This window comes from Phasianus colchicus, chromosome 2, assembly GCF_987193195.1.
Source record: "Phasianus colchicus chromosome 2, bPhaCol1.hap1.1, whole genome shotgun sequence".
NCBI classification, from domain to species: domain Eukaryota; kingdom Metazoa; phylum Chordata; class Aves; order Galliformes; family Phasianidae; genus Phasianus; species Phasianus colchicus.
The window spans coordinates 101631639-101765924 of NC_143437.1; the positions used below are offsets into that span (position 1 = coordinate 101631639).

A 134286-nucleotide genomic window follows, 5' to 3' on the forward strand; every position below is an offset into this window, starting at 1 on the left:
ATTTCCCAACCAGCAGAGATGTGGGAGCTCGGGAACACAGCCGGTGCCAGGAGAAACACATCACCTCCTCCTCCCAAGAGTCTGGAGCACCATGGATGAGTGAGCAGCTCCAGGAGGAGCCCACACAACAAAGAACTTCAGAGATTTCCAAAACAGCATGTTCTTAGAGTCATAGAATCATTAAGGATGGAAAAGACCTCTAAGATAATCCAGTCCAACCATCCACCCACCACCAATATTGCCCACTAAGCCATGTCTCTAAGCACCACATGTACACACTTCTTGAACATCTCCAGTGACAGTGACTACATCAGCTCCTTGGGCAGCCTGTGCCAATGCCTGACCACTCTTTTGGAGAAGTTCTTCTTAACATCCAATCTGCACCTTCCCTGACACAACTTGAGGCCGTTCCCTCTCATTCTATCTCTAGTTACGTGGGAGAAGAAGCCAGCCCCCATGGTATTCATGTTATGACATGTTCTGGGACCAAGTGCTTGGAATAAGATTCCTCCCCAGTGCACAATTTCATGTGCACGTTGCTTGATGGCTGGAGAAAGCAGAAGCTTGAAGTGAAAAAAATCTTAAGAGAAAACTTGTCTTGTCTCTTTTAATTCCTGAGCCGGTGAAATTGGGAATAAGTGCAGGCCCCTACTTTGCAGTTGTGTTATGGGGTCAGTTGGTGTCTGAGAGAGGCTGCTGGGAAAAGCACTTTGTGGATACTGGTAAATGAGAAATAGTAATAGAAAAAGAAGGCAACACAACGATTTGTTGTTTAGATATACTCAGTTTGTCCTTTTGCCCTTTGGAGGGCAGATGGGAAAACAGTACTCCAGCTCTCCTGATGGCTTATTGGGAACACTATGTGTTCAGGATATTGCCAAACTCCGGCAGAATTTCTGTGAAGGAGATGGGGAAATCATTGTGACAACCAAGATCCCTACTTATTTGTCTTGTGACCCCTTCACATGTGTTTTGGATTCTGGCGATACATTTGGGATGACTGTAAGGTGGTTGTTACAGACTGTTCCCTAAGACTTTCCACCTTGACGCTCAGGACAGGATATACAATGCCATTAAAATAACTTGTTACCAAACTGCTTCTGCTGATCCTTCTCCAGCTTCTTTAGCAATACTTGCCCACACGCTCGCCGTTTGCATTCCTGCAGTAGAGTTCATCTGGAATCTCAAGTATATTTTTGCAAGCCGTAAAGAAAAGCTGTGTGTCTCTTTAGCGGATTGTAATATTTTGATGTTACCCAGATCACTTGTGCTCTCGTGATTTAACACTGCCCAGAGTCTTTTGGAAGAATGTTCATCTCACAAGTGCCCTAAATAATATAAGCTCTGTGCATGTGATATTTATAACCTTTGCAAAACTTGCCCATTTTTGCCTGCCCTGTTTCCGAAAAGTCCTTGAGCGATGGCATTCTTCATCTTTTGTGTATTTTTCCTTTCGTTCTGAACACTAAGCTTATTTGTAATTGCTGCCATTACTGCTGCCGGTTGCCTTATTAAGCCTTCAAAGCGCGCTCAGATTTAAGGGTAGAATTATAATTACAGCACAGGGTAGAGGAAAGAAGGCAGCATGTGGAGACAAAAAGCACATGCCCAAACACCGGTGCACTCCCCAGAGAAGAGGCAGCACACAGCGCAGGGTCACTTCCATTCCATGGCAACGAAGCTGTTTTAAGTTCCTGAGCATCCTTCTCAGAAGAACAGAGAAGGAGGCATGGCATTGTGTGCTATTGTTTGTGCCTCCTTATAATGGCTATTCATAGCAGGGAATTGTTTCAGGGGTCATCCAGCTCCCCTCTAATGGCTACAGTGCATCAGATAATTCTGCAGAAGAATCCAAAACAGGCCTACCTCCCAAATACAGGGAGAAAATAGGAGCGTGGCTGTCATTGTAAGTGGTTTACTGGAGTGGCAGAAGTGTGCAAACTCTTTGTGATGTTGTGTAACATTGCTCTGCACATGTTGTTCTCCTCCTCCTGCTTCAGCAAATCAACCATTTAATGTAATTATAGCTGCTATTGGCAAAAGGCACTGACAGCACTAGCTAGCTTTGGAAGAAATCTGCTGCTGAGACAGGAGTGCTTTCAGCTCAGACATTTGGAAAACGACCAGGAGGATACCTCTCCTTCAGCCTTGTGCCATCAGTGATGAATGATGAATGATCTTACTGTCTCTTTGATGACATTTGCCTCTACATTATAAATAGTCATCTGCAGTAGCCAAAAATCAGGCACGTCACGTATCCTGTTGCAAGGAGCTTTGTTATTGGTGTCTCTGGCCCCATTTGCCCACATGAGGATTCTCGCAGACTGAATCCTTAGCATCACTTATAAGGTCATGAAAGCTACACTCATGTGGATTCCTGATTATGCAGAAGACTCCTTAGGCAGGCATTTGACTGGTGTGAGACCTCAGATCCATACAAAATGTGTTAATATGCTTAAATATGCGCTTACTTACATATGGAATCAGAGTCATAGAATGTTCTAGGTTGGAAGGGACCTGAAAGATTTTCTGGTCTAATGCCCCTGCCATGGGCAGGGATAGAACAATATGTGTATATATATATATATCACTGCTCTCTGGAAAGAATTCCTAGAACTTTTGGCCAGACCGTTGGTTTCATTGGCTTTCACCCACAGTTGTGTGCAAGAGGGACGCAGCTCTACTGATTGGGTTTAGATGGCTTTCCAGGGAATGTAGTTTGGATATTGTAGCTACTTCTTCAGCTTACTGCAAAAATGGCAATCCTAGGCAGCATATGGGCTTATTTCTCTTGGATTTATTGATTGGTGCCTCTGGCCCTTCCTGCAGTAGTATCAATCATGCCATGGAACAGGGTTAGTGACAGATTAAGTTAAAGAAAGTGGTATTTTCATGGTGCCATGCCCACTCACTGGAGAGCAGAGTTTGGTGAAACAGGCCAGTGAGACCTGGGGACTTGGTGCTGGGTGCTGTGCGAACTGAGCAAACCCACAGCTCTGCTCGAGAACTGGGGAGACAGGAGAAATGGAGGGAAGAAGGGTTATGCTCATCCTTGTGCATGCAGGCACTGAAAGCACAGCACAAGGCTGAGCAATTTATTGAAAATCTGGCTTAGCTCCTACCAGAGAAATGCTTTTGTGTTAATGGGGCATTTAGGCTGACTGCTTAGATGTTTTGGTTTTATTTTCATCACCATCCAGAAAGCCAGAGGCAATGCCAGCAACTGAACTGAGATATTCTGCCACAGCACAGGGTGTTACCTAGTAGACATGGCAAGTGTGTATTATCCTTATGGCATGTTTTTCATTCCAACAGTGTCTTCAAGAAAATTCAGGAAGTTTCTAAGGACATTTGGAATGTGTTCATGGAGTCATGGGACAGAATCATGCAATCATAGACTGGCTTAGGTTGGAGGGGACCTTGAAGATCATATATTTCCAAAGCCCCTGCCATGGGCTGGTTGCCCCCCAACAGTTCAGGCTGCCCAGGGCCCCATCCATCCTGGTCTTGAACACTTCTGCACATGGGGCATCCACAACCTCTCTGGGCAGCCTGTGCCAGCACTTCACCATCCTAGACAGTTCAGAAGGGGCCTCTGAAGAGGTCAGCCCTTAGGGCTGCACATACTCAGCATCAAGGTCCAATGCCAGGAATATTTCCTCAAAACCTCCATTGCCCTCATCCACCAGTTTAAACCAGTGGGCCTTTTCCCTTGTCCTCTACTAACATCTGTCCCATTTATTAGCACCACTTCTTTGTCATCTGATCATGAAGCACTTAAAAAAGAGTGACCCACCCTGCTCAAGCCTTTGTGTCTTTCTAGACTTATGGTTTCATCTCTCTCCCCTAGAAGCCGTCAGCTTTTGCTGTTGTTGTCCCCATGTCAGACCCCCTAATTCCATGCAGGAATGCCCTCTGCTTGGTGGGATTTACACAAGGACAATCCCAGTCAATGAGGAGTGACCCAACCCTGGGGACATCTCTTGTCAGCCCATTAGGCCCAGCCAAAAATTACCTCTGATTAAAGCAGGGCTGAGTTTTCCTCTTTGCTGCTCTGCTGTTTCATGGCTCTGTCTGTGGGTTTCTGATGAGCAGTGAGATGATAGGCCCTCTCACACACCACTTTGCCACTGCTAACCCCGTGGTACATCCCTTTCTGTCCTTCTCCAGCCCCAGGCTGGGGGTTGTCACCAGGGCTGTAAATTCAGCTCTCTGCTTTCTTGATTTTCCTGCTGGGTCTGCTTTAGATGAGCCAGTTCTGGTAGTTGTTTTATTGTTGTGGTTACCTGGAGAAAGGCTATTTTAACTATAACTGCTCATTCTCTGATTATTTGGAATGCTTTCTGTGAATGCCTCACACTGAGCTCGACTTTGAAGGAATGCTTAACTGGAGAAATGTTACATTCTTCCAAGCTTTCACCCTTTTCTTTTTTTTTTTTTTTTTTTTTGTCTTTTTCACCCTCTCCTACTGTGGATGCAACCACTCTGCCCAGAGAAATCACAGCTGCATGGTGAGAAGTCACTTCAGGATTCCCACACGTGCTACCAGAGCCAGTCTGTCTGATGAATATTAAAAGCTAAAACAGAACAGAACTTACAATTTTTTATTTTTTTTTTTCTGAAATATTTAAGCTTCAGCTGAACAGCTGTGTCAGGATTACTCAGATGTGCTTTTGCTGCAGCACTACATGCATTAAAAAATCAGATTAGCTCTGTATAAGCATCTGTATTGAGTGACGGATTGAAACAACTGCACGTTGTGGCAAGTACATGTATGAGGTCTGGTGGAAATCCTGTACAGGATGTGTTCAGCAATTAAATATGTGGCTGGAAAAGAACAGTAACAAGAGCAAATTTACAGTCACCACTTATGTTCAGTGGCTTCTTCTTTTTTTTATTTTTTTTTTAATTTCTTGCTGCCAAGGAAGAAATAACAAATCAAAGATTCTAATTAAGGAATTTGTTGTTGTTGTTGTTGCTCAGTGAAAAAGAAGAATCTGGTTCATTTTGTCATGCTTTGTGACACACAGTAAAATGCACTGGCCTGCATGTTCCCCTGATCTTTGCATAGCCTGTGTTAAAGGTATTTATCACTTGAAGAAGACATAGAATCACAGAATTGCTTGAGTTGGAAGGGACCCTTATAGATCATCTAGTCCAACTCTGCAATGAGCAGGGACACGCACAGCTCCATCAGTGCTCAGAGTCCCATCCAGCCTGACCTTGAGTGTCTGCAAGGATGGAGCATCCACCAGCTCTCTGGACAACCTGTGCCAAATGCCTCACCACCCTTATTGTAAATAACCTCATCCTTACATACACTCTAAATCTCTCCTCTTTTACTTTGAAACCATTTCTCCTTGTCCTATTACAACAAACCCTAATAAAGAATCTGTCCCCTTCTTTCCTTCTTATAGTTCCCCTTTAGACACTGACAGGCTGTTCTCAGGTCCCCCTGGAACATTCCCTTCTCCATGCTGCACAGCCCCAGCTCTCTCAGCCTGTCCTCATAGGAGAGGTGTTCCATCCCTTGGAATCTTTTTTGTAGCCGTCCTCTGGACACACTCCAGCAGATCCATGTCTCTCGTGTACTGAGGACTCCACATCTGGACACAGTACTCCAGATAGTACTGAGGTCATAAATCGTTTTTCCTGTTAGGACAAGGTAAGAAGGATTGATATAAAAGATGTAAAAACTGATATGTGAATTTTCTAGTGAAGACACTAACATACAGACAGTCATGTTCAAACAGGAACCTGGAGGGTTTAACTTCACAAGCTAACATAACTTCAGAGAGAAAGCAAAGACGTGGAGATGGTGAACCAGGCAGAAGCAGTTTTGTCTCCCTCCATGCTCACTGAGGAGCCACATAGCCCAGCGGTGCATCTGCTTCTCTTCACTTGCTGAGCTCTTAGCATCCTGTTTTCCACCATGGTGGTGGGACACAAGATACTCACAAACTGGTTTATATGGTGTACAAGCTCCGTTTGGTGACGACAACCCAAATGTGAACCCAAGGGGTTCTCATGCATGAATTGACTTAAGTAATTCATTACAAAACTAGCTAGGGGGTTTGAATGAGCCAGATAAAATAGTTCACCCAAATCAAAGGCCTAGCTGCTAAGGGAGGCAGAGGTTTAACACAAGCCATTTGTGGCCTTGACTTGTTTTTTTGGACAAAGTTGTTGTTGCAGTTAGACTTTGCATTCCTGGCTCGCTGGAGCAGAAAGCATGGCAGGCTCAGCACATAAACACAGCGCTTCCTGCAGAAGGCTTTGTTTAGAGATGTGCTAATAATACAGAAGGAGGTTACTTGGTCATGAGCGTATTTTCAAGGGTTGGGACTGGACAGCCCTGCAGACCTTTTGTCTCCAGTGAAAGCCAGATTTGGGTGGCTGCAGCGGAGGGAAATGGAGTTCAAAGTGTGAGGTCCTGTTTGAGTTTCAGGGTTTGTTCTTATCTCTGTAAGACAAATCACTGCAGTAAGCATCCAGGAGCTGCTGGCGGGGCTGGTGTCAGGTCTGAGTGGGGGGATGCCCAGGACCTTGCACAACTCCAGCTGTTAACTCCAGCCTGTTTGCTGTGTCCCTGGAGCAGCACGGCCCTAAAACTCCTGCAATCCATGGTGGGGAGGCATTGAGACACTGACAGCAATTTGTGTACAGTGATGCTGTATGTGGTACAGACTTGTTTCAGGGGAGGAAAGTGGGGAGACAAAGGGAGAGGGATGCTCAGGATTATTTCTGCCTCATACCCAAGGGTTCCATTTGTTCATGCAAGTATTCTAAGCAGAATGAGATGCTTTTCATTGAAGCATTTTTCCCACTTACTGGCAGCCACTCCGCTCCGATTGCCTTTTCTACCGTCTCCCTTGAAGCCAGGCTCCAAGGTAAACAAGTAAAAACTTGACAGCTGGAATGCAAAGCTCCAGCTCAGACTGAAAGCTTTTATAAGATCACATTCTGCAGATTTCTGTTGTCTGTGGTAGCAGGAAAGAAAATAAAGTAAGAGATTTCCTAATCTCACCAAAGACAGCACCTCACTGCCCCACCTCTGAGCAGCATCCAGCCCATGGCAAAGGCCCCATCCATCCCCATTAGCCATGAGCCTGAGCAGGGACACTCACAGTTTGCTTCTGGTCTGGATTTCCTACATTTGGGGGTGTAACTCATTGAGAAATTATTTTCCATTAGTAAAAAGTGTTCCACACAATGAAAATGCTTTGCAAAGCCACCTTCATTGAGCCTGATATTTTACTTCAAAAGAGAAGACAGTTCTCACAATGTTGATGTGCCCAGTTTCAGCATAACTGCAGGACAAAACATCTTTTTCTTTTAGTTTTGAAGTGGGTTTTTTAAATTCATTTTTTTTCCTTTTTCTTTTTTTTCCACAGCAATGTACCATTTTACAGCTTAGAATTTAAAATCGAAATCTTACCAAAACAACAGTTTTGAGAGGGTGTAACTGTGTTGAAAGCACATTTGGGAATCACCTGTAACTAATGGGAAAAGAAATATTAAATAATCATATCCCTTAAAATATAAGATTTTCATCCTGGGTGCATGTCAGTGTGAAGGTCTGTTGGCACGTGTGAGTTAAGATGTTGGTTGATTTCTTCCCCAATGAGGGCAACATCTGAACAACAGCTCATTCCATTGATGGTTGGATCATAGTATCACAGAATCATTAAGGCTGAGGTGACTTGTCTGCTTCCCTGGGCAGACTGCACCAGTGCCAGTCACTCTTTTGGAGAAGTGATTTTTCCAAACATCCATCTTAAGATGCGGCCCTCTCCTTAAAATCAAAGAGATAGAAAAAATCTTGGTGTGTCTGGAATCTTTTTTTTTTTTTTTTTTTTTTTGCAAGAAGTCTAGACTGTTTTCTCCTACCATTCAGAGAAATTCAGATTTTATGTTTCTACAGAAAGAACAATCATTTCCATATTAAGATTTGCCTGGGAGATAATTATTTGCGTGGTGGTCTCCTCCAGCCTGTTAGTGAACTTCTACCATCATCATCACCACATTGACACACTGTGTGGAAAAAAGTTGTATCAGAGTTGTGTTCATACCAAGATGGACTCATCAGCTCTTTGGCCTTCTTTCCACAAACAAAGCTGGTGTCTTTTCATGTGTTTTAGACTGCTTCCTCGGGTCAACTCGGTGCCCTTGTGCTTGCTTAGTATCTCAGATCAGCTTGAAAATAATAATAATTAAAAAAAAAAACCAAACAGCCAAATTCTTAATTTCCAGCCAGAGCATCAAAATTTCACAATTTCACAAAATTTCACAAAACTCAGTTTTGCTCAGGCCCTGTAGTAAAAATGGTGAGGAGGGAGGAGGAGGCTATAAGATGTAAAGGTGAAAGAGCTCCACCCAAGTGGTGGTCTCCTAGAACATTTCCACTTTAAGAGGTAAAAAAATTGCTCCTAGCAATGCATCATCTGTGCTCAGCACACAATTATAATTGCCATGAGCACATCTCAGTACTGCGAGCACCTCCCAGCCATGCTGAAATAGGCATGACATACTCATACAAGTGGAGGCCTCAGTATGCAGAACTGCATCCCATGCAGTCAGCCTTCCCTCAGCCAGGCTCCCCTTCCATGTATGTCATAAAGAACCCCTGTTTCTCACCAGCAACCTTCAGTGCAGCCTGCATTCAGGCCACGTATCTCATCAGCTGGTGTCTCCCAGTGGAGGGCCGCCATTTTGCAGCCCTGCCAGGCCGACATAAAGCAAGCAGCTGTTGGAGGTCTGTACAGACAAAAATCCCCAGCTGCAGCTGTCTGTTCCAATGAACATTTAGGGACAGAGGGAATGCAATATGAGAAACACATGCTCAGAGAGGATGGATTCAAAAAGGGTGGTGTGGAAAGGGATTAAGGGAGGCTATCCCCCTGTCTGCCAGCACGGTGCCATACTGAGCTATGCCTGTGCCACAGATGACCTAAGCTGGGTACTTTATAAGCAGAATATTAGATAAATTCTGTGGAAAATGGTTTTATTACAAATATGCTAATGTTTCTGGGTAAAAAATCTGGGTCTTAGCATTCACTTGGATCTCATGAACATGGGGACCTGGGAGATGTGAGGAGGGTGGCTGGCAGCTCTCTTTTGCACCTTCTCCTCAATCCTAAGGCTACTGAGCCTTAAGGTATAATTTAGAAAGGCTTTTCTAAGCCGTGTGCTGACTCCATCTCTAACAGGTGCCCCATTGTCAAGCTGTCCAGGAATGGATAACCCAAGGAAGTGGTGAAGTACTCAAGAAGAGGACAGATATGTCACTGAGGGATCACAGGACTGTGGTTTAGTGGGCATGGTGGTGATACTTCATGTTGGACTAGATGATAGAGGGCTTTCCAACCTTAATGATTCTATGATTCTATGAACCAGAGAACTGTTGTTTTTGCTTGCCCCACCATTGCCTGGGCAGCAGAAGATGGTGGGAAAAAATGGCTGTGGAGGGCTTAGCACAGAGCTGGAGCCTAATCCAGGATGCCTCATTTCTGGAGAAAAGCTTCAGCAACTCCCTTCAGTTAGCGTGAGGCGTGCTGAGGGACAGAAGGAACAGAGTTTTGTTTATCACCAGCAATTGGCCCAGAATGGGGGATCCAAGTGTCTGAGTGTGGACATCTGCAGGGTCTGTGCCTGAATCTGAGCCAGCTGTCTGGGGCTCTCCATGAAGTCAGCAGAGATAAACAGACTGTAAGGATGTGATTCATCCTGAGGTGCAGTGGGAGCCTGACTCAGGGCAGGGGAGCTGCTTCTGTTGCAGAGTAGAGGAATGACTCCCACACTGAGACACTCGGTGAGAACATAAATTTGAGCAGTCTTTGAGTTTTTTGTTAATTTTCTTCTACAGGATCAGCACGCTGGGTTTGTGACAAACCTGGGCACCTTTTCTGAGGTCATTCATACACAGGCTTGGGTATGCTCAGAGGGATGGCTGGGCAAAGTCTGTGGCAAGAGACTGCCGTCCACATTCAGCTCTTCCTCTTATGTGCTGGGAAGCCTACATACCATTATTTTCAGTGCTAGGATGTTTTCTATGAAGTTGCTTTTGTTTCCATATGTAGCTGGCTGGGGGATGCTACATCATTCCAAAGTCACTCGGTACATGGGATGTCACAGCAGACAGATTCCAGCCTTCACAGCTATGGCTATGGGGTTTGGCCATACTTGAGACATGGTTTGGAAACCCTGTGGTGCTTCGGCTTAATGGAATTAATGGACTAAATGTAGTCCCAGCAGATGGGACTACAGAGAACTGGATAAACTAAGGCATGGGAAGCTGAAGGAGAGATGCTGTGGCTGTCTGGGTCTTGAATCCAGTGGAGAAATTCTGGGGAAGCTAAGGATGCTGGTGTGAAATCCATGCAGTGTGCAGGCTGTGGTTGCAGGAGCTAGGCAAGCTGAGATGTGACAGAGATGGAGTAGGAAGGCAAGAATTACAGGAGACTGTGATACCAGCTGTGCTGAAGGCATTAGGGGGATTCTCAGAAAATAAAAAAATCTAGACACAAGTTCTGATGGGAAGAATTTTGGCTATATCCCGAAGAAGAGATGATGGTCAAAATAAGTACAAGATCATGACTTTGTCCTGAGGGTCATCAGCTCAGTTTGGACGCTTATATCTGGAAGTGTTCAAGATCTGCTCCTGGAGGTGTTCAAGGCCAGGCTGGGTAGGCTGATCTGGTGCTTGATCTAGCAGTCACAATGGTGGAAAGAAAATACTGATATTCTTGTCAGATCTATACAAAGTTCTGATCTTGGTTCTTGTTTAGGAACACCAAGTGCTTTGACAACTTCTTCTTCCAAGCCAACTTCCCTGCCATGGGGACCTCACCCAAAGAAGGGCTTTTGGTGCAGTGCACAAATGGAGGTCAGTACAACCTTGACAGCACTTCCCATCCTGCTCCAGGGGAAGCCAGGTTGAAAGGCAATACTTGGAGACGGGCAGGGCAGAGATGATGCTGTGCATCCAAGCAGTGAGATCCTTGGGAGAAAAGCTGTTATGAACCATCAAAGCATGTTAGAGAAAGTATAAGGGGATAAGGCAGGTGTCTGTGGGCTGAAGTGGAAAAGGCTGGTGTGATAGATTTATGACAAGACTGGAGAAAGGCAGAGGAGATCTACCTATTATAGTTTAAAAAATGGTCCCATCAGAAGACTGTCATGAGGGCTCCACTGTGCGAATTTATGACATGAAGTAGGAGTGATCATGTCTTCTGTGATAGCTGGTTAAGAAAAGAAAAACTTCATTTAATGAGTAGTGATCATAAAAGTGCAATAGAATTTTTCTTTCCTCAAGAAAATTTGCTGTTCACTGGGGAATACAAAGCTCCTACATTAGTAGCAATTGAAAGTTGATTATTATTATTATTTTGGCTGCAAATTTCTTCCAATGTTTGTTTAAAATTTTTGTTCACTTCCAGATTTTAATTTTGGAACAAGCAAAGCAATTTCTTTTTTTTTTTTTTCCTCTCAGAAAGACATTTAAACTCTTGAAAACCTATTTTCTTCTGCTCAGAAAATTTCACAGTGAGGTATGCCAACTTTTCCTCTTACTGCCACCTACCCACAAAAACAGCTCCCAGGCCACAGTCTCAATACTATATGATTTAGTCATAACACATGAATATTTTAGTACCTTGCCTATGAAAAAATATCTTCATTTTCAGGAAAAATGTGATTGAGGCTTTTTGACAAGGCCTTGAAGAGCTTGGCCATGGAATATTCAGCTCCATCAGTAGGGAAGCACGTTTGGAGCACTGACCCTTTAAGGAGAAATTGAGGAACCTTTTTTTAATCTGTCTATCTATTTATTTATTTATGTTATTGAAGCTTGGCAAGAGACGTTTTTGGGTGACAACCTGCCACTGCCTGCCAGAGGAGATGGAGACAGGCTCTTTTCGGAGGTGCATGTCAGTAAGAAGAAAAGCAAGTGATTGAAAAATGAGCATGGGATGTTCAAACTTGAGAAGAGGAAAAGATTTTCACCGTAGGGACAGTGGAGCACTGCAGCACACTGATGAGAGAGATAGTGCAATCTGTTGGACCAAGCCACCAACAAATGAGAAAGGGCCTTTTCCGATGGAAGTGTTACTTAACAGGGAGAAGATGAATTGCAATTCTGTTTTAAGGAGTTTTCAGTTATACAAAAGGAAAGAGAATCAAACAATAGTAATAAGAAGCCCACACAACTGTCAATAGTTCTGCAGTTGGGCACTGCCCTTCAGCATAGTTTCACCAGGAAGAATATTAAATTAGGAGATCAACCCTAGGAAGCTTTATTGATAGTGGTGGTTCACAAATTAGAAGATAACTTTTATCTCCTGTGTGGGGTTGCAGCTCTAAGTGCAGCACATTTTTAGCAAGTCAAAGTCAGGGTTATACATGGGAAAATGAGATCACATTATTATCTTTTGCACAGCAGCCCTTCCAGAACTAGTGGCAATTACAGGATATCTTCTTCAAGCTCAGATTTTATACATGAGAAGCAAACTGAGAAGCAAACATATTGATAACACTTTTGAAGACTGGCTTCTCTTCTCCAACCAGAGCACTGCTCATCTTTAAATGTTTTCTTTATTTTTCTTAGTCTTCTCATGTGCCTTTGGTTATCATTTATGGTGATTAGGGACATGGTTTATTGGCAATATTTCTGTTAGGTTAACAGTTGGACTAGATGATCTTAGAGGTGTTTTCTAACCTTAATGACTCTACAGTATTATGATTCTATGATCATTCTGGGGAATGTCCTTGAAGTTCCTTCAATTACCCAAGCACAAGTTTGGGAAAACAACCAGCAGAAACTAGCTATTTTCACATTTTTAATTATGATTATTAGTCTTTTTGTCTGCTATAAGGAATAATCTACCCTGCTCATTTAGCTGCAGAACTGAAAACCCCCCTGTAAGATTTCAAAGGACCTCTTGTCAAGAAATGGGCAGTAATAAACTGTCTTGTGCTTTTGTTCTATACTCATGAGGGCAGGAGAGGCTCAAAGGCCCCTTTACATAACACCAATTGAAATCAGAAGTATTTCTCCATTTCAGAGGCACCTGGCATTTGAGGCTGATGGGGAGTAACAGGGTCAAGTAGCGAATGGTAAAATATTAGACTCACTGAAATGTATAATCCTGCAGGTTAAACGATGGAGAATTGGCTTTCATGCTCCAGAGCACCTGCTGGTTCTCAGGGGGCAAGGTAAGGATTCATAACCCACCTTTCTTTTTATTACAATTACAGGAGATAAAGCAGGACTTAGAGATCTGTCTTTTTACTTCGTGACTGCTCCAGATTTAATTGATTAATGACAAGATTGGAGATACTGACTCTTCTGATTTCCATAATCTACCATTAGTCATGCTCTTGCTGTGAGAGAGAACAGACTGTAGGAAATGGCCTCAGTTTGTGTGACTGTGACTGGATTCAATTTACTGCATGATGGATAAACAGAAGTAGATTATTTGCCAGGGCTGCAAAGAATGAATTTTGATAATTAAAGAAACGAATAAAGTAATCTGGACTGAGGAACCCAGTGTCTGGAGGGTGGAAGAGATGAAGTCCTTCTAGTCACTGCTCGGAAATGCCGTTCCAAAGGAGAAAATATGCAGGAAAGGGCAATGTGAGGATTAAGTAGGCAATTAGTGAGATTAAGGAAAAAAAAGACTGACAAATAGAGACAGCTGTATCAGATCCGGGGAATGGGAGATAAAAAATGAGAACTGGTGAGCGACGAGATGAGTTTGATCCAGCAGATAAAGTGGCAAAAAACTTTTTGCCCCAGGAATAGAACAAGAAAAATGACAAAGTGAGGACCAAGTCAGTGTCCCTACACTAGAGCATCTAATATGGGACTTCAGCAAAAAAAGCCCTGTACCTGCTGCCACTTCTTCTGTATGAGCTGGTTAGTGCTCAGGAGTGCTCTTTTGTTTGCGTGCTCCCACACTGTCTTCATTGCATGCTCCTACTTGCTGTGCAAATTACCATTTAGGAAGGACTGTTGAAATACAGATTATTTGTGGTAGACAGGTTTGCTTAAGATGGCATCTGATAGCATAATAACAACAGAATGTAATATACCTCTGTAGCTATAGTGGAAACAAAGGGTGAGTGAGCCAGGGAGGCATTGGAACTAGAGAGAAATTGATCAGATAATACCAATTTAAGTGCTCAGAGGTCAGGACCACAGAAATGAGGGTGCAGAGAGGAGGGTGGCTGCTGCTAACAGGAGCTGAGCTGTTAATAAATATGGTGCCATTGGGACTTTAAGGTCTTCTGAGAGATTAAGCTATGAAAACCATATTACTGTGGTTTCTGTCTGATTTACTTCTAGACAGAACCATATAAAACTCATTCTGCTATTTTTTTTAGGAGGTTTACTAATAGCTTTTCCATGGTGACATGTAGAAATGTGGTCCTGCTCCCTCTGCCTTTGCCAATTCTGTCTCCTTTCATTCCAGCAATCAACAGTTTGTAGATGAAGACGCATCTGAGAAACTGATTCTCAGTCTTTCACTTTGCTTTATGACATGTACTGGGGAGCAAATTGAGCCAGAGCCACTCATATTGTCTCTGCATCTTCTCTGTTGTTTCTAAGGGCTTGGCCATAATTAGAGCTCATACTGACATGGGGTAGATGTGGTGAAGAAAATGAATCAAGACTGAGTTTGGATTGAGATTATCTGAAATCTGTTCTCAGCTCAGCTGAGATTCTATACTTGTCTCTGCTTGAATGAAGCAGATTATTTGTTTGGAGGAGAGTTAATGTATGGAACACCTTGTGAACCATCAAGAGCTGCTGGAAAACCAAAGTGTGTTCTCTGTTCATCAAACTGGAAAGTCTTCATGTTTCTTGTCATGTTTCCTCTGGGCTTTATAAGTAACTACTGGATGCAAAAAATGTTCTAGTGCTTTAGTTCTGTTCTCAGGATTACATGGTGAGTTAGCTTCTAGAACATAAACCACCCAAATGATGGTTCTTTTGGTCCATTGCCACATTTGTTGTGGTTGCAATGATTCTGAAGAAAATCCTGCATATTAAAATTATAGAATCATAGAATCATAGAATGATTTGGGTTTAAGACCATGTACTTCCAACCCCATTGCTATAGGCAGGGACACCTTCCTCTAGACCAGGTTGCTCACGGTCCCATCCAGCCTGGCCTGGAATGCTTCCAGAGAGAGGGCATCCACAATCTCACTGGGCAACCTCTTCCAGGGTCTCACCACCCTCACAGTAAAGAATTTCTTCCTGATATCTAGTCTAAATCTACCCTCTTCCATCTTAAAACTATTTTCCCTCATCCTGTCGCTACCTGCTGTTATTAAAAGTTCCTCCCCAGCTTTCCTGTGGGCCCCTTCATGTACTGGAAGGCATCTATGAGGTCTCCTTGGAGCCTTCTCTTTTCCACGCTGAAGAGCCCCAACTGACAGCCTGTCTCCATAGGAGAGGTGCTCCAGCCCTCTGATCATCTTCGTGCCTTTCTCTGGACTTGCTCCAACAGCTCCATGTCCTTCGTGTGTTGAGGGCTCCAGAACTGGATGCAGCAATTCAGGGGGGGTCTCACAAGAACACAGTAGAGGGGAAGAATCACCTCCCTTCACCTGCTGGTCACACTTCTCTTGATGCAACCCAGCATACAGTTGGCCTTCTGGGCTGCAAGCGCGCATTGCCAGCTCCTGTTGAATCTCTCATCAATCAACACCCCCAGATCCTTCTCAGGGCTGCTCTCAAGCCATTCTCTGCCCAACTTGTATCTATTCTTCAGATTGCCCTGATCCAGGTGCAGGACCTTGCATTTGGCTGTGTTGAACTCATAGTGTTTGCATGGGCCCACCTGTTTGGGTCCCTCACAATGGCATCCTTTTCATCTAGCATGTCAACTACACCACTCAGCTTGGTGCTGTCTGCAGACTTGCTGAGAATTACTCAATCCCATTGTCCATGTTGCCTACCAAGATGTTAAAATAATAAAAAAAAAAAAGCAAAAATGCAGCTGTGCAGATTATTTTCACCTAAAAAAATGTAGTAATCTCTTTACTGGAGGGAGGAATTGCATAAATGGTGAAAACAATTTTCTGTGTTCCTCGTTGACTTAAGAAACTGAGCTAAGTTATCATTTGTCCCTGACTAGGGAAGCAAATTTGGAAAAGCATGGAACTGTGCAGAATATCTTCTCTCTTACTTCAAGTGCCAGGGGAGGGACACCAGAGGATGACTCCGGAGTGCAACCAGGACCTAGTGCTAGTGACTGGGAAGAAAAGATGCTAATACCTGGTGCCCAGATCAGCAGGACTCCCAGGAGCTTCCGTTTCTCCCAGTATTTGCCCCAGGGCATTGCCCCTTTGCTCATTAACTGTGGGCAGAGCTGAAACGCCCAGGAGAATGCTGAATCCATTGCAAACCATGCAGAACACATTTGCTGCAACAATCCTACTACTGCTATTTCATCAGGTCAATATGTAATTGCTTCTGTTGCTGGAGGGCTCCATCAACCCCTTCATTAAAATGCAAATTTCACATTAATTAAAAATGCTGGGAGCATTTGCACAATTTATGACCAAATCTTTGAGTTCAGCAGCTCCCACACTGGGGAGTAGCAGTAAGAAATATTTGAAACTGCTGAAATAAATTCTTATCTCACAACACTGGGGATGTTTTAACTGATAAAGGAGGATCTTCTTGGACTTCTAAAATTAATTTGTTCTCCCTAGACTGGAAAACACACAAGACAAAAGGGGCTCTATGAGAATTCTATTCTTACAGATATTCTTACAGCTTTCTATGGGATAGAAAATGTCACACAGGAAGAAGGAAGAAGAAAAATTCTAGTTTATGCTCTAATACAGTGAGGAAGTGACCTCGTTTCTGGTCAACCTTCCCTTCCCAGTCAGATGACAGTGTTCCCATATAGCTACCTTAAACTACTAACTGCTGCAGTCCCTTCATATCTGTTTCAACTGGAGTAGATTCTACCAGGTCCTGTTTCACCTCATTTGATAGGACAAGGGAGAATAGCTTTAAACTAAATGAGAGGAAATTTAGATTAGATGTTAAGAAGAGGGTGGTGAGATGCTGGAAATGGGCTGCCCAGAGAAGCTGTGAGTGTCCCATCTCTGGAGGCATTCAAGGCCAGGTTGGGTGGGCCTGGGCAGCATGAGTTGGTGGTGGCAACCAACCTATGGCAGGGGGTTAGGAACTACATGATCTTCAAGATCCCCTCCAACCTAAGCCAGTCTATGATTCTATGATCAAGAATGGTGAAGTTTCTCTTTGATGTGATGGGAAACTGCTCCTCAGTGGCATAGACCAGGCCAGCGGATTAGTCCAAGACTAGGGGAATGTAGCTGCCTGATTCCTTTGCATCAAGCTGGGACATTCTCACCTGACTGCTTCTTTGAGAGAGAAACTGGAGGGGTGCTGAGAGGACCTGGGGGTCTACATCTCATGCTCTGGATGATACAGCTACAGCAGGACCCATGTTGTGCAGCTGGGAAGATTGGGATCCACCAGTGGGTGAAACTCTCCATGGGACCTCATGGCATGTGAAAACACCATTGGTGTTTTGGTTACACATCCTTGTATGGCTTGAGCCCATTCATTTACCAGTGGTGAGGAACGTATTTGATTTCCCTCAGGCTATGAGAGGCCTTTGTCATCTCACCATCCAACTCTCCATGGTTATGACTCTTCTGTCTACTGTAATTTGGCTATCCCAGTTTGAATTTCTAGTGCCTTCCCCTTACCACGATGTCTTTCCCACAAGCCTTCAGCACTTTCCAGCTGTCTGCATCCCTCCACCTCCAGGACACAGACCTGTACCTCGTCTGTAGAGGTACAGCAAGCAAATCATAGAATACACCCCCACAGCTGCAAAAATAAACCGGATGTGCCAAATACCTTCCCCCTTGAAGGGAAATCTGTGGTGGTTGAGGGCAGGGGCTCTGTGCATGTCCAAATCTGGTGGCGTCTCTCCAGCGACTGTTTCTGGTACACGCATAAACCAGCAGCAATTTTACTGAGGCAACAATATTTATGACTCATTATAACATTTACTGAAGTTATCTCAGAACTCAGGGTGTTGTTAACAGCCCTGGAGAGGCTGTGTATTTGTGTGCATGTGCACATTTGCATGAGCAAGAGGAAGGGAGGCAGGAACTCAGCGTAAAGATACTGTTTATCCCACAGTGCTACCAAAACATGCTCTGCCTGAGATGGGCTGGGTTCCAGCAATAAAGCAGACGTCCCTTGTATAAAGAGCCTCCTCTCTTCTTTAGTGACAAATGTAACAGGTGAACAAACTGAAAACGTGGGAGTGTGGAGGGGTGGGATAATTATAGCTGCATGCTTTTGCCTGACCTCACTATGGGCACATCAGTGACCTCTTGGCTGTGCCTTTCTGCTCAGTTTTGGGCACTGCCAGGTCTGCTGTGTTATTTATGCAGAGTGGCCAAGTGCAGGCATTCGTTTCTGCCAGGCATGGCCCCTTCTGCCTTCCCAGAGGTTATGCAGTGGGCACTGCATTGCTGTCCTACTAGCCACAGATAAATCCAGAATTCTGGGTCATCTGAGATGGCATTATTAGGATTGTTTCCACATTCTCAGCCTCGGTAGTTAAATGCACAAAATAAAAGAAAGGAGGGATGATTTGTTTATCATTTGGTCAAACTGTTCCAAGATTTCTGAGGAAAAAAATCTCATCCTGACAGGTTCATAGTTATAAATAGCCATGCTGCGTGCACACGGGTAAATGCTGCATTCCAGTGGGTAAGAAAAAAGGATCAAGAAATGGTTAGACTCATACAATTTATGGTAGCCCTTGGACGGATGTGTTGTGTGAGTACAGGCACACACCATACATGAGATCATCCACCAAGGATTTATAACTCCCAGCACCTCTGTCCCAATGGCACCATGTGTTTATATGGCCCATAGGTTCATAATTGGGAACTGAAGGTCTGCCTCATCACTTCTGGAATTCTGTAGATGTTGTTCTGAAGGACACCAGCTGTAACCCACACTCCCTTTTATATCCTGGCTCTATTTTGGTTTAAAGTGAAATCTAAAATATATCTTTTTTTTTTTTTTTCTTAGCAAGGAATTCTGAAACTAGAGAAGGGGAGCAGGCAACAACTGGCCACCTTATTTCCATTCCTATTGTTGTAAAACCTTGTCTCCATATGCGGGGCTTTTACAACAGCGTGCATTTCCCTGGTGTTGTATGCACATCCCTCCACGCCTGAAAAGCTGCCAAGAAACACGGAGCATTCCCAGTCTGCAGCAGGAATAGCCGTGCTGAAAAGCTGTGAAAACATCAGCATTCAGAGCCTCCCTGCAACCCGGTGCAGGGATGCGGTGGCATGGGACCAAACCTGTCATGACAGAACCTGGCCACAGGAGAAGGACACACATGGAAATTCGTTATCAAAAGCATGCTGCCAATAAAGGAAAACGAGATGATGATTTTCCCAAGCACTTTTTCCCAGGGGCAGGTGGCAGGTGAGGATGCTGCCGGCACGATGACCATCCCTTGCTCCCTCTGCTGAGCCCTCAGAGCTGTTGGTAGCAGGAAATCTTATCTGCTATGGACACACCCTTGGGTAGCTGTGGTAACAAACACAATATTGCGTGCTCCATGGAGATAGGATTGTTGTGGTTAACCGATGTGTTACACACACCGTTAAGCAGCTCCTGCTCCCAGTGAGGCTACATGCTATTCAGCATCGTTTTTGTTGCCTATGGTCTAAGGCAGTGCTTTCTTCTGATACAACCCAGGACTACGTAAGCTTGTCACTTCAGCACCCAGCTCAGTTATCCCATGGGATGGTCTGAGGGGCCACTTTGAAGCAGTTTTCTTGCCAGCTCCCCCCAGACATTCTGCAGAAGGTGGGTTGTGCTGCTGGGGGAATAGGGATGCATACAGCATTCCCAGTGCTTGTGTGTTCATCCTTCATCTGTCAGAGGGAACAGAGAGGCTTTTCTGTCACCTCTTAACTACTGGAATGGAGGCTCAAATAGCAATTATCTTTCTATTTTGGAAAACAACCCTGGGTGCATCCTGCCTTCTGGTGGACTCAGAGGCGCTTGTGCTGCTTTCCATAGGGGAGACATCTGCAACTTGCACTATTAAAGGTGAAGAAAAGCAGATAACAGACAGGAGCATTGACCTGGCAGCTTATCCTCTGCAAATCTGTTCTTAGATACATATGGACTCAATGTTTGTTCTTTTGGGTCACTTCCAGCTCAGAGTATTCCTTACAGCAGAAATGCTCTCAATGCTCTCAATGCCTCTGAACTTGCTAGGTGCATGTTCCTTTGTCTCTCTCTCTCTCATATATTTTATAAATCCTTTCAAACTTCACAGTTTAAATTGCAAAATCTAAATGAATATCTTAAAAGATTCAGGTTAAGTATTTAACATTAACATGGTTGGGGGTGATTTGTACTGCAATGGCTTGGGAATGGCCTCAAGTTGTACCAGTTGTGTGGATAATGGGAAGAACTTCTCTGAAAGACAGTGATGCAGTGGCACAGGCTACACTGGCAGGAATACCTGGGGGTATTTCAGAAATGTGGGTACTGAGGGGCATGGTTTTGTGGGCAATATTGGTGATAGGTGGATATTTGGGCTAAGTGATCTTAGAGGTCTTTTGCAACCTTAATGATTCTGTGGTGCTAAGCTGGTAGGCCTGAGGGGTTCTTGCCCCTCTGTGGGTAGGAGATAAGTGAGTGATAAGAGAGGGACAGCTCTGTGCACACACAGAAGGACGCAAAGGACACACACAAAGGATTCAATTTTTTTCTTTTCCATCTGACATTTAGCAATCGTAACTTTTCGTTTGAGTAATAAATGGGTTTGTCTTTTTCGGCAAAACTGCGTGTTGCTGAATTCCAGATGTTGCTGTTTATTCAAGACAAAGTTCATCCACAGAGAGGGGTCAAGAAAAAAGATTTGCTGAAAGAGAAAAAAAGGAAAGGTTTTGGGTGTAGGTATTATTGTTATGTGGAGCTTTGCACGAGCTGAATTATGCCAGTGCAGTGACTCAGCCTGGGAAAGTGAAAATGACTGCCAGTGCCTGCTTCCTCCATTAACCTTTTTAATGTGAACTTGTAAAATAATATGTGATCTGGGAGATGGGGAACGAGTGAGCATGTACTGAAATAGCTTCCACAGGAGAAGTTAGAATCTTTGTTTATGTGACGGTGAAAGAAATAACACTTTGCTCATTTCAGCCCAGTCCTGGCTTAAGTGCAGCTCCCTACAGGCAGAGATGGAGCAGGCAGGGGAAGTATGTGATTAAAGATGCTGCTTATTTGGGTTGTGCCCTAATTGCTTCTGCCTTGGACTAAGTCCCCAGTGTGTTTGGTGCTGTGTGAAGCCAAACTCAATCCACCTTAGTGCATTTATAAGCCAAAACAAGACACCACAAGCATTGCTCAGAGAGGTGGAGAAAATGAAACATTCTTCACTTGCTGTCCTTGAGAATTACAAAGGCACATCTTGCATTTTTCCTCGTTTTTCGTCTTGGGAATACAGAAAGAAGCCAGTGGGACCGTCAGGGCTGTGCAGCCTTCCCTTGGGAGCAGGAGACACAGGGAGAGGAGCAGAGCTGCCTTTAGTCCCTCAGTGTAACTAAACCCAGCCTGCAAATCCACCCCCAGTTTTGGCAGTTATCCTCTGAAGCGGAAGGGAAAATAAGCAGAATATAAGAAAGAGAATTGTTTAATTTTGCAGATAAGATGTGCTTGCTACCTGCTTGACTGGCTGAGGGCTGCTGAGATACCTTGCAGCCTACCTAATACCACGGCATGGAAGTGCCTATTCAGGTGCTAACTCAGCCCTTCATCCCTCTCAGGTGGCATGAAACCTGATGGGATGGGTTCAAAGTGTGGTATGTACTGTGTGTGTCCTGCTGGCCCATCCAACACCAGCTGCTGTGATAAGGGATGGAGATGGGGGGGACCAAGGGACACTATGTAGTGTTCTGCCAACCTCTGTCATCCCTCCTGTCATGGCACTCATTCACCTCCTTGGAGGAACCTCTGGGAAGGAAGATGGGCCACTGTTGGCAGTGATTGCCTTGAAGTGATTGCCCTTGCAGAGGATGAATAAAGGATGAAATGCTGGTGCTCAGCTGCACTTTGTTAAGCACCTTTGCCTCTTCTCGGGAAGAAATCTGATCTCTTTTTTCATCCCCCGGGAGCATTTTCTCCTTGCTCAGAAAGAGCACTACTGGGTGGTGTCCTTATGAGCTGCTCTCCTTGCTGTGAAACTATCCCTCTTGGCAAAGAGAATGATTGATAGCTCCCCAGGGCTTCTGTTCCCACTGGGTTTGGTACCTCCTTAATTAAAAACTAAATGTATAATTGATTTTATTTTATTTTTTTTTAATTTTTAATTTGGTTTGGCTGCCTTTGAGAAGGGGGAAGGGCAATCAACCTCTCCTCTACTTACAAGGAGGAATATTTACCTGGACGCAGCCTAATCTGACTTTTAAGCAAACACATTAATATTTGTTTTTCACCACATTGAAACCTGCTGTTAACATTCCTGGTGCAGAAATGTATAAATATTGACTTTAGGAGTCAGCAACGTGGTTGGTATACAGAGGTATATTCTGCTTCACAGAATCACAGAATCACAGAATCACCAAGGTTGGAAAAGACCTCCAAGATCATCCAGGCTAACCATTCACCTATCACCAATAGTTCTTACTAAACCATGTCTCTCAACACAAAATCCAAATGGTCCTTGAACACTTTCAGGGTTGGTGATTCCACCACCACCCTGGGCAGCCCAGCAGAGTGCATTTATCCATTCAGTTCAGCAGAGTGCATTTATTCCAGCAGAGATGTCATCTTCATTTTTTTTTTTTTCATAGCTGTACCAAATCTTGTTTCCAATTTGAAGTTACAATCAGGATAGAAAAGTCCTAATGAAGGGGAAATTAATGGCACAGATCAAGCAATCAGCACTGACTGAAGGAGTGGAGATCATCCCAGGGAGGAGACAGAGGTTGTAGGCTGATTTGCTGTTCCCCCCTGCCTGAGCTACTTATCTCAAGTTTCTCACATCACAAGATTATTCATATTTTCTTACATGACAGTATTTGTTAGGAGAGCTAATGCAACATTCCTCTTGTGTTTGCCATGAGGAGATACACAGCATTACACAGCCTACAGTGTGCATAGACAAGGTGAGTAGAACATCGGAGACGATAATGTTATTGTTTTAGCAATTTCTGGGCTGGGAAATCACCCAGCAGGACATTAAGGGACATTCTTGTGGCAGACTGCCCATAGCACCCTCACTGTACATCACTTCTCTGAGAATGCTCCAATCTCATCAGAACTAATGACACTTGATGTGTGCAAAAACAGAAATGTATTTTGCAAAAAGATACAATTTTTATTTGAAATTTAGTAAAAAGGGACCCAATAAATCTACCACAAGTAGATTCCAGCTAAGAGTACGTATTTAGTTATTTGCTATGGAGCAGAGCTGCTGAGAAGGTTGTAGCATTGCCACAACTTGCTGCTGTCCCAGAGCCGTGTTGCTGTGTGCATGATGCTGTGATGGAAGAAGAGCACAGTTCAATGCTTTCCACATAACAGCATAAGTGTATGAACACATCTGTTCTGATGACTTAGCAGTCACAGACATGGGGTGATGGTTGGACTAGATGTAATCTTAGTGCTCTTTCCAACCTTAATGATTCTTTGATTTTATGACTCTTCCCCTCTATTTTGTACAGTACTGAACTCTAGTCAATTACTGATGCCTACCTCTAACCATATTGGTAGCAGTACCACTGATGATGCTTGAAAGGCTGCTGCTGGTGAACATTGCCACCAACAAGACTGTGTGCTGGAGTGTCTTCTCTGGGTCTGCAGACATCTCAGTGTCCAATATGATGGACAAGTTGGCATCTGTACTTCTTCAGACAGTATCTATGACACGTGAACAGCATGTTGTCCCCTTCCTTCTTGTGTCCCTAATGAAACCCAGTGCATTACCATCACACCATGTTATGCTGCTGTACTGGATGGCGTCAGTGGTGGTGCAGGAATGGGACTTTGACACGTAGGGAGCAGAAAATAAACATTCATGTTGGAGTGTAGTGCTGTGTACATGTCTGGTGCCAGCCAGGTCAGGGTTCACACAGCCAGATCACCTTTGAAATTCATCTTGCTGCTGTCCCTCCATGCCTACCTTTCATGTGACTTGTTTAGCAGGCAGTAATTCAGTTTTATTTTAACATCATGGTGTCATCAGCTTAATTAGTCATAGAAGGACTCCCTTCCTCTATCTCCCAAAATTGCACTTGACTTCCTCAGATTTTCCCCACATCACCCCATCTCACTGGGGACTGCATGCTATCTAATGGTTAATGAAAGGAGACAAGCTCAGATTACAAGGCTGTCTGAGATCTGTGTATGTGTACTGTTTTGACAGCAGAAACTACAAACAGATCATTTTTGTTGACCTGTGCCCTTCAATCTGTTTGAAAGCAATTCCTTCCTCAGCACTGAAACTGATGGTGGAAACATAATTTGTGTGGAAAATATTGTCTCAGTACACTCTTGCCCAATGGTTTGTTTCCTAATTCTGATGATCCAAGCTAATACTCATGCTTCCTTGGTACTACCTGAGTGCTGCCAGTGACTGTGTAGATGGGTCCATGCTGGTGAATTAGAGCTGAGACTGGAAATAAGGAAGAATTTTTTTATAATAGGGGTGGTGAGGCAGTGGCACAGGTTGCCCAGAAAGGTAATGGATGCCTTATCCCTGAAGACACTCGAGGTCAGGCTGGATGGTGCTCTGAGCCCCATTGTTCTAGTTGTAGGTGTCCCTGTTCATTGCTGGGGAGTTGCACTAGGGTGGCTAGTTAAGGGTACCTTCCAACTCAAAAAATTCCATGATTCTATGTCTGTGAGGGACTCAAAAAATGAGGATGACACTCAGGCAGCACTAAACATGTAAGAGCAGCCTGCCCAACAATTCTTTCATCAGAGGTGGGGGAGAAAAATGAAAAAGGGAGATACAGGAAGGAAAGAGGCAGCAGGAGGAAAAGCAGGTCATGGTTTGGAGCAAACAGACAGAAAAATGGGCCACCTGTTTGCCACCTGTGTGGTAGCAACAGCACTGCCACATCTGTGATGGGTGAAGGATTCACTTAGTAAATTAGACTTCTCTTTACAAACCTGCCTGGAAGGGAGGAAAGGAGGTTGTCATCCTTCAAGTAGCTATTCCCATGCACAATTATCTTGAAATATGGTTCTCCAGGTCCAGCACACTTTAAGAAATTTCTCCTCAGGGCCAGAGCCTTTGCTAGACCTACACCTATTCCTCCTCAGCCACCACTCTGCCTAGTTAGCACTTAGCATCGGAAAAAACCTGCCTTGTGGAAATAGAATTGCAGACCATTTACTGGCATTGATCAATACCTGCTTCTTGCAGACGTATTTGTCCTTTGGTCTTCCCCATCAAGTTGCTGCCAGAGCCATAACTGGGCTTTCGTCATTGCTGTTATAACAACAATTAAGGCTGCAGAGGCTGCAGAGTCAGAGCTAAACTAAGCTGTTTCCCTCACCTTCATGCTGAGACTGTTCTTCATCTGCACGCTATGTGCTAGAAATTTGCATTCATTGAAGATATTCATAATACAGAAGCATCTCAGGCCTCCTGCCTAGTTGTGTCCTGCCTACCTGCTGCTCCTGGGGCATGGGAGACAGCTGGGTGGCAAGATGAATCCAATTCTCTCATTTCTAAAGCATTATTCTTAACCCTTGACATGTTGGACAGCCTGAAGTGGGCTCTTTCAGTGCAGGATCCAGGCAGGAAACATCTGCTGGAAGCACTGTGCAGCCTGAGCAGCCAAGCAAGCTGTGGCAAAACAAAGAATAAATATGGATGGTGCATAACAAAGTGGTGTCCGGAAGCAAATTCCTTCTCTAGGAAAGAAAACTGAATCTTACTTTTGTTTCCCCAAATCCCCTCTGTTTCCCAGCTAAGTCCCAGCAATTTCAAGCATGCCAAACATGCAAGGAAGTACTGCTGACATCAGGTGTCTGGAGACCACAAAGAGGGGATGGAGTTCCGGAAATCTGTGCTCTGAGAATGAAACAGATACTGTGTGAGGAGTGTGTGCTGGGTCAGAAAAGGGTTTCCTCGCTGTGCAATCCATCTGAGGCAATTCTCTATTTCGAGTCCCCAGCTGGAGCTGGAGGAAGGGGCAGTGGGTCTTGGGGTGAATCATCCATCCTGCTGGGAGAATCCTGAGGTGGGAGATTTCCTGCATTTGGAAAGAAAACAAGGCACTCAGAAGTTGTTTATGCTAGCAGGGAACCAAACACCATCTAACGGGGACCTCAGTGAGTTCATCCAGGAACCCAGAGGTAGTGCTCATCTGCCATTAATTCCTTACACTCAGAAAAATAAACGGTGCTCCCAACTGCGCAGCCTTAAGGGCCACAGGCTCTCCCATGAAAATTTATGTTAAGTGGGAATAAATCCACAGAGCAGGTGTGGATGGCTGGTCATAAATTTCAGCTAACACCTGGGTGTGTTGGAGGAGCATGGAGCTCACAGCCAGTGGCACCATGCCCTCCCCCAGCTGCGGAAGCGAAGGGAGTCTTCACTCCCAGCTCCAGTGCTCATGAATGCAAATCACTGCAATCAAATCCATCCCTGCAAAGGTCCACGAGCTGCAGAAGTATTTTACTGTCATCTCCTCACTCCATAAAAGAAATTCTCCTGCAAATTATTCATAATGGGGAAGAAGCTTCAAGTTATAGAATGGTTGTGAGCCATGTCCATACTCAGCATACAAGGGAGATTTCAGCCACAGGAATGCTCAGTGCTGTCTGCAGTGAATAATCCAACATAGAGCAGCATTAACTTAGCTACACCTGCTTAAATGCAGATATCGACAACACTCAAGGTCTTTATTTGTGCTCGAGGCTAAGCTCCATACCATTTTGTACATTTAAAATGGGATTGAGGATGGAATTTTCAAATATGTTTTTGGTCTGTTTCCCCCCTTACTGAATCACTGAGCTTTCCAGCACAGTGGGAGCAGCCCAGAGAGCACTGCACAGCAGCAAGTCCCTGTCTTACCAGAAGCACTTCAGCCAGACAGGCAGAATGCTGATCTGCTAAAAATTCAATGTGCTGGCTCAGCCATGTTCTCATTGTTTTTATAAGTTAATTTTTTTTATGGGCAGGTGTAATATCAGACCAGTTTTTATTTGTGTCACTCCAGCTTCGTGTCGGATAGTGAAGATGCATTGGGTCAGCCAGGCTGTCAGCTAGCAATTACCCTAGCAAATGCTGGTTTTGAGAACTTGGTCTGCTTCTGAGGGAACAACTTTTGCAACCATTTCCCATAACAGATTATGTTGAAACATTTCCATTTATTTGACTAAATTTTGCATATTCTCTAAATTAAGCTGTGTATTTAAATAACCACTTTCTTAACAACTCCTGCTGTAGGCCTCTTTTTTTGTTGTTCACTAGATTAGAGAGGTAAATTTCTACTTGCAACATTTGGTAAACAAATAAAGGGAAATCTCTTTGTCTACAGACTCAGTCCTCACTAGTGGTGTCTTTACAAAAGAAATTCATAACAGTTTGATGGGAGAGGTGGGATTTGTCCGACCAACTCCAGATGTTCACATTGTAAATTTCTGCCTATGAGCTAAGTGTCTAGACTGTTTTTATAGTCAACAAAGAAATACAGCCACCTCAGGATTCATTTTTCCTTATCCTAAAGTCTATAATGGCTCTGACTGCACCTTGAAAGTGAAAATTATTTCCATTGGCTAAAAATGGAACCTGAGTGACTAGCACTGATTTAGATGTCCAGGCTATGTCTGCATTTGAATACTAACGTGCTAGGAAGGAGATTGTTATCTGGCACTGAAGATGAAAGCCAAGGAATGGCAGGAAATGCTCTTTCCTTCTAAAGTAGTGAGGATACCTCAGATTGCTACTACCCTTACTGAATCCATCAGGTCTTTAGGAGAGGAATTGGTAGCCCATGGCCAAAACAATGCTGGGGACCAATCTGACAACTGGCATGGTCAGACACTGCAGACAGCAAAAATACACAAGGAAACCAGGGTGATGGGCCCAAGAACAGACATTTATATTGTTGTCATGTGAAGTTAAGAGTAACGAATCCTACTGAATGTCTTGGAGGTGCTCAAATCTTCTTCTGCTACCTTCGCTGCCTGCAAATGGCTGCTGCTTGATTGCTGTTGGGATTTCTTCTGCATGGACAGTGGTTGCTGACATTTGTCTTGTACATTTCTTCATAGTCTTCTCGATGGTATTTTTTGGCAGTGCCTCCAGCACTCTTCACAGGCCATGCAGAAAGAAGCCGGCTCCTTTGCCTTTGCAGAGATTTCTCTAAATTGGCTTCCCTATTGTGGGCTTGTGTTATGGAAGGATTAAACTTTTCACTTGTTACTTGGTGATTATTAAAATCACTTGGGGTAGGATTGCAAGATCAAGCAATGCTCTTACCCAGAGTGCTTCTTGAGTGAACTTTTGCTATTCCTTTGATGCTCACACATGGCTCTTCCCATCCATATCAAAGCTATTTGCCAGCTGCTCCCACCAAAGCAGAACATACTTTCATAAACTCTCAGTCTGGTTAGCTGTCAATATAATGGGAAAATCCAGTCCTTTTTCTCATCTATGTTTAGCACAGTGGAAGCACTCCATTTTACATTCACTTTTCATGAAGTAAAATCTCCTTACATGTAAACTACTTGGATATTTTGAGGCAAAATGTCTGATTTTTCATTGTTTAGTGGCCCTCTCTTGTGCCTGCAAGATATAAGTGCTGTCAAGAGTTATTGCTGTAAGTATGGTGTATGCTAAACCTATCACAGGCACATTCTGATTACAGATTTACTGGTGCAAAAATAGCATGACTGTGACCAGAGTTGCCTGCTACTGTAGTAATATATCAGACAGCTTCACACAGATGGTGCATCTGATGCTTGCCCCCTTTTTTATTTCTTTTTGCATAATCTCAGTAGTTTCAGTGAGACTTCTCCATCAAACAGAATAAATGAGATGCAACCCTGATCGCAGAGACTGAGGATGCACAGAAATGGAGATAAGACTCAGAAACAAGGAATGGATGTTCCAGCTCAACTGCAACATAAAAAGTAACCAAAATAGGATACGAGAATCTGAGTGGAATCTACAAATCCTACCATTACATTACAGCTGCTTCTTTTTAGCTTTGAAGTCTAGCTCTTTGAAGATGCATTACCGAATATTTTCATCTATATACCTCATTTTCCACATAGAAATATCAGTTTTCAATTAAGGAAGGTTACTTTCCTAATGAGTGGTTAGATTTTATTCCTGAAGCTTTAAAATAGGGAAAAATGCTAGCAGGGAGAGTGTTAGTGCATATCATGGGAAAAATTCCTAAACAGAAGGAGTTCCTGGAAATTGGTTTCCAAGCCAATTTTTGCACAAATGAGAGGTGCTGTGAAAAATAATAATCCTTATTAATTAAACCTTTAGGTGTTAGAGAACAAATGAAGGCACGTCTGAAAGCTGAAGGGATTTGTGATAAGGCTCAGTCTTTTCACCTCCAGGGCACCACTTTGGAGTTTTTGTGGGTTAGAAGCAACTGAAAGTCATTACTCTCTGACAGCTGTTTGGAGACCTCTGGGAAATGAGTTTGTGTTATCCTGTGACCACTGGTAGAGTGACGCAATGTCAAGTCATCTATCCTCCCTACATGGAGTAATTTGTATTTTCCTCCATGATATCAAGCAGAGAGACTGTAATTAAAATAGGCAGAAAGCAAAATTGTCATCCTAGAGCCACCCTTCTCATTTCATGCAAAAATAAAGGTTGGAGCCATTCATGTTGACCTCCAGTGCAGCTTGTTTCTCCCCATTGACTGAAAGGTACTGTGGAGGATGCAATCAGATTTCTGCCTTTGAGATGATACCTAATAAAAGGAGACCTGCATCTTAGCATATACATTTCTTGAGAGTTGACAAAGTGAAACCAATATTCAGAAGAAGCAAATAAAGACATTAGAAACCTGGAAAAATATGGTTAGAGAGTTAAAGTGATAAATCTGATTTATATGGGAAAAGAAGATTGAGTATCAGGTTAGATACAGTCAATAAAAAGGTTAAAATGTTAAAGAGCTTTTTAAATGCAATGGAGAAGGACATGATAAGAAGCAGTGGCTGGAAACTGAAGCCAGACAAATTTAAGTACAACCTCATAAACTATAACTCCCATAAAGCAGTGTGTCACCAAGGTAAAATGAAGTTTAATGCTGAGTCTGACTCAAAACTGATCATTATTTGAAGATGACAGTAATGCCACTAACTGCAACAAACATTGCAGCGTTGGGATTGTCTGAGTGTTTTGGTCAGGCACAAAAGGGACATCAAACAGCCAACATATATTCTGAGCAACCACAGCCCAAAGCAGGGCTTTCATTGCATATTAATAGCTGCCTGGTTTCATCTGAGGAGCTGTGGCCAGTCTGAGACACCAACACAGAGCTGGTACAAGTCCCTTCAGGGGTAGCAAGTAGAAGCTAGGAGCAATACGCCAGTGAATTGATGAGGTTGCTAGATTACCAGGGGTATGTGGCTGAAGATAGTCCCAGCTGTCTCAGCTCTTCTTGCAGTCAGTGGGTTGTCCAAAAATATATCACACACCTGATGAATTGTAACTTAAATGCACTTATTTATCTCTTTGCATTGTACAAAGAGAGCAGGGAAATTGACTAAGATGTTGATATCTACATTGTAAGTATTTAATGCCAAGTGAGATCAATTCGTCACTCAACATCTGAATTAAATGATCCACAATCATAGGAATGCTTTCAGATTTTTCTTGGACACTAAATCACAAGATTTTCATTTCTCAGTCTGAATTCTGGATAACAGTATAAACGTCCAAAGACCAGAAATTCTGTGTTTTCCTGTAGGCCAAACTAAACACATAAGGTAGAATATAAAAGGGATGTTATTCCAGGGCTCTCTGTGAAAAAGAACATGCACGCAAAGAAATAAGAAATGTCCATTTCTCTCTCAGAAACACCACAGACCAGCTTATGATGTTTGAGGAACATGTGGTCACTGACATGCGAGCAGACTGCTTGCTGCTCCCTAAGAATCTCTTTGCTTGAATATAGGTTTCTAGCATGTAGATGATAGTCACACGCCAACAAACACGTAGTCATGTAAGCCCTGAGGATATGATTCCCAAGTTGCTAAGCAATGCATACTGAAGCAACTTTAGGAGAGGAACAAACCAACCCAAAGCAAGGGAAAGAGCTGAAGATCATTTACTCTAGTGCCCTCTGACGCTGTGTTGCTGCTGAAACTAATGCAACCTTTGGCTTGGCCTCTCTGGCTGTAACAGGCAGCCTTTCCATTTCAATCACTGCACATTCTGCCACTCCTTTGGAAGACTAATTCCATGATCTAGGGCTGAATCATGAAAGAAAGTGCAACGAAGTGGCAGCACAAATGCCATGACCAGAACCTCACCTGTTTTTATAGGAGTGGGAAATAGATGCCAACCAGATCACGGGTACTTTGTCCTGGAGCACACCAGGTGCTGGGAAGAGCCTCGTACCACACCCTGCAAGCACAAGAATTAGCACCATCAGTGAGCAGAGGCACAGAGAGGTCAAGGTTATTTTTGGAGACTTCACTGAATGGCCTTCTTTCCTGAGTCACTGAGAAAACATTGTTTGTTTGAAGGTGTTGTCTGCTGGGAAATACACATTACCTTTACAGGTGTGCCCACAATGCCCTCACTGTGGCTTCGGCTGACACGTGTTGGAGCCACAGGCCAAGATGTCTCTGAGATCAACAAAAGGATGTGGGTTGGTGTGTGGGCCATGCCGTGGTCCCTCCTCTCGAAATGGCCTTGAGGATGGTTTTGAATCCCAAACTCCATGTCTGAGGCACGGGGAGGATGTGCTGTACTCTGCCAATACACCGCCTTCCAAAGCAGCAGGGCCAAGGGAGCCATGTGCAACCTGAACATGGTCAGCCCTTCAGAGTTGGCAGCCACTGTTTAGAAGGATAATTATCCCTGCTGATAGATACCTGATGCATTCCAATGTGGACTTGTTTTGTTTTGGTTTTTTGTGGGCTGTGTAAGACAGTAACAATTTAACAGGAAAAAGCCCAGTGAAGAGCCTAACCCAGCTGGATGAGATGGCGACTATTATACAGTCAGACAGCATGGAGCCTGTGCTTTTAATGCAATTAATTCTGCCATGGCTTAATAAATTTGTTACACTGGCATAGTCAAGACTGAAGTTTAACAAGCATGGTGGTGAGGGTTTTTGTGTTTAAAAATACCAGCATCCTTGTTAAAGTGCAAGTTTGCCTACTCTGGGTTTCATGCCATTGGTCAGTGTTAGTGTGCCCGTAAATAATTCTCCCTTCTGTTTTGGAGCTGGAAGTACCAAGGCAAGGATACATGGTGGCAGTTCAAAGATCTAAGGAGCAGTCTGTGTTTCCCAGCCTGATGCTTGAAATGAGGGCATGGCTCTTCCTTCAGAGACACAGAAAGTTGTTAGGTCAGGACTTGGCTGGACCTTCCTTTGGAGATTGGTCACTGTACTTGAACACAGAGCAACTGGAGGGGCTTAAGGAGCAGCAAGTATTTTTCATGGTCTAGAGGGAGGTTTTGTGGTGTCAAAGGAGTCAGGGAACATTAGTATGGGGACAGACAACTTCAGAGGTGAGATAAAGATATGAAACAAGGTAAAAGCGTCTGCAGAAAGGAAGGGAATCAGCTGTTCTTGTGCCTGGAAAAAGAGTGAAAGATGGTGCACTCAGGCTACAGCAAGAGAATTTCAGTAAGGCAGAGAACTTTCTTGACTTACCAGTAATAGACACTCTGAGCTGAACACCAAAGGAAGTTGTGCAGTCTTCACACTGTTGTCTTTTCTAATGACAGATCGAAGAAGAACCTGTCAGGTGCCTTGATGCTTCCTGGTCCTTCCCTGAGGTGATGGATCTGTGCCACGATCTCTTGCATTCCCTTTCAGGCCAGTTTCCTGTGATGCTGTTATCCCACGGGAACATGGCACACAGAGTCCTTAGTCTCAACAAGGGAAAGACAGCAGTATGGTACTGGGGTGCTGTGTGATCCTAAAGAACAACAAATGAGGAAAAACTTTGTTTAAGTGACTGATCTGAAAAGGGGCTATAGATTTGCACTGACAAGCAGGTTGCACTGGAGTCATGCATTTCCCCAGGGCCCAAAGCCTTTGCAGAATACTGTCACTGAAAGACCATCCATCATGTGGCTTGCTGATCTATAAAGACCGGCTCCCCTGCAAGCCAGGGCAATCTTGTTGGTCTCAAACATAACCAAGCAGTCACTAGTAAATGTGATTTTGCTCAGCAAACCTTGATCCATGGTGTCTGCAATAGTTTGGAACATTAAAAACAAATGCATCATCTGCCAAATGGCTTTTCTTATATGAATGCCATGGAAATGTACACTCTTTATTGGTATCCTGCGTTTCATTTGCCATCTCTGAAGTGATAGATCCTTCCTAGGTAATTGGAAAAGAGCATGCCAAGAGTTATCTCATTCTAAACACATTAGGAGCTGAGATAAATCCCAGTCAAGCCGAGCTCACTGCAGATGAAACACTGCAGAAACAATACAAAGTTTTCTGTCCCCAGAGACGCAGTGGGTCTGACTTTTCTCTTCAAACATACATCAGGATATACATGCACAGAAAACTAGAGTCCCTCCTGGCAGTCCCTGTCACTGAGCATTCACTGCATGGCAGTGTGTGCTGTGATGGGCTGAAATCATACCTGCAGAAAGGCTGAAGCCCAAAGCAGACCCAGGAGAGGCTGCTCCTTAAGAAAGAGTGTAGACCTGGGTGCATGGTGGGAGAGGAGGGGGTTGGGTTGTGTTCACTCGTGCAGACCCTAGTGCAGCCTGGTCTTTGTGGGGGGGAGCTGCTCTCTTGGCTCGTTTGCTTCAGACCACATAGTGCTGCAGCCATGAGGGGTGGGCTTCTTTCCTCCTTAATCTTGGTACCTGCTCTGTCTGAACCAGGAACCCTAAATTCCCTCTGGAACTTACACAGAAAAAGACACTTCCAGGATTTTGTTGCTTTTCAAGTAGAAGTGTAAGATGAATGGGATCCATTCCCCTGTAAGGGTCTTTGCAGCTGATCACTAAAACAGAACAGGCCCAAAATGCCCTTCTGTATTCCTACTGAATGAAGAACTTTTTTTTTTTAATTTAAAAAAAGAAATTATGTTTTTAATAGTTATTTTTTTAAAGGAAATATTAAAGAAAGTGAAGAGAAAAACTGAAAAATACCAGACTCACTGTCCTCCAGCAAATATATCAATAATCAGTTTTTTATATTAGCAGCAAATCTTTCTCTTTTTTTTCTTTTTTTCTTTTCCCTAGATTACTCTGCTTGCACTCACAGAATCACAGAACCGCAGGGGTTGGAAGGGACCTCCAGAGATCATCGAGTGCAACCCCCCTGCTAAAGCAGGTACCCTACAGTAGTCACACAGGTGGGCATTCAGCAAAGTCTTGAATATCTCTATAGAAGGAGACTCCACAATCTCTATGGGCAGCCTGCTCCAGTGCTCTATCATCCTTACCAGTCTGTCACTTCCACACTGTGCAGTGATGGTAGTGGGAGATGATACCCATGGGCCGTGCATGAAAATTAGACTCCTGTGTAAATGCTCTTGAAGACTGGAATCCCAAATGAAGAGTGAATACATTACTTTGTTTTTCCAAAGAAGGGGTCTTTACCACAACTCTTCATCCTATCAGCCTCAGAGGATATCATTGTCTGAGGTGACAAGCAAGCCATACTCCAGATGTCCAAAGTATTCGATAGAGGATGTTTATTAATGACCTGGGGACTGAAGATAAACAGGCTGCACAAAAATATCCACAGCCATACAATAGTGAGGTTGACCTTTGCGTTCCAGAGGTGTGGGTAGTGCTCTGACGGGATCCACAGGCTGCAGTGTAGCTCAGGCTTAGAACTTCTTGTACACTCTTATATGTAGTCACATACGGCAGTGCTGCAGAGGGGGAATACAGATCTGCTGTAGAAGTGTCTTCTCCAACTGAATGCTATATGATCAATTGTAATGAGAGAAAATTCTGTCCTCATCCCCCGTGTCCAAAGGAGCAACCAGTCTATCTTCATTTAACAAATGCTGCCACAAGGGCAAAGGGAGGTGTTACTTTTTGGACACCCATCATTTATAAACCCATCACAATATTTCTGCTGTAGTGACGGCCATGTGAATATTGTAACCACAGTAAAAGAACTATTCCATTTCCTTAGCTTCAGTGGTGATATATGAGTGTAGAGAACTTCAGAGACCTTGATCTTAGCTGAGACCCTCTCTGAGAATTAATAATAATTGCACAAGCCAGGAGTCATTATGCCATAAAGATTATCAAAACATCTATCTTGCACATCCACGAGAAGCAACTCTGAGTTGCTCCTGGGTTCTGATAGTATAGGGTTAACATGACCTTTATTTTCCAGACATGCTGAACCCAACACCCAAACATCCAACAGTTTTGAATAGAGTTAAAAAAAGAAAGGTAAAAATAAACTGATGGAAATGCTTGGCAAACAGAAAAGTACAATGGAATGACCCTCTTGGGAAAACTGCTTATTTGACCTCGTCAAAATCCTAAGAAACATATTTCCCTGACTCACCAACCCTTCGTATCATTTACCTGCTGTCTGCAGCCTTCCCTGGGCTAACAGGAGGCAGCTGGAATTCAGCAGCATTTGCATTTGTTCCTAAGCACTAACCCAACAGCTCCCCATTTTTTCTGGTGCCTTTAACTCGTCTAGAATAAGCAGTTTCACATTTGGCTCGAGCAAAGGCCTGTTGTTTCAGAGACCAGTTTATCCAGACTGCTTGCACATCACCAGTTTAGGAGCCCCTCAGCAAACATGCCGTTTTGTCTGCAGTCTGTAGGGTGTTTACCCAACACATTTCTTGGGATCTCCCAGGAGGAAGTGCTGAACATTATCATCAGTTGACACAGGTTAACTCTGCTAATGCATCCCCAAAAGAGATATTATGAGCACACACATATCAGCTGGCATTAAGCAGGAAAATAACTCAGACCCCCCACTGTAAGCCTTGTCCAGCTGTATTCATGCTTTGCTACAACTGTTACCTCGAGGTCAAAAGTTGAAGAAAAAAGTTCTTAGCATTTGTGATGTTCTTATTGGCAGCAAGCTGAGCTGGCTGGATCATTGAAATAATCCTTGAATTCACGGAGTGGAAAATCCAAAAGGTTGACAAAGTTCTATTTAATCCCAAGGAATGCTTTTTGTTCTGAACCAGAGTTGTCTAAGGCATTACAAATGATACCAAGAGGCTTTCAGTTCTAACACAGCAGCCTGGTAGTTGGAAGAAAGATGATCTAAAATGGAGCTGTTCAGAACTTTTCAACAATTTTTTCTTTTAACTGCTACGTATCAGCCTTTCAAAATGGAAGGTTTTAATGGGAATACATCAGTTTGGGCCAAATAAAGATTTGCAGCTCTGCAGTAGTCCGTCAATCCTGTTCAAATGAAAGAATGATTTTAGGTCCCTGTTTTCTTTTATTCACAGCAAAGATTGCTCTGGAAATGCCACATTTCAGGCAATGGTTTGGGATTTCTTTTTGAAATCTTGACAATATTACCACACTGGAAACACAGTGGCAAACAGTGTCCATGTTTTGGGGGATCTTGAGCAAGAGCTGAGATGTCAGGAAAGAGCAGCTTTGGACAAATGTCCCTGTGCCATTATCCAGGAAAACATTCCTGTTAATGGCCAGAACCCACAGGTTTGGGTAAGGAAGTTCCAGGTACACATCTACTCAGCCCCTGGCTTGTCTGAAACCAACCACAGCAATCCAAGTTTGGGGATTTTAGGTTCCTTATGGGATTCTGTTTCTTTTCTCATGCTCAATGTTGTGTGACATTGAACATTGCTGTTTGCTGGAGCCTGTAAAACTGCCACTGGGGACCTGGTTGTCCTTGGAAACAAGCTGTAATCTCAATGTGTTTTCAAATGAACAAGAAATATTTGGAGATGGCATCGAAGAATCTGTGTGACAGAAAGCACAGCCACTAACCTTGTGCTTTAAGTTTCATGAGGAGGTCAGGAAAATCTTTTCTGATGAAACAAAAAATACCAGCAGAGAACATTTGCAACATCCCCAACAGAATATGAGCCTCTCTGTAATTAAGTCTTTCCTGGATGCTTAAAGATGTACAAAGTGAGAGGGTCCCTGGCATGGCACTAGTGATGAATTTTCTTTGGCAAAATGCCTTTTGAAGTGGATTTTAGCTCATAAATGGCTATTTTCCCCACAGACAGCTTTGAGCCTCAGTGGAGCAACCTCCAGCAAACAGGAAAAAGGGGCACCTTTCCTTGGAACAGATTAGTAGTGGTTAGTCAGGACAGAAACACAATGAATTGGTTAAACAAATTTCTTTCACTCTGCGGCTGGGTTCCAAGACTCAAACAGTGTTTTGAAAGGGAAGCGCAGCCTTGCTATCTGTGTTTGCGCTTCAGATTTAAATACAGCAGCACTCATCCAGGCTAGTAGCTATGCAGCAGGTGAAGGTCAGAGAAAGCTCAAATTTTGTGCTTAAATAAATGCAGGTACATTTTGTAATGAGCTTATCTCTGGCTTTCCAAAGACTGACATGCACCATAGCAAAGCTCCAGGGCACTGGTATAAAGTACATGGGCCAGAACACAGCTTCAGAGTAAAGCATTGGAAATCTCTTTCCCAAAGACAGAAAGACAATAAGGGAGAATGCTGGAATATTTGGCACTTGTAATGTTAGGGTTTTGTGTCTTAAGAGATGCTGCATCATTGCACTGGGTTTGTCACAGTAGAAGGCAGTGATTTGTGACATTATTGTTCAACTCGTTCCTTTTTAATTTCTCCTTATCTGTTTACCATAATTAGTTTATACTGCCACTAATGAGGAACGAGCTGGTGCTCTACAGTAATGTGGCAGGATGACTGTTCCTCATAGGAACCAAGATCTGCCTCTGCCTGCACTGCACACTAGACCTTGGCAGAAATACCTGGGAAGCTGGACTGGAAGAGAAAGTGCAACACCCAGTGCACTGAGTCTGAACTTCTGTCAGGATTCAAAATTATGAGAGGGAGATATGAGGGTGAAAGTTCAGCCTGCACCCTCCTGAGGCACTGTCTCTCTTTGGGCACCTGTCCTGCTTGGACCCAAATCCCAACACTGGCAATGCAACCATGTGGTTCCTTAAACTCTCCTTTTCCAGGTTGCAAGGAAGGCTGACTCTCTTTCTGACTCTTTTCATGCTTTTAGCGCAAGTTTTCTCCTCTGCCAGGAGCTCCCATTGGGCTAAGCTGTGCAAAAACTGGGCTTCATGTGTTCTCCTTGCAAAGGGGAAAAGAGCCATCTGTTACAACACCCGACTTAAGCACTTTAATTTGATGTCTGCATCCTGTCTTGGTTTCAACAGGGACAAATAAATTGCCTTAGAACAGTTCTAGCGATTGGATCTGTTTTCAGACATTGACATAACTAAGATGGGAACACCATTCTGGAGGTGAAATGTAAGACTGGCCAACTGAAAAACCCTATCATGAAGGTCTTGCCCGTTTTTTAACGACATAGCACTGTCCCTTTAAGTCAAATACATTTTGGTTCATAGAACTATTAGCAAATGGCTTTTATGTTTAAAAACGTAACGCTCCATGTAATTACTCCATCATCCCTTACAGCTGACTCCTCATCCCACCTTTTTATGAGCCATCCATAGATACAAAATGATTTATCCAAGTAACGCCATGTTATAAACTTGGTCACATGGAACTGTTGATGAGGGATATCCATAAAGTTTAATTACAGCATTGATTCTGCTGAAATATAAACTTGAAGCTAGCTGTAGAGTGCTCCACTCACTACAGATCAAATGAAAGTATAAAATGTCCTGTACTTTAAAGATGTGCAGCATGTACTTTTCAAGTGGTAATCTACAGGGAAAATCTTTCATTGCCTGCTGTAAAGATAACCTCTTGTATTAGGATTCATTGTGAAGAGTTATAAAAGTCAGAGACAGAAAGGAACTATTAATTCACCTCTTGTTTCTCTGCCAATCTGAGTTCCTTCCAGAAAATGTATTATTGAACGTTATTGGTATAGGTAAGCTAATGGGGATTCCGTAACTCTCTTTGGAGGATGTCATCCAAGCTAATAGACCTTGGCTTTGGAAAAAGCAGTTCTGACATTTAATCTGCAGCTTCTTTTTTTCAGTTTCACGTCATCGCTTCCAGCTATACCTGCTTGAATCAGCTTGCATGTTGGCTCCCCAGCCCTGATGTTACACAATTTCCAATAGAGAGCCTTTCTGTCATTTTCTGACTAGCCCAAACACTTGGATCAGTTCTTTAAGGCAAGCTCAGGGATTCACCCTCAGCTGTCAAGGAGGAAAGCAGTAACGGACCGCAAGATTCAGCCATACAACTCTCATTTATTTTTGTGGGTGTCACAATTAGTAGCTACCACTCCAAATTGGCTTTGAGAAACTCAGCTTTGTTTCTTCCTGTCATTCCACAGAGGACCTGCCTGCCTCCAATTTGATTGTGTTGATTTTTTCTGAATCCCCTCCAAAGTCTAAATATTTGCCTAACCTCACTGTTGATTCAATGACTAGGCCAGCTTCGCTCAAGGTGACTCTTAGTGTGCTGCGTTTTGTGGATGAGTACTTGTATGCACAGACACATCAGTGTACCTGCACAAATCTATACGTGTACAGCACAAGCACATAGTTTGTCTTATTTGTCTCTATAACCACATTAAACTTCTTTGGACAAACACTGGTGAGAAGGATCTCTTCACTTCCAAAAACACCTTTTTCTCTTCTCCAGGAAACAGCAGATGCTGGACTATCTATATGAAACCCCAGGATGTTTAAGCCAGTAACACCAGGACTGTGATGACCTTTCTGCCTGTTTTGCTTATGACACATTCCCACAGAGCCAAGCTAGCTATTGCTCCTGAGACCAGGTCAGTTTTGCTTCTTGTATCATTAATCTCCTTTAATGCTTGTCTCCAAGGCTTCCAATCACTCATCTGTCAATTGGTTTGAAAAAAAAACGAGGCTATCCTAATAGTGAAAGAAACAGGTTGGTTGGAGGGACAGGGACAGTGAGCAACATCCGAGTGTTGACTTGGGTTTCATCTGGTCAAGATAGATGAGCTTTGTCTTTCAGTTCAAATAGCACAGTTACTTCAGAAGGCAGCAGAACAGTCACAGAGTGCTAATAAATCTCTAACAAATGGATGTTCTTGAGTTTGCCTCCCTGCAGAAAACTGGTAATGCTCCAAGTTGGAGACCAGCACTCCTCTACCAGCTAAGACAGGAATTACTAGCTTCGGGGTAGTGAATCAATGGAGTGAATTAGCCTTCAGAGGTGGTTGTTCAAGCAGCCTTTTCTCAGAATTGAACTTGCTCATCTGAATACAGAATTAATCATTCGAATAGTCATATGCAAGATTATAAGCTGTCACTTCTGATTCCTCCTTCATAGCACCTTCCGAATTTGGTAGCATCTGTTCACTGAGGAACTTACTATGTCACATGCAGACAGATGGTCAACCAGCTGTGGCTTGGAGATGATAAACACCTCTTGTCTCTGATGCAGCCAACAGAGGGAAACACCACTGCAAGAAGCAGCAAGACATAATAGGAACTGGGTGCTCCTGATGATGTACCAAATGTGACATGTATATGAAATCCAGGTATATTAATCTTGCAGTAGACTGCAGCAGCATGTCCTTACTGCTGGCAGATTTCAGTAACACAGTGCAATGTCACAGATGTAATTCAGAGCTACTTAGACTCATATTCTTGAGTTTTACCTAATGGCCTCAATATTGGATCTAAAATGATTTCTAGCAGCCAGAGAAGATGTACTGCAAACATAAGCTATTTGAGCAAGTCTGCAGCAATTCCTGCTGTAACGACATACTCATGAAAATAAACTGGCAGATGACAGGCTTCCACCGCTGGAACAGAAAGGTTGCTGCTTTAATTAAACCTTTTAATTGTCATGGCCACCTCCTCCCACCCAAAGCAGACCCTGAATAAACATAGAATGTCATCTCGTCCTTCCTACAGACACAGAGCCATTTTGGAAAATCAATGGCAGTAATTAAGAGAGCTCTCATTCCTTGCTTCTACCTGCATTCTACTTTCCACACCAAATGTATTGTATTGACTAAATGTCTCTTCCCAGAAGGTTATTCTACAGGCTTTCTGCAGACTGCGCCAACAACATTTCTTGTTAGAGGCAGGTGCTGCTGTTCACATAGCAAGCATTTTCCTTTACTGTTTGCAGTACAAGCCCTGTGGGGTCTGAGAACTGGAAGAGGCTGTAAAGAGATACTGTGTCCTCAGAGGTCTTCTGGTCTCTGAGACATATAACACTTGGCCAAGGAAGAAGAGGTGATGTCAGTTTTTACAGTCATGGGCACAAATGGCAAACACAGGTCATCTCTGCTAGGCTGCCTGTCTCCCAGACTTAAGCACGGACAGCCCATAGTAGTGTCCCCCTTCACTGTCCTGGAAGCAGAAACCTTCCTCCTCTGTGGGGTCATGTTGGCCATTCTATCAAAATAAGTAAACAAAACCCTTCCTGAATTGGTAAATCTCTGAAGAACTGATGAAGCCTTGTTGGCCCAGCTGTATCCATCTATTCCAGTGTCCCAGTGATGCTCACATTACGTCACAAACGTGAAATAAAACAAATTGGGCTCAGTGGTGTGTCTGGCTCCCAGTACTCAACCACTGAAGAGTAATCTTCCTGAAGAGCTTCTGCTTACTTTTCAATCACCATTTGACCCAAATTAGGAGCTTTTGCTGTCAGCAATTCTTCTTGGTGCACTATAGTATTTTGATTGATACTTGATACTTGGTTGATACTTTCAAAATCATTCATACTTAAGAGATCGTTGCAGATACGCTCCCATCCCATAGGTTCTTTACTATGAGAGTGGTGAGGAGCTGGAACAGGCTGCCCAGAGAGGCTGTGGATGCCTCGTCCCTGGAGGTGCTCAAGGCCAGGTTGGATGGGCCCTGGACAACCTGGTCTAGTATTAAATGGGGAGGTTGGTGGCCCTGCTGTGGGTTGGAGATTCATGATCCTTGAGGTCCCTTCCAACCCTGGCCATTCTGTGATTCTGTGATCACTGCAGCCTGAACCTTCCATGATTTGAAGCACATTTTTCTGCATGGCAGCCCAGGATGCAGGAAAAAAAAAAGAATTTAAATGATTCGTCCTTGCCTGAGACACAGCAGACTTCAGTCTTCTTCAGCTGAGCGTCAGGCCTGTAATATCAGTTCACTTTCTTTCCTGGTATCATGTATAACTAATTAACAGCTTTAAAGAAGGAGAAATTGGCACATTCACCCAACTTCAACTTGCAAACATTAGGAATGGATCCAAGATGTTCAACCCAAATAACCCTGGATCTGTAGGCAAACTTAGCAGATGATGCCTAAAAAGCAAGAGGGATTTGTGAACTGCCTCAGGAGATAACTCGGAGCAACTGACATTTCTGCTGGAGAATTTGAACAGTGCTGCTGGTTTTGCCCCTTGGGTCATTAGGTCGTGACTAAGTAACAGATAAAAACTAAACTATGCAATGTTATGGCTATTGCATAGTGGGGCTGAGTGACTCGACTGAAAGGCAAATGTCAAAGGAAACGCAGAGACAGAGCAGCTGCTTTGCTGCATCATTCCTTCTCTTGTGCAAGAGCCAGGGCTCCTCAGCTCATGTTCCCATGTGTGCAGCCCTCAGATCTGAGAGCACTCCCACCTCTGCTCTGTGCTCCTCCTGGGAGGCTGCAGCTGAAGCCCTCTCTTCAAGTGAATAGAAAACTCCTTTTAATTTCCTGCCTACAGCTATTTGGGGCCACTTGATGCACATTTGTTCTGGTGCCAATGCTTGCCTTAAGCTTACATAAGTTTTCTCTTTGGTGTTTATCTATCTTCTTGATGCATTAACAGCGCGAGTCAATTACCTCTCATCCATTGCTTTACCAGACTAAAATGGCCAGATTCATTCAATTCCCTCTCATGGCACACGTTTGCTGCTCCTTCCAACATCTCCTGTACCATAAGGAAATGAACAAAACTGGCTCTGAGGAATTTCATCAGGTATATCCTTCACCCCCTACCATTTTGCTTCCAGAAGAACCTGCTGTGTTTGCTCGTGGCTATTTCCCAAAGGACCTCCCGTTTGAATACCATTCTCTGCTTCTTCCAACACAAACAGTAATTTCCCATGTGGCTCTTCTATCAAAAGTGTTGCTGAAACCCAGACAGATTAGATCTAAAGCATTTCCTAAGTCTAAAAAAGCCCGTGGAGTATTTTGTTTGCACTTTTATTTCTTTCCTTTCCTCATCACAAAAAACTACCAAGCTAGTCTGACCCAAGTGACCTCAGTGAAGCCTTGTTACATTTTTATCACATTTTTTCCTTTACTTCCATGTCTTCAGTCCTTTCTGAATTCCTGTGTATTGTCTCCAGACAGTCTCTGTTATTGTATAGCCCAGCTTCAGGAGGTCTGACATTCTCTTTGTTTTTTGAGCACCCTCAAGAAATAAGGTGGCTTTAGGATGTCTTTAGAAGCCAGAAGCAAAATCCAGAGCTGGGACCAGATCACAGAACAATTACAGTTAGAAAGATCACCAAGGTCATCTAGTCCAACCATCAACCCATGCCTGTGACCCCTCTAGACCATGTCACTCGGTGCAACATCTACCAGCTGTGTTAAACCCAGGGGTCATTACCCCACTGGAAACCTCCAAATTTAATGGGAGCAGTTTTCTGCATAACATTCCCTTTGCTCAGTGAACTCATGAAGAAAATGATGCCTGAACGTGGCATTAAAGTATATATGTACAGACATCAAAGACTCACATGCTTTTACCCTACCTGTGTCAGTTCAGTGTGCTCCTGTGCACTCAGCATCCCCAGAGCTAAAGGTCTGATTCCGGCAGGACCAAAACAAATCAGTTGTGGGATAATCTACTTTGTATTTTACATTTGGCAAATATCTCCTTGCTTCTCCACAGGGGCTCTAGGGGCTCCAGGGCCATGCCAAGGACTGGAACAGCTCTTGCATTATTTACATCAAGTCCTCTGCGCTTCAGGTTTCACTCCCATTTGCTGGCAAACCAGTGCCTCAACCACCACCATTCCACAGCCTTCTTTATATATGTATACAGAATATGTACATAGATGTACGTACAGACATATATACTTATATACAACTTTTTTCTTTCAAGCACTCCTATCTCCAAGAGCAACACAGAGCAGCTCGGTCTCCACCGTCTGATCCGGGCTGGGCTCCAAACTCTGCTGGCCTCCCTGTGAGAAAAAGGACCCTTTCCCCATTTAGCTGGAGGGTAGCTATGGCAACATCACACAAAGACATCTCAATCCCAGGCCAGCCCCGTCTGCAGACAGACACTGCTTGTGCTCAGACTGTGCTCCATTTGGACAAAGAGATGGTTATGACTTAGGATGAGCCCATGGCTGGAAGCACCCGGTAGCTGGAAGCAAAGTGATGTTGCTACCCCAACCAATGGGGCATTCTGGGGGATGTTCACAAACGTGTCTTGTAATGGGTAATAAAGAGGCAGCAGAGAGGGATGGAAGAAAATGAATGAGTGGAGGCTGCAGCAGCTGTAGGGTACCTTGCTGGGGAGTGTTGCGCTCTCTGAATTATGTCTCATCTGTCTGGGAAAGCTGTGCTGATCCAGCTTTCCTTTTTGTCTCAGTGAACTGCCTGATGGCCACACACAGATTGTCTTGCTTCTCAGTGGAAGTGCTACCCTTTTTTATTTTTATTTTTTCCATGCAGGAGCTGGGCTTCCCTGCTTTGCACCATAAAAACAAAGGTTCAGCCACTACAAAGCTCAGCCAGGAAGCCTGCATATGTGCCACAGGGCCCATGGAGCTTATTTGGGGAATGTTTGGAAAGCTGACAGGAGAAATCAGCCCAGAGTAGCTGTGGGTACCCCATCCCTGGAGGCATTCAAGGCCAGGATGGATGGGGCCCTGGGCAGCCTGATCTGGTGGGGGGAACCAGCCTGTGGCAGGGGGTTGGAAATGGATGAGCTTTAAGGTCCATTCCAACCCAAGCCATTCTATGATTCTATGGCACTGTGATGATTTTATGGAATCTGAGAGCTGACAGTGTCCTAAGGACAGTGCCCATGGCCCCATGCTAGGGAGGTGAGCTGGGGACCACCAGCACCACTACCAAGTTGCTGTCTGCTTTCACCTAGACCATGACAATCTGCTCCTGTGTTCATCTCCAGTTACATTTCTCTCCTCGTTCTTGGGGATGATTCTAACATGGTCTTCTGGGCACAGAGCTTGCCGTAGCTCTCTCTGCTCTTCCATAGCTCTGGCTGGAGCAATCCCTGAACACGCCTGTCAAGAAGACCAAAAGCAGTGGGTGAAGGAGATGTCTGCCTTCCTAGCTAAATGGCAATGGATATGAGGTCAAATCCAGCAAGCCTTCCTTTCTTTCTCCTCCATGCTGTTGCCACATTTCCTCCCAGCAAAATCCTGCTTTACCCTGAGCTATGAAGAATGGCTCAGCATCCCTAACCACACAGAGGCTGCAGAGCCAGCAGCCCAGTGCAGGGCCATCTGTCTGGCGTGGTCAGCCCCGTCACCTCCTGAGGATGGGCACCCCAGAGGGCCAGCCAGCTGGCAGGCGGCCTCGCTGCCTCCACCTGCCTTCCCTGCTCACACAGACTGCGTGTTTAACTCAGCCTTGTGTGATGATGATGTGTAGTTTGGTCTGGGGGACCACGCATGAATGTGAGGAACTAAAAAAAAAAAAAAAAGCCTGAATAGGATGCGAGCAAATAGCTCATGTTATCTGTTTGCTGCTGCAAAAGGCAGCAACAAGAAACGACTGTAATAAATGCTGAGGTTCTTAGGGCCTTTTCCTGTGCTGGTTAGATGAAAGGGGGGAAAAGGAGGTCTGGAACTTGTAGACCTGAATAACTTAATGGTCATGATCTGTACTTTGAAGCGAGATAATAAAATACATCTTTTAATGCTATTCATTTCAGGAGCCTTTGCTCTTCAGCCAGGATTTTTCTGCCTGCTGGGAACAGCCCAATGGAAAAATTTTTAAAGCGTTCAGAAATCCTGTCTGAGATTTTTACTTTGTTCTTTACCTCTGAGGTTTATGTAGCATTGGTGCAGCCTGATCCATCTGACAGAATAATAAATATCAAGAACCGTCAGGTCACACAGGGACCAAGTTGCCAACCCAGAGCACAGCTGATATCTCATAAACCCTAGGTGCTGCACCAGAACAGTTTGAACAATAAAGAGTTTTAGAAAGTCAGCAAGAACTTCTCTTTCAGGACGTTCCCATGTCTTGAAGATGCCAATAACCAGTAGAAATGTCCAGGGGCCATTGTCCAATGGCACATCTTGGTGATGGACTACTCATCACTTCTGATGCTGCAATGTTTGACTTTGGATTCTGGGGAACATCTAGGGAACCCATATGTAGGTATGAGAGCTGAGTTCTTACAGAGGGGTTTAAGGTAGCCTGAACAACCAAGAGATGCATAAATGAGGTTGGAATTGTCTTTTAGGTATCAAAGAAGTGCAGCAGGACCTTGGAGATAAGTGCCTGCTACAGCAGAGAGAGGGCAGGAGTACATCTGCCTTCCCAGACACGGCAGGTTTAGGTATATGGTGGATCTAGCTAAGTTCATCTTCATGGACAGCCAGTGGAGGAGTTTTGATTCTTCAGAAAATCAGGGGTAAAATCCTGAGTGGCCTCTGCACTTTGGGTACCTCCAGAGAGAGGCTGCAGCCGCAGAGAGTAAGAATGAATCCCACTTGAATTCCTGCACCTTTTGCTGGAGTTTTGCCTTGATTCTTTTCTCTGTTGGAGGCTAAATGCAGGCCATCTCATCTCCCTTCCAGATGTACTGCCATACTACTTCTTCAATTTTTAATGAAGCCAAGATGCAGTTTTTTCAAAGAGCCTCTGAAAATCAATAGCACTCTTTTGCAATGATATATTTTTACAGCGGTAGGTCAATAAGGAAGAAAAACCCAAAGCCTCCAGGGACAAAGCTGCCTTCTTACCTGAAGCCCTGAATTTTATATGACAAAGTTCAGGAAGATAAGTGAATGTATGAATAATTTGGAGGATGTATCACCGCCATATCACCCATTTCAAAGAGCTCTGATATATGTTCTTCAGGGTTATTAACTTGATTCTCTGTAACAATGATTTATTTCGATGTCTGAGGCATTTTAATAATTTTAGTGCAAGAGAATTATTGCCCTGAATTTCTTATAGCAGTCCTTATGCTGTTATTTTTTGTTATTCTGTTTGAAAGCCAAAGCCAACCAGTGAATAGGAACAGCAGGGTATCTTTTAGGTAACCTGTTATTAAACCCAAACATTAATATTCAGACTTGTCATGTGAGACTAAGTAATCATTTCAAAAAATATGTGAAACTCTCCTGTAAATTTTTATTAGTAATAAATCACATTTTTTCATTAGTTTGGGAATGCTTTGTTTGATTAAAAAGTCAGCTGCTAAATTAATCTGATTGCAGTTTGGGAATGCATGTAAAACTCTTACAGCATGTGTCTACTTTCATTAATTTCAGTGGGATTGAAAGACATGGATGGGTTTTTCCTAAATTTGATACTTTCCTGAGATGGAATTTGTGTTTGTGAGCCATCACTCATGCTGGCTTTGCAATGCTTGGTGCAGGAAGGAAAAGCAAAGAGGAAAAGCATTAGCCCATTTAGCTATCAAATTTAGGAACTTCCACTGAAAGGTGGAGCGTCTCTTGGCGTTCTCCATGAGGAGAAGGGAGAACCACACCATTAATTGAGGTGAAGGGCTGATGAAGAGGGATTCAGAACGGCTAGACTGGCCTTCTTGCACTGAACAACCTCCCTTCTCCTGCCCTTCCCAGTGGATTCCTGTAAGCTCTGAGATTTCCTCTGCTGCCGCCGCTGTGGAGCAGCCTTGGCAGCTGTTGACTTGGACTTTATTCACCCGTCCACTCAAGGGAGTCTCCGAGGATGTGTGACCTTGGAGAAAGTCCTGCCAGACCTCTCTCATCCCGCCCCCACTTCCCTCTGCCCCCTCGGACAGATGCTGTCTGCTCTGAGTGCCTTGTCAATGCCGAGAGGCTCGGAGCCTTCACGAGCTATTTTGGGATTTATCTGACAGACTTCCTCATTTTCCTGTTTCTCTCTAAGACTTTTATCACCAGTTTAGGTAAAAGCCTGTCTTTCTCTGCTTTAAAGCCAGATAAACAATGGTCTAATAACTCTGCTATTTCATTATTTTTAGTTTATACTTCTCCCCATATCATTCCTGCAAGTGAAAATCACTGCCCTGTTAATGACATCTACTGTTAAGCCTTTGGATCCTATTTATTAATCCTGCTGTCCTAGGACAATTGGTCTTATTTTTGTCATTTTTATCTTTCCATATTTTGCAACTTTTATTGTCCTTTTTTATTCTCCTTTCACTTTTCTCCAAAGCTTTCAGGCAAAAATAGGCTTTGCACACTCATGAATCACCCCAGCAACTGAAAAGAAATGGCATTAGAGACTGAATTGAAAGATAACGTTGGAATTTGGTGCTTTGTTTTCCACCTCTGGCACAGAGGCCTCAATAGGCAGAAACCAATTACACAACAAATCCATCTTGTTTTAGCTGTCTTTGAAACGGGGAGAATGTTTGCCAGTCTGTTATTGCTGCTCATTTCATTCATAACACCTTGAGCAGCCTTGGGCGAAGGGCATTGGAGAAGAATATAGCTGGGCCTAGGAAAAAACGTTGTGCAGAAAATAGATGGTGAGCTGGGTGACGGGAAGGATAATGGGATGTCTCAGAAAAGGCCTGGAGAAAATGCACATTGACACAACTCACAGGCACGGATACATCACACGGGCTCACAGGAGCTTGAGAAGAGCAAATGGTAAAGTGGAATTTCTGGAGGAGCTTGTTTTTCCCTAAAGTAATCAGGCCCTTACTCAGTCTTTAACACAAAAACTTATTGTAGTAAAATTGTTTGCTGTTCAACAAGTATCTAGAACCCCTCCTAGCCTCATGAAAGCAATGTTTTCTTTCTAAAGAGTCTAGTTTATTTTTATTTTCTTCACTGAGGACCAGGTCCCTGGAGATAAAATGTTCATGATGGATGTGAAGGCACATGTGAGACAGGGAGTAAATGCAGCAAGCATTCCCACAGCAATACAACAGGGCAGAAAGGGGAAAGATAAAGGATCCTGTATCCAGGAGAAATCACATTTATCTGGAAGCGACAAGCAAGTGTGAGAACAATGCTCTATGCTTTATCTAACAGCAATGCCTTCTCGTCTCCTTTACAGAATAGTTTCAGTGACCAACTGGGCTGTGTCCTGGAAAACCATATTAGCAGATTAATTAGTGACGGATTTTTAACAATAGCGTAGAAGACATGCACAGGAGAGAAAGATCAGGCAGTTGAATTGAATTATTATATTCGCATAGGTTTTTAGATTGACTACTTTATGCTTTTGATTAAATTATTATAATTTATGTTCTTTTCAAGTAGCAATTTTCTCTGAGAGATTATTTTCCCTTGACCTATCTCCATATAGAATTATTTCCATGGCAACAGCTTGAGTCATTTGAGAAAGAAACAAAAATATGAACTTCTGTTACCGCTGGGTTAGAAAACTAGTTTTATTTTAAAGCAAAATTCAGAAGATTTTGGTCTTATGAACGATAGCTATATAAAAAGGAAATTCAAACTCAATCTTTCATCATTTCTTTTAGCAAAAATGTTATTTTCAAAGGAGGGTTATGAACATACTATTAACATTAGACCTAATAAATCTAACATTTCTCCACTTGAAAGTATCTTTGAAAGTAATGGGACATAAAAGCTCAATTCCTTCTCCTGAGTCAGCAGACTGATAAATCAATACATAATAACAGCTACTTTGTATTTTCTTATTATTTCCTCAGCACTGGAGTATTTAGATAAGTGAAATGTTTTAAGTGTAAGGCATAAATTAGAAAAAATAGATAAATCAAGAGGAACAGATGATTTTTTGTAAGGGTTTGTAAGGGACCAGCTGAAACAACAGCAATGATCTTGGAGTGCACAGGGGTGGTGGAAGAGGAGATTTTAGCAGACTGGAAAAGAGAAAATAACAGAAAGAAAGGAGAAAAGATATGAACAGAGAATTACAGACCAGCCAGGCTTGCTATGGCACCCAGAAAGGTTCAGGCATGAATTATTCACGACTTAATAAACTCCAGTAGAAAAAAAAAACCACAAATACATCACAAGTACAGTTTTCCAAAACAAATAATGTGACTTCAGCGTGGTTCCTTTCTTTGGCAGGGTAAATAGTGCAATGAGCAGCCAAGGAGCAGCTGATGTGCTGCATCTTGACTTTATAGACTTTTTTGCCACTGCCAGATTATCATAGAATCATTAAGGTTGGAAAGACCTATAACCATCACCAAAATTGCCCACTAACCGTGTTCCTCAGTGCCACATCTCCACAGTTCTGGAACACCTCTGGGGATGGTGACTCCACCACCTTCTTGGGCAGTCTGTGCCAATGCCTCACCACTCTTTCTGAGAAGAAATTTTTCCTACTATCCAACCTAAACCTCGTGCAACGTGAGGCCATTGCTTCTTTATCCCATTGCTGTCATCTGAGAGAAGAGGCTGACCTCCACCATTCTACAACCTCCTTTCCAGGAGTTGTAGAAAGGGATATGTACTTATTCAACATCCAAGAAAGAGGAAAAGATTAAATTTTGATTAGGTGGGTGCTGAAGTGCTTGAAAATTTGCACCAAAGGCAAGCTGTCAATAGTTCACTCTCTAATTAATTTTTTTTTTCAAAATGGTTATGGAGATTTTAGTTAATATTTTTTTTCACTACCACTTCAAATAAAGGAGTTGAGGACAGACTTCCATTTGTGGAGTGATTAAGTCCTTGGAGGAAAGCTTTCAAGCCTTCTTGAGGGCAGCAGCAGTACTCAGAGTAATCTGTAAGTTAGAAGATTAGCAAATTAATTAAATTCAGTAACATACCGAATTTGTGAAGAGAGGAGCAAATGAGCAAATACAAAGCTGGCAGCAAAACAGCCAACCCAAGCCTTCACCAGAGGGTCTCTGGATATGCCTGTCCCTGCCCAGAAATGGGCTGAGAGGAGTAAAGCACTTGTTATCATCACTTTGTTGCATGGTGCATGCATGGAAAGACTGGGGGAAGATGCAGCTGGATGACGTTGTCCTCTCCTGTCTGAAAGTTTTCCTCTTACTCAAAGGAGACTCTCTATCACTCAGATGTCAACAGAAGAGATCTGGGAAGCAGAATAGGTGCCAGGAAATGTGTCAAACCTGCACATTTGTGCTGATTATGTCCTCTTGGTGTGAACTCCCTGGTTGGAAGGCATCTTGCCCAGGGAGGTGGTGGATGCCCCATCCCTGGAGACACTCAAGGTCAGGCTGGATGGGGCTCTGAGCACCTGATCAAGCTGTAGGTGTCCCTGTTCCTTGCAGGGGAGTTGGACTAGATGGCTTTTATGGGTCTCTTCCAACTCAAATGATCCTATGATTCTGTGTATTTATGTACTTCTGTCCTTTGCTGAATGCCCCAAAGGGAAAGGAGAAGCACTAGGAGCAGCCACATTTGCCTTAAGGCTTCTCAAGGCACTTGTGGGATTTACCTGGAGCTCCATTAGCACTCCCTCCTGTAGATGCAATAAGGTACAGATTCAGCCATTGAGAATGCCTCACAATGTTGTAATTGCCCAATATTATGCATTGTTCTAAGCATACAGTGTCCCTTGGGCACAGCTGGGGCATACAGACTCCTCAGTGGAAGGCAATCAAATCCTGTGCTATAGGGTCTGTTGGGAAGGTGAAGGCTGTGTAATCCTTGCCAGTAAGAAATGGGAAACAGGACTTCCTGAGGAGCCCATTTAATCTGGCCAGATGCAATTCATTGTGATGGCTTCATTTCTCAAATCGCCACGGATAAGGGAAGGAGCGTCTTATCAGGTTGTAGAGAGCATAACTCTCCTGTAGAATTTTTAGAAACAGATAATCCTGTGTTCACAATGGATCTTTTCTTCTTCTTCTTCTTAGAAGTTTCTTCCTTTTTTGTAAGTTTTTGGGCTTGTCTAGAAACTCTTTTTATATTCTAATCCTTTTATCTCAGCGTGACAAAGTTCCTCCTAAAAATTACTGTTAGAAGAGATCTTAAAAGTTGCTTGGAATGCACACAGCTTTTCATAGAAAATACAACTTGTGTTTATGGCTTCTCACTAGTTTAAATCATGTTGTCTTTTATACAGGGGCCAGAGCAGCATGGCTGTGAGTGAACTAAGGAAGCTTGCACTAAGGAAATTTCCTCATTTTGTAGTAATAGCATGCTGAGTACTATGTACTTTTGGGAAAAAATGTTGGCTGTGTGGGAGAAATGTGGACCAGACTGTTTTTAATAACAACTGCTTGTGTTCCTACACAATATTCTGTGTTTTTCAAGATCCAGAAAAAAAATATTTATAGGTTAATTGTCATTCTGGTTTAATTGTATTCCCAGCAAAGTATAGTGCAGGCTGGATTTGACCAGAGCTGTACGGTTATCAAAGTAATGTTCCGTGGAGTGGTTATGGGATACTTGCTGGTTGGCATTGGTGGGGTTTGTTGCCACGATGAGGCATAAACCAGTTGGTGTTGGGATTTGCTGACCCAGCCTACTGTTTGAGATTGTTCATCTCATGGAAAGCAGGGTTTGTCCAGTTCCTACTGCCCTTTTGCTTTTCTATCTCTTGCTACAGGCTGGAGTGTGAGGACCAAAAGATTTTCTGGACTTTCTCGGACTCATCACTTTTTTAGGCTGTAAACTTGAGTGGAGATCCTTCCCTCCTCCTTACAGTCAAGCTGCATCCTTCTGGGATAAGTGTTTCCTTTGCCTTTGGTCACCACTTTCTCGTGTTTGAGGCTAACAGTCTCATAACCATTAGATTCTTGTGCTTAGGTTTCATGGGAAATTGCTGCAGCAGCTGAAGATGGAAGATGGAGTGAGACCACAGTCAGGTCAGTGATATGGAAGTGCCTTTACCCACTTCTCCTTCATTTGCCACATTAATAGCTGAAATCAAACTGCTTTCATGCGAGCCAGGACTCTGGCTCAAAAATAACAGTATTTCATTAGAAAGAGCTCAGTAAGATGAAAACCCTTACTCCTAAACCAGCTTAGAAGCAAAGGGCAACACGCTGTTATCCTTGCCAAATGCAAATCAGAAATAATCGGAGCTTGCAAAGGCACCAACCTTATCACTCACAGAAAGGAGCACTGTTCTGCAGCCCTATGCTGCAGCAGGGCTATGGGACCTGCTCCTGTCCGCACAGCAGTCCCCCTCTTTGGGGAGGAGCATGGATTTCTGCATGTGGGGTTTCAAAATGGTGCTTGGAGTTTAGAGGCATTTTACACAAATAGTCCCTAGAAAATTCAGTCCTTCCAGATGGTTTTTGGCAAACCAGACACTGAATTTCATGTGCGCTTGCAGTAGCTATAGGGCCATGTGGGAAAATGGCAAGCAACCATGTGCCTTTGTGTTACATGTGCTGGCTTCAGCAGAGTCTGGATTTAAAGAGATTTTCAAAGCCAAGGTTTAAATGTAGCATTTCAGGCTGCTTTGTCCAAGAATAGTAAATATCAAGAACTGCAGGTTAGTTACAGCAGTCAGACTCAGCTGGCAAATTTCCTTTGTAACACTCAGATTTATGTGACTCCATGTCCTGAGTTCTCCATCGCCAACATTTCTGTGCCCCAAGGACTGTGAATGGCAATGCTGCACCATGATGATGTGAGCCAGTATGGCAGCTGGCTCTCAGTGGACTCTAGCAGTGGCACTCTGGTCCTTGTTTTAGTTGCTGTGTATATGAAACTATCCAAAGCACAGCTCAGCATAGCAACTAATTAGGCAGATAAGGCTGTATGTTCCTGAGACGTGTTTAATTACCGTTCAAAATAAGTGAAGATGTACTGCAAGCTGACTTGCTGAGAGATTTCCCTGCTCCCAACTCTTCATGAACCACATCCAAGTGCACCAAGGGGACAGCTCTGCCAAGCCACATGTTGTCTTATTGTTTGTTCCTGAACGTGGGGAGTTTTGAAGGCCTCGGTCATTTACAACCCTGAGCAATGAACCTTGTCTGGCTCTATAGCCCCTGTGGAGCAGTGGGGAGGTACTCCCTGAAGTATCTATTAAAAAAAAAGAATAATATTACAGAGGAAAATCCATCTGTAAAAAATAGCATACACTATCTAGGCTCTGGATCTTGAGGGAGAGGTAAGTGAGGATGTGGTGGAAGGTCCGCCCAAGAGCCCAAGAGCTTGTCTGGGTGAGGTGGTCAACCCCAGGCTTCAAGATTGACTCCACCTAGAAGGAAAGAAGGGGTGAGCACATCATCTCGCTAGAATGAGCCTGGGGGAACAATAACAGGCTTGGGGGTGAGGCAAGGAGCTCAGCTGAAGTGCATCTACATCAGTGCACACAGCATGGGCAACAAACACCAGGAGCTGAAGGTCAATATGTGGCAGGCAAACTATGACTTAGTTGCCACAACGGAAACTAATGGAGTACTGCAGTGGATGGCTATGAGCTCTCCAGAAAGGACAGGCAAGGAAGGAAGGGCGGTGGCATGACTCTCTATGTTAGAGAATGTTTTGAAGCTGTTAAGCTCAGGGCTGGGAATGACAAGGTTGAGTCTCTGCAGGTATGGATCAGGGGAGAGCCAATAAGGTGGACATCCTAGCGGGAGTCTGTTATAGACCACTAAACATGGATGATGAGACAGGTGAGGAGATCTATGAGCAGCTGACAGAAGCTGTGTGATTGCCAGCCCTTGTCCTCATGAGGGAATTCAACTTCCCTGATATATGCCAGAAATACAATACGGCGCAGAAGCTAGGAGGTTCCTATAGTGTGTGGAAGATAACTTCCTGGTGCAGCTGGTGAGACAGCCTACGAGGGGGGGTGCCCTGCTAGACCTGCTGTTCACAAACAGAGAAGGACTGTTAGGAGATGTGGAGGTCAGGAGCTCTGCCTTGGGCAGAGTGACCATGAAACGGTAGAGTTCTTGATTCTTGGTGGAGCCAGGAGGGATGACTGCAAATCTGCTGCCTTCAGAAGGGCAGACTTTGAATTGCTCAGGAGTCTGGTAGGGAGGGTCCCCTGGGGTCCAATCTTGGAGGGTAAAGGAGTTCAGGAAGGCTGACTGCTCCTCAGGAAGGAAGTCTTAAAGGCACAGGAGCAGGCAAGCAGGCTGTCCCCCTGTGCTATAAGACGGGCTGGTGGAGAAGACCAGAGTGGATAAACAGGGAGCTTTTCCTGAGTCTTCAGGAGAAAAAGGCAATCTACCTCTTGTGGAAGGAGGGATGAGGAACTTGGAGAGAGTACAAAGAAGTTGTTAGGATGTGAAGGGAGAAAATTAGAAAGGCAAAAGCCCAGCTTGAACTCAACCCGGCCACTGTAACGAAGGAGAACAAAAAACTTCTTTACAAATATATTAACAGTAAGAGGAACACTAAGGAGAATCTCTTTAGATTCACTGCAAGAGGGTGAGATAAACTGCAAGCAGTGTAGATATAATGTGGCACCTGGAAAAGAACTCTCATGCCCAAATTTGCTTATCCTATGAATTTAGGTCCAAAACTCAGTGTAAACTGCATTTGAGATTCATTGATGGCGCTTTGCTTATGCCAATTCTGAGTTGCCACTTTCTCAAACTGGGAATTATATTCCCAGGTATTAATACACTTGTTGATATGCTTCTCTTTAGTGTAAATTATCTGCAAAATGATGTTAATTAACTGCTGCAGAGTACCTCTGGCTGCTTGTTTGCATCTCAGCAGAAGACAAGCCTGCAACTGCAAGGCTAATAGCAGTTTGTTCATCACGTGTTGGCACTTCTAAAAATGGTTGGCAGTGTTTGATCAGAAATTGGGAAGGGATCTAATGATCTGGAACTAATCTAATTTGCATGGATATTTTACCTTAAAAGCCACCTTGAACTAAAATTAAACTCTGCAGAAATGCTTAGGAAGGCAGAGAAGATGAGATTGAGTCAGTGGAGACAAACAGAAAACAACATTTCTCTTAAGGAAGCTGAATTGCTCTGTGGAGATTCCTGTTTATCATTGTGGATTGCTTAGAGAGACCAGTATCACAGAATCACAGAATCACAGAATGGCCAGGGTTGGAAGGGACCTCAACAATCACGAAGCTCCAACCCCCCTGCCACATGCAGGGCCACCAACCTCTACATTTAATACTGCACCAAGCTGCTCAGGGCCCCATCCAACCTGGCCTTGAACACCTCCAGGGACGGGGCATCCACAGCCTCTCTGGGCAGCTGTTCCAGCACCTCACCACTCTCTCTGTAAAGAACTTCCCCGTGACATCCAACCTAAATCTTCCATCCCTCAACTTAAAACCATTTCCCCTTGTCCTGCAGTTATCCACCCTTTCAAAGAGTAGTTACTTACAGAACTTACAGTACTGCTCAGGTGACCAGCTAGGGTTGTATACTTATTCTTAGCACCCAGTCTGTGTTAAGACTACTTCTCTCCAAACATATGAGTGCAAGTTGCTTATTTCCCTCTTGATCCCAGAGGCTCTAATGGTGTTGTGCTGACATCACATGGATGGAGCAGTACTCCCAGGCGGCCTGGGTTCAGGTTTTCCCCTTGTAGACAGCATCCAGTGCTACCTCTAACTCATGGCTGACTCTAGGTTGTCTCTCTATCTGAAGAGGGCATAGTGTTAGAGAGTGCTTGAGGATGCATTTAAACTGCAGTGTGGACTCTGCTGCTGAGAAAAGCTAGATTTAAATCATTTGTCTCAGTATTTTGGAAAATGTCAATTTGTGTGGCTATTTCTTTTCTGAATTTAGCTGGAGAGAAGGTTCTGTAGAGCACTGCGTTGGTGTTGCTGTACTTCTTCAGCATCAGCCTGCCCAGCACCCTCATCTGTTGAGCTTTCAGCACTGGCATGGGTACAAGAAACATTCACCACTGTGGTACAGACAACAAAGGAGATCTCATCACCACAGGAGCCAAATGGCCTGGAAAAATAGTTGTTCACTGTTCAAACATGCAGGCTGCATCTCTGCAAGGAGTCAAGCCAGCCAAGTATAACGTCTTGAGAAAGGTAAAGGATCTGCATTAATCTTCATCTGTTAGTGAATGAGCCTGCTTTCCTGCAAGCCAGAATTCTGCATTAATCAAATTGCTCACCTTCCTCCAGAGAAAATAGCTACACTTATAAACTGCATAGGGTTTGAGTGCGTGTTGGCAGGCAGAACCTGGTAGCAGACATGAAGAGGCCTGCGGTAACAGGCAGCTTCTCCATCTGGAACAAGGGTGCAGGTAACACAAAAGGTGGGGGAGCTGCAACAGACAAAACAAAGTGGAAACTGCAGCTCCCGTTGTGTCCTCAGCCCCCTGTCACTGCACAGAAATGCTTTGTGGGGAGTCGGATGTTGTAACAGATGCACTGCCCCACTGACTGCCCATCCAACCCATACGTCAGCAGCTTATCTATAAAGATCTTAAGGAAGATAGTGCCAAAGGCATTACTGAAGTCCAGATAGACAATATCCACTGCTCTCCCCTCATCCATCAGGGTGGTCATTTCATTGTAGAACTTCATCAAGATGGTTAAGTATGAGTTCCCCTTGGTGAATCCATGTTCATTTCACCTGGTGATTTTCTTGCGCTTCATTTGCCTGGAAGTGGTTTCGAGGATTAGCTGCTCCATCACCTTCCCAGGGATCAAGGTGAGGCCGACAGACCTGCAGGTCCCCAGGTCCTCCTGCTTGCCTTCTTTGGAGTCAGGAGTGACATCTGATTTCTCCCACGGCACTTACTCCTCCTATTTTATGGGAAAATAAATCAGCTTTTGCAAAGGCTGGGTAAAACAGCATCATGGCTGAAGAGATGTCACATGAGAGAGGGTTTTTCTGGCCTGACCTTGCATAGATCATGCTTCGATATCTGAAAATACTTAAGAGATAAAGGGTGCCTCAGGAACCAGGGAGAGGATTATTTTGACTTCAAACTTCTGTGTTTTGACTCCATCCATGCATTCACAAATAACATTTGGCACGCCTCTGCTCAGGCAATGTTGGCTTTGTGAGTGCAGAGACAGAATAAGATGTTACAGTCCCAATGACTGCCACCTCCTAATGATTCTCATCACACTGAGCCTGCAGCAGTCTCCGTGGCTGGTCTGTGCACTAAGGCCTCAGCTCAGCAGAGGAAATGCCTCAGTACACATCTACACAGTAAATGAAGTAAGAACAACAAAGAAAAGAAGATCATTAGGGAAACCTATCCAATAACAATGCAAATTAGTCCCCCTGCACAAAGACATTCACAGACCCTGGGATTTTGTGTACTTATTCCTTCTATTAAATGTGACATACTGAAATCTTCCCTTTGCCAAAAATGCTCTTCCACTCTCTCTGACCTCACTTAGACAAAAGGGCAGACTAGAAGAGAGATAAATACAATTTATGAAACACTTGGGACTGCTGCAAAAAAAGGCCATGCATAAAACCTTAATGAAACATGTAATATTTTAAAATGTTTTATTTTGCTGGAACCTCTGAACAATTGATTGCCAGTAACATTCAAAAGTTCATTGTTTCTCTATCAATCGTTCCCTTTCTTACATGAAGCTGAATTTCTCCCTCTGTGCTGTCCTTGCTGCTTTTCTTGTTTCCTCTTTGCATCCAAACTTGGAGCACCAACTGTTTAATGTAGGTGAAAAGATACCCTAAATGCACCTTTGTTATTGGTTACAGTTTAAAAAAGAGGACTGTTTCTTGAAACAACACGGGGTGTTTGCACAATGTGGAAGGTCTCTGGCAGGTCATCACACAGCCAGTGCAGTTTCACCTATCACAGCTGATGAGGCACTGTATGAAAATCATCAGGGCCTGGGTCAATCAGCAGGACGCAGGTTTTATAGAGCCCTTGCTGTGGGTGTAAGCCCATGGGCAGCACAGCCCTTCAGCAGCTACTGATTTCTCACTGATGTCAAACAAGCAGGTGAAAGTGCCTTCCTCCATCTACCCACAAGAACCATCTGCGGCTTTGGTCTCATCTCCTAGAACTGCCATTTGCTTCTGCAAGGGCCCAAGGGTTTCAGTGGAGGACATCCTATTCCTTATTCACAAATGGGGTTGGATGCAGCTTTCGGTGGTGGATATCAGTAGTCAAGAGCAATGGAATGGATACGAAGAGCTCCTCAAATTGGGAGGCATATTCCACCAGAGAGAAGGTCAGGCATGTTTTTTCCCATGTGCAGTGTAAGGTGTGATGACTGCATCACCATTTCAGCCTTCAGGAGATATGAGGCAATTTGGCGTAGCTGTATCTTCGCTTGCCGCAAGCTAAATGACGTCAAAGCCAACCTCTGAGCCAGAGGCTTGGATCACACTTGGGCACTTGCTACTGCCGAGATGCTGTGTGATGACTTGCCAGTCTACAATCACATGTCAGAGCCTTTTAACATAGGTAAATCTGGGGCAATTCCATAAAAGTCAATTTCACCAGTGCAACACATCAGCACTGAGCTCTTCGCACACTTATCAGCCAGGCTAGGCCTGTTAGTCATCTGTTGTTCAAAAACAGACAGGAAAAAATACAAGCCTGGTTGGCATTAATTGAAATAAATGCTTCAAGCTGAGATTTATGGGAAATGGGCTGTGTAATGGGAAACAAATCTTTCCTTCAGAGCTCACGTGCCTCTAAATGGTTTTACTATGTTCCACGTGTCCTTGCCAGTCATCTTCTGTCATGGTCAGCACATTTATCTTTTATTAACATGCTTTGGGAAGTCATGTTTAGCTGAGGAATTTTTTTTATTTAGAAAGCATCTTCCTTGGAACTGAGTCAAAATAGAAGGCTCACGTAGCATATCAGGAAAAAAAGCATTTATGAGAACTGCTGTGTGCTCAGTGCACATTGTGACTTCCAGCAAATGCCCCAGCAAAGCTGCTGTCCCAGCACTTGGTAGCTGGGCACCGGAAGGACTTGGAGGTGTTCAAGGCCAGGCTGGGGCCCTGGGCAACCTGATCTAATACTTAGTCTAGTTGTTGCCAACACTGACCATGGCAGGGGATTGGAACTAGATTTTTGAGGTCCTTTCCAACCCAAGACGTTCTACGTTTCTATGATTTGATGACTTTGCCCCCTCTGTTGCATAGGTGTTTGCTGGTCCTAGCATGTGTCAGGCCCAGCCCAGGGAGCTCCCCCACAGCATCCCCAAGTCTGGGAGCCAGCCCATGGCACAGACTACTCCTACAGTGGCACAGTGCTCCTGTGCTGGTATTGGTGCTGGATGTCGGCAGTTATTTTTCTATGATTAGAGTTGTAAGATGCTTTTCAAAGAACTTCTGAGCACTCTCTACCTATCTCACAATCAAATAGGGTCCATAGCAGACTTGGAAACTGCTCATTATTAGGTATGGGATGTTCCTGTCAATATTAATGGACTAGGATCAGATCATTTGCCAACCTCTCTCTCCTTTCTTCCCCAGGAATATTGTGGATCCAAAAACCTACCTTCTCAATGTTCTGGCTTTCAACACATCTATCAAGTAAAGCTGGTTTGCATGCCAAAACCTGTCCATGAACACAAGTTTTGGACTTGTCTCAGGACAGAAGAATTTTGGAAGTAGCCCATGGCAAGAAGAGGTTAGACAGCACTGATGAAGACTGAAAGGAGCCTGGAGTGATTTGCACTGCCTTCATGCCACGAGGCACCTTCTCACCCTGCTCCTGAGCTGTACAGTATTGTCAGGCTTTCCTGACAAAAGAGAGGCTGAGATTTCACCAACCCAGGAGGGAAGTATAGAAGATATTTCATTGCTGAAACGACAGTCCCCAAGAGAGGGCAACCAGACCTGCTAAAGCATGCCAACAAGAGACAGTGTGTCTAAAAAAAGGACATAGAGCTTTCTTTAACATTGCCCACACAAATCTATCTTTATTTACATTTATTAGCCAGTGCCTCTCCCTTTCGTGAGACTGAACAGCATCATATGGTCACTATGGTCACTATGGCCTGTGAGCAGGAGGTTTGCTAGATCCAGGCAACTTTCCCACCAGATTGCAGCAGTTTTGAAGTTAGAGAGATGAAGAGCTTAAATCCCAGCATATCTCTGACAACGGCTGTTCCCCTAATAAACATAAATCTGTCACTCTGCAGTCTGCCTGAGGTTGTGGACCACAGATATGCACAAGACAGCAATGGAGGGGGAGGCAGCTCTATATGGATGAGCACATTAGTCACTGCTGTTCACAGAGTTATTTTTAATCTGTCTTCTGCAGGGGAACTCTTTCACACTGTATTTCTAAAAGAAAAAATTGACATTGCCCTCCTTTCCCACTGTGAGAGAACAGAGTGTCTGCCAGGAGGAGAGACGCCCACCCTGTTGCTCTTAAGGAAGCTTAAGGCCAAGCAAGTAGGAATTCAAGAAGCCAGCAGTGCAGTCCTCTGCCTCACCTCTGCCCTGCTGGCTGCTGCATAGCTGAGCACAACTACCTGGGCCTCAGCTGATCCACCACCAAGTATCCCATCCCAAAGCTTTTGTATTTGAACCTAGAGGCATTCCAACCAAAACCATTGCACTCCAGCAGCCACTGCCCTGTAGCAGATTCAATAAATTTGCTGAAAGAGCTCTGGATGTCTTCTGGCTTCATTTGCTCAGGTAGGGACGCATGTGTTCAAACATGCAAGGCTGATGATGCAACGCTCTGACCATGCAGAGGTCTTTTCATACAGGAGTGTCAGTGTCATCTCCTGGTTTTTTCAGTCCTGCTATTCTACTGTCGGTGTTGTTGAGGTTGTGCACGAATAAATCCAAGATCAGATCTGAGAAATGCTTTTGACAAAGGGTCAGACTGGCTGTGGCCAGGAAAAGGGAGCTCTTTGCTATAAAGAAGGAGTACCATGAGCCCAGGTGAAACCTGCAGCTGAAAGGAATAAAAGTCTACACAGGGAAAAAAACAATTTTGCTGTAGACATTAGGAGCATCACACAATTTCATAGGCAAAGACAACTGAAATGCAAACTCTTTCCAAGTACCAGAGCTACCAGCAGCAGCCCTGTGTTCTAAATCTGAGATGTGAACGATGAGAGAGTGGACAGGGCAGTTCCCCATTCACAGCATTATTTCCAATAAACTTATAGCCCCATGTTATGTCAAAGTAATGATGTCTTTACCCTCCTGATGTGCTAGGAGACCAAGTGTGCTGTCCCTGTATCTGTGAGGATTCTACCTTTACCCAAACGTGGTCATGCACCAGCAGGGAGTGAAGGCTGGCCAAAAATAGGACATAGAATCACAGAATCATTAAGGTTGGAAAAGACCATTAAGATCATCTGGTTCAACTGTTGACCCATCATCAGTATGTTCACTATACCATGTCCCTAAGTGACACATCTCCGTGTTTCTTGAAAACCTCCATGGACAGTGACTCCATCACTTCCCTGAGCAGCCTGTTCCATGTGGCTTCAGCATAAGCAATTCCTACCAGATGGAGAGGGCAGAGGTAAACAATCTCTAGGGCCTGGCCTGGCCTAAAGCACAGCCCTGCACAAAGCCATGGATTAGTCAGCAAGCAGCAAGCAGCGGGCTCTCTTAGCTTCTGGAGAGACCCCATCACTGTCAGCATGACATTTCTCTTTTAAACCCTAGTGGAGGTGTTGCTCAGATTAAGGAGAAAATTGGCAGAATGCAGGAAACGTTTCTGAAAGGTTTCAATATCAACAGAAGTTTCAGCTTATTGAGGCAATTTCCTGACTCTTTTAATCTAACCTCTCAACCCAGCAGTTTTATCCTGATGGACAGGGAAACACTTCAGAAATGATTAGATTCTTTATCGCTAGCTGTTTCTATGGGAAAGAGGAGGTTGGCTACAGGAGCAAATGAACAATAGTAATATCCAGCAAATCGTTCCTTGCCATTTAATTGCATAATGTCACAAATCACACCAGTGTTGGATCTATCCAAGTGGATTGCAGGGGCTGGACTCTGGCTTTTTCCAGCGTTTCTAAAGGAAAAACATTTCAACACTGGAGAAAATCTGGGAACAGAGATACAGACCTGTCCCTTTGTTCTTAAATTCACCACCAAATGCTTAAATTAAATTAAATGCCAATCTCTCCTTTATGACTTAGTGAAAGCAACGCCAAATAATTGTTTGAGATACAAAAACTCCACCATAATTCCTTTAAGATCAAAATATCCATGGATATTTTCTTTAAAAGCTATGATGAGTTTCAGGTTCTCACAAAACTTCTGTCCCATTTGCTTCATTTATTTTTCCAAGAAGTCAAGTTGGTGTTGGAAGGGGAGCAGCCAGGTCTTGGTGCACCAGTTCTTGTGCACGTGTGTTAAACAAGAGAAAGCAAGAAGGCAGCAGCCATGAGAAGACCTGGCCACTTGCAGCAACGCCTCACCTCCAATGCCATGTTGTCCATCGACCTTGCTTATTGTTGATCCCCAGCCACTGGCATTTTGTGACTTACTGCTGGAAATTCTGGTGTGCCTAAAGCAGAACATGGCTTCCTTTTGGCTCCTGTCATCGCTTCCTTTGGGTTGTCAATATATATGTGCTCTTCTCTTTCTTATCAGAGGAATTAGGCGACTGATTGTTACAGACATTATCAGAAGTGATATTAAAGGGAGAAGTGGCCCTGCCTTGTACTCACAAAATACAGGAGACACCCTGAGATGCTTAGACCATATGCAGAACATCCTTTAAAAGGATGGAGCAATTTACATACTGAAAAGAGCAAAAAAGCCCACTGACCAGATACAAAACAAACCGATATAAAGCCTGTGCTGTCCTTAAGCAGGAAAATCTGCTGCACAATCCCAAAGGCTCAGCCCTACACAGACGGATTTTCTTTCTTGGGAAGTGGAGCCTGTGCAGCTTTTTAGGGCATCTGGGAACATTAAGCTTTCTTCCTGTTTATCAGTCTGCTCTGCTTCACATACAATCTGCATGGTGCATTACAGCACCACTTTTATAAAAATATAGAAAAGAATGAGATGAGAAAGTGTTGGAAATGCATAAGGCTCCTTCCCTTCTCCCCAGCATTGCCTGTTCCCAGACCCCAGGGCACTGTCAGGCTTTCCTCATTAAATGATGGAAAACAATGGGGATCTGGGTCACACACAGACATTCAACTACAGATCAACAATTTGTCAAGTTGCCTTTGGAGCCCCTGCTCCACAGAATGAAAGAGGATAGACAGACAGATAGATAGACAGACAGACAGACAGTGAGACAGACAGACAGACAGATGGGTATAAAATTTAAAATCTTAGTTGACTATGGTGCCCCAAAATACTTGAGTGACTCTTAGACTTTTGAAATGCCATTTGAATGATGCAACTTCAGAGTTCAACCTTTGAAAGCCCATCAGCTGCCTAATCCTGGTACACCTGATGTCTGCAGGCTGCTCAGATGCTGACATTTAGATCAGTGATTTTCCATCCATGCTTCACAGCCCTGAGACCTTGGACATGGATACAGAAGTTTCTCCTGTGAATGCTGCTGTGTTCCCTGTTTGCTGGGATAGAGGAAAGGAAAGAGGGCATGAATGATGAGTACTGCTTGGGAGTGAGGAGACTTAAGGTGAATCCTGCTTCAGGGACAGCTAGTGTAAAATACACAAGCTCTCCTTCCTCTGAGAGGGGACTGAAATCAGATACATACAGTCATGTCTGGATCATGGAGACATATTCATTTGCACGCACTCCATAGCCCATTGAATATTTACTTTTCTGCGCATACAAAGACATGAAATCATTAGGAGATGTTTATGTTTACAGGGAATATTAAACTCCAGAACACTTCAGCATAGTGAATTAGATTAAAATGAGACAGAGGGGAGAAATAACTGTGGTCTCCTGTGGCTGGAGATGTCTTACTAGTCAAGCAGTAAATGACTCTGCTTCTTCCAGCCCTGTTGTGTGGACGGGAAGGGGAGGAGAGGGAAGGGAAGAATGAAGAGAAGGATGAGGAACTCGTGGTTACTGCAGCAGATGAAAAAAACCCCAAGGCAGCTCATCAGCCTTAAAAGCTGTGGGGAGGAGCAGGGGCACCCAGTGATAGAAGAAGTAATTGGGTTTTGCTTTTTTCTAGCTGCGTCACTTCCCTGGTGGCACTCTGTTGGTGTTGACGGGTGCTCTCAAGCATCAAAATATTATCTTTCTCATACAGCTTACAAAGCTGAAACCTGCAAGTCCAAGTTCCTATGAGCCTCCCGACTGGAGTCAGCAGAGGTTGAAACCTGGGTGCCAAAGTGTTTTGCCTTGGATCAAGTGTGAGCTTTCGAAGGGAATCTCTCTATTCTCCCCACTTACTACTTCAGTTCATATCCAGGAATGGTCCCAGTGCAGTTAATGAAGTCTCTGGATGAATTAAGTGCCCTGGAGCACACTGCTGAAAGGCCTTCACCCAAAGCAGTCCAAGGTAACCCCCAAACACACTTCTCACCAATACCACTTCAAACACATCACACAGCCTCCTTTGCTTTCAGCACTTACCTCCCAGATTTCCCCTTCCTTGTCACAGAGTGCAGATTTGCAGGAGCACCACGTTTCCAAGCAAATCTCTCACCCCTTGGGGCAGCAGGATATAGCTGCTGAGGGGCTGGGAGGTCAGCTCATGTGGAACCCCCACAGGCCCTAGAGGGATCTGGCGGGTGACACATGCTCTTCAACAACAAACTCAGCTAAATGATTTCCAAATCTCCATTCTCGTTTGGAAGGCAAGATCACGATGCTGATGCCAAGAGTGTGTTGCATTGATTTGACTTGGTCGCTTAAGGCAGTGTTTCAGGACATATTGGGCTGGGTTTCTTTGCAGGCATGTGAAAATGGAAGAAAAGGCCAAGGGCTCCCTCTGCATCCTCTGCTGGGCATAACTCCTGTCTTAGCAGGAACAGCCTGGCTGGGGGCATATGTCATAGTGTTTGGTGCCTCAGTCCTGCAGTGCTGATATGGAATTGCCTCCAGCTGCCTTGGAGGCAAGAGAAGAAGCATCCAGAGGAGATCAGAGCACTCTGCTGAAATCTCTGCTGTTCTGCACTTCTCTAGGAGGACTGAGAGGTTTTGTTTTCTGAGGAACTGTGTGTCTGCATCAGACTAGATCCATTTTGGTGTGGCAGGAGGCATGAAGGGCTCTTTGTGCTCTTTTGGACAAACTGAGCTTAAGCACTGCTTGCAGAGAGCCTGGAGATTCTGTACCATGGCACATGGTACAGAAATGGAAGATCTTAATTTTACGCATCCAAGATTTTCTGTGGGTGTAGGGCCCTTAGGATAACTTGTTAATTAAATGTTGCATCATTGCAGGAGATAAATAGCTCCTATCTTTGGCTGCACAGGGTGACACCAAATAATTTGCAAAATGAAGAATAACACTTTGGAGAAATGAAATAGATAGGGGCAGCTCTTTCCAACAACCTGTTTGCAGAGGGATGTCAGAGTGGTGTTTATTTCTTAAGTGTAAATGCGGCAGTGCAAATTCACAACAAGACAAAGGAGCCTTCTGTTCTTCTACTTAGGGCTACATCTCTTTGTGTAAGTCCTGAGGAGATGGCACCTGGTTCCCTATCCTGTGCTGAAATGAGGTTGGCAATAACATCCCTATGAGCACATCCCTGCCTTGGGCAGCTGAGGTCTGGAGTAGACCAGGAAATTGCTTCACTGCACAATTTTAACAGCCCAAAATTAAACTTGATGGAAACTGAATCATTTTTCCTGAGTGAACTTCTGCTTTTCAAAATAAATGGCCAATGTTTTATTTTATGGCTTTGGTTTTTAGTTTTGGTTTTGGTCTGCTTGAGATTTTTGCCCTTTTTGCATCATTTTGAAACTGAGGTATTTTCTGCAGCCTTCAGATTCCCCAAGGACAAGCCCAACACCTCAGCATTTCCACCTACAGCTTTCAAGGCACCCAATGCTTTTCTAAGAATTCTTGTGAAAACGCACTTTTGATGTGAGAGGAGCACACAGCAGATAGGACAGAGTTCTGGTGATACAAGTCCCACCGAGGGCAAATACCCAGCACTCCATTTTCCCTGCCTTGGCCACAAACCACGTACCCAGTGCCAGTACAATGTTGGCTGGCTTGCCTGCTAACAAATGACCTGAAACACTTTTGCAGGCTCAAAATAATGCTCATGGAGTGGCTCCAGCCCATCGGCTCAGCCTGGAATACCTCCCAGCAGCTGCAGGCCACGGCCTGCCCTTCTTACAGGAGGGGCCCAGCATGGCCGTAGGGAGAAGGCCTACAAGGGCAGGATCTATTTCACCTAAGTATAGATGAAGAATGTTCTGCTTCTTCATCTGAAGACTGATGGACTCTGTGCTGAGACAAATAACTGAGCATGTCCAGTGTCATCCCAATTAAAATCTGACAAAGGTTAAGGAACTAAAACTCATCTCCCATGGAGATGGCTGGACTTGTTTATCTGCAGCAGGAATAGCCTGCCACTTCACACTAATGGCAGTCGTATTCCTGCTGGTTTAACCAGGTGCCAAATGGGATGATCTTCTCACTTACAACATATAATTGATAAGGAAACAATAACAGGAGGTTTCCAACAGCTAGAAACAAAACAGATCCCAGGAAATAAAGTTTTTTATTCATACTCCTGTCTCATTTCTACAAATCCCCCACCACACCGCTAACACGGTGCCAGGGGCAGAAAGCCCCATTGTTCTCAACCCGCCATGCCTCAGTGATCCAAAAGCTTCTGCACTGAGTCACTGATGTTGCTTTCACTTGCCAGGAAGAGCATATAATTGTTCACTGCCAGCATTTCAACCATGTTTCTAAGAATTGGGAATGCTGTCAGGACATTTGGAATATTCAACTTCGTGTCTGCTGTTGCTGACGCTATTTCCATTTTAGGCCTGGTTACATCCATGCCCGCACTGAAGGAGTAGCAATGTTTTCCTGTTAAGATAGCAGCCCTGCTTTTGGGAGGCCACAAAAAGCCTCCAAAATGGGGCTTAGGTACCTACTACCCATTTTCATTTTCAGCAAATTGCAGTAGCTAGTACTCGTGTTTAATCCTTTCTAACAACTTAACAGCAATCTTGAAAGAAAGCTTCTTTTTTAAAAGCTCTGTCTTATGGCATTCTGATCCAAATCCAGCAAATGCTTTATTCCCACTGACTGTGGCTGTGCCAGAGATTTGAGACTGGACATGGAAGAGGAAGGTGACTTTTAAAGGAATTTGGAGTTTGGGCTTGTTTTGCTGACATAATAAAGAAAACAGTTAAGCTTTTCTTCATTTCTTTGTAAAGATTGTTCATTTCCTTCTTATATTTTATTGGAAAAAATGGGAGGAAACTCAGATTCTCACACCCTTAGTGTTGGGAAAACCCATTAGCAATCCCAGCAAATGTTTTTGTCACAAACATCGTTAGACATTTTAAAATGAAACAGCAATTCACAGAATCACAGAATCACAGAATGGCCAGGGTTGGAAGGGACCACAAGGATCATGAATCTCCAAACCCCCTGCCACATGCAGGGCCACCAACCTCCTCATTTAGTGCTAGACCAGGCTGCCCAGGGCCCCATCCAACCTGGCCTTGAACACCTCCAGGGATGGGGCATCCACAACCTCTCTGGGCAGCCTGTTCCAATACCTCACCACTCTCTCTGTAAAGAATTTCCCCCTGACAATTAAACTGGAAAAGAAATTAATAGTTGTAATGCTACAATATCCTGTCCTATTGATTGTTTTCTATGCTTAATCATAGAATCATAGGTTGGAAAAGACCTCTAAGATCATCCAGTCCAACCACCCACCTACCACCAATATTGCCCACTAAACCACATCCATCAGTGCCACATCTCCATGTTTCTTAAACACCTTCAGGGACGGTGACTCCACCACCTCCTGGGCAGCCTGTGAGAGTGCCTGACCACTCTTCCAGAGAAGTTTTTCCTAATATCCAACCTGAAACTCCCCTGGTGCAACTTGATATTACCAGCTCTCTGGCTATTCCACAGTTAGAACATCTTCCTAAATTTCTAACACTACAGGGGAAAGATAGGCTTTTTTATGTGTGTGTGTGTTAGTATTTCAAATTATCCTTATGCATACCACAAAAAAAGAAAAAAAAAAAAAAAGTAAAAACAAATATGAAAATCCCTTAATCCACGAGACTGTTTTGTTTGTATTTTTAGTTTAGCCTCAAGGTTCATGGCCAAGATGGGAAACCAGACAAATTTTTTGGCTGGCTCTGCTGCAGAGTCCCAGGTTACTGTGGGAAGATAAATAATATAGTTTTTCCATCTTGTCATATGTATTGCATACATATCTATTATCAGACAGAAACATAGAGCTTATAAATGACTCCAATCTCTTTTATTCCAGTGCTTTTTGAGGTGTCTAAAACAAATGAATATTGTTTCCTTGAAATGGAGGCTAATAAAATTGTTCTGAAGAGACCAGGGAGCAGCAGGTCTTTGCCAGTGGCACACGCTGAACACCCAGCCAGCTAAATGCAGCTCAGGTGGGCTAAAGAGAAAAGGAAACAGTTAAAAGGAAAAATAAAAAAAGAAAGAGCAACATAAAAGGAGTTAAAAAATCATGCTAAATGCAGACAGGTTTCATTCTCACCAATTACTGCATGAGGCACTGACCTGAAAGGTGATGGCAGTCAATCTGGTAATGACTGCCCAGAAAGGAAATGGGTCCACTCTGCAGAACTGAGTGTGCAAATGTGTACCTTGCAAACATGGGAAAATTGGAGCTGGTTAATCTGGCAAGTGCAGTACCATTCAGAAGAGCCTTGTTGCTCACCTGTCTCAGCCAAAACTGTTGCTCTGGGCACAGCCACACAAACAGCCCACTGCCCGATCCAACCCAGTCTGCATATTGCCAGCCTGGAAATAAGAGGAAGCAGCATTGATCCAGGCTTGAGACAGTCTTCTGTCTCATTGCTTAAGGAAATTTGTATGTTGTAAGATGGAGAGCAGAGACAGCACCACTAAGCTGTTATATTAAGGGCATATGAAGGGATTTTGTGAAATCTACACCAGCACAGCAAGGACCACCTGAAGCTCCCTGTGATTTTGCCCCTCCCTCTCACTTACAGTAGTACAGCCTCTTCCTGCAAAGGCAGAAGGTGAAGCCAGATGGATCTGGGGCTCAATTTACCACCAAATACACACTGACAACATCAGCATGCAACAGGAGAGGTTTGCAAAGCAAAATAGCAGTTGGTGACCACCCACTGCCCTCATGTACACATCTGGGGAAGTTATTTCTACTTCTAGTTTGGTCCTTGGGACCAAAGAGTCCAGATTGCTCTGCTGCATCTCTGGTGGAACCTACACCTGGGAAATGGAGATCAGAAGATTAGCAGTGGAAGCACTCCCCATGCTACCGATGAAGTCAGGCCCAAATTTCTTTTTCATTCCCCATGATAAAGATGAATTTACCACATCATTCCATGTAGAAATATGTTTTCTTTTTAGGTAAGGCATTATGACTATAATTAGCCAGCAGTTCTGGACACAAGAAATTCCTCCGGGGGACCACACACAAGATTAAATATGCGAGCTATTAAAGGTCAAGGCACAGGAAGGCATAGACAGGAAAGTAAATCATTGTAGCCTGCAGATTTGATTGCATAAGGGGGGAAAGCACAGGGTAGCTGGGATTCTCAGCATTCAAGGTAAAGAAATGATTATTTTTGTTCACAGGAAGAGCTTGTTAACATACCCAGACACTGTTAAACGGAACCATTTCTATATGCTTCTCCGAGGTGAAATCAGTGGCCTTAAATTATTATCACAAGCCAAACAGTCGGAGATGCTTGGGATCATTAGCACAAATCCCCTGGACAAACTTAAAAAGCACAGAGAAATTAGCAGAGAAACAAGTTTTCAGTAATTACCCCAGGAATTTAGTAATTCTATTTTGTTTGCTTTTATGTGCATTTGAAAAACCATGGGGCTCATCTCAGCAAAAGACCATTAAACAGATCATTACAGCCCTGGTCCTTCACGGCAAGGGAAAGGCTCTGAGCCCTGCGTATAGACCAGGCAGATGCCTTCTTCCACACCATCCTATTTCTCACATCCTCAGTGGTGCTCTCCATACCAACCAGGCTTGAACAGTGGTGTCATAAATCATCCTGATTTGGCTGGGTGACTGAAACTCCCACATTAATGTGGCACTATGACCACAGCGCTACCCCATGGATACAACAGTTCCAAACACCCAAAATGTGGTATGATTCCTAGGTACTGGAGAAACAGTATACTTGAACAAACAATGGTGGCTCTCAGTGCAGCAGGTGTCAGTCTTTGTTTATGGTGATGGTTTCAAACTCTGAGGTTCCTGAGCACCTCAGTGAAAAAGAGCATAGAATAACCTACTGTAGGGAAGCTCCTTTAGGAGGGGGCTGGACTGGATGACTCCAGAAGCCTCCCAACCTCTATGATTCTATGCTAATATCAGTGGCCTATTTAAGGCTTATTCCACTGAACTTTGCTGAGTGTTTTGATGATGTTTGTTACCTACTCATCCTTGAGATATCTTTTACTTTTGATTTCCTAGGCAAGTTAGGGTATCTACTAATCTTACCTTTTAAGGTGGCATTTGAAGAAGAACCAAGGAATGGTTGAAGTCTTCCTTTGATACCAGTGAGACTTCTGCTGCTCACTGCAGATATAACACATGTCAAGAGTGGTTTTTAAAAAAAATCAATGCTACAAATCAGAATTTCTACCGACTTCAGGAATCTCTCCTGAGTAACAGTGAATAAGAATGACCTTGTTGTTATACAGCCAGTGGGCAGATCTTATTCAGGGTGCAGGGAAGCACCACACACTGAAGATGTTCTGTTCTTTACGTCACCATATCCTCACTGAGTGACTCAGTACAAGGTTTGGATTAGATCAGTATGGTATTCTTCACTACAGCCAAAAGCAGATGACTGCATGGAAGTATAAAAATATTTGTTTGTTGAATATTCTCTTCCAGCAACTCGTAGCTCAAGCACTTCCCAGACTCTAAGAGGCGTCTTTAACAAACTCTGATAGATTCCTCTTTCATGAGTCTAGCTGTATCTCCTTGACTCCATATAAATTTTTAGCATCCACAACATCTTTATATGAATCAAATTCAGTCTCCAAATATCTATGACTAATCAATCCTTTAAGCAGCTTCGTGTATATCTGAACTCCCACTGCAATACTTACTATTAATTTGTAATCATTAACTTGCATTGCTATTATTTTTGCTCTCAGAAGTGTATTTTACAGATGGCTGTCTAGAAACATGGGTATGTGATTTTCCTTCACTTTTATTTCTCATTGGGTTCAAAGTTTCATAACAATAGAATGTAAAAGGGTCACAAGGAAGATCAGAAATATAGTAAGGGCTGAAAAATTGGATTGGGGGTTTAAGAATGAACCAAAGAACTGGTGCAATACTGACTACACTCACTCCAGATGTTGCTGTTGAGATATAAGAATATAGATAACAAGTCACAGTAAAATCCCTCCCTCTTCATGTCTTAGGGGTTTAAACTGTCACAATTAAGAGCAGAGTGATTGATGGGAAATGTGGTTGACACACGCATGTGTACACACATGCACACGCCCAAATAGTCAGGAATCCCTGATGAGATTACTGACACTCACATATCTCAGAGAAAAATGCTTTTTCTGTACTCTGTATTAAATCTAACAACCACAGGGATTGGTCATTTACAGTCTCTTTTCATTAGCTAATGCCTAAGTGCCCCATGAGTGTGCTGTGTTTTCCTGACCTTAAATTACAGGCTGCCTTGTGTACTCCAGTGTAGCAAGCTCAGCTAGAATGCAGAAGTATCAGTTTCAATTAATATATTTCTTCAGATCCAGCCAAAATCACCAGTGCCTGGGCTAGATCTTAAATACCATGTGTGAATTAGCTTTACTAAAAATGTAGCACAGAACTAATATGAACAGATGATCCACCATTCATCTGTGAAACACCCAAATTAGTGAAATCAGCATTTTAACTGTGACCCAAATAGTGATGTATATAGAGTTCCATGTTATTAGTGCTGTACCATACAACAAGCAGGTTATGCAAAACAAGCAGAATCTTGTAGAGCAACAGAGATATCCATTATAAGTTCTAATTACCAAAGAAAATATCTTTTGTAAGGGTTTAAATTTAACTCTACTGCTTTCCAGGTCTTCTGATGAGCTAGCTGTTATTAATGTCAAAAGGTGATGCCTGTCAGCCAAGAACTACACCAGAGTCCGTAATTGAATTTCTAGAGTTGTCAAGAAGAGTCTAATAAAATAGCTGCTACTGGGAGTGATGCATGTGAAAGAAAAGCTCTGGTCTGGCAGGATGCAAAGTATGTTGTGTGGTTTTCCAATGTCATTTCAAATAATATGTTCAATTTTTCTGAGCTGCATTTGCCTGGCATTCTTCTCCTGTATAATAATGATTCATTATATATAATTTATTCAAAGACTATAACTCACCCCTAAGTGCCTATAAATATTACTGGAGCTAGACATTTGCATTGTAAAACAAATGCGTAACACTGGGATTTATGAAGGATCCTTTCACATCAGTTCCTTGATAGAAAAGAGGGATTCTTCTGAAGTAAAACAGACCTTGAAATCATCTTTAAAATCTACCACAGGAAACAATTAACAGCTCTTTCTTCCCTGTGTTGGTTGGGTAATTTAACAATTTAGGGAAGGGTTGAGGACCAGATATTCCTTGCTCAGGGTAAATGGATATTGCTATACTGCTGTTTCATCAGTATTACTGGGAATGTTCCCATGGTTATAATAGTCATGCATAATATCTGACCTCCCACTGCTTTGCAAAAGCGTGAGCCATTTCTTAGTGGTGGTGGCATGCTGACAGATGTCACTGCCATAAGGAAAGGTGAAAGCAAAATATAATCCCGTCTGGAACAAAGGCTGCAGACTGTGGCACCACACAAGGAAAGGGTGTTAAGGAAAGGGTGTGGGATGCTGGCAAACTGGTATGTAAGTATGTAGCAATTCTAACTCCAATGCAAGATGACAATACTCAGCCAGGACACACTGAGACATGACATGTTGGTATTGTAGTGATGTCCTGACTTGGCTTGCTGCCTCCCTCACTGGGTGGGTGCTCAGTCTAGAAAACAGACCGAGAGGCATACTTTGTTCTCTTCTGTGCTGATGAGAATTAGAAATTACAAATTCAAGCTGCAGTAAGGAACAGTTATATCAGACAGCAGGAAAAGATTTCTAATAGGATGGCCAAGAACTATAATAGAAACCCCATGGAGGCTATGACATCTCCAGCACTCTGCCCAGCCACACTTTTACAGGCAGGTTAGAAAAATGCCTATGAGAGAGAACACATAGGCATAATTACAGCCACTGCAAGAAAAGTTCACTGGCCATGCTCAAAGATCTCTTCAGTCTGTCTATTGTTCAGTCACCTTTTTCAGCTCTGGCACTTGCCAAACTTTGCAGCAGCAACCTCACACCATAACACCCTGTCCACAACAATAAGAGTTGCGTGGGACACAGGCCAGACGTTCTGGCTTTAGGCAGGACAAACTGGTCTTCACAGACCCCTGCCAGGTTTGTATTCTATTATTTTGCTAACTTATTAGAAGAAATCTTAATAATTTTACTATGTTGAACCTTCACTAGGGGTGAAGATCTGCACTCAGTCTGCTGATTGTTAAATTCACGACCCTCCATATGGTAGCTTTAGCAGTGTTCAGGTCAAGTGCCAGGCTGTAGGCCAAAAATACAGAAATACAATCAGTTTCCTGCATAGTACTCCATCAAGTGGAGATGAAGATTCCTCAACACTCAGTTAAATATGCAGTGGTTGGCTCATGACACCAGGCTGTGCAACAGGAAGGCTGTCCTGACTTCAGTCCTCTGCTACTCTCTCCAATGTCTCTGGCAAGTCATTTGTTCTTTCCTTTGTGCCTTCGTTCTCCATCTGCAGAATGGGATAAACTATCTTCCTAATTTCATCAGGACACTGTGAGAACAGACAGGATCAGGTACTTTCTTTGCCCATATATAGTCTTACCATTAGCTGCTCTGAAAGGAAATAGGAGCATAGTTACATTCCTGGTTTCATACTTATTTGCACAGGTTTTTAGCTCAGCCTGCACTTTAATTCCATCCTTTAACTCCAATCTGCTGCTTTTGTACAACCTAGAGAACAACAATAACAGTAACTTCTGCAGATTAGCAGATTATTTTTTATTTTACTGAAACATATTCTACATAGGTAGAATGGTTACACTGTACTGGTTCCATTAAACTAAAATACTATTATAATATTTTTCATTGGCTTAAAAAAAGAAATAATAAAAGAGATAATTTCATTTATGTTATATATATAATGCTCTCTATTCATTTTGTTCTATATTAGAAAGGCAAATTTGGGGATAGTGACATGGCTTAAATATATTAACATTTTCCCTCTGGGCAGTTTGCCTTCACATTTGGATATGACACATGTGGAATGAGTTCAGGAATCTCCACCTGACAACATATCAACCCACAATGGGTGTAAATTCAGCCATTCAACCAGAGTGCTTGAGCTGGGAAAGAGTAGTATGGAACTCCTAACACACTATTCTTACTTTCCTGCACATTAAACTTTCTCCAGTACATTTTCTTCCTATGCTTTTATTATGGATAATCCCAAGTTTGTTCTCTCTTTACAAAGACTACCACAGTAAGGAACATATCGCTGTTGATGAAATATTTAATGATGTATGAAATATTTAATAATTCTAATGTAGGGGAATTAATCACTATGGATCCTGCTTGAACTCATGGGAGAAGGGAAGGAAAAGAGAGGGAGTGACTCCAGACACTAAGTCAGAGTTCATCTATTAGGACACCTGCATTGAATCAACTCCTGCAGAAATCTCCTTCTTTTGCTAAGTACAGCAAAAATCCAGGAAGACATGTCTGGAAACAAAAAAATAGCCCTTCTGTATCTTGTGTAGGTTTGGAAGAGTCCCATAGCATCCAAATCTCCCACATGCTGCAACTTATGTGTACGTTTGGAGCTGCACCCTTAGCCATCTTCAGCCATTTGCTATCTCTCCCAGGGGACAGAGATGCATAGTGTCTACTGTCTGCCATCCTACAAGTTCTGTAAGCTGGCATTTATGCAACAAAGGCAGCAGAACAATGAGGTTTAGCTGGGATTTCAGTATTTCTCTGAACTAGAGAGGAACTGCTAACCATACTTAACAGTTACTGGCTATAAATTACTGAAATGCCAGACGAGGAGGAAAAGGCTGCTATAAAAATGCACAGGAAAAAATCAACATTACCCTTCCAGTGAGCTGAAATGCCTATAATGATGAGAAAAGCATCCTGTCCTCCCTTACCATTTGTTGGATATTGTTCGTACTCGCCATTTGTGCAATACAATTGCATAGTCTGGACTAAACTGGACAAAATTTTATTATGCTGATACTAAAATAGCAGTGGTACAATCTGTAGTGCTGTGCCCTTGTCCATGCTCTCTAAAGCCCTGAAAGTCTAAGGCAACATTGGACTACAACTGCACTGTTTTGAAAACATCACGTCGAGCCTTTGATAGCCAAATTTGGTGCTCTCTGAATTGTGGTACACAAAAGAGCACAATGGCAATAAGGAAATCTGGCCGATTCCAGATACAGTAATTTGAGCTCACAAGGAATTTGGGCCAAGAAGGTATTGATTACATATTAAAAATAGATCTATTTAGAAAAGACTTGTATCTTGGTCATTGATGGATTCGTTTTCCTGGATATACTGCAGAATGTCCACTTCATTCATTGTCTGAATTTTGTCTTCCTTTGACTTTGCCAGTGGAGATGAATTTGTGTTTCTGGGGAAAACTGCTGTCTTCTGAGGCAACGGTGGTTTCGGTGGTACCTTAGGTTTTGGTTTGGAGGTTAATTTCAAGAGTTTTTCTAAATCATCTTCAACTCTGGAATGAAAAGAAAACACCAGAAACTCCTCAGTGACTCAGCTTTGGAATTTTGGAACTGCTTCTTCTTTGCAGGGTTTTTTAATGATTTTTCAACTCATCACGTAAACTAATTTATTTTACTGCATGATTTCAACCTAAAAACAAATTGAAATTATGAGAATAAGAAGAATGTGACATGAGTTTTGGGGAAAAAAAAAAAAGCTTTGGATTTGTTACAGGATAGCTTGCTTTTCCAAGAGCTGAGAGTTTTTGTGGGATAGTAAACATTTTCATGTGCTGCTTTGCTTTCCTCTTTCTCTTCCCCAAGACAGACACGCTCAGTCACGAGAAACTGGAAAACATAATGGCTTTAGAAGCACTGCATTCATATCTGATTCCAAGAAATGGAGGGAGTTTTGCAATCTGTGACTGTGTACAACAATTCTTTTTTGGTGACCATTTTTCACAATTTGTAGTGATAGAACCAGAACATTTGGAACAGTTAAGATTGATTTCTACCTCGATTGTTTGGCCTTATCAAAAGGGACAGCATGCTGTGTGCACCCAACTCTGCTCCCATTGCAGCTGTTAAAGAATTTGAGAACACCCTTACAACAGACAGTGGTGTGACTCCAAGAGATGGCTACCTTACCTTTGGGAAGTTGGTATGTGAAGGAAAGAGAAAGTAAGGTGTGATACAACATATCTCTGAAAGAGGAAGTACAGAGATGTACTTCAAAAAGATATGAATGAAAAGATGTGAATGTAAATATGAAATGATGAAAAGATGACAAGGGGGAATGGTTTTAAACTAAAACAGGGAAGATTTAAGTTAGATATTAGGAGGAAGTTTTTCACACAGAGGGTGGTGACACACTGGAACAGGTTGCCCAAGGAGGTTGTGGATGCCCCATCCCTGGAGGCATTCAAGGCCAGGCTGGATGTGGCTCTGGGCAGCCTGGTCTGCTGGTTGGCGACCCTGCACATAGCAGGGGGTTGAAACTAGATGATCATTGTGGTCCTTTTCAACCCAGGCCATTCTATGATTCTGTGATTCCAAGTAAAAATTAACATAGCTGGAGAAATCTTAACAGGCCATGACAACTTTTGCTCTGAATCCAAACAGCCTCTCGTCTTGGTACGCTGAGCACAGTGGTCAAACAAAATGCCATCTGGAGTAAACAGAGTTGTTAATTTCCCAAAGGCTTCACTGATCAATCACTATTAAGCAGTCAAAACCGAAATGGTAATCCATGCAGATAATCAGCTCTTTAATAACTGGCTACAGAAGTGAAACCCCTGATAAAATGCATACAACATATATGCTTACAAAATACAGGATTTGCAAAAGGCTCTGCCCTTATTGCACCATGTAAAAACTAAAGAAAGCTTACTGTAAGAAGTGCGAGCAAAAACATACATGAAGGACCAGGAAGAATGTGAGGGACCGGGTTTGTAATGTGACAGCATCTTCATGCCAGACTCCAGGTCCAGTGGGATATGCTTACTCGATGACTGCTGAAGCAGTAAAACAGTCTAGCTGCTTAATTGTTTACAAGCACTGATACAAGAACTGTTTTTACCAAACTTCAACATCAACTGAAACAGCTCATTAAAAAGCTGTAACAGTGCCTGCAGTAAAACTCCTTCTGCCACAGCCTAAGACAGGGCAGCTCAACAGAATATGAACTAAATGATGAAATTAAGGTACAGAAGTTATTCCAACAGGACTGGAATTTTCTTCTGAGCTAAAGTTCCCTTTGAGTAGTTTTACTTTGTTCATTCTTACAGGACTTGTGAGGATAAGAAAGTCTTGTCAAGTGAACCTTAAATGGGAAAGGAAACTGCTGTACCTGTGCAGCCCACCAGCTCCCCTACAGTACTACATCAGGAGATGGCACAGTGTTCCCAGCAGGTAGGATGAGCTGGATGTTTGCTGTTTGTAACAGCTTTCTCAAAGTCAGAGCTTTCTGTAACTGTCAAATAAAACCAAATATGGTCAGCTTGAACCACCTTGTAAAATCAACTGCTTGGACTCTAATAGATACATCTAGGAAATACCTAACCAAACAAACTCATGAACAGAGCACACACACTGTCCCAGAGCTCTGCACTATGAGCTCTACATGGTGCACTTTGTATTCCATGTGCTTCTGCTGTTATCTAGCTCAGATTTCAACCCTCAACTAATTCTAGAGACTATATTCTGTTTTACTTTCATAATAAGTTTATGATGTCTTTTGGGTCCCATGACTCCCTGTAGGTGTTATATCCCACCTAACATACAAAACACATTGTGAGTGTCTTACCTCCTTCTGAATCCCTCATCGACAGAGAAGAAATTAATTCATTTAAGCCCAGATATTTGCTGCAAACTGTGATATCCAAGAGATATCACACCTGTGATCACATTGTCAAGACATGTTCTTGTTCTCTATGCTGCATAACAAACAGGACATGTTACAGCTGGTATTTTTGAAGCCTACTTTTCCTTAGCTAATCTGATGCCTCTCAAGTTGGCATAAACAAATACTGAATGAATCAGTGTCCACGTCATAAAGTTTTGGTCAGAAACAACAGAAACCATAATAAGCAGATGGACAATGCAGACACACACATACAGATCGTATGAAGACGGCATGATTTTGAGCCAGCTGCAGTATTTGAGGAGGACAGCTGATCTGCCAAGCAGGGGCAGCAGTAGACACAGCTAATTAACCTGATCAGAAGTCACAGCTTGCTGAATTATCTACTCCTTCATGGCTCTATATTAATTTCTGTGCTAACCACAGCAACAAAACCACAGTCACGAAATACCACCAAAAGATGTAGCTCAGATACTTTTTTTCTTGCTATGTCACTGGAAATACACTTGCTGGTCATCAATTCTGTAGATCTGATTTTTCAGTCTGGAAACTGGTAGTGTAAAGCTCCATTTCTGTCCTGGATTTTTGAAAGAGCTCTGTAAGAGAGAAAAATCTTCTACAGAGGACACAGCAAATAATGTGATCTTTGTTTCAAAACCTGCTTTTCATGCTGCAGCATTAGGCAAACTGTTTCATCCACTGCTGATTGATCATGTGAGACACAATTGTCTTTGGAAAACTAAAGAGGTAAAATGCAAAATGCCTCAGGCAGAAATAGAAACAAGGACTCCTATTTCTTGAGAAGCAAATGAATTGTTACAGTGCGTAACTACCACCATATTTAACTCCAGGCGAGGAGAAGGTAGAAGAAAAAAATCAAGCAAATATTCTAAAAGTAACAAGCAGATTAAAGGAAGAACCTTCCTGCTTCCATCCCCCATTTTGTTACAGACAATCAGGTACAGAATCCACATAATTAATCATTCTCTAATTAGTCTCTTTTTTTTTTTTTCCAATGGAAAAGCAGCACCACGTTGTTTAAAATTCCTGCCATACTGTTGTGCTGATTTACAGACTTTTTTTTTGGTGGAAAATCTCATTGTTTCTGGACATTGTTTCTGGAAACCAATCAAAACCCTCTATTAAAGAAAGACTGTCACAAAGCCCTACGGTATAATTACTAGCATGTGGACTTCAAGGGAGTGAAAGACTTCTGAGCTGCAGACAAAGATATAGCTGCCATCAGAATATCAGCATTTTAGATGTCACTTCTCTTGTCTTCCATTCTGTCTGGATAAAACTTCTGGGACAAGAACAACAATCTGTGCATGCAGCATCTAGCATGATGAGAGTGACCTCCTCAACCTGCCAGGAATGCTCTAATGAGGAGAATTTAGTAATGAAAGCAAGAGACAAAGACTGCCATAATTTGCTAACGTATCCAAAAGGATCAGAATTGAAGCTGCGTTATGCAACTCACAACTCTTGCAGAATAGACTTCTAATCTTTCTGTATCTTACTACCATTATTTTGTCTGGTGTTAATTCTGTGCACAACATATTCTTCACTGAAGTGTTGGGGGAGAGATGTAAAATCACATATTTGATAGAGAAAAGGCTTTGAAGTATCATTACATCTAGAATGGGCAATAGAGACAGTGTGGCCTGTGGAAATCATAGGCTGGAGTTAATAACAGGAGGGGACAGCACAGAGGGCTGTGTAAGAGGTATTGTCCACCTGCTCCTGTTTTCCCTTGCAATCCATTCCAGATAAGTTCATATTGGTACTTTAAACAGTGCCAGAAGATATACCTGGAACATGAGAGTCAGCACTGCTAAATTGTTAGAAAAACCCCCAGCACAGTTTTGGTCTGGGTTAGATAAGCCCTCTTCCAAAAAGCTTCCAGGCATAACTCGTGGACTGGCAAAAGACAGGGACCACTGCAGCTGCAAGTAGTCTCTTTGTTCTAGAACTGATGAGTCCAAAGCATGGATGCAGCCTGATGGTGCTGCTTGCCCTAGGGCTGGGGAACAGGCTCATTAGTACATCTAAGTCCTACACTTGTATACTCACAAGAAGCTCCCTGGGGTTAACAGCCTACTGATTAGGTCACTCACCCAAGAAAAGAGACAGTTGTTTTTACAATCTGAACAGAATCACAGAATCACAGAATGGCCAGGGTTGGAAGGGACCACAAGGATCATGAATCTCCAAACCCCCTGCCACATGCAGGGCCACCAACCTCCTCATTTAATGCTAGACCAGGCTGCCCAGGGCCCCATCCAATCTGGCCTCGAACACCTCCAGGGACAGGGCATCCACAACCTCTCTGGGCAGCCTGTTCCAGCACCTCACCACTCTCTGTAAAGAATTTCCCCCTGACGTCCAAGAGAGCTGGTTACATTTTTCCCTATCATGAAGAAGTTTGAACTTTTTTCCCTGTCTTCTCTAAACAGTTCCCTTGTCACCAGCCTATGGCATAGTTGGGAGAATAGTTTCTATGTCTCTGGGTGAAGATGGCTGTCAAAAACACAAGTACCCTGGGGCAAAATGTTTGAAATCTGCTGACTCTTGAACCTAGCAAAAAGGTCTGTCACTATACTAAGACAGACCAGGAATCTAGGTCACTACTCTGCTTTATTTCACACAACCCATACACGTAACTAAGAGTGGGGCAAGAATTAATGTTTCCTATCTGGCAATAGCCTTTGTATTCTGTTGGCCAAGCTTACTTGGTAGCTCTTCCACTGTTGATAGGTAACATTATTATGCATCACAGGAAAAATGTTAGGAACAAAATAAATGCTTGAAAACCATTACAGAAAGCGTTCTTGGGCAGCAAAGAAAATCCATCAAAATGGAAGAAAAAAAATGAGTATAGTTATATATTTTTTTTACTGAAAGCTACTGCAGCCAGAACAAGATTATTTCCCCATAGTCAGATCCCAGCAAGCCACAGGGATCTGCCCTGGAGTGGTCAGGAAACTTCACAGTCACTTCTTGCAATCTCCTCTACCACTGGTCCACAACCCAAACAATCCTCTGCCCAAGGATCTAGATTTAAACCCTCTAGTTTTTCAAAGCTCTTCTACCTGTGGTTCTGCTCTCATACCCTTAGTACAATGAAAAAGTATTTCACGCAGCTGGAGGTGGTGTTCCATATGACTTCTGGTTAGTCTTAAGGTCTCAGTGTTGCCCTCTGAATTCAGTGCCTGCCAGTGGCCTGCTGAATGAAGAACATACAAACTCTGCTTTAAGGATGTTTCTTGCCAAACCTTAACCTAACAAACCTGTTTGGGAAGCTATATAGACTGAACAGTGGTCGCTGTTAGGATGCAGTTTCACAAACACCTTCAACCTCTAACAATTTCATGCTCCAGAAAGAGTGCTTGCATCACTTCACTTGCAGCTATACATACAGATTAGCCTGTAAATACAGTCAATGTGTATCTTTTAAGAGCATGGACTGAATAAGGCAGCTTCAGCACAAAAGTAAGAGCTGGATGGTCCCTAGATGACACTATTTCTCAGCACTAGAAAAAAACAAATCTTATGCTGACAGCTGCTTCCTTCCATCTCAACTCCCTATTCATTATCAAAGGTGAAGCAAATTAAATCTCTCCTAAAAGGCTGCTCAGACAACTCTGATAATTATTTCAGGTTAAGATGTATGGTAATTTATGTAATTCCGTGGGCCACCGAGCTTCTGCAACATTCAGGCAATCAATTTTAGCACTGGTTTTTCACAAAAACTTGATCCATCAAACCAGGCAGGCATGATTTAGATTAATGAGGCAGAAGAGGTCAGCTGCAGTCCTGTTGCATGAAAACTTATTTTGCACATCTGTGGCTGCTAGGTAGAGAGAGATGCGGAAACAAGGTGGCATGAGAAACCATCATGTATGAGTTTGCAGGATACTGGTTTCTGTAGCAGGAATTTTGAGAATGGTAATAAAAGGCTGAATGCATCCAGAAGGAATCATTATATGGTGTGATGCAACCCAGGAAATGAGAGGAGAAGGATAATCCTAAATCCCTTTCCAAGGGTAGCTTTTCTAACACTTGAGAAAGGATTGGTCAGTTAACCTTCCAACTTACTGCAGTGGGCCACACTGCACCTTGGATGAGTTGAAAGCAATGGAACCCTGGACTTGTTGGAGGTGTTTGGCTTCCTCCGTATTCCTATGGAGAAGAGATCAGCCAAAAAGATTTGATTACCTATTACTCTCTTTTGCAAAGTGTATCCTATGAAGGATGTGCCTTTCTTCTGTGAAGGCAATACATTGGTATTTGACCTTGCTGGTTCCTACCACAGCAATTTATCTCTTTTCCACGAGTTCTGCAGAGATATGTAAGTACAAGTACCTCACTGAAGTATTACAGCAGACCTAAGGGTAGGAAGGAGTGCCTTCCTCTATGATGAGTGAGGTAGCTCACCTTGTTTCTCCATCACCATCACACGATGTTTGTTGGTAGGCAGAGAAATTAAGAACCAGTCAATGCTGGTCAGTGGACTGGAAGAGGGAAGATATTTGTTTGAAAAAATGTGTGTGTTTTGCCATAAAAAAACACAAACCGTTCATTGCACTTGCAGAGAATTTGGTCTTTCTCAAACTTCAACACTCCTTAAAGTGCATAATTCTACTTAAAATAGTAATTCTTTTATTTGAGCATGCATTCAGAGATAGCACAGTCTTTGATCTGCAATAAGAGCATTTATCATATTCTCTTCTCCCTTATGTTGTGACATGCAGAGCCCACACACATTTTGCAGGCTCATTTGTCTCTATAACAGTCGCTTCCTCAGAAGTTTCAAGTCACTGCTGGGGGAGATTCACTCTTGTACAGGCAATACTGTGGTGCAACTGCTCCTACAACTGCTCAAGTATTACAAAGATCACAAAGGACTAGATTGCTTCTGTGTTCCCCTCCGAACATCAGCTTTTTCCCATCTCCGCTTTGCAAGGAGAAGGTTCTGCCCTTTTCTGCCTTATACAGTGCTCTCCTATTTCTGCCTGTCATTTACTGGAAAGTACATTTTCCAGTAAGGCAAACACTTCTCAGAGCTATCACATGTATACGAGTAGACTATGTGGTACATGCAGATGTGCCACACCTGCAAGTAAGTCAAGAGCTACCACATCTGCTTTATTTAGCTAATTCATCTGTGCACAGCGAACATGTCTAAGGTTTCTGAACCTACCACAGACTCTAGGATGTACAGATAACACTGTGAGCTAGGTTTATCAGGGCAATTTCAGAGACTATTAGGCACCTAAATAGGTCAAGTTTGCTTGCACCTCTGGCATAGTGAGGAGTTGCCTCTAAACTCCTGTAGTAACTTTCCCATTGAACAGCAGGCATGATTTTCTGCTTCATTACGTGTATTCACTTCCAGTTAGATCTTGATGACTTGCCAACTACCAAAAGCATTGGGACAAATCATGAACAAATGAAAACAACTAGAATTTATAAGAAATAGAATCTTTTCTCATGCTTTTCTGTTATCATCTGAATGTGCTGCTAACACTGATGACCCTGAACCAATTTAAAAGCATAGTCTATTAGTCTTGGAGTAGACTTCAGAGACCTTCCTTCACCACAAAGGAAGGGAAAACATACAGTGCAAAGGACATTAACACTCAGCTGGAGAAACTCTTTCCACTAGGAACTAATGAATACAATGATTGCATTAAAACAGACACTTCTAGTCATATAAGATATCTGAATGCATGCTGAGATGGCCAGCAGAAGAGAAAGCACACATGAAAACACTGCAAGCACAGAATGCTTGCTTCTAGTATATCACAGTACTGAATTAGGTCATGTCCTTTCCTATCAGCTTTCATAAACATCAGGTGGGCTGCCAGGATATAATGTGAGATGGCACCTAACCCAATTTAACCTCTGTTTAAATTAAGCCAGTTATTAGTGCTGAGATAGTTAGCACTTTTGCATGGGTAAAAAGCAATACTTGCAAAATTATCTGCTTCAGGAGAGGAAACCACACACTGCTTTTCTCCCTCGGGTTTAGTACCTACTATTGAAATCATACATCCTAACAGAAGTTTGCTGGGAAGAACTGCTGCTTGAAATAGGTTGGTCTCATCATTCAGATGCTGGTCTGAAATCCAGATAGTGTGAATTTGACTCTTTACTGCAGCACAGATTCCCTGGTGATGCCAGTCTTTCAGAGCACTAGTATCCCACTTGTTATCTTGAGAATTATCAGTGCACGCAAACTAGCCTTGTGAGAGTCGCATCAAAACATGCGACATTGATGCTATGTTCCTGTGCTACATTTACAAGGGAGCAGGCAAGTGTAAGAGCCCCCCTAAAGCAGAATTCCTCTTTTTTTTCTGGGTGTTAATCTCGACTCAGTTTTTTGCTTTTTGTACTGGAAATTATTTTTAACCCCTGTGTACTGCTCAGAGAAAGCAGAAGTGTAATGTTAGAAATCATACCTTAGCAGTTCCTCAGTGTCCTCCTCAGGACCTGTGTTTGGAATGTGCTCCCTTTTCTCACAGGCAGCTGGCAACAGCAGTGAGTCGCCCAATCTCACCACTCCACCAAGGTCTGGATCTTCAAATAATTTCACATCTGGAAAGGGGAACCAGTAAAAGGTGTAGTTAAATTGTAATACACAGAACAATAATCACAGTAATGCTAACTAGGGAATCTGAATAAAGGGATGAAAAAAAAGATCATGCAGACGTATTGTATTCCTTTGATACAATGATTTCCAATCCACAAAGTACCAGGAAACACATCAGTAATATGTTATGTTCTCAGGAACATAAATCTGCTTTTCTTCTTGCAAATAAGTCACTGTCATAACATCCAGCTTCCAAAAATCTGTATTACCCAAACCCAAAATGTAAACAGTGAACAGCTAGGGGAACTATAATAATAGTTCCAAAATATAGTCCAAACTATGTTTATCCTGTTTAAATGATTCTAGATGATTCTGTCCTAGCTTTGACTTAACATTTTAACATAAAATTTGCCTTAACATTTCCAAGATATAATCTAACCTGTATACTCTGCATCACTATATTTTAAAAGTCCAATCATACATATGCTTTAGACAAAACAAACTCTCTATATACAAATATAGCAAAAGATTACTTTCTTTCATCTTCTTCCTGTGACCAAGTGATGAGAAATCTTTCTCTGGGCCAAACAATCCCTCATTTGGGTCTACTTCCTCTTCAAAAATGATTAATTTGTGCTTCTCTTCCTTGGCTGGAGGAGCAGATGCCTTCTTTGCTTTTTTAGTTCTAAAAACATAAGAGACAAGAAGATCAACTGCAATTTTTCATTTAACAAGAAAGATTTATGGCTAAGAAAGTCCCATATGCTGAAAATAGATGGGAGGCTGGGAAAGTATTAGAGGAAGGTACATATACACGTCTGTTAGTCACTGGCAGAAACAAGATGTGGAGCTGGGTAGTCAGTTAGCATGACATACTCTAACTTACTCACACTTTGTATTCTTAGGTACTACCAAGGAACTCAATGGGAAGTAGAAGATTAGGGCTAAAAATGCCATACTGCAAAAACTATAACTTGATCACATTTGTTTTAAACAGTTTTACTTCTCTTATAGAGAAAGCTTAAAATAAGGAAGACCAGCAGCTTCAGCTGCTTGAGGGGATAGCTTGAAAACAAAGTAGGACACTGCACTGATCCCTTTCACCCTGCTTCCAGTCACTGACTCTGTGTTTGATGTCTACATAATACTTTTCATCACCGTGTCAGCCATTTTATGAGAACACCCTCCTCCTCAAAAAAGAGTCTACATCACCTTTAGGTTGAAGAAAATGGGGACTGGAAGACAGTTTTTTGGATGGACTGCAACTTGCAGAATTTACAAAGGTCGGTCAGTACTTTCTCAAACCAAGGGTAGGATTAACTACCTCTAAATTCAGCCTTCTAAAGTTGGACAGTGAGACAAAGTTGATTTTTAGGCTTCTTCTCTACTCAGTGGAAAGAGACAGAACATTCCCAGAGGACAACTAATCCCATCATCTTTCAACACTGATATTTGGATACAGAAGATTTCCCCTTCCCTTCCCATTGGACACTGAAGGAGGCTGAAAACTGCTTTGGATTAGAGGTATCATTTGAACATTGCTTAAACAAGGACAGGACCAAAAAACATGTGTCTAATGCTCTCATATATAGGAATTACATTCCACTAGCCACTGCAAGGCAGCTTTCAAGTAGGGCAGCTAGAAAAAAATTTCAGAACAAAAACCTTTGGATGAAAAGTCCAATCCAAACTAAGCTGAAATAGAATTCCTTAGGACAGCACGTCCTTCCCAAGAATTTGCCGTATTTTAGTGATCTTGATTCCTAGCATAAATGGCCTTAGCACTTCTAAGGTAGCCCCTTAGAGAGCCTCTTACAACAGAAGATCCGATCTTTGCTGAGAGTGGGTCAGGTTTCAGCCTAGAGCAAACCCAATTATCAGCACTTAACATGCCAGAGTCATCAAAACTGCAAACTAAGGTCAAAAGATTACACATACATTCCAACTACATAAAAGAACCTTGTAAAATTCTTGTCTGAATACAGCTACATGCAGAGTGGAGTCCAGTTACTTTCAGTTATTTCCACAAGTTTATTATCAACAAAACAGAACTTAATGGATGATGTTACCTTGCTACCATCACTTTGTCTCCTGGCAACAGGAAAGGCCACACTTCAGAGGCCTAACAACAAGCCTCCTGCAGAACTGAAATACAGACTTATTTGGAAATACAGCAACAATATACCAAAGGTATCTGCAGTTGACGGTGATAGTGTGCTGATCTATTTAAAGTACAACCCCCTTCCTTTTTTAAACACTTCCATGGCTTTGCTTTTTTCTATGTATATTCTTTATGGATATTCCTTGAGTCACTTCTGAGCTTTTGGAAAGTCGAATCCAAGCACTTGTCTCAAACCAAAGCATTTGTGAAAGAGCCTTCTTCCAAAAACTTACATGAACTAAAGTAGTATTAACTACAAGCCAAACAGCTTTCAGTACAGATTTCTACACAAAATTATTGCTTTATTAACTGTGACAAGAAATCTATCACTCAAATGAACTTAAACATCAAAGGAAAAGGTAAAAAATGAGAGTAGTTATATAGAAGACAAGAAGAACAATAAAAATGAGTTGTAGAGACCTGGCCAATTGATTAAAAGTAGAATTAGTAGACACAAAACAATTCAATCTACTGGGGACAGAACAATCTTTGCAAGTTTTGTGCTTTGCATTGCATTTTTTGAAGTGACTGATAACATAGATAAAGATTTGCCAACCTGTGGAGTACCAAAAAGCCTTTGGCAAGACACCTTGTTTGTGCAAGTGTGATTGCAGCTCTCCTGATGCCAAAGGTACTTACACATGAGCTAACACATGTCCAAGCAACAGCTCTGCACCCCACTGAAGTTAGCAAGGAGTATATCAACAGTTAGCTGACGTACTTGCAGCAGAAAGTATCAGCATGGTGGGAAACATCAAGGGAAGGGTGGAGAACCATCAAACAACACCATAAGGAATAAGACGTAAAACAAAATGAATAGGACTCAAAGGCCTTAGTAATAACCCTCTGTTGAATCTAGCCATCAGACCAGCCTACAGACACTGTCTTGCTTTCTGTTTTGCCAAGAGACACCACTGACAGCTACAGGGCATGAGGCCAAACCCACAGGGCCCAACTGCTACCAGCAGGAACATGAAGAAGTTGTTTTTCTGCCTCCAAGTCATTTCCCCTCAGTGCCCTTCTAAGGAAGCCACAGCTGGGCTGCCAAGTCATTCCAGCATATCCATACAGGGACTCCGTGGAGGTCAGTCTCAAACTGGGAAACAAGATTCCCACGGTTCTGTATTTAGCAGTGCCCATCCAGGCTGGATGCTGGGAGCAGAGGTTAACAGACAAGAAAGGGTGTGTGAGAAGCCTGGAAATCTGTCTGGGGCTCTGCCTTCACAATCAGCTTAGCTGGCCTGAGCGTGTGTTGCAAGTCCTGGCTCTGCCTGCCCATGCACTGGTGATGAGCCTACATGCTGGTGGGCATGCTGCAAGGATGGCCACCTCAATGCTCATGATACTCCCAACCTTAGACATTCTGAAGCTACCTGCATCCAGCTGGAATAAAACGATCCATATCATCGCTATTTCTGTGCTGCTGGAACAAGTGAACAATGGAAAGATCACTGTGGTTAACTTTAAGAATCTTAATGAAAACCAAACCAGTCATAAACCTCCACTGAATTGAAAAGATTTCTGGAACTATGCTTATTTCCCCAACTGGATGCACTATTTTCTATACATGAAGCACCACAAGAGTGCCTCTAGTAACACTGCAGTCTTCTGCCTTGAGCCAGAATTGTCTCACAAATAAATGTAAGTAAAGATTAGCCTCTGAACTGATGTGGACAAAAACTGGATGACCAAAAATAAGGGAATGTGAATGCTCCTAGCCAGGTTATTGGTACATTTGAAAATCCAGCTGAGATTCCCAGCCCCCACCTGATTGTCATCTGTGAAAATGTCAGCAGAGCTCTGGATGCAGGAGATACTTTCAAAAGTAGCCCATTTATTCAGAGCAGTTCTCCTGTTATTGTTTACAGACACAATGTAGGTCACTTGTTTGGCAGCCTCTCTGTCTCACTGGCACATCAATAATGCAGAAAAGCTTTCTGGTCAGCTGCAGAGAACAGCAGTGAGGATGACTAAGACACTCTATGTGCAATTGATGTGTTTTGAAATGCTGGATCTCCACGCCTAACTCTTGGTGACACATATCTTAAATCACAGAGCTGGGCTCTGCAACTCTGCTGTGGTTGGCACAGAAGTCCCTAACCTATTCTCACTACTGAGTTAAAATATATGCAATACTGATACTACTGTGTCACTTACCCTTCTGTGCATTCAGAGTAAGTGCAATCTCAGTACACAGACAGACAAAAATGCTCAGAACTTACTGTCCTGAAAATACGACTCTTTCTTTTTACAGGAATAAGATTATGCTCCAGGAAAGGAATGTTACGCATTAAAAAAAAAAAAAAGATTTACTCAAAATACACATACCCACATTTTAGGAATCCATGCGATTTTACAAGGAAAGAGCTCAGTGATATAAATGCACCCCAGCTCCCACACATCCACGTTCAGGCTTGAACAAAAGATCTCCTGCTAAAGCAGCAGCAATATTAGCACATCTTCTTGAAAATCATTTCTGGGAAAACAAAGATCCTCTACACTAGCACACCCAGAAAACAAAATGTCATCTGTTGGTTTCTTTGCATTCAGCAGTGCTCATTTTCCATAGCTGCCCATAATAACAGAGAGGACAAAAGGGGTCATTCTCATCTGCTTTGGGCAAGGGATGCAGCACAGAAACTTGAAGGCAGCTAGCTCAGCACAGCCTGGTATGAAGCATTAAGCAACCGTGGCAAGTGCTGGCCGCAGGGATATTTCACCTCACACAGTAATCTTTCTCTTGTAGGCATCGTAGTGACTTACAGTGCTTTAAATGGCCCTGGCACGTCCCAAAATAAGATAGCGTTTAATAGATGGAGTAAATCTCCTATTAGCAACCATGTGGAAGAAGAACATGAAATTGCAGGAGAAGTTTCTCCATTAGGTGAGCACTGGGCTATTGTTCCAACAGAGCATCAGACAGAAAGAAAGCATGAAGGACTGCTTCTTCAGCTCCATCCACGGACCTGCTTTTGGGAAGAGAATTTTGAGCTCTGCACCCAGGGGAACCTATTCTTCAAATAAAAGAAGCCACACAGTCTCTACAATCTGTCCTTACACTTTCTGGTGACACCCTTTTTCAATTTTCAGAAATGGGCAACAAGATCACAGATTGACAACTTTTGTTGTTGTCAATGTTTTATGGACAACAAAAAACAAGTTTCACATATAATTATGACCAAATTAAACTACAGCAAGGTCACTGGTTCAGAACAAGACAACCATAATAATGTGGCTGCCAACAGCACCAATAATGCTGTGAAAAATCCAGAAATACAAGAGTTCAAGATTTTATCTATAAAGCAGCAGAATGGTTCCTTTAGGGTTCCTGATGACAGTGAAAGAGTTCTTATTCTAACATCTATGTTAATGCTGCATGTTTTCAAATATGCAATACCAGGTAACATGCACAAACGTCTTTTGGGAAAAAATAAAAAGGCCAAAAAGAGTTTTTCTGCACCCTCGATATATCTTCTCAGCACATTTTAGACTTCAAGGAGGTTACAGAGGGCTCAAATTACAGCTAATGTTAGGACAGCACATGACTGATGAACACTGCCATGATGCTGGGTAAAACCAAAGGTATATGAGATAGAGTCAGTAATTAAAAGAGCATTCAGCTGCTGTATCATTGCCAGAATCATGTTGCTGCTTTGTTTTTTATGATATTAAGATTGGTTAATAATGGTACCTTATCCAAGGACAGAGACTTTTCACCTTCCTCCTCCAAAACAAGACCAGGACAATGGGAGCACTGCTACCAACCGTCTGCTGACACGGATCTCACAATCTCATTACTGAGATCTGCTCCTCTGCAGAGAGAGCAGAGAGCCTGAGATATCTCTACATCTTACTCAGGCTCTCAGATGCATCGAGCAAGGAAGGATGAAACCAGAAGGTTTTCTTTTTGTTATTCTTTTTGTTACGCTGCTGTGGTGGGAAGAGGAGGGAAGAAACATGTATCTTGCTTAGCAGCCTATGGATTACTAAAACAGCAGCAAGGTAAGAACCAGCATCAGGGCCTGGCACATAACACTTTTTTTTATGCCTTCAATTCTCTCTTTGTACACTTGGTAGGATGCAATTTCAAATCAACAGAAGAAAAGAAATACTGATTTCTTCTCTGCTTCCCTCGCCTGGAGCACCTTTTCTTTTTCCAATGCCAAGTCCTCAGAATTTCTGTCCAGTATTGTCTCTTTCCCCCTGTCATCCCTCCTCAATTCATGTCTCCAAGTTTCTGGCCAGCATCAGGCATTTTCTTGCTCCATCTCCAGGAACTGCAGTATTGCATTATCCTCCAGATGGACATTTGGGCCTCCTGGTCATCTTTAGTGCTCTGCTCCCCTCATCTGCATCATGTACTTTTTCCCTCCTGACCACTCTGGTCTCTTCTTTTTCTGCTTCAACTCTAAGGATTTCCACTGTTGGTCAAATCAGGCTTATGAAAAAGCCCACAGGCTGCAAGTAAAGGGGAAACAGGATGCTGCAGTGGGAAAGTGGGAAAAAACAGGAGGGAGGGGAAGGAAAGAAAAGGATGAAATTAAGCATAAATAACAATAGGCAAATCATCAAAGGAAGAGAAGAGGAAGAGTTTGAAGCTGATCAAAAATGATAACCAGATATAATTGCTCAGCACCAAAAATAAACAAGGATGTCGACATGTTCATTTTCATGTTTAATTTTAAATAAACATAAAAATGAGAAAGGAAGCTTTATAAGGAAAAACTTAGGAAGAACAGTTTGGGCTTAATGCACTCTACTAGATATTAGTGTTTGATTTCTCTCTTTTAAGGTGCCCCAGATCTTTGTTTTGACCCTATAATAATTACACTCTTAACTAAAAAATCCACTCTCTTGCACTGATTCCTGAGACAGGAAATCTGTGGGCAAGTACTCTGCTGCATGCCTACAAAGTGGTACCTATGTTCAGTATAGATCAGTAATACAATGTGCCACACGACAGGAATATGAATATGACAACTGTAATGAGATCAACCTGTCAACACTGTCCCTTTATGAGACATTTACAATCAAAATGAACCGTGTTGATGAAGAGGGTGTGAAAAAAATTGGCTGGTAAACATGTATCTGTCACATGCTCAACAGACTCAGAAGCAAACAAGAAAAAGGGCCTGACAAATGGGGAATTTATGGCAATGAAATATCCAAAATGTGGGTGATAACTAGTGGTTACGCTGGAAATTTCTGAATTTCTATACTCCAGATACTTTTAAGCTTTAAATTTTGGAAACAGATTATTGGAACATCCAGAAGTGTCTGAATTTAGAGACACTATTGAATGCTGTCATAAGAATTCTTAAAACCAGCAATCAAAAGTGACAAACGCAAACAGCAATTGTTTTGGAGAAGTAACTAATTTTTTCAACACTGAAATGATGGGGAAAAAAAAAAAAAAGCCATCACACAGGAATATATCACCATAGTATCTTGTTAGATATATTCAAATAATTTCTGAAAAGCACAAAACAGGTGAGGAGGTGATGCTGCATCTCCAGAAGTGTTGGGCACTCACAACCAGGACCTGGAAGACCTTGGTGCTCCCTCACAAGGATGAGCAGCCTGTAGCTATTCTACATCTACTCCGCAAAGGTTTTGTTTTGTGTTACCTTATCTTCCCTGCCAACAGAATGCCACCATCTCCACTGGCCCCTCCTGCCATCTACCTGTGTTTGGCAGCCTCATGGCCTCATTTTGTGCTCCTCAGCAGCAGATAATTCCCACTTCACTGCTGCCTCAGGAGAATTCCCCCCTCACAACATCCAAAGTGCTGGTTACCAAAGCATTCAGCAGACCCCACCAGTAGCCATGCAGGATTAGTTCTCAAAGGCAGACCACTATAGAGGTGTCTCCACTGAGCCTGAGAAAAGGAGACAGGTTTCAGCCTGGTTTTCAATTATTTTCCCTCCCCAAGGACTCCCCATCCTGCTGTCACAGAGGTCAATATTTTCCTGTGCTGCTCTGCCTGCCATGCTGTGGGTAACACAAACCTACCAGCAGAACGTGGAGCTGGCTCCATGGGGAGCAACACTGGGAAGAACACAGGGAGTCACTGTCAGAGCTAAATGACAGATGCTGTTGCAGATGCAGCCCCGTGCTCCTTTGCTGCCCCTCTTGCTGATAATGAGATCAAAGCCTTTTCTATAAAAATAAAACGTAGCTTTCCTGTCTAGAGATGGTTTAGTATTTTTTTTTCAACAGAGGTAAAATAAGACTGCTCTGGGTGAAATATTCCCCAGGCCATAGATACGCCTACTGCACAAAGCAAGTGCTCCTTCTGATGTTGCAGACATTGCTGGAGGTCAGACTGCAGGCACTGGGGAGCAGAGATGCAGACCTCCCCTCCTAAACGAGACACTGGGATTCTGCAGAGGCAGCTGCTGAGGGGTTTCTTTCTGCTTCAAGCAGAAAAATAGCTGAGATAGTTCTCCATTTTTTAAAAATTGGATTCCTACTTACATTTCTATAGTTAATAATTTCAGTTATGCTAACTGCCAGACTTCTCAGCGCCCAAGCTTTTGCAACACAAGTGATTTCAGCTCCATGCTCAGTGTACTCAGCAGCTGCCTGCCAGGTGCCATGGGGGGGCATTGCTTGGGAAGCACTGTGAGCACGTTGTAGAGGTCAGCACTGAATGGCAGAAAGCTGGTAAAGGTGAGCAATCCACGAACACCTCACTGAATGCAAAAGACACCAGGAGCCTTTACAAGCATTCTGGCTCATGCATGAGATCCAGCTCAGCGCTGGTGTTAACAGCCACAGCAGTATTCGAAAATCCTATTGACAAAAATCTCTCAGAACTGTGCTCACCTGCAGCACTGCTTGCTACTCCCACAGCGTTTTTCGGAGATTGCACATGGATGATCTCAGCAAGGCCTCCATCATCTTATATCCCCAGAGAATTGCCACCGTGCACCAGAGCCCACGGCTCCACCCAAGTGGTTCATTACAGGCCCTGCTCCTTGCTCCTACTTAGGTGCCTATGTGCTACTGCCAGCTGCCTCCCCTGGGGCTGCCCGCATTAGAAATGCGTTTGTTGCATTGCAGCAAAGAAAACAGAACAAGGAGTGCAACTTAGGGGCTCATTTGCCACAGTTCATTGGGACAACGCACTCAGACATAGGGTTTGGTTTTGGATGGTCTCGTGTAGAGCCACGAGTTGGACTCAGTGATCCTTGTGGGTTCCTTAGAACTCAGGATATTCTGTGATTCTACGTAGCTTCAACCCTGCGTAGGGACAAGAAGTGGAAAGCAGAGAGGTCTCTATTAGCCCCTAGAGACCTCTTTTCAGAATTAGCTGCTGTTAACTCAGGTGTGAACCTGGGCATGCAACCTGATCTTCTGGTCCAGCATGCTGACTCACAAATCTTGAAAGGAATCCAAGTATATCAGTTATGCCATTTTATGTCTGTGGAGAATCTAGTACAATTAAACCATACAGTTAGTCAAAGAGAAACCAACTGAAGTTTGGTAATGGGGATCTACTGTTGAAAAAGGGAGCAGGAATTCTATCACTGATCTGTGTCAGAAAGAGGGGCAAGTGGAAGAGTGACAAATGATGCTGCTGACAGCAGGGGAGTAGCAGTTACAAATAACTGCACAACGTTTCAAGCTTCTACTCCCTGATGTTACAATGCCTGTGGCAATGTTGAAGGAAAGAATGATGATTTTCAGACTGAAAACATATCCCCAGGATACTTCAGGACCTGGGTTCATAAGGAGGAATGATACAGCAGCCCCTTCACATGCCACATGGCTAGGAGAACCAACACATTGAGCTGTAAACATGCGGTCCAGCAAGTGCTGACACGCTGCTGGGCGCTGATTCCTGAGGCTGCCTTGTGCCTCTCAGCAAATCACTCTGCACTGCTCACCCATCTCCTGTCTGCTGCTTCTGGCTCTATTCATCTTCCTTCATGCCCCCAAGGGAGGACACTGCTACCTGCCTGAGATCTCCACAGTAAAAGGAAAAGGTTTGAGGCTGCCCACTGTCCGCAGCTGGCAGAATCCCACACGCAGGATGCAGCATGCACACTTAACCTGCTCAGCAAAACAAGATTGGCTTTGCATGCACTTGGCACTGAGTCTTCAAAGTACTTGAAATAAAATGAGGGTTGCGCTACAGCCCTGCAGAATGATAGCTTGAAACACAGGGTGCTTATGATGTGCCCCAGGCATAGGAAGAAGGTGTGTGCTGGTGTTTGAAGGTGCAAAGCTTGGTGAGATACTGCCAGAGGACTGTGTACAGAGACAAACCTAATGCAGTGTTCCCCATGTTGCCTTTTGGAAATGTCCTTGGTTTGAGGTCCTGGGTAGCAGCCCAGAGAACAGATAAGCAGTGAGCAGAAGGGAGACTGTCCTTCACCATATCCTCCAGTTGTCCACAGGGCTTAAGGATATCCTGACAATCTTCCTATCATCCATCAGTAACATCCATTTGAAGGGCACAGAACAGCACAATGCCTCCCTTCTCTTGAGCAATGGTGCTATAACAACAGCTGGCAGGAACCTGGCAAACTGAACATGATCCTCCATGAGGGTGGCACAGTAAGGGGTCCAGCAGGCCAGGTTATGTTTCCCACCACCTCCCAAAGGCAATGGAGAGGATGCTTACTGCCAACAGACAGCAGCATTTGGATAGCATCCAATCACCACACAGCCATTCAGAGCTGACTCTCACTGCACCCTTCTGCAGCAGGGAACGCCAACACTCTTTTACAGACTGGGAACAAAACAAGGTCCCAGAAAACAGAAGTGAGCTGGTTACAGCCTAAACAGGATGCCTTTGAAGGAGAATTGAAACTAATTCCTCTGAGAACTTGGCCAGCAGCTCTGGACCACATGCTTCTCCTTCCTGTCTGAGCATCTTGCATTGTGCGGTACTGCCCTTGTCTCTTGGCAGCACCATTGAACAAATAAAAACAACTCTGATTAGATAAGGGTTTGCTTTAACAGCTCCCGAGAGAGGAAGGGAGGGTTAGCCCTCAGAAGCCTCATAAGAACATATCTTTTTTTTTTTAATATATAATACAGGAACAGTGAGGCTAAGCCTCTGTCACTCACAGCCAAGACAAGAAAGACGGATGGCACCGGAAAAAGTTTGCAGGACGAGACTGTTATACACAGCAACAATAATGCTGGCAGATAACCCATCACACAGATGAAAAATGAGACATCTTTAGCAAACGGGTCTAGATAATGCTGTAAGGTGGTTTTGAGGGCAAGACATTGTGTTTTGTGCTTAATGATGCCTTCAGAAATGCCCCAGATGCTATTATAGACAAAAAGCAATAAAGCAAGGCAAACAGAAGAGGTTTGGAAATCTTCCATTCAAGTCACTCTGACCAGTTTGTGAACCATGCCAAATCAGTAGCAGTTATTACAGAAGAATCATGGTTCAGAGAGCAGACCTCAGAAAATAGCCTATACTACCAGAAACCCAAGTCAAGACCTTTTCCCAGCCCACTGACACACCATGGCTTGTACCATGGCTGAACTCTGCTCCCGCACAGGCTGCACCCATGCAGCCCTGAGCTGTGCCCAACATGACCCAAAGACCACTGCCAGATATGAAGCACCACGACCAGGCTGCATACTCACTGCAAAACACCCTTGGCACACCACAGTTATCTAGTGAGTTGTTCACATGCTCTCTGGCATGAATTTGTCCCAGGTTAGTTAACGCTCTCCCAGATTAAACTGCATCTCTGGACATAGTTTAAGGTTCAGTACAAGCTCAGTGTCCTTTCATTTTGGATGTAGCTGGCTTACTCTGGCTGTAGAACAGGTGGCCAGCTTGGTCTGGGGAGCAGAAAATTTTAGCTAAAATTTAGTCATCATTTAGTCAGCACAAGACTACATGCCCTGTCCAGTTTTATTTACTTGTCTGGTCACAGTCAGATTGCCTCCACAGCTGTGTACATCACTGTGCTGACAAATCCAGCCGCTGGACATGGACATGACTGTGCATCTCAAGCAATGGGAAAAGAAAGGTTTTGAGTCTTACTCAGAATTTATGGCAAGGAATAGAAAGCCCTTCTTTCACTTCACTGACAAATGCCACTAACAATCACTTGAACGTTACATTTCTTTGCAAAGATGAACTCTTCCCCAGGCAGACTGATGGAATCAGTTTTATTTCTTTTATCAAAGAGATAATGGAGAGATGAAACTTGCAAGCACTGTGCCTAAGATGTGACCTGAGAAATTCAAGGGCAGAATGAAGAGCTGCTGAGTCCCAGATATGTGTCTGTCTGTAATATGTGTCTGTCTCTATTTGCTGGCACTTCATATGACTCCAGAGCTGGCCAACTACTGCAAAAGGCAGAAAGAATAGGATGTGATCCCCTAGGTGTGTTAATTAGTACCAGCCTATAGTTACAATAGCTAATTCATGAATTTCTTGGAAGGTTTTACAGACTGCTTCCAAAAATGGTTTTCCAAAAGCCCGTTCTTTGATCCTTGGAAACCAAGACAGAAACATCTGCAGCAAATCCATGAGGAGAAGGGAACAGTGGTTTTATAAAGTCTGCTGATTTAGGAACTTGACAGCATCAAATGAAAATACAAGCAAATCTCCCATCTCACTAGGCACTTTGTCACCCCCCCACCCCAGACAGCTTCTTCCAGAGCAAGCAATTCTCTTACACTCAGTGAACAGAAAAACAACGGTGCACCTCTGAATCCATTCCTCATTAGCAGTCTGTCCCATCTACAAGCAGTTCTCCAGGCCTGCTGATTAAAGATTTCCTGTGCTTTGGTGAAAGGCACAGGCTAATCGATGAGGTAATGCTTTTTTATTCTAATTAAGGGCTTGAGTCATTCTATTATTGTAAAGTCCAGGCAACAAAACATGTTTAAATCTGTCCAATTACATCATGTTCAGTCCTCTTCCAAAGAAGAAATTTAAAAAAAAAAAAACTAACAGCCAACATTTTTGATTCTGTGTAGTTGCAAATTTATTCTGTGCCCCTTCTAAAGGATCTCCTGCCTCCTACGAAATCTGTCTAAGTTAACTAAGGGCTTGCTTAGTATGCCTGCAGAATAGCTTGTGGCAGCTTCTGCACGCCTTCATTGCTGCTAAACTCAGCACTGCTACAAATGACAGCACACTGCTGTTAGAGAGGATGGGAAAATCGAAAGCTGAGAGTTCACTGAAAGGACTACGGGAATTATGTGAAAGCTGGTGCCAGCTAGTGGCAGTGTTATTTCATACCAGTTCCCTGACATTACTTGGCTCCAAAATTCTTATATTTACAGAAGAGTGTGTGTCAAGTTTACGTGCGTTGCCCTTTAATGCATTGAAAACCATGAACCAGGTCCATTACAAATCCCACAACGTCTTTCTTAAAAGCAGATCTATCTATCTAATTTTCTGAGACTGTCAAATTCCAAGCTGGATATTTCCATCCACATCAGTACGATTCCTCCTGCTGAATTCAAGCTGAATGATGTATTCCCCACTTACTGCCTGATGTTGCACGAAGCCATTAAGCCCTTGCTGCATTTTACCCCAGGTGTAGTTACACTTGTGCTCTGCACCAGAATGCTGCTGGCTGGCACGCACAGCTGTAACATTACACAGACTATATTATATAGAGAGTTATTTGCAGTCCTCTGGGTTTAGGATGATGGTATAAACACAAAATTACTATTTATAAAACCTATTTACATATATTCAGTGCTCCAATCAGAAAGAAAATGAAGCACATTAAAATAATTACTTGAACTCCCTCCCAAAGGATGCTCATGTTCCAGCTGTGTGTGTATTGGAATCATGCAAGCCAGCCATGACAGAAACTCACTGCTGAAGTTTAACTGAGGCAATTGCTTCCACATGCAAAGGGAAACCTAGGGAAACAATGACTGCATAATTGCATAGGGCCAAAAATCTAACACTAGAACAGGATATATGACTGCAGATAAGGACAATGCTGGCATGGAGGAGGACTCCTCCAAGTTTCCCGAGTCGGATAAGTGACTATTTCCAGAATAAAAGAAAACACTGAGCAGCCAACTTCAGATCTGTGAGTTACGCCTCTGCAAACCTCTCTATCAGAATGCCCTAGCTCTGATCCCAACATACAGTTCCTTCTGATGACCAGAAGTGGATATGCAGGAGCTTTTTTTCACATTCATCTGTCAGATATGTTCTCTTGAAGCAGCGCTTATGGATGTAACCTGTAACAAGTACAAAAACACTAACAGAAAATCTCAGCTTTCCTGAGTGCATTTTTATTCAGTTAGCACCTGCCAGAGAACAGCAATGAGAAGAGGGCTGAGTCTTTCACACACACACCCCAGTTGGAAAATATAGCTAGAAGTTTCCCAGCTCTACCACATGGACACTGGCAGAGTTCTTCCAAGGAAAACATCTTCCTAGACCCCACAGCAAACACTCACAGCAGGCAACACTGAACTAATATGGATGTTTCTGTGAGATTCAATAGCTGTGTTTTTGTTTTCCACTGCTTTCTTTCAATCACCTTCAACCCTTCATCTGTGGGAGGACAGCAAGTTTGGCACAGAAGAAACGTGGGAAGCTGTGCCAAGAACATGAAGGCAAAGGAAAGCCCACGGCATCATCTGCATATGGGAAATGAATGCTCACCAGGCATCTATAGACAAAAACAATGTTCAGGACAGGCAAACTGGAAGGACTGGATTTCTGCAAGGAGAGCATCCTGCCATCCTGCTTTATTCCCTATCCAGTTAGTTACACCAGCTCCACAGCTAGGCTGTAAGTTTGCCCTTAAAAAAGGTCAAGAATAGATAATTTCATGATGAGCAAATAAGAGTCATCCTTTATTTGCATGGATAATCCACACTTTCTTCTGTCTTTTCTTCTTTTTCCTCTCTTTGATGAGGAAGATCACTGTATCAGACCATGACCTTAGTTTACAGAAAAAAATCAACAGCCAGAAATGTTTCAGTGGAAGACCAGAGGGGTTGTTTACTGAGATTCGATAAGTTGCCAATTGGAGAGCAGCTGGATTGGAATTGAAACAAATACTTGTGTCACTTGGCAAAGTGACAGTTGAGCATGGCTTGCAACCTAAAGTTGTGACTCAGTTCACAGAATATAAAGATCTGCCTGTTTAAATATCTAAAGGCTTCACAGCTGTGAGCACGGATGCACACACTGCTAGCATAACAAGGCTCTTTCTGTTTCTTGTTCATTGTTTTATCTATCTGAATTTCAATAAAGAAAACACAACCAGTAGCCTCCCTCTTCTTTGACACGTACACCCTCTCTCAGCTTGTTAGGACAGACAAGCAAGTGTTTCTACTTTTGTGCCCAAATCCTGCTGGATTCAGAGGGGAAGCCATGAACTCACATGGCCAGACCAAAATACAGTTGTGAATTTACAAGTGGCTGAGGAGTAGGAGAATGCCTGAGGAGTGGAGGCAACACCTCAGAGCACAACCTGCTGACCAAGGACCAGAAGGCACAACAGCTGAACACACACATTTTGACAAGATCGCTCCAGGCCACCTGCCCAATGGATAGCAGCTGTGCCCTCACACTGCTCCAGCCTGCAGATTCTTGTCTTCCTTTGAGGCAAAAATCAATCACCAGGCACAGTGCCTGCACCTACCTACCACAGCTCTGGGCAGGCCATCAATGAAACCACTTGGCATTGCACAAAATGCAGGACTCCTTTGGAACTGATTTCTGTCTCTCTGTGAACTATTCTCAGCTGCCCAAAGTTTCTGGTATAGGAAGAGAGAGCAAATTTTGCCACTCATTTCTCCCCTGAAGACAAAAAAGGCTGAGGACAGCCTAGGCCACAACAGGGAAGAAAAGGGAAAGCAAGGCATCATTGAGATGTCAAGGGACAAACTCTAGTGTGGTGGCCATTAGGACACAAGCCAGAAATAACTGCTTGCTCGTACTCCAACCCACCTCCTCTAGCAGCCAGCCTGGCTCTGCAGGGCTCTGGCAAAGTCAGGGCAAGCGGCCTGACTGCTTCCTCCCCACCAATCTGCTGCTCAGAGCAATTGCCTGCTTTGTCTGCAGCAAAAAGAGGCCCTGAGTCCTTTAAAACTCTCTTTACCAACCAAACCAAGTGATGGCAAACCTCTGGCACCAGGGCTGACTGAGCTTGACCACAGCAACAATGAACAGCTTTTAAAAACTTTTGGCAGAAAGCCTGCAAAACATCAGCCCTCAATGGCCTCATCCCTTCCAAACTGTTGTCAGGAGTTAGCTACATTTATGTTTATTCACAACAGATGTGAAGCTTCAATCTACCTATGTGCCTTTATTCCTCTGGGAAGGTACAAAAGGAGATGAAGAGAAGCCACGAGGGGAAATCTGCTGAAATAATAACAAAGGTAGAGAGGAGACAGAAGAGCTCTTCCTGGGGAATACCCACCTCATGGTTCTGTGCAGTCTGCCAGGAAAAACTTCAGGCTGAGGGAGGATGTGATGTCACTGAAAGATTTAGGGAGGCAAAGGAGAAAGGACGGAAGGGAGGGAACTGTGTGTGGAGGAGAGGCTCTGGTGAGGGGTGCAGAGAGCATATGGAGGCAGGAAAGCACAGGAAAAGGTGGGTTCCCCCAAGCTGGTAAATACACATTAGCTCAGAACTTAACTAACCCAAGAAATGTATGCACACGGCTGTCATACACTTTAACACATGATGTACTCATGTTCTTTTGACAAAATTTATCACTGCTTTGTTCTGGTTCTGAGCTGGTTCTGAGTCATTTTAATCAATTACTGTCTCAAGTTCATGGGAGTAAACCGAATACAAGTACTATCGTCAGCATTACACTGCATTTTAAAGCTCTTGTCTTCAGCCTACAAACAATTAAACTACACAGTTCATCCGCAGAGGAAAGAGATGAAACTCAGCTCGGTTACTGTGATGTGTACTGAGCTGTTCTAAGATTCAGAGCTAGAAATGTCTAATGTGGTCTTTCTTGGACCAAACAGAAGGAAAGAAGACATGACTGGCTGCCCGAATTCCCTACAGAAAGCAAAACCCTAGGAAACCCTTAGGGCAAATAAAGAGCAAACACAACAGCAGGCAAAGAGTTAACTCCTGGGGGAAAAAGGGCTGGGGGCTATACTTTATTTATTAATTGCTAATCACTTCACACCTTGGACCTGAGCACAGGAACTCAATTCAGCAATTCAGCTGTTAGACTAGTTCCTGGTGATCCCCTGGCATGGGACAGATTGCTTTCTCCTAGCCATCCTAATCACAGCCTGGGAGATGAGACGGCACAAGCCAATGGCTATTTCCAGTGGGCATTCTGGGTATAGCAAACCTCTTCTGGAGGACAAGGGAATATAACAGAAAATATTTCATGAGCCAGCACCGTTAAGAGATTCTGGACCTCTAAAAACCAAGGCATATTGTTAAAAGCACTGCTGTAGTTTATTGGTTACTTAATAATATGTATCTGCAAATGTTGAAATAGATGGATTAAAGACTGATAAATAGCAGTACTGCATTCACTTTAAGGAGAACAGAGAGTAGATAAGTTAATGTATCTAATATTTTTCCTATGATGTGAAATATAATACATATCTAATTTCACAATCTAGAAGATTTCAGTAAAGGGATGCTGTAAGCATTATGGCTTACTAGGAAAAAAAAAGGCTTTAATATAAATGCTATGGCTAAGAGAGGCTTATGGCTATAAGTAACTGTATGCTTACAATGCCAAATTAAATGAAATAGAACTAGAGAAGTGGCACTGCTACAAAAGCAAGTACAATACATTCTTTCCCCACTGCACAGCTGATCTCCTCTTGCTCGGTATTATGAATGCTGTTCTGCACAAAGCAGAAAAGGTCTCTACAAACGTCCAGGAAAACTTACAGAGTGATAACACAGAGTAACAATACACCTAACTCTCAAGGAGAGTGGAAGACGAGGTGACAATACACATCCTATAATCACATTTCAGGTGAATTTTACACTGCATCCCAAAAATATAACGTAATTTTGAGCACTTTTCATTCTAGGATAGTGAATTAGAAGGTGCAACTCCAGGGTGTAAGCTTAATCAGAAGTAAATAATTGAGATAGTCCTAATTCAGACAAGAAAAGAAATCTTTCTGTTGCTAAGCAGCCCAGAAATGGATGATGATCACTGTACAAATACAGAAAGTAAGCTTTTTGTGCATGAGAAAAGCTGAAGAGCACAGAACTGGCAAGCAAGTTGCCACCAGACATGAAAGATCAACTTGCCACAGCCCTGAATGCAGGGAAGAAAATCAGCACAACTGGGATGTCTCCTCCAGGCAAAAGGAACCAGGCCATTACCAGCTTCCACCTGGATGATCATCATTAATACAACTGCAGAAAAAACAAGACCCTAGTTTAGCATTTTACCCCTAAGGCCATTGCACTGAACTGGATATCTGGTAGTTCAGCAGCACAGCAGCAGTGCTGGACCAAGTCCAGGACACAGCCTTCTGGCCCAGGAGGAAAAGTTGTTATCAAATGAAGCGTGTTGACAACATATGGAGGCCCCTGCTACTGGAGCAGTTTCATCTTTATCCAGAAATAAAAAACATGTAAGATTTTGCCAAACACATGATTTGAGAGCTCTGCTACTCAAAGCACTCTGGCCACTGATATGGCTTGCAATAGACTGCTTTGTTTTATTGTTGACTTTACATCTTATCAAAGATTTAAAAAAAAAAAAAAAAAAAACAAGGAAAGGAATTGTGGATTTTTTAAAATCTGAATTACACATGCAACAGGGAACTGTGTAGTACTAAACATATTTATCCAGTCTGTACCACCTCTTTTTTATTCATTCCCATCCCAAACTAACTTAAAGCATGTCTGAGAAACTGAAGCTACAAGACTTTCAAGTTCCTTGTTTAAAGTGTGCATGCACCTACAACTTTAAGGGCATGAAAGAAACCCTAAAATGCTCACTCCAGAAATACCCATTCACTGAATACTATGCTTCTTTCTTTGTCCTCTTACATAGACATCTATTTGGGATGCAGTGCTTATGTCCAACCTGATCTCCACTGATGTGAATTAAAAATATCTTCCATGGAAGCTAGATGAGTTAGAAGGAATTAGAAACAATATAAAATGAGATTCAGAATTCTCATTTTCATGTTTGTTTCTATTGTGATAATTGAGATTTAAAAAAATAAATACATACCAGGAAGTCTTTATATAGGAAACCAACCACTGACTTAGAGAGAAAACCATCAGACTGCATGATGTGTCATGCTGCAACTCTCTACCAGAGAAGGCCATGTTTCTTCTTAAATAAACAAAATTATTCTGATTCACTAAGAATTCTGCTCTCGAAAGGAATGGAAGCAATAAACTAAATGAGGATTAAATACCAGATCTTTTCATCCTTCAAGGCATTAAAGGACCAGAATAATCAGACTTTCAAATGCTACGTCAAACTCCGCAGAGCAGAAAAGCAAACTTCTTGCTTGTTTTGGCACAGCAAATTCTTTACAGCTTACACTTGTTGTAACTCTGAAAATACAACATTGTGTTTGTGAACCCAATAGATCATTTTCCTATCCAAAAAAGGACAGCTTCTTTTATAAACATCACCAACTAAAGACCATTCTGCGGGAAGTACTGCGTTATCTGACTTCTCATTGTAAATAGTTGCTTAACTTTTTAAAACACCTCTTCAACAAAGGAGAAATTCTGAGTAATTAAGCACATGCTTTGTCAAAAGAATAATGTTTAAAGTTCCCCAGTGAAGTGTAAAGGATGAAATATCTCAGGTAAAAAGGATGCTATCTGGACATCAGCGATTAAATGTGGTTGTAATAGCAGAAGCAAAATCCTTGATCACTATAATCAACCTGAATTTTAGTTTGGGAGACCCATGCATAGAAGTTGATGTGAATGACCACTCTGCAAATGATTCACGGTAACTGAGAATCAATAAAAGAGCGTTCTGGCTAGTTCTTATTAGTTACTGCCTTCTTCTAGAAAGAAGCATTTCAAAAGCCCACACTGGTTCCAGAGGCTAGTGATTGTGGATGGCTCAACCAATTCAGCGGAATCCATCAGCATGCTTACTGAAGGTCAAGAACTTACCTACTGTGGGCTTCTCTACTTGGGCATCTAAAGTTTGAGACGCTCTAAAAAAACAGTCATAACTTATGATCCCAGACATGGAAAAACTATATTTACGTTCAGTCTTCAGTAGTTAGAAATACTTTTGGAAATTCAGTGAGAATTTCCATCTTGAAGTGGAAATAACCATCTGGAAATTATTGGACAGGTACACAAATCCAGATATTACCTTTAGCAAGCTCTGATTCGATTCCTCGGTTTCTCAAGCTATTATTGCTTATGTTTTAGATGCATTTAGGATGTGATATCTTCAGAGAAGGGCAAAAGGAAAGATGAATCTCATGATTGAAATGTTGGTTCTTTTGGTCTTTGTGCTGCTATAATTTCACGTCATTCTAGATACCAGTCAGCTCAGAAGTAGTTCCAGTCACAGTAAACCCTCGTGCTCTCCCAAGTGGCATGTCCTGTAGTGTCTGGTGGCTTTACAATTTGTGGAAGCAACTTCCAGTGTCTTAGTATAGCACCTACTGCAGTTGAGACTGTAGTCAAGCCATGCACAATGTCTCTCTCTCTTGGATTCCCTGAGGAATGCACTGAAGTGGCCCTACAAACTTTCTTTTCTCCATAAAGATATTTCTTTATGAATCTATACGAATCTATCTATAGGAATACAGCAGAGGCCTCTCCTCCTCTGTCAAGCCCAACTGAAAGTGTTTTCTGTTATAAAATGTTTAGGGGATAGAGACATGGAATAGCCTTATTCTTTTTCTTTTCTTTTCTTTTTTTTTTTTTTTTTTAGAAAATTAGGCAAAAAATTAAATAACAACGAAAGCCACGACATCCATACCTGATTATACCAAGAGGGTCTAAATTTTCTTCCTCCTCTTCCTCTTCTTTTTTCTCATCTTTTTTGGCATTCTCCAGCGTTTCAAGCTTTGAAATCAAGTCAGGTGTCTTCTCCTCTTTGAAAAAATCCAATGCATCATTTTCTTCATCTTCTTTCTCTTTGTCGTCAGGAATATTTTTACCCTTGAAGTCAATGACACCAGTAGATTTTGTTCCTGCAAAATACAATTACAGATGCAAAACTGAAAACACAGGACAACAACCATGTTTTATTTCATGGCTTGCACTTGTTCCTCATGATTTTGTTTGAGGAATGAAGTACACAATCAGGTTTTGTGAAATTCTTCCAATATTCCCAATTGTCCCTAGTTCTATTCAATCCCGTGTCATTATATGTCTGATCTGTTTACTGATTTAAAGCTGTCAACCAGAGAAAGACAGAGGAAATTAACTTTATCTAAAACATAGCAGCATATGCCTAATCTTCTCCTTTATGTTTCTTCTGTAGTCAGTGGAAACAATAGAATTTCCAGTCAGTGACTCATCACATCTAAATACAGTTGTTTGACAATAAGCTTCCTTCTGAAGTGCCTGTTTCTCCCCCTTGGCTACAGAGAGGGCCAAAATTCTCCACCCTGCTGTAGATAATTAACCTTCATATAACTAGAAGAGATAAAGTGCAGTTTTAGTTACTGATTTAATGAACTTGGGCTAAAATACAGCACTGGACAACTTGAAAAACAGTTTCCAAAGCGATTCTTCAATTCACACTCAGAAGTGAAGTCTGAAGTTCTAAGTCTCTTCACTATGCAATGTCCATCAAACTGAACAAACTCAGCAAACTGAAACACTGAGAAAGTTTTCTGACCAAACTTGTTATATGGAAAACCTAAGAGTGAGAGAAGAGCTCATAACTATTCTGTTATGTGGAGTCTCTGGATGTTGAGGAAACCAATTTAAAATAATGAGACTAGCTAAAAATAGGCTAGCTTAAAAACACTACTGATAAATGAAACTCCTACCTTCATCTTTTTGACTGTTTAACATGGCAAGTGAGACTCATCTCACCTTGCTTTCATGACTGTGTGTGCCTAATCAGCTAAGGCAGAACACAGTAACTAAATGTGCATGTCTACACTGAAGAAAGGGTCTTACACTCCCCTTATAGGAAAGGAGACTGTTGGTGAGGGCAGAAAGTAGAGGTCAGGATGATGCATGTTTTATCTCCATGTATGTAAACATCTGTGTTTTACCATGTTAATTCTACCCAAACACATCTTTATATATTGACTATGTCTCCAACAGCTTAAGGACCTGTAGCGTAGATACTGAAGTTCATCAAGTTTGGTAGAGTGAGACACAGTACCCTATGGCAGATTTTGATAAAAAGGTCACATTACTTGTACATAATCTGTCCAGAGAATATAAAGACTTGTTCTGCTAGAGACATCTGTATCATATAAATAAAAGTTTAACACAACAATGAATTTTAAATTCTCTGTGGTCTACTTTCAAGAGAACCCTGACAAGGTTAGGGGAGAACTCTAAAACCTTATTTGGCAAAATCCTTTTGCTAATATTATGCAGTTTTGCCCCCCTTGACTTTAGGAAGCTGCTTTCAATCATGGGTTACGTGACTGATAAGGCTTTGGTTACAGGGATACACACTTGCTAGTCTAACAGAGCTCCCAACCTGTCCACACTTCACACTTTTGCAAAACAGTTTGCACATGTTGACTTGCAAGTGCCTTGCACCTTTGGTTTGGTTCCTTAAAACTTGTTAGTTTTAAGGACTACTTGTTAGTTTTAAAACATTACAGTAAGAATCATGCGCAGCACCAGGCTGGTGTATTCTCTGTTCAGCAACACTCAGATGAATTAAGAGCAGAGAGCCCATCTGTTCCATTCATCCACTGACTCGCTGCTACATCCAAGGAATGTAAGAAAGGATCTGTGCAAATCATTGGAAGAGGCAACAAGAACTGGACATGAAACTAAGGAAAATTAAGGAGGAAAAAAAAAAAAAAGCTAGAGAATGGTTTTAGCTAAGAAAGCTTCAGACTTTTACTCAAAAAGTCATTGTCAACAATTTCTTTAGGGTCTCCTTCAGCAAGACCTAGCAGCTTTATTAGGAGTGAAAAACAGACAAAGCATGGAGCCCTGCACTGTCCTTTCAGGGACCATCCCTATGCTAACAATACATGATTATTTAGCCTTTGAAACTTGCATGTTCTGAATCACAGCTTTAGTATATGCCTAAAGGAAATTAGAGATTGTGCAACTGACACTTTCACAGTGACCATTTTGGCATCAGTACTTCCAAAGGAGACGTGTCCACTGAAAAGAGGGGAAAATAACAGCAAACATGATCAGAAAGAGTGGTGAGGCACTGACACAGGCTGCCCAGGGAGGTAGTGGAGTCACTGTACCCCTGGAGATGTTCAAGAAGCGTGGAGATGTGGCACTGAGGGATGTGGTTCAGTGGGCATGGTGGGGATGGGTTGGTGGTTGCACTAAAGGTCCTTTCCAACCTTAATGCTTGTATGGTTCTATGGCTGTGTAACACTGTGGGTGCACAAGAGAATATTTTTAGTGACAACCTTTACTGTGGCATTCTCTAGCTCTTGACTAGCTAAATCAAGTACCTAATAAGGCTTGTACTAAGCATGTCTGTGGGAGAGGGGGCACTCACATATTTTAGTTACCTAAAAACTCCAGTAACTCAGGACTCGTTGCTAGATCCTCATCTTTTGAGATGAATTTCATGATATCATTGAACATTGCTCTTCGTTCATAGATGTCAGATTCTCCCACAAAGAGAACTTTTCTAGGCAAGAGTGGAAGAGAAGCATGTGGATACCGTGCTGACAGTCTGTGGTAGAACTCCTCTATCTCGCTGTACTTCTTGGACACCTGAAATAGAACGTGTTGTCTGGGTAAGTTTCTTTAAATGCAAGAGGGAGACATGGGCAGCAAGCAGCAGTTTAAGCACTGTGAAGCATTAAACCTGGAATCTGAAGTGGAAAAACACGTATTACCGAAGAGCTTTACATATAGCCTAGTAAAAGCCTATTATCTACACAGTCAATCCCAAAGCACTGTTGCTGGTCTTCTAATTCTGTTATTAAAATCTTTCCCCTAATGAAATAGAAGTTCATTGCCAGATACCCAGTGTCCATTTGTCTGACTCATCAGCTAATTAAATACTGGAAAGATCACTGCTCCAGATACTTTCCTCTGACAGCTAAAATGCCTGTCTGCTAAAAGCAAGCTATGTGGTGACCAGCTTCAAAAGACAGGAGTCACAGCCAGGTATGTACCTGATGGAAAAAGCAGGATGAATCTTTCTACCACCACATCAGAAGACAGATTTCTCAGCCTTGCTGGGTTTCGGTGTGCTTCTGGCTATCAAGGCCTAAAACACTGGCACATCTGCTGCCCTGCACAGCACCCAACAGAGAAACTCAAGGGCAAAGACCTCAGGTGATTCCTGACTCTTTGGTTTATCCATGAAAAAATTCAAGGGCAAAGACCTCAGCTGATCTCTGACTCCTTATCTATGAGAAAATAAAAATAAACTACTTGGTCTGCAGGTTCTTGTATAGTGAGAAGATGCCAACAGTGGAGTCATTCCCTCTGCGTACAAAGACAGGAAGTCTGAGGAGAAATAAGGCCCAAGATACCACAGGAAAGTGATAACCATGGAAACGCTGGTTAGAAATAGGTTGGCTTCTGTGCCACAATCAGTTTTGAATTCAAGAGTGGAAACTAACACACACAAAAAATCCCCCACAAAAAGAAAACATACTGTCTGTAACTGATATTATGGTCATTATGGAGATTGACTGTCATGCTATGGGACTGTGGTGTTACACAGACATTATTCATCTTGATGTTCCATAATCTATTAAAGTATTTCAGTGAATACAGAGTTGGATTAAAAAAAAAACAAACAACCCAAAATCTAGCGCAAGCAGAGTCTGCATGGATCAGATCCTCTCCTAGGGTGGAACATTTATCCTCCTGTAACATACACTGGGAACTGTAGTGGAGTGAATCCCAATTAACAGTGAGATATAAGAGATGGAGTGACGCAACCACCACATCTTCTATCTTGGGATAGAAGAAAGCAGAGTACTTCCACCAGCACAGCAATAATAGAAGGTTAACCCACAAGAAGCATGGAAAGTATCTGGGAAATAAGCTAGACACTAACTCAGAACCCATAAACCACATCTACACAAGCAAACTTAACAGTATCAGAGTATATTCTGCAACAGTGAAACTTGATAGTATCTGATAGGAACCTTATAGTGTCTACTGGAACCTAATAGCATCTGGCATAGTTTTGCCTGGGCAGCTAGCATTCCCTCAGCTAAACTTTCAGTCCAAGATTTAGGCTGATGCAGAGCACTCAGTAGCCAGTTTGGGTAATTCCAGTCATTGTGAATGGTAAAAAAAGGTTTCACACTATAGATCCAGCCAGACTGCTAGCTGGCCTCCAGGCCAAAGAACAGGCCCTGGCATTAAACAGACACACCTAGGCCAGTCCACTGAGCTACACATAGCCATAAAGAATAATAGCCACTCTAGCTTTCATGCTTCCCTGCCTTTCAGAGTAATTATCAACCAACCCACATAATTTGCAAAATATTTGCATTCCAGATGTACGATGATCATTCCGTGTTCAGCGTCCACCAATAAAAGGCAAACAGCTCTGCAAGAAAGATCAGAACCACAAAAACAAAACTGAGTTGATCAGGGAATGAAAAACTAGGATTTTAGACTTGCCTCATGCGTAAGTGTAGGCAACACCGTACTCTGCATGCAGGATCTGACACTCAATTCAGCAGGCAGGAACTTAAGAGATGGCAATAAAGAGACATTCCCAGAAAAGCCAATTCTCCCTTTGAAGAATATCTCAAAACAAGAGAGGAAAGCAATTCTGGAATTTCTGAATCGCCACACATTTTGTTTAACTGTCCTCCAGTAGCACTTTGAGCAAGGTATGACACCAGAGCCCCTTCCACACATACTGTATAAGCACAGGTGTAAAGGCAATGAGGAAACCACTGGTATTTTTTCAACAGAATAAATAAATATTAACTTCCTCCCAGAAAAAAATCAAATCTGATTTGCGAAAAATGCCTAATATCTAATTAATTGCAATGACACATAACAAATTAATGTCTGAAACCAGTAGGAGACAGCAGCCAATCAACAAGACCAAGCCAAAACAGCTTTAAAACACTTAGAAAGGAACACTGAAATGAGACATACAAACATATTTATCTCCCCTCTTAATTATCATCCCTCCTCCATCAAACACTGTACATTATTCATAAATCTCAATTTATGTCTGATTATACCACTGAACTTAAAGTAAACGCACACCCTCACATCCTATTGCTAATTGAGCCACTGTGAATCTGCGTGGGCTCTGCACAACACCATGCAACACCATATACAGTGTAATAATGCTATACTAAATGCATACTAACACGATACCCAAAAGCCTGCAACACATCATGCAGACTAGCATCTGCAGTGTGGGGATGCCCTCTGCTGGGATAACCTACCACACGCAGAGGATGTGAAACCTACAGCCCAAACCATTCCCCACTTAAGCCCAAGGCTGTGCCCAGCAAGTCCCTGCCTCCTGTGGCTCTGCTTCAAACCCTGGCTTACAATTCGATGTTTTCTGACAATTTTCCAAGGGAAAAATGCAGCAAGTTAAATCTTCCTTTTCCTGGTTACCCTTCCCAATCCTTTGAAAAGAGGCTATGGATTCTATAGTACAAAATGCCAGGTTAAAAAACAAGAGGTTGTTCTAAAACCCGCTTTAACCATGCTATTCAGTAAATGAGATTCCATTTGATAGATATTAAAATATTTGTCTTACGTTACCTGTAATTCCTCCAGGATCCTGCAATTATCCTCACCCCCTCCTTCCCTGCCTCTACCCTAAGCCCCCACCTGCTGAAGCCAACTCAAGTGCACTGACTTCAAGGGAGTTCTGTCAAGTTGCAATATCAAAGGCTTGATTTACTTAACTTCCAAAGGGCTAATCACACAGATACAGCAAAGCATGTGTGTATTTGCCAGGTCAAGACCCTATCTGCCCGTAACAATTAACATTCAACTTAGAGCTGAAGCAGAGACAGGGATGGGTTGAGTGGCTTTTTCTTTTTTTGCACCAGGAAACAGATAAGTAAGTCAAATACAATCACATTTAGCTAGAAGGTTAAGAAAACCACCAGAAAGTTCAAAGTGAAAGACTGTAGTTTGCTGCTAATCCCGCAAATCTCATGCATGTGCCTTACCCCTCTCTCCACAAGAACCTCACGCATCAAAGTACGCACTGATGCCTGTAGGACACAAGCCTGGGACTCTCAGATGTGCATAGGAGAATTTGATTCCACTCAGTATTAGTGGGATTTAATGTCTCCTTTCCCTAAGCACTTTTTAATGCTTCAAACTTGTCTTCATATACTTTCAGCAAAACAGAGGCCTTGGACAGAGCTAACTCAGCCCCCTTGGCCAACCAATGCACACTAACGACTCAATTTTACAGTATTTCATGAAATACATATCTGTGACTACTTTTAAAAAGCCCACTTCTTCCCACTGTCAGAAAATGGAAGTACAGTAGCATTATCCCTTAAAACATCCAGCAGCTTTGGATACAGGAATCAAAAGCATCCCCACCCGCAGACAGCACAAACTGAGCTTTCATTTGTGTGCTTCCAAGGTAAGCAATACCAGAATTAATGCTGCTTGCTGATCTCATGGTTATGCATTAAGGTAGATTTTAATTACATGACCACCTGCTTGTTCTTCTCACCTGTTTCACCCAGCAGAAAAGGAGCACTCTAATATTTCTTCTTTAATCAACACAAACTCTTTAACAGCTGCTGAACTGACTGCTACACCATCACAGAGGTTACAGCATGAAGGAATTTATCTTTCCAACCTACCTGTGTGGTCAGGAAACTGCAGCCCCAGCTCAGGGATTGTAAGGCTCACAGAAAGTAGGCCATTATATGACAACAGGCAAGAAGAAAAACACACCCACACGCTTTTACTCCTTTGTTTTATGAGAGGAAGACAGTTCTGTAGTAAATTTCTTCTCAAAATGTGCTGTGCCTGTCCAACACCAATACTTACTTGCTCAGCCTGGAAAAGGAAAGAACTTGACTAATAAATGGTACTTGTAAAAAAGAAGTAATTAAACCAGGCACAAATCTGTTGGGTGGATTTTTAATTAGGCTGGGAAGAGAGAAGCTCATTGCTAAAGAAGGTGAGGTGTGGTTTGAAGAAATGCATTTAAGATAAACAAAGCCTTTTCTTCTCACAGAAAATGGTATATCTGTAGACAATAATTAAAGGTTACCTTTGCAGCAGTACTTGATGCAGCACCAAAGATAAAACCAATTTCACTGTTTCAGTAGGACAAGAGGATTCTGACCTTTGAAAGAAATGCAGCTGAGTTCTCCTTTAATTACCAAATATAACCTCAAGGTTACGCAGTTCTATAACCTATCTGCTGTATTTTACACAGAGCTTTTTTTTTTTTTTTTTAATTAAAAAATCCCTTCTGTTTCTCAAACGTAGATCTGAAGGTCACCAGGATGTGGATTTCTTCTGCTGTTAACGCTTCACAAACATTTCATTTGAAATGCTGATTTTGCACAGTCCCATTATGGCCGAGGAGCACAGAACTCTGAATTGCTCAAACCCACAGTAAAGGACAGGAGCTCCCCAGGTCAGATATGAAATCTCATTCAACTGTTTGTCTAGCTTTGGTCAGAGAACCCTCACACATCTTGATCTACTGTGGTCTAAACTACAGCACTGAGGTCAGAGCTAGCTTAGGGGATGCTTCTGCCCTGCTCACCATCTTTTCCCAGAGAACATGAAGATGCTTTTTGTGCAAGAAATACTGTACAAGCACACAGCTAGCTGCCTGCAGCTGCTTGTAGCCCAAAGCACAGAGAGTTTCACTGCTGCCACCTAGGGCATGAGAAGGTATAGGACATTGATTTCAATTGGAAGCAGGCAGAAAAGCAGCCAGACAAGGAACATCAATTTACAAGGGAAAGGAACAGAGGAAGGAAGAGGAAAAAAAAAAGCCCAAAGTTCCCAAAATACAGATCAGGCTCCAAAAGTGGATTATCATATCCAGAGCAAACGAAATTCCTACCACACCTACCAATCTTCTGTAACCTGTCACTTCAGCATTGTGGCACCAGCTCCTTCCTCCAACTTCCCAAATGTTGTAATTTCAACTATAGCAAAAAAAAGTTTCATCTCCCATTCTGATCACATGCTTGGTAGGGCAGAACAAGCACAACGTTGTTTCTGTTTCATCCTCCAGATGTCTCATCTCACTCCTCCTTGCTAGACCACTTACATGTGTTGAACCTGCTGCCCAATAGTACCTCCCCACTCATCTGGCTCTCTCACACTTAGTTTGAAAACATTCTGGGGAAGGGTCTCAGTTTCTGTTTGTGCTGGTACAACACTAAACACAATGGAGCACTGTGCAGACACAAAGCACCACAGGAGACATACAGTCACTACCTTTTGGAAAGAAGTGACAGAAACTCAACCCAAGTGGGGGTTTCAGATGCCTAAACACAAGGCAGATGCAATGTACAGTCTTCTACTTCATTCTATTCCAATGCCCTATGTCCTATGTCAAAGTGCATCACTCAACACAGGCATCTCAGGCACTACCAGCCATGCACAGTAGGCAAACTGAGTTCACCCACATCATAGATGCTCTGCTATATTCTTCTCAACAGTACTGCAATTGCTGCAATGGGAAAATACGGGTCAAATGTAGACATCTAACCACAGAAAACAAACTGCTCTGCCTAAACACAGGTATCTATGCCATCTGAGATGCTCTGGGGTACCAAGATTGTGTGGGGCAGCCAAATATCACACAAAACCTATGGGAGACCCACAGCACTGTGACAGCTTCTTGAAAAAGCCCAGGGCACCTCAGATAGTCTAGACAATGAGTGGCATGCAGGTCAGTTGAGCCTTAAGCATTTTAGCCCGGAGTCAAAGCCCCCAACCCCAGCTGTCTAACATGCAGAATGCCCTCTCTTTACAGTCAAATAGGAGAGGCATTTCCAGAGGATGAGTCACCCCATTCCCCTTCTCCCCAGTGACCACAAAAGCAGTGATAGATTCAGATTAAAATATCTAACTTGCAGAGAGAGAAACGAGGACGGGTGAATCCCTCTGTTTCTTCCAGTAATACATACAGAAGATTCACTGGAATGAATTGATGCAAAGCATCCATTCTCCCACCACTCAGCTCGGAGTTTTAAATTACTTTCATATACCAAACTATGTAATATATCAGATTTAGTCAGCTGAAAAAAAAGTATCCGATGAGACAAATGTTACTCCCATCAGGCTACACCACAGTTTTCTTCCTCATAAAGAACAAAATGTCAGGAGCTCTGATCTGAGAAGAAATCAGAAAGGTTCACTTCACTTGAGAAGAACAGCTGAGTGCGGAAAATTATGTTACTCAGAGAGAACAGCCATGGGAGTGGATAACCTCAGCAAGCAGGGGGAGCACAGTAGGAAGTCTGCTGCTTCTCTGGGTAGAAGAGCTGATTTCAACTCCTTTTTCTAAGTGAAGCACAGTATCAGATAACAAAAACCAGTTTAAAACCTTGAGTTTAGTTGGGTTCCTCCTTTCACAGAGCTGCATGGAAATAGTGCAGGGACTACCATGCAAAAATAGCAACTCCACATCCCCTTCTCTCATCTGCCCCCGTCTGGCCCTTCCCCTGTCCTTCACCAATGACTGATGAGTGCTGTACAACTCAGGGGCTCAAGAAACAGGTGTAAATTAGTACTAAACAAGAAACCTCCAAACACCATTTTTAGCCAGGACCAGCTGTCACTACAGAATGGCCACATGACAACTGCCACTGGCAGAAAGAAGGAAGCACTGCAAGAGAACCACTCGTTCCCCCCAGAACAAGAGACGAGAACAGTCTCTTGCCAGCACTTTATCATGGTCTGTCACTTAAGGAGTGCAACAAATGAGATTTGCTCCTCAGCAAGGACGTTTTTTCAGAGCATTGACAGATTTTTCTTTATCTGCAGTTCAGACTGTGTGCACATCCATTTACCAGCTATGTCCCATTGAGCATAAGTTATACTGAGGCTAATGGTCTACCAGGTAACCACATTTGTCATTCTAACATTACAGTTATCATCAAAACATCTAAAAAGTGCAGATATTGATGCCAGAACCAAAATAATCAGAGTGGATTGAGAGAGAGAAAAAAAAAAGATTGCTAACGTGGCACAGATTAAACATTTACCATAAACTGAACAACATCCTCAGGTTTGTGCTTTGCTGACTTGAAGGCAGCCAGTCGGGTAACGACGACGATGTGGTACTCCACGTGGCCAGACATCATCTTCCCACGGATCTCCTGGTATTCCGGCACTGATAAATCCAGCCCAGTGTGTGTATTCTGAATTTGCCTAGGAAGGAAAATACACACATAGCTCAGGCACTGGCACACACACTTTAAAAATGAACCTCTCTGAGGATCCAATTCAAAGCTCCAGAAAGTCAGTATTTCCATTTCAAGAGGGCACAGGACAGACCCTACACTGCAGCAATACAACACTGCACAGACATCACCTATCACAACGTGAAATAATACATATTGCTTCTGAATATTATAGTCCCAACAAACACTTCTGCAGGGCAGAAGAGAAGATGCTGTGATCTCCCATTGTGTCTTGCTCTGAAACAAAGCTCTGGTCACAATTCAAGCCCTATCCACCTTCCCTTTGTCTTTAGGCATCTCCAGGAAAGGCAGAAACAAGAGCTGAAAGGAGCCAGAAAAGTAATAAGGAACTGGCCTGGATGCAGGGACAACTTTATATCCGTAAGAGCCATCCAGGGAACAAGAGTGAAGATTGTTGGAGCAGACTGCTGGGCCAGCTATGCTGTTTCCACCCATGGAGCTTCTTGAAGAAAATTAAACAAACACCTATTAGGAATGTCCTTAAATCAGGTTAATTTAGGCCCCCTGAGCAAGTTAAAGCCATCTGTGGTCCGTTCTGAGCTGCCTTCTAGTCTTGACGTGCCATGTCAAAACTTGACAAGTGCTTCTGAAACTCCAGTTTTCCCAGGGAGGCAACATCTGAATCTCCAACTGACGAACCTTTTTAAAGAGATCATCTCAAGAGTTCTCTACAAATCCAACAGCAACAAAGAAGGGCAGAAGCCCATTTTTTTACCTAGTCCTTTTTGCAAGACGTGTCTGGCTTTTGCTTTTTTGGATTTATTTTGACTATATGTGCTGGCACAGGACACGCTCCACAGACGAGCAGTGACTCAAAGTCGTGAGAGCAGTAATAGGTCTGTCTGCTGGTACTTGAGACGGACTGACTGACTTCTTCAAACGCAGCCACAGATAGAGGATGAATGATAAATTAATCTGCTTTTCACTTCTGTTATAAACAAAACGCTTCTGAACGGCCTCACTTAGCTTCCAACATCAACCACACACACAGCGCACTGCGATGAAAACGTCGCTGTAAAAGTCACAGCATCAGAGAGTCGCACAAACATCACTAAGCTGGAAGGACGCGCCCACACGCAGCCTTTTTATTTCAAAGCTGTCAGAAGTCCCAGCGACAACAATGACAGCACGGAGCTCTTCCGGCCGCGGAACGTCACAAAACCTCGCAGGACAGCACCGGCCCCAAACCCCCCGGAGCCGGGGAGCCGCGCCCTCAGCCACCGCGCCCTCAGCCGCCTCCCAGCGCCCGCCGCCCCGTCCCGGCCGGTACCTGGTGGTGACCAGCACGGCGGGCGCCGCGCTGTGCTGCATGGCGGGGGATCGCGCTCCTTCCGGCCCGCCCTGGGAGCAGAGGCCGCTCGCTGCAGGCGGCTGAGCGGCCGTCACGGGGTCCCGCCTTCCTCTGGCTGCGGTCCGGCCGGATGTGTGCCGGCTGCGGTGCAAAAGGAACGTTGGGAAGCGTGGGGAGAAAAGAGCGCTGTGCCACGTAGTCGGCAGGATTCGAACCTGCGCGGGGAGACCCCAATGGATTTCTAGTCCATCGCCTTAACCACTCGGCCACGACTACCCCGGCGTACGAAGCTGCTGGCAGTGAAACTGCAGTAATTTATCCCTGCTTTGCAGCGCTGTGCCACTGCGGGGTTCCAGCTTTTCTTCATCCAGGAGATGCTCCAGGCCCTAAATCATCTTTGCAGCCGTCTGAAGTATTCTCCCTGAACTGAGGAGCCCAGAACTGGACGCAGCACTCCAGATGTGACCTCAGCAGGGCAGATGAGGGGGCAGATCCCCTCCTTCCACCTGCTGGCCACGCTCCCCTTAATGCACCCCAGGATAGCATTTTTCCTTCTTGACCACATTTGCACACTGCTGGCTCACGGCCAACCACAACACCCAGGTCCTTTATCACAGAGGTGATATAGTAAGTATAGTATAAGTATAGTATAAGTATAGTATAGTAAGTATCTCCAGCAGGTCAGCCCCCAACCTGTACTGATGCATGTGGTTATTCCTCCCTACGTGCACTTCCCTACGCTTGCTCTTACTGACCTACTGACCCTCATCAGGTTCCTCTCAGCCCAAGTCTGCAGCTTGTCCAGGTCTCACTGACTGGCAGCACAGCCTTCAGGTGTGTCAGCCACTCCTCTCAGCTTTGTTTTGTGTTAAAAGAGAAATGGAAATCAAACCTCTTTCAGGTGTCTGGAGGGAGGAGCAGCACCCAAGGGAAGATCAGTGGTTATATCCCAGACAGGGGCAGCTGAAGGAGTCAGGGATGTGATGGACTGCACATCCTATGCCATCAAAAGCATCACAGACTCATAGAATCATAATATATATATACAAAACTGAAACCTGACAGAAGCAAACTGTATGATGTATATAGAGCTGTCTGCTGGAGCTGAACAACTATCTTGCCTTTATCAGTAGCAACAACTCAGAAAGTTTGGAGTGTGATTTCACAGAATCACAGAATGGTGGAGGTTGGCAGGGACCCCTGGGTCCATCTGGCACAACTCCTTCTCAAGTAGGGGCACCCAGAGCAAGAGAGCCCAGAACCCATCTGTGTTCCACTTTGTGCCTATGGCCTCTTGCAAAAAACCCAACATTTCCATGCTACTTTGAATGCTACATAGAAAATTTCAGCCATTGAATTGACTTTTTTTTATCTTTTTTTTTTTTTTTCTTTTTTTTTTCTGGAAAAGGCAGGTTTTAAACACAGTATTTAAGGAGAGATCCTTATAACCTCAGGAGATCATGTAGCAGCTTCATCGGTAAAGTGGCTATTCCAGTTTCACCATCAACATCAAAAACACTTTATTATTTCACAAAAATAAAATGAAAATGTGGTGAGTTATTTTCAGACCTCAGAACTGTGATACCTAATATAGGCAATGACAATTAAATTACACTACCCTTACAAATCTCATGATTTTGAGATACCTTTTTAACACATGGTTCAGTAATATGGTGGAGGCTGGTGAATGAGTTGATATCATCATTTTCCCAAACTTTTCATTAAATCCCTTGTAAGAACCAAAAATCGTTTCTACTCTCCTGTCTTCATGCCTATCTGCCCTTCTTGCTTGCTGCACAAGCTGGAAAAGCTCCTGCATGTGCTTCCTTCAAAATGGGAAGAATGTTCCATGGAAGAAGAAGGAAAGTCAAGAAGACCCTGCCCAGACATTCAGCACAAGCCTGTAGGTATTGCAGACCCCATGTCACAGACAGCCTGATGAGCTCAGGGAAGGTGAACTGTTTGTTTCTGGATTAATTCTTCCGTCCACTAGAGAGCACTCAAATCTAACCAATAAACCATGACAGGTTGCTGGTGCTAACTGCAGCCCCCTCCTGTGTCTCACCCTCTGGGACCCAGCCCTGGAAGCTGTCTCAGAGTCACGTTTATCTTCTGGCTGGGAGCACAGCCCTGGCTGGGTGTGATTCTTGGAAGCTCTCAGATTTTCTTTTCATCTCCCCCAAGCTAACAGACCAGCAGCAGAGAGTTTATAAGTCTCAGGGGAATTATCCGCCAACTTTTGGATCCCTGGCAAAATGCTCTGCTTGTAATCCATGGATGTGGAGAAATCAAAGCCCTGCATAGAGTATAGTAAGTAAAATGGAGGGGCTGGAAGCAAGGACAAGGGAAAGTACTTCCATACAAAATAAATTGGCTATGAAAACACATTTTAAAAGCTGAAATGAAACCTTTTTCAGCCTAGATCATATTGAGAGAAATACAATATCATTTAATTACTGCACTGGAGTAATAGGATTCCAGTGAGATGATCGGTCACTTTATCATTTCTACCACTATTTGTTTTCAGATGACAATTACAGAACCCAGATGCAAACCACTAGGAGATTTTATATTAAGTCTGGAGTGCTGTGTGAGTTTCAAAGGTAACAGAAATGCTAGATTTAAAGTTCTCTGTTGTTATATGATGTGGTAAGGCTGTTGATAGCCTGTCAAAGCAGCCTTCAAATCTACACACCTCCTAAACTCAGGATCGATTTATTCTGGGAAGAAGGGAGGAGAGTTATATTGCTGTTCTTCATTATACCTCATGTTTTCCCCTCCTAACAGTTAACCTGTAATATGATGATCCCATGTCAGGAATAATCCAGTAAAAACCATAGGTAATCCCTGATGAAAGATAACCTGGCTCTTGCCCTGTTGCAGTCCTAGAATTAAAATTCCCTGTCTCTAAAGTTTGGGAGACCGATGTAAATCATAGATAAAATTCATGTTAGACAGCTGGAAAGAAAAGATGAGGTTTTCTGGTTTGCCTCAATTTAAAAATAAAGTAAAAGAAACCATATAATTAATATATATATATATAATTCTATATTATTAAAAAACTGCAGTAGAAACTGCAGACTTCCTTCCTTCCTTCCTTCCTTCCTTCCTTCCTTCCTTCCTTCCTTCCTTCCTTCCTTCCTTCCTTCCTTCCTTCCTTCCTTCCTTCCTTCCTTCCTTCCTTCCTTCCTTCCTTCCTTCCTTCTTTCTTTCCTTCCTTCCTTCCTTCCTTCCTTCCTTCCTTCCTTCCTTCCTTCCTTCCTTCCTTCCTTCCTTCCTTCCTTCCTTCCTTCCTTCCTTCCTTCCTTCCTTCCTTCCTTCCTTCCTTCCTTCCTTCCTCCCTTCCCTTCCCTTCCCTTCCCTTCCCTTCCCTTCCCTTCCCTTCCCTTCCCTTCCCTTCCCTTCCCTTCCCTTCCCTTCCCTTCCCTTCCCTTCCCTTCCCTTCCCTTCCCTTCCCTTCCCTTCCCTTCCCTTCCCTTCCCTTCCCTTCCCTTCCCTTCCCTTCCCTTCCCTTCCCTTCCCTTCCCTTCCCTTCCCTTCCCTTCCCTTCCCTTCCCTTCCCTTCCCTTCCCTTCCCTTCCCTTCCCTTCCCTTCCCTTCCCTTCCCTTCCCTTCCCTTCCCTTCCCTTCCCTTCCCTTCCCTTCCCTTCCTTCCTTTCCTTCCTTTCTCCCTCCCTCTCTCTCTCTCTCCCTCCCTGCCTCCCTCCCTCCCTCCCTCCCTCCCTCCCTTTTTCAATGTGCAATGAAAAGAGTATTTCACCCAAAGGTGAAGATCAGTCAGCAACAGCACATTTACAGCTAGACTCCCAAATATCTTGCCAAGTTTTTCATGTACTTCTTCACCATGCTTAACCTAAGCTGTTGTTTACCTTGGTTTCCATCACTCCCAGGTAAGCTCTGGAGATATTTATCATAGAATCATAGAGTCATATTTATGTCCATGTTCATTTATTTGACTGGAGATAAACAAGAGCCCAAGGTCTGCTTGGTTTTGGTGCTTACTCTGGTTGTTCAGCACCTGTGTGGAAATTACTCCCTTTATGAAGAATCTGTCTGGACCTCTTTCATCAGAAGAAAAGCCTTTAGTTATTAGATACCTAAAAATCATACCAACCTTGCTAGAATAAGGCTTTGAAAGAATGAAGGCAAGACTGCACAGGCAGGAATGATCTGGGTTTTCAATACAGAAAGCCATCAGCTAACCTGCCGTGGTCTCTAGCATCTCCAGTGCACCATTAGCATGAATAAATCAAACAATGCCTGGGAGCAAGGACTGGCACTCTTGTCAGTGCTGTGACTTTATTAAAAGGATTCCTGATGTGTTTTCATGGCCTCAAGTTGTGCCAGGGGAGATTCAGGTTGGACGTTAGGAACTACTTCTCTGTGAGAATGGTCAGGAGCTGGCACAGGCTGCCCAGGGAGCTGGTGGAGTCACCGTCCCTGGAGGTGTTCAAGGAACATTTAGATGTTGTACTGAGGGACATGGTTTAGTGGGAAATATTGATGATAGGTGGATGGTTGGAGTGAATGCTCTTGGAGGTCTTTTCCAACTCTGTTGATTCTATGATTATATGATTTTCAGCCTAGAACTGTGCTGAGCAGTTCTTGGGCAATTCAGTTTTTAAGACAAGCCAGGGACCATTCCTATCCAGCACTCTGGTCAGCAGCTCTGGAGGCTAAGGGAGCTGAGGCATGTGCACACGGGCTTGTCCATATCGATCTGCCTTGGTACCAAAGAATGGTCCTACATTTAATTTACTTGTATATCTGTAGGCCAGGTGGCTAGTTCTGCTTCCACAACCATGTCCAACTGGAGAGCTCATTGGATGGTTTAACAGCCTTTACATTTCCAGCCTGTCTTACGCACACATTACAGTTCACTGTAACAGAGGAAGAACAGTTGAGAAGATGTAGAGTATGATTCACTTGCAATTTCCACATCACTAAATCATTAAAACCCAGGAAGACTCTTAAGTCTCTTCGTGTCTTTGGCTCTCATTAAAAATGCCAGCCCAGGCTTAGTTTGTGCCATAGGGTGAGGCACTACAGAAAGGATATAGGCAGAATTTAGCACCTCCTTGTACCAAAAACAAAGTGCTGGTTAGTAAACTGCTATCTGCCCTCCATGCCATCATTTCATCTCATAAAGTCACATCGAATCATTTCCTGCTGTACTTCCATTCTGATTGTAGAGCCATATTTTTCATTTACTGATTAATGTATGGGATTAATGCAAGAATGACAGAACTCCCAATACATTGCTGATGTGACTCGTATCAGTGGTGTGGTGCTCAAGGATTTCTTCTAGCTATATCAGGAAGATGCATCTTGTGTATTTTTTTACTAAATTCTGATGGTTGTCTTCTATGGGAACGTGCTTTGTTCAGGTGCTTAAATAGGCAGCTAGGATCATTCTGCAGGCTGCAAGCTGTAGATATGTACACATGACCATGTGCCACTGTACTGTATTAGAAGAGAGAGGTCTTTGCTAACGGGGCATTTTACATCCCACCCTACAACGTGTATCTGTGGCTTTGCACACACAGCTGTCCCTGCTCAGGGATCTGCCTCCTGCTGTAGTGGCAGCACCAGATGGGCAGGGACTGCACATCTACCTGGACAGAGACGATCAGGCAAAATCTTCTTCTGATTTAGATTTGGTAAAATCGTTATTGTCGTGTATTTGTTAACTTGAGGGCTTTCTGAGACAGAATTGAGGCAACGCAAAACAAGATGGAGCTTCACCTGATACAGCTGCAACCTGCTGCTGCCTTCCACGCTCCACCTGCGCCCCACAAACCACTCAACACAGAGCTTTGCTGCTATGAATCCTTTCACCAGGAGATGGTGCTCCTGTCCCGGCAGTCAGCTCTGCTGCAAGCCGGACCCGTCCCGCTGCTCCCGGCTTGGTGATGGTGCTCGCTCCGCTGCAGCAACCCAGCAGCAGATGAAGCAGGGGGTGGCATGTCCGTTTGTCCCCCGTTTGCCCCCGCTGCCCCCCACATCTCATCGGTGTCCCCAGCATGACTGGTATGGGACCAGAGCTCCCAGCTCTCTCATGCTGTTAGCTGTGCTTAGAAGGGATGGATCCACCTGTTGATTCCTGCCCAAAGGGATATTCCCAACAAGGAGAGAATGTTTGTCCTCTATTTACAGACTTGCTTTGCCAGATCCCTGTCATATAGAGAATTATTGGGTTGACCTTATGGACTTCAGCTGATGTAGCTCCACGGGGCTGATCTATAGCTGAAAATAGGAGCATTGAATTGAATATGAGAGCAAAACTCATGTTTGACAAGGATACCAAGATATGGGAAGATAACCTAAAGGGAAAATATCTCCCAGCTGGGTTCCTTGGTTAGCACTGTAGGAACCACCTCTGGAGGTCTCTCTCCCCTTCTGAAAGGTAAGAATCATAGAATCATAGAATGGCCTGGGTTGAAAAGGACCACAGTGATCACCTAGTTTTAACCCCCTGCTATGTGCAGGGTCACCAACCACTGCCCAGAGCCACATCCAGCCTGGCCTTGAATGCCTCCAGGGATGGGGCATCCACAACATCCTTGGGCAACCCTTCCAAAGGGCTTTATTTTTCTGGGGTGGCTGAACTCTTGGCAAAGTGTTTATCTAAAATCTCCTTAGCTAGAGCATAGTGGTCAAATAAAAAGTGGTGGACATTCAACTCACAGCAGTGTGTGCTCTCTGGGCCTGAAGCAAAACATCCTACAGGACTTTGGGTCCATCTGATGTTGCATGCATTGACTTTGTACCTTAATTTGTCTTACCTTCCTTGGCTATCCCCCCCCCCCCCCCATGCAGACAATCAGAAAAAAAATCAGCTTGGCTTCAGTTTTAGTAAGTTTTGGAAAGACTTGCTGGGAACATGGTTAGTGGGCATGGCAATGATGGGTTGATGGTTGGACTAGATGATCCTAGATGTCTCTTCCAACCTCAGTGATTCTATGATAAGATTTGGAAAGAAAATGATGCTGTTCTTGGTTACTTGCTGAGCTGGCCCCGCTGTCACTTGTAGCCATCTCAATAAAAGAAGTTTGCTAAGTGAAGCCCCAAGAGACTTCTTGTGTGGTCACCACATGAGAACATATTCTTCCAAATAACCACAAGCATTACACATCGTGACCACTGCAAACTTGCTCAAGACTTGAAAATTTAGTGGAGCCCCGCTGATTTGGCTGATAGAAACAGCCACAAACACCCCAGCTTTGAGGCCTGGGGGAAGTTTGTCACTACAGTTCAATTTTGTTCCATCAAGCAGTGCTGATGAAGGGGAAGGTGAACAGCTATGGAGACAGAGGGCTCTCAGAACATTGCTATGGTTCATGGTCATTCCTTAAGGATCTCTTTTCTGCCTCATTTTCCTCCTTTGGGACCTGGTGGGATGCTTTGTTTTGGTTATGTCAAATAAATCCTTCTTCCCCATGGTGAAGAGCATCTCTAGGGGGGCCCCTCTGTGCTGGGTGAGTCCCATGCTAGCACTTTGCCCACAGGTGAAAAAGAGAATTGGCAGGGCAGAGCCTACCCTGCCTGGGACTCAGCCCTCCATAGAAACAATTGGGGATGTGCTCCACGTGTAAAGGTACCCTTCCTTCCAAAATCCCATCTAGAGCTGTGTTGTGGAGAGGCCGTGGTGATCCCTGGTATACAAGCATTGGCATGCCATACTAGAGATAGGTTCTCTAGGTTCTCTCTTTTACTAGAGACAATTTCTTGGGGAAACAGAGACAGATGTGGCCCTTTAGCTTCACCTTAGGTTCTAGACTTCTGGTTCATTCAGTATAGAATCATAGAATCCTTAAAGTTGGAAAAGATCACTAAGATCATCAAGTCCAACCATCCACCCATCCCCACCATGCCAAGTAACCATGTCCCACATCTTCACATCTCCACCTGCAGAGACAATGCCTCCATCACTCAGCCCCCTGGGCAGCCTGTGCCAGTGCCTCACCACTCTTTTGGAGAAGAAATGTCCAACCTATAATGATGGGACATCTCGGGGCCTTGTTTGTCAGGTCGTGCTGGACTTACCAGGAGGATTTGTAGGATTAGGGAGAGATAGAGCAGGGAATGGGGCTGGAGTCAGTCTCATCATGCTGGTTGAGAGACACTGTGGGCAATGGGGAGTGCCCTTGAGAGGAACAAGCCTCCTCGCTGGTGAAGTCAAATGGACATAAAATCTCCCGCGGTTATATGGGTGTTTTTTCTGTATAAACTTGCTAATTGAGTTGTAAAATAAAACTACAGCCTTTCCTCTCCAATTTCTGCTGCTGCAGCCGTGTGCTAATTTGGTTTTGGAAGGGGGCTGGTAGAAGGTGGCCCTTTGCCAGCGTGAAGTTATGCACAGAAGGGTTTGCACTGGGAGAGCTGGGAGCGTGTGCTCTGAGCAGGGCAAGAGCTGGGGTGGTTCAGGCAGCTCCTGCAGCTGGGCCGATGGAAATTCAAGAAAACCCAAAAGGGTTTGGATAAAGCTGCAATGGAGAACAGATGGGAAACTCCGGCACCTCCATAGATGCTGGGCAGTGGAGAGGATGGGCTGTGGGATTGCACAGCCAGGCAGGATTTGCTGTGTGCACACATGCCTGTGGGGCCATGTGCCGATGTGGGGATGTGTGCCTGTTGTGTGAATGTGTGCCTCAGTGAACGTGGCACTGTGTGGTGCTGCTCTGGGGCTGGAAAACTGGAGAAAAAAAAAACTCAGGTGCTCTGTTTTGTCCATATCATCTTAATTTTTAGCAGATAGACTGAAAAAATGCAAGGGCAGATCCAAGTGCCACGAATTTGGAGGAGCCTGGGGTTCCTCGTGTGTGGAATCACTAGAAGGGACCTCTTAGAGTGGGAAGGGAGCTCTAAAGGCCATGTGGTCCAGCTCGCTGCAGTGGACAGGGACACCTACAGCTCCATCAGGTCGCTCAGAGCCCCATCCAACCTGACCTTGAATGAATGTGTGCCTCCGTTGATACCATTTTTCCCCTTTCACCATTCTCTGTGAAATTTTCTGCTTTGGAGGAATCCAGGAAGGAGGTTCCAACACCATTGTACTGGGCCCAAAAGTTCAAAGATGGACTTCTGAAGCTCATCACATCCTTCCCCTGGCCCTTTCATTCCTTTCCTATTGGGAAGAGAGCACATGAGAAGCTGGGAGCTCCACCTGGGGCACAGCCCATCGGGCAATTCTTTACTCCGAGAGCAGGGAGGCACTGGCACAGGTGCCCAGAGTGTCTGTGGGTGCCCCATCCCTGATGGCATTCAATGCTGGGTGGGATGGGGCTCTGGGCAGCCCGATCTGGATAGGGGCAACCAGCTCACAGCAGAGGGTTGGGGCTCGGTGATCTTTAAGGTCCCTTCCAACCCAAATTACTCTGTGGTTCTATGGTGCCACTGGTGGAGGTGAGATCGGGACAGGATGGGTCTCTTCTGCCTTTCTGCATTGGGGAAGGGCTGCTCTGAGCGCTCAGCCTCTGTGGGATGGTGATGCTGGTTGGCATTAGGAATCCATGGGCTGATGGAGCACCTGTAGGATGACAGCAGGAAGAAACGTGAGAGGCTGCAGTGATAAATGCCTGTGAGAAGAGTTTGGGTTTTTTGTTTTTTTTTTTTGGGGGGGAGAAGGGGGAGAAGAGAGGGAAAAAAGAAAAAAGAAAAAAAAAAAAGCTGTGCTTGTTTTGGCCAAACATTTACATTCCTTCCAATAAATCATCGCGGCACTTGTTTTTGTATTTGCGGAGAAATCGCAACAGACATAAGCAGGGACTTAAGAGACTTGAAATAACATCCCGGTAAATAGCCCACGTTGTTATTTTAATCGAGGCCCGAGGAAACATCTGAATTTTACCAAGGAAACCCTTCGTGGTGCGGGTGGGAAAACATCACCCCGCGTCCGCCCGGGGCTTTGTTCCACCGCGGGGCGGAATTACCGCTCGGAGTCCACTCCTCGGGGCCGCCCCATTGCCCAAACGGAGTGGGGGGCTCCCTCCGCATCGCGGGCCGGGTATCCCGACCCGAAGTGTGGGCTGCGAGATAGAGGTGTGGGGCGTGAAACAGAGCCGGGGAGCGAGGGCAGCGCTCCAAAGGAAACGAGCAAAAGCCGGAGGCGCTCCCTGCCCAAAATAAGGCCCGACGAGAGCGACCCCGCAGCTCGGGGAGCCGCCGGAGGGCCGCGCTCCGACCCGCGGGACACCGCGTCGGGAGCACTGAGCGCGGCCGCGGGACGCGGGCGGGGGGCGGACCGGGGCGCGGGGGCCCCCCCGGCTCTCACCTGCGGCCGAGGGCGGGGCGGGGGGCGGGCGGCCGGCAGGGGGCGCCGCGGGCGGCGGCGGGAGGCGGACGGCGGCGGCGGCGACGACGGCGGCGGCGGCGGCGGCGGGCGAAGACGATGTTCAAAAGCGGGCGGGGAGCGGCGGCGGCAGCAGCACAGCGCCGAGCGCCGCGCCGCCGCCATGCGCCTCCGCGCCGCCGCCGCCGCCCTCTGCCTCTGCCTGCTGGGCGCCTGCCGCCTCCGCCGCGGGCCGCAGGCCGCCGCCGCTCCCCAGCGACCCCCGGCAGCCGCGCCTTCCTCCTCCTCCGCCTCCTCCTCCTCCTCCTCCTCCGCCGCCGCCGCCGCCTCCCCCTTCTCCTCCCCGCCGCGGAGGGACGGGGCGCTCCGCAACGGCACGGTGGTGCCGCACCGCTACATGGTGACCCTCTACCAGCGCCTGGCCGCCCGACGAGGCGCTGCCGCCCGCCCCGTCGGCACCGTCACCGGCTTCGTGGAGCGGCTGCGGGGCGGTGAGTGCGGGGCCGGGCGGCGGGTGGGGAGCGCACGTCGGGGATGTGCGCGGGACGGGGATGGGGATGGAGATGGGGATGGGGATGGGGATGGGGACGGGGACGGGGATGGGGACGGGGACGGGGATGGGGATGGAGATGAGCGGCGGCTGCGACGGGGCGGCGCGCTCGGATGGAGCCGTGAGCGGGACGAGGCAGAGCGTTGGGATGGGGCTGCGTGGGGATGGGGCTAGGCGTGAGCCCCGCGGGGCAGTGCGTGGCTGTAGGGTGCGGGTATGGGAAAGGCTGGATGGAAGCAGGCGCGGGGCAGAGCTCCGATCCTCTCCCAGCCATGGCGGTGCCCATAGGGACGCGCGCACCGCCGGGATCGGGGACGGCACTGCGGCTGCGGTGCCCCGCGTTGGGGTTGTGCCTCTATGCCCCCTTCGTACCCGCGGATCCGATGATGTTGAGTTGAGCGGACACACCGATCTATTGCTTTTTTTTTGCCCATGTGCACTTACACGCACTGTGTCGTCCCGACAGAAGTTTTCGGGGGGTGAAAAAAATAATTAAATCAGACCTCCCTCCCCCCTCCCCCTCGCCCTCCCTAGATGGAATACAATGGAAAACCGAAGGGAAGGGCAGCCCCCGGCTCCCTCTGTGCCCGGATCCCCGCAGCCTCTGTACTCTGCCCGGCGGCGGCACTGAGGTTCAGCGGGGGAGCAGCCGGGCCGGGGCGGGGAGGGATGCTGCGGGGTGAGCTCTACGAAGGGATCCCCTTCTCCGGCCCCGCGGGAGCTGCAGATTTGCTTTAAAAGAAAATAATAATAATAATTATAAGAAAGGACGGGGAGAAAGCTGTTTCCCAGCCGGAGCGCGGCTGCGGGTTGGGGAGAGTGCGGGGCTCAGGCACGGCAGCGTGCAGCACTCCGGTTTCTTATTAGAGAGGAGAAAAGAAGAAACCCCAGACCTCATTCATCTCCCACTCTCTCACCCCCTCGAGCTCTTCTTTTTATTTATCCATTTCTTTTTAAATTAACATCTGGTATATAAACGGTGCCAGAAACGGTACAAGTCCGCGTTTGGGCTTTGCGTGCACCCCGTTGGACTCAATGATCTTTATGAGTACCTTCCAACTCCGGGTATTTGCTGTTTCTATGAAAAAAACAGGGACAACTTCAGCTTCTGGGAAGCGTCCGTGTCAGACACCCCGAGGCAGCACCCCGTGCCTGCAGGGGACAATGGGATTTCCCCCTTTTCTTTGCTGGGGGGACGCGGGGAGCGGGAGGGCACTCGCTCGGAGCCATCCCTCCCTCCCCTCCCCTCCCCGTTCTTTTTCCGCCCCTGAACGCGGTTTCGCCGCTGGAGCAGAGGGCTGTTTCTCTCCCGCCGGGATGCTCAGCCCTTTGCCCATCGCTCCCATTCACTGCCTGTCCCGCGCACCTCCGTGACGATCGCTCGGCTTCGCCTGGCTGGGTTTTGATATTGTGCCTTTTTTTTCCTCCCTTCTTTCCTTTTTTTCCCCCCCCCCTTCTTTTTCTTTTTTTTCTTCTTTTTCCCTATTTTCCCCCCCTCTTTCCTCCTCTTTTTTTTTTTTTCTGTATTCTTTTTGTATTTTTTTTTTGTTCTTTTTGCATTTCTTTTCTTTTCTCCCTCCCAGATGCCTCCCCATCCACCCCCGAGCAGCGCTACTTCTTCGACATCTCCAGCCTGCCCGAGGCAGAGGAGGTGACGGGTGCGGAGCTGCGGGTCCTACGCTCCCTCCCTGCAAACCGCAGCCTGGCCCTGTCCCCCGAAGGCACCTTCCACCACCTGCTCCTCTCCACCTGCTCTGGCCGGGCAGGCGAGGAGCCCAGGCTACTGGACTCCAGAGCGGCCGACGCTCTGGATGCAGGCTCCAGATGGGAGGTGTTTGACGTCTGGGAAGCGCTTCGAGACCGCAGGGAGAGGCCCCCAAAGGGTAAACTGCTGTGCTTCGTGCTGAGGGTGGTGTCGGATCGCTCGGGCCGTCTCCTGCCCCCTCGGCAACTGGGATTCGGCAAACCCCATCCGCAGCCCCACGAACGAGCGCTGCTCGTGGCCTTCTCTCGCACCCAGAGGAAGGAGAACCTCTTCAAGGAGATCCGGGAGAGGATGAAGGTGCTGGGCGGCCCCCCCTTGCTGGAACCCCCTGATCCCGGCCGGGAGGCGTACCCCAAGCGGAGGAAGAGGAGGACCACCATCGCTGCCCGCTCCGGGGGCAAAGGCCATGGGAAGAAGGCGAAGACGCGCTGCAGCAGGAAACCCCTACACGTCAACTTCAAGGAGCTGGGTTGGGACGACTGGATCATCGCCCCGTTGGATTACGAGGCGTATCACTGCGAGGGGGTCTGCGACTTCCCCCTGCGCTCCCACCTGGAGCCCACCAACCACGCCATCATCCAGACCCTGATGAACTCCATGGATCCGGAATCCACCCCCCCCAGCTGCTGCGTGCCCTCCAAGCTCAGCCCCATCAGCATCCTCTATATAGACTCCGGGAACAACGTGGTGTACAAACAGTATGAGGACATGGTGGTGGAGACGTGCGGCTGCAGGTAGCAATTTCTGCAGCTCTTCCCCACCCCACCACGCCCCGTTTGATATATAAATATATATATAATATATATATATATACATACACATTTTGGTGTGTGCCTTTCCAAGAGCCCCCTGCCCCCAGGGGCTGCCCCGCAGGGATGGGGAAACCCTCTCTGCTCCTTTCTCAAAGTTTTGGGGCTTTCTGTATTGTCCTCGGGTTGGGGTGGTGGGAGCTTTTCTTTCTGCATGTAAGGACACCTCTTCAGAGCATCTGGGGAGAAGCAGAGTCCTAAGCTCCCCAGGGAAGAGCTGCTTTGCTTGGGTTCTTATTTTTCCAAATAATTGCTATAAAAAGGCCATGCTCCAATCCACCTCCCTTTGGCAGCAGCTCTGTTCCTCCCTGCCTGCCCTAAGGGAGCCTGCATCCTCTGGGCAGAGACATTTAACTTGCAAAGACCAGAGCTGAGAGGGCTGCAGATTGTTAGGAAATGGGCTTAAATTGTGCCTTTGAACCCTGAGAAGCCTGGTATCAATTGTGGGATGCTGCCAGGTGACTTTCTTTACTGAGCTGCAGCTTTGTGGCTCTGCTTAGGTCAGGGATGGGATAGCTTTGGTTTTGATGATTTGGTTTTTGTTGGTGTCCAAGCTACGTTTATTTTTTTTCTATAAAGCTCCTCATCCTCAGAGATGTCTGAACAAAGGGCAGGCAGCCTCCCAGCCCCAGACCACTTCCTTGGGCAGAGGAGAGCATCCAGCTCTCACCCAAGCAACCCCTGCTGAGGCAATACGACGTCAGCAGGGCTCCCATCCTGTGTATCCCTGCGGAGAGATACCCTGTGGGACAATCCCAGTGTCTCCCCATCCTCTTCCCCAGTGCTCCAGTAAACCTCATCCAACATCCCTCAGCTCTCATCCCATACCCTTAGCACAGGCATCAATCAGAGGGGGGGATGCTGGCCCTGTGGTGTTCCCAAGCCCATCAAGCTTCCACATACCTGGCTCTTCGATCACTGATGGTCTCCAGGTAGCTTTCCTCACTGCTGAAACGTTTTTTTTTTTTTTTTTTTTCTCCTTTCCTCCAAATATTTGCTGTAGAGGTTTGTGGGCAGTTCAGTATTTATATATGCATACAGCCCTGACAGCCCCACAAGTGGCCCCAGGCCCCTTCTTGCAGGACACAGAACCATGTCCACATTTGTGCCCCAGAGAGCAAAGTTCTGGCTCAGTCACTGCAGGTTTGCAGCCTGGATCACTGCAGTAAGGGAAAATGGGGAGGTCTGAGGAGAGCACAGAGGCTGTGCTGGTGGCGGTGCTGTCTGTGGATTTGCCCATTTGGAAATGAATTGCCACTCTCCCCATTGGGCACCTCTGTTTTTTGGCAGAGTTCTTCTTTGGGAAGCCTGACGTGGGTGGCAGCACTGCCCATGGCAGGAAGTTGGAAATAAATGATCTTAAGCCCCCCTCCAACCTACGCCATTCTATGACTATGATAGGTGAGGTTGGCTCCTGCCAGGAGATGCTCTCTGGGGTATCACTGCCAGGACCCTATAAAGGCATTGAAGCCACTCTGTGAAGTGGTATTCCTGATCCATCTCCTCTTGCCTGAGCTGATTTCTGAGCAGTATAAATAGGAGACGAGAGGCTGAAAGCGGACAAAGGTAGATTCAGTGGACTTGGAATGATTTGAATGGATAATTGCAGGTTCCCAATCTGCTGTATTTATACAGCTTTTCCAGGAAAAAAAGAGAGGGGAAAAAAAAAAGAAAAAAAGAAAACCGAAACAGTTTCCATGCAGAGTATGCTCTCCTGGAGGATTTGTCTGACCTTCAGCACCA

At 44.0% G+C, this 134286-nt stretch overlaps 2 protein-coding genes, 2 long non-coding RNA genes and 1 other non-coding gene across 7 annotated transcripts; 2 read left to right on the plus strand and 3 right to left on the minus strand.

Moving 5' to 3' along the window:
* The first annotated feature begins 19639 nt into the window (after window positions 1-19639).
* Window positions 19640-23925, plus strand: LOC149919228 (uncharacterized). Its single transcript, XR_016464550.1, has 4 exons — window positions 19640-19897; window positions 22894-23027; window positions 23119-23208; window positions 23767-23925. It is a non-coding gene; the product is annotated as an uncharacterized LOC149919228 (long non-coding RNA).
* A 7648-nt stretch (window positions 23926-31573) lies between these two features.
* LOC149919229 (uncharacterized) lies at window positions 31574-65979 on the minus strand. Its single transcript, XR_016464551.1, has 3 exons — window positions 65799-65979; window positions 32920-33187; window positions 31574-31658 (listed from the first exon to the last, which is right to left on the minus strand). It is a non-coding gene; the product is annotated as an uncharacterized LOC149919229 (long non-coding RNA).
* A 6401-nt stretch (window positions 65980-72380) lies between these two features.
* On the minus strand, window positions 72381-119255 carry HS1BP3 (HCLS1 binding protein 3). Of its 3 annotated transcripts, none has more exons than XM_090136433.1 (7): window positions 118553-119087; window positions 117619-117784; window positions 109966-110173; window positions 107262-107475; window positions 86734-86885; window positions 86070-86205; window positions 72381-77257 (listed from the first exon to the last, which is right to left on the minus strand). In XM_090136433.1, the coding sequence occupies exons 2-7, from the start codon at window positions 117715-117717 to the stop codon at window positions 77029-77031; spliced, it is 1038 nt and encodes a 345-aa protein (XP_089992559.1). In that variant the 5' UTR covers window positions 117718-117784; window positions 118553-119087; the 3' UTR covers window positions 72381-77028. The 3 variants fall into 3 exon arrangements, with proteins under 3 accessions (XP_089992559.1, XP_031451761.2, XP_089992560.1); XM_031595901.2 differs by lacking the exon at window positions 118553-119087 and adding an exon at window positions 119108-119255 and having other exon boundaries at window positions 72383-77257; XM_090136434.1 differs by lacking the exons at window positions 72381-77257; window positions 118553-119087 and adding exons at window positions 83906-84119; window positions 119108-119255.
* A 67-nt stretch (window positions 119256-119322) lies between these two features.
* On the minus strand, window positions 119323-119404 carry TRNAS-AGA (transfer RNA serine (anticodon AGA)). The gene has a single exon. It is a non-coding gene; the product is annotated as a tRNA-Ser (tRNA).
* A 10178-nt stretch (window positions 119405-129582) lies between these two features.
* Window positions 129583-132503, plus strand: GDF7 (growth differentiation factor 7). The gene is made up of 2 exons (XM_031595894.2): window positions 129583-129910; window positions 131553-132503. Exons 1-2 carry the CDS (start codon window positions 129583-129585, stop codon window positions 132470-132472), a joined length of 1248 nt encoding a protein of 415 aa, XP_031451754.2. The 3' UTR covers window positions 132473-132503.
* Window positions 132504-134286: the final 1783 nt, after the last annotated feature.

Coding starts and splice junctions, on each gene's coding strand:
- HS1BP3 (XM_031595901.2), bottom strand. CDS start 119,148: ATGCAGCACAGCGCGGCGCCCGCCGTGCTGGTCACCACCAG. Junction 117,785..119,107: donor GCCGTGCTGGTCACCACCAG/GTACCGGCCGGG, acceptor TTTCCTTCCTAG/GCAAATTCAGAATACACACA. Junction 107,476..109,965: donor TGAGTTACTGGAGTTTTTAG/GTAACTAAAATA, acceptor TGTATTTTGCAG/GAACAAAATCTACTGGTGTC.
- GDF7 (XM_031595894.2), top strand. CDS start 129,583: ATGCGCCTCCGCGCCGCCGCCGCCGCCCTCTGCCTCTGCCTGCTGGGC. Junction 129,911..131,552: donor CGTGGAGCGGCTGCGGGGCG/GTGAGTGCGGGG, acceptor TCTCCCTCCCAG/ATGCCTCCCCATCCACCCCC.